Source organism: Lycorma delicatula, chromosome 5, assembly GCF_047948215.1.
Source record: "Lycorma delicatula isolate Av1 chromosome 5, ASM4794821v1, whole genome shotgun sequence".
Classification (NCBI taxonomy): Eukaryota; Metazoa; Arthropoda; class Insecta; order Hemiptera; family Fulgoridae; genus Lycorma; species Lycorma delicatula.
In genome coordinates this window covers 181,314,056-181,458,234 of record NC_134459.1, presented here as the reverse complement: position 1 = coordinate 181,458,234, position 144,179 = coordinate 181,314,056, and the positions used below count along the sequence as shown (strand labels likewise).

General features: G+C 30.7%; 3 protein-coding genes across 4 annotated transcripts; 1 reads left to right on the top strand and 2 right to left on the bottom strand.

Moving 5' to 3' along the window:
• Window positions 1-34,142: 34,142 nt before the first annotated feature.
• On the bottom strand, window positions 34,143-79,602 carry LOC142325811 (abl interactor 2-like; the record flags this gene model as incomplete). The annotated part of the gene is given in 8 exon segments (XM_075367837.1): window positions 34,143-41,139; window positions 43,863-44,083; window positions 45,823-46,158; window positions 50,624-50,829; window positions 52,898-53,162; window positions 54,336-54,483; window positions 60,747-60,914; window positions 79,513-79,602. Coding segments are annotated over 7 exon segments (1,377 nt in total), but the record flags the coding sequence as incomplete, so codon positions are not given.
• Window positions 79,046-104,206, top strand: LOC142325663 (non-homologous end-joining factor 1-like). 2 transcript variants are annotated; one of them, XM_075367695.1, is made up of 6 exons: window positions 79,046-79,861; window positions 81,506-81,700; window positions 83,864-84,002; window positions 99,753-99,906; window positions 102,118-102,247; window positions 103,746-104,206. In XM_075367695.1, exons 1-6 carry the CDS (start codon window positions 79,718-79,720, stop codon window positions 103,800-103,802), a joined length of 819 nt encoding a protein of 272 aa, XP_075223810.1. In that variant the 5' UTR covers window positions 79,046-79,717; the 3' UTR covers window positions 103,803-104,206. The 2 variants fall into 2 exon arrangements, with proteins under 2 accessions (XP_075223810.1, XP_075223809.1); XM_075367694.1 differs by having other exon boundaries at window positions 103,742-104,206.
• Window positions 104,207-111,572: 7,366 nt separating this feature from the next.
• Window positions 111,573-125,548, bottom strand: LOC142325810 (uncharacterized). Its single transcript, XM_075367836.1, has 6 exons — window positions 125,478-125,548; window positions 123,496-123,550; window positions 120,536-120,628; window positions 119,483-119,565; window positions 117,922-118,126; window positions 111,573-112,048 (listed from the first exon to the last, which is right to left on the bottom strand). Exons 1-6 carry the CDS (start codon window positions 125,546-125,548, stop codon window positions 111,956-111,958), a joined length of 600 nt encoding a protein of 199 aa, XP_075223951.1. The 3' UTR covers window positions 111,573-111,955.
• Between the last annotated feature and the right edge of the window lie 18,631 nt (window positions 125,549-144,179).

Here is a 144,179-nt window from a genome sequence, read left to right as displayed (position 1 = left end):
ATTGATGTGAAGATAAGCAGTTACAATGTGTTTGTATATCATGCAGTTGCACTAAACTAAATAAATTATTAAATCGGTTATTTGAAACCTATAATCTGTTTCATTGAGTGAATTATTAAATTATTATTGTTATTCTGATGAGAAGATGTTTAATTTGACTGGTTTGTCATCTGTCTATGTGCATTAATTTTTTGTTTTCTTAAAACTACATTTAATTTGCAATACACATGCTATTTTTTTTAATCCTTTGCTGTAATGTTAAGGGTAAAGTAAATAACTGAAAAGAAAATAAACATACTTTTGTTAGCAAAGTAAATCATAGTTACACACTTATTTCATAAAAAATTCATAAAAAACTTAATTTTTCTTTGTCTGCAATCATCGTATTTTAACTATGATAAGAACATTCCTTATAAAAAATTATTTTTTTTAACTTTCCTGTTGTCAGTTTCGTATTGTCAGTTCCAGTTTTATATTGCTTTCATTTTTTCCCTCTGGGTGGAAAATTGTTTTTGTGATAATAATTTTCCACCAGTCCATTTTTCATTTGATGGAATTTTCAGTCTCACCAGCCATCATCAACTCTGAAAGCATTAGAATGGATATAATCAATATTTCTCTGTTCTTCACTAGTTCCGTTGTTGAGGTAGTTGTTCATGCTTCCACATTATTTTCCCGGTTTACTGCTGTTCATGTATTAGTGGAGAGCTGGTTGGATTTGTAAAATTTAAATTTATTCATGCTTATGACAAAGTATTTGTTTTTGATAGGTATGGAAAATTCAACTTCAGTCAAAACCTCACTTAGATAGAAAAAACCACAATCAGTATAGTCACTTAGTACCTCGACGTACTGCTGATTTAATAAATTACTTTTTTAATAGTCAAGTCAACCAAGTTGTTTGGCATAGCCAAAACACATCATTAGTAGGTTCTGACTTTGGACAGTCTGAATTTGATATACAAGGAAGTCTTTCAAAATAGGCGTTTTTGTGGCTGCATTTTGGTATTATAAATTGAATCATAAATTTGAATCTTATTCAGCATTTAATGAGTACCAAATAGACCAAGAAGTTATTCTTTGTACCTATGTTTTGAAATGTACTTCTCTGAAGGTACCACTGTGCAAAGGAAGGTTTTCTAAGCAGATATGATCATAAAGATGTGGACTTTTATTTGAAAATTAAGAAAGGGCAAGTGGGCAGGTATTTAAGTCAATGAAATATTAGCTAGAGGAGATATATCTAATGCCACTGTTGTTCCAAATTTCCTTACATTCCTCTATAATATCCTGAGAACAGGGTTCAAACTTCCACTGTAGAAGCATGGATGAATGAGTGTGAATTTTTTGAATTGTGATCAATAAAATATCACATTCATCATCACTGAGTATCATTTGAATATTAAGAGAGTGTATACTTTCTGTACTGGTTACAAAAAAAAATTCCTAAGGTGACTGAATGTTATTAAAATTGTTGCAATTTAATCATTATCAGAATATTCATCTCCAGTGGTGGCTCGTGTGTAGGCACTGTGGAACTGCAGCACCCCCTATTTCCACTTGATATTAGGTAAAATTTAATATAATGAATCCTTTTTTCTTTAATTCTTTCTTTATACTTGTACAATGTATAATCCTTAAGCTTAATGTGTCAGTAGCCATCCCCCAGTTTATGAAAAAGATACAAAAAATCTTTATATGTAACTGTGTGCTTCACAGTTCCAGCGGCGTGGTGTTTGGCTGTTGTGGGCACGCACACAAGGGATAGAGCACCATTGCTCCTGCAGTTCTGACCCTGGCGTGCTGGTGGAAGGTAGTTTTTTTTTACTCCATGTGTTCATGGAACATTCCTTGTTCGATCTCTTTTCTACTTTAGTTGGTGGAAGGAATGTGAAACTGGTTTAGTTGTCTTTTCTGTAGTGATCAGAAGATAGTGGAAAGCAATGGCTCTTTGATTGCCATATCTGTCCAAAAACACGCTGGAAAAGTGAAAGAGAAGGAAATTAGTAAAAAAAAATTATATATTTGTTTCTCTGTATGCAGAAATTTAAATTAAGGGCCATAGGACTTTTGTTTTTAAGCAGACATTTTATTAAGTTATTATTTAATAATACTAAAAAATATTACTGCATTGACATTTTATTATTTATTCGGTTAAATTGAATACAGTTTTTAAGTACAATGTGCTTAAAAATCGTGTACCATATTCTTGAATGTGATAAAGTGTAGAATTAGATTATTATTCTGCTTCCAGCTATTCTAATTGATTCATTCTTTTCCAGTTCCTTTATTTTACAAAAAAACTTTAACCGTGGCCTTGAAAATGCCCAGAAAAAGGTTTTCTGGAGCAGCACCCCCACTAATTTTAGCTACAAGCCACCACTGTTCATCTCTGAAACAAGTGTTATGCATTTTTCCATATGAGCCTGATAATGTTTTCCAACATCACTTCATAATGCAAACATTGAAAATTTATGCACTATTCGGCAAGCTTTAAAATTAAAGTGATTTACAAGAGAAATCATAATGTAATTGTAGAAAATGAAATTTTTTAGGGTTTTCTGATCGGACACTTATTAAGCAAGTAAATAAGTACTGTACGTTATGGAAGTTTTTCTTTTATATACTTATTATTTTGCTTATACTAACTTGTATTTTATGTATACTTATCATTAATGATATACTTTATCTTTATTGCAGGAAGTGATAAGTATGGATAATCCATTGATTCTCATAGAGAATGGTTGTGATGATTTACATTTAGGTAAGGATATAATCATACTTGCCAATTTACCAGCAGATCAAACAGACTTCTACCTTTGTTCACAGATTGTAAAGGCCATTGCTAGTTCAGGTCTGTATTTCATTATTATGCTTTTTGAAATTTGTGCTGCAAATAGATTTTTCTCCAGTGTTCATGACAGTGATGACCAGGTGGTAACAGGTTGTCTCCTAAAGGAATAAAGAGTTGGTGTAAATATAATAAACACTTGGTAGATCCTCAGCAACCACCTTATAAACATAGGAGAAGTATCCCTGGGGCAGTTTTGAAAGTAAAAATACCTGTTTTTCAAGCTTTATCAGACCGTAATTTATCGATAAGTATATTCATTGAACTACAGAAAATGTAAATAAATCCTTCAGTAATGTAGTGTGGACAGTACTTCCAAAAAAATGTATTTATAATTTGGCGTGTATGAAGCTGTGTCTACATTTAACAAAAGAAACATTAGTTTTGTGATGTTATTCATAGACTTGGACTTCAACCTGGATATTACATGGTAAAGGCCATAAAGATCTTGACACACAATGAATCTGACAAGCTGAAAAGTCAGTTTCATATTACGAAAGATTAGCCACAAGAGAAAAGAAGGTTGCCAAGATAAAGTTGGAAGCGGAGCAGGAAGCAGAATATGGAGCTGGACTGTTTTTAGGCTGTCTAAAGATGTATTTTATTTTTACAGTTTTGAGAGTTCTATGATTTTAGCACAAAAGGAACATTTTCTCGGAAACCAAATGACCAATCAAGCCCAAATTTTCAGGCATGTCTTTACATACCCATATACACGTTTTAACAAGAGATATTTGTTGAAAATAGTTCCTGTATGTTTTATACAGTTTAATTGACCAGAATTTGATACATGTCACACTTGAATACAAAAACATTTTTATTTATTTTTTAAATCAAAATTTTTAAAAATCCTCCTCATGTTAAAATATGTATCAAGGATAGAGTAAACAGCACAAACAATTCATAATGATCAGATTAATACAAGCTGAGAAAATGCTGCTTATGTTAGTGTCGGGAAGATAGGTTGGAAACAGAACTACTGTTACGTGAATGGAGGCTGCTTGAATTGTAAATTAATTGCGAATATCTGGATTAGAATATGGTCCATATTAATTAAATTAATCTGTGTTTTTTTTAATATATATATATATATATATGAAAATTTTATGTCTGAGTGAACTACAATTTGTAAATAATTTTGGGGAAGCAAGCAAAAATTCAGAATATAATTAATATTTACATTTTTTTTATACTGGAAACATACATTTCTGTTAAATCTATTTCTACATTTTGCTTTATAACATTATTTAGATACAATGTTATCAGTTTCTTTCATTGCTTTTTATGCAGTATCGAAGATATTCATTTGAATTTAATTAGATTTAACTTTAATTTAACTTAGAGATTGAATTTAATTAGATTTAATTTAACTTTTGCACAATAGTTCAGATTTTACTTGAAATATCTTAGCTTTCTCCTTCTACAGTTTTTTAACACTTTCCAATTCTCTGCCACTCTCTTTTACTATGATTATTAAGTGAATGAAGTAAATAATTCAGTTTTCTTTCAATCTCTGTTATATTCTAATCATTCTGGTATTTGTAGCAATATTTATTTATTACTGATCTTATGAGTTATATAAAAAAACATCACTTAATAAAAATATTTTAATTGTTAACTTTAAAAAAAACTTTAAAAATTTTAATTGTTAACTGTATTTAAATATGTAACTTTAAAAAACAAAATTTTTAAGAAAAAAAAATATATATGAGAACTGTCTAAAAAAATTAAATTAAGGTTAGATATGTGAATCTACGTAAGTAGTATATGCTGCAGATCAAAATGCTGAGAAATTTTGATATTTTTAATGTTCTGATTTGGGCAATTGTTAATTATAATATAATAACACTAAAGTTAATATTAAATGCATTCTCACAAACATCATCTCTTCAAGCAGATAATATAAATAGATAAAATAATTGTGTTAAATTTTCCTGTCCAGTCATAGAACAAGTTTTTTAAAAAAATCAAGTCAATTGTTATGTATATGAAGTAAATTTAAACAAAGTTTTAGTCTTAACAGCCTCGTGGTTGTATTTTACAAGAAATACCATCAGACAGAGTGGTTGATGAATATCTTGAAACTACATTTAATAGACCTGGTTCTATTCTGAGTTGTCTTGTGACCTAGTTGTCTGGGTTGTGTATATGCGAAGCATATAAATGTTGCTTAAACTTTTCTATACTGATTTCAAGTTCCTATTAAATGATTGCATTCATGACATGAATAAATTTGTTTGTAATTACCAATTTTATTTCAGCTTTGTGTAGATGTCAACACAGTTGTAACTAAAATACATTGTACCAAAAGTATGCATTATTATAATTTATAATAAAAAGGATTTTTTTAAATATCTTGAGACTTATATAAAAAATTATTGCATTAAAGTAACATATGCTGTTGCTTATAACATAATTTTGACAGTGCTAAAGATAATGTAATGATTGAAGATACTAAATATGAGCTGTTTTACTAATGAAGCTTCACAAATTTTGAATTACATTGCAGGGAAACTAACTATCTCATATCAGGATCAGGAGCAGAATGGGTTGTTTTTTATTGTTTTTTTTTTTTTAGATGTAAAGCAAGATTTTCAAAGTAGATAAAAATTTTAGTAATATAATGATGTGTAATTATGTCAATATTTATAAGATAAACTAATTTACATGCTTTGTGTTCATCAGTATTTAATTGTCATATTAAGAAGGATCAGAGAACAATTAATAAATTTACAAGTTAGAGGCCTTGCCTAGCCCTCCAGTAATTGTTTGATAGAACACTGATTTTTAGAATATAAAAGAGAACGAACAGTTTTGAAGCCAATTTTAACAGACCGTAAAACTATGTTCGCAACTTTAAATCTTGAAGTAAATCACAACATTGTAGATTTTCTTGTGAATAGAGTATAAAAAAAACTAAAATTTTTTACCATAAATTATACTGACTGGAGTTTTACAAAAGATAAGTTTATGGATGCTACTTGTAAAATTTAACAGGATTTTAGTTGTTTTTTCCAATTATATTATAAAATATACAAAATCTTTGTAAAATAGATAACAAAGATATCAAAGTGTATGGAAAAATATCAAAGGATAATAGATCATAAAATATCATGCACAAGCAAGAGCTAGTCAATTAAAGATATTAATAATTACATGGATCTAGATGATTTTAATAAAGATATAGTTTGTCGTTCCATTCAAGAATTTTATGATAAGAGTGGGGAGTATTCACAAGCAGTAAAATTATTCATTTTGAAAAAAAAAATGTTTTCCAGTAGTACATATTACATGTGGAAAATTGTAAGAAAATTAGGGTTCTGCTTTCATAAATGAAATGACCCATACATTTTTGATGGAGAGGTCTGACATTATTCTTGCTCAGGTAAAATTTTAAAGAAAATGCATGAAATTAATTTAAAAAATTCTAGATCAGTAATTTACCTAGATGAAATGCGGGTAAACCAGAACCATTCCAGGAAATGCATCTTGCCGAATTCAACAAGCTGTGGTTGAAGCTTAAGATTCTGGTTGGGAAAGGATCTGGTTTAGGTATTTGCCACGCTGGTTATTATGAACTTGGTTTTATAAAAGACTGTGCTCTAGTTTTTCAGTCAAAACATACAGGGGACTTCCACCAAGAAATGAACGGTGATGTATTTCGAGAACGGATTAAAAATTTGTTACAGTCTTTGGAAGAATCTGTGTTATTGTGATGGATAACCCCAGCTATCATTTAGTTCTTAAAGAGAAAGTGCCAGTGACAAACTTAAAAAAGGTGGAAATTGTTTCAAGGTTAGAAAAGAAGAAAATACCACACAGTCCTTCACACACAATTCCTGAATTACTGTCTATTATTAATGAACACAGAATAATACGTACTGTTTGAGCTTGAAGACAGAAATGGGACATGAAATCCAATCGAGATAATTTGGGTTCACATAAAAAGTGAGGTGACAGCCAAAAATAGTACATTTCTAATAGATGAAGTAAAAATATTATTGGAAGATGCAATAAACCACGTAACAATAGATGACTGGAGAAAATGCATTAGACATGCAGAAAATTAACTCAGCGTCAAATAATGGGCAGGCAGGAGTAGGTTTCGTGATGAACAAGAAGATAGGGAGGAGAGTGGAGTATTTCAAGACGCATAGTGATAGAATCATTGTAATAAGGATAAAATCAAAACCTAAACCGACAACGATTGTTAACGTCTATATGCCTAAAAGCGCCCATGATGATGATAAGGTAGAGTGTGTATACGAAGAGAACGATGAAGCAATTAAACACGTAAAAGGAGATGAAAATTTAATAATAGTTGGAGATTGGACTGCAAGCATTGGAAAAGGCAAGGAAGGAAATATAGTGGGTGAATACGGGCTGGGCAAAAGGAATGAAAGAGGGGACAAACTTATAGAGTTTTGCACGAAGTATAATTTAGTAATTGCCAACACCCAATTTAAAAATCATAATAGAAGAATATCCACTTGAAAAAAGCCAGGCGATACTGCAAGGTATCAGATAGATTATATCATGGTTAAGCAAAGATTTAGAAATCAACTCGTTGACTGCAAAACTTACCCTGGAGCAGACATTGATAGCGACCATAATTTGGTGATAATGAAATGTAGATTGGGGTTTAAAAACCTGAAGAAAAGGTGTCAGATGAATCGGTGGAATTTAGAAAAGCTTGAGGCAGAGGAGGTAAAGAAGATTTTTGAGGACATCGCAAGAGGTCTGAGTAAAAAAGATAAGGTAGAAAATGTAGAAGAAGAATGGGAGAATGTTAATAAGGAAATTCTTAAATCAGCGGAAGCAAACTTAGGCGGAATAAAGAGAACCGGTAGAAAACCTTGGGTTTCAGACGATATATTGCAGCTGATGGATGAACGTAGAAAATATAAGAATGCTAGTGATGAAGAAAGTAAAAGGAACTATCGGCAATTAAGAAATGCTATAAACAGGAAGTCCAAACTGGCGAAAGAAGAGTGGATTAAAGAAAAGTGTTCAGAAGTGGAAAGAGAAATGAACATTTATTAAAATAGACAGAGCATACAGGAAAGTTAAGGAAAATTTTGGGGTACATAAATTAAAATCTAATAATGTGTTAAACAAAGATGGTACACCAATATATAATACGAAAGGTAAAGTCGATAGATGGGTGGAATATATTGAAGAGTTATACGGAGGAAATGAATTAGAAAATGGTGTCATAGAGGAAGAAGAGGAAGTTGAAGAGGATGAAATGGGAAAAAACAATACTGAGATCTGAATTTAAGAGAGCATTAAAAGATTTAAATGGCAGAAAGGCTCCTGGAATAGACGGAATACCTGTAGAATTACTGCGCAGTGCAGGTGAGGAAGCGATTGATAGATTATACAAACTGGTGTGTAATATTTATGAAAAAGGGGAATTTCCGTCAGACTTCAAAAAAAGTGTTATAGTAATTATACCAAAGAAAGCAGGGGCAGATAAATGTGAAGAATACAGAACAATTAGTTTAACTAGTCATGCATCAAAAATATTAACTAGAATTCTATACAGAAGAATTGAGAGAAGGGGGAAGAAGTGTTAGGAGAAGACCAATTTCGTTTCAGGAAAAGTATAGGGACAAGGGAAGCAATTTTAGGCCTCAGATTAATAGTAGAAGGAAGATTAAAGAAAAACAAACCAAGATAGAAGCCGTAATAAGAAAGGGAGTCCGACAAGGATGTTCCCTATCTCTGTTACTTTTTAATCTTTATATGGAACTAGCAGTTAATGATGTTAAAGAACAATTTAGATTCGGAGTAACAGTACAAGGTGAAAAGATAAAGATGCTACGATTTTCTGATGATAAAGTAATTCTAGCCGAGAGTAAAAAGGATTTAGAAGAAACAATGAACGGCATAGATGAAGTCCTACGCAAGAACTATCGCATGAAAATAAACAAGAACAAAACAAAAGTAATGAAATGTAGTAGAAATAACAAAGATGGACCACTGAATGTGAAAATAGGAGGAGAAAAGATTATGGAGGTAGAAGAATTTTGTTATTTGGGAAGTAGAATTACTAAAGATGGACAAAGCAGGAGCGATATAAAATGCTGAATAGCACAAGCTAAGCGAGCCTTTAGTAAGAAATATAATTTGTTTACATCAAAAATTAATTTAAATGTCAGGAAAAGATTTTTGAAAGTGTATGTTTGGAGTGTCGCTTTATATGGAAGTGAAACTTGGACAATCGAAGTATCTGAGAAGAAAAGATTAGAAGCTTTTGAAATGTGGTGCTATAGGAGAGTGTTAAAAATCAGATGGGTGGATAAAGTGACAAATGAAGAGGTATCGCGGCAAATAGATGAAGAAAGAAGCATTTGGAAAAATATAGTTAAAAGAAGAGACAGACTTATAGGCCACATACTAAGGCATCCTGGAATAGTCGCTTTAATATTGGAAGGACAGGTAGAAGGGAAAAATTGTGTAGGCAGGCCACGTTTGGAAGATGTAAAACAAATTGTTAGGGATGTAGGATGTAGAGGGTATACTGAAATGAAATGACTAGCACTAGATAGGGAATCTTGGAGAGCTGCATCAAACCAGTCAAATGACTCAAGACAAAAAAAAAAAAATGCAGAAAACCTTCAAGTAGAAGATTTTCATAAAGATTTTGATTGCAGAATGACCACTTACAATACATTGTAGTAATTTACTTAGATTTGATGTAAAGTTTTACAAATTTTTCAGCTTTAAAGTCCATATTTAAATGTTGCCTTTACATTTCCATATTTTTGAACATGTGGGAAAATTAGGAAAATTTTTACGTGAAATCAAAAGTTTCAGATATGAGGTAGTAACTTCTTATGCACACCAGAGTTATGCAATAACAATAAATATTTAAGGCAAGTTGACAAAACATTGATCTCTAAAGAGAAAACGTACAATTCAGAATTGTATTATTACCGTGGTCTAGAGGGAATGTATTTCCCCTTCCCTTATGTAGTGGAAGGGAATAAGCATGTGACCTTCACCTGCAAGATAATTTTAAATCTATAATAATATACCGTGTAATATCCAATAAGTGCTTTAATATACTTTACCCCCATCTACACTCAGTAATTAAAATTCCTTATTTGCAAAGCTACTTCTACATAGGCGTAGATATGACTAATTTTTCCCATTATCTCCCATCTAACTGATTGTTAACTTCCTCCTCTTCTTCCATAATTTCTTTCTCCAACTTGATCTTACATATACTATTAAAATTTGGACACCCTCCCAGAAAACATGTAATGGTACTTATTAACTCTCAAATTGCCATAAAGAGCACAACCATGACCATTCTTCTCTTCCATAATTCAGATATTAGTTGTGATATTCATTTGATAAATATCAAACTAATTTTATTCCTTCTAGACCTAGGTTTAAATACTCCCTATCTGTATCCGTATTCACTGACATATCTTCTGTGAAAACTGAACTCAATAGCTTTTCACATACCCTCCTCTTTATTCTTCTCTCTTGTATCAACTATCTCACACTCATTACCATTAATGTCAATAAATCAATAATCATTTAGCTCATTTATGCAAAATTTTTAGCTTAGAAGCAAATGAAATCAGATCATCCACATTTAACATAATATTAATATTTATATCATCCTGTTACTCCCATCCCCTGTATAAATATCATTTATAAGCAATAAAAACAGTAATAGTAAGCAAGCGATTAGCAAACATCCCCGTTTCAGACCACTTATCATTTTTTTTTTTTAAATTGTTATCATATTACCCCAAACCCTAGCTATAGTATCTCCATACAATTCTACAACACAGAAAAAATAGTTAGACAACCCCAAGTCATAAAGTTTGTAAAAAGTCACATTTCTATTGATTTTTTTAAATGCAACTCAGATCTACAGAAAAACCTTTTTATTCCATCCCTTAATTTTTATTTTTTAATATTATATAAATTAAATATAATGTCATTAGTCAAGTGCCCTTTCTAAATCCAGCCTATAGGCTGGATTATTTCGTATAGGAAATAATGGAATTAAGCACGCAATGCATATTACCTTTACTTATGTGATTTTTCTCAACAATACTTCCGGAAATAATCTTTCTAATGCAGAAATATTTCAATAATTTTTCACATCACGACACATTACCTTATTTTACGTATTGGGAATATCCTGGACCTTTTAAAATTCTTAAGCACTACTCCTATTACAGGTCTATGTGTTCTAATGCACTGTCTAAAAGCTTTCTTAATGACAAAAAATTTTCTCTTATCATTTTTAGAGAGGTTGAATAGTGCAGTTAGATGTTTATTAATTAAGAACCTTTTATTGCCATATCTGGCCTGTAAAAGTTTTCAAACAACCCCATAATTTTTTATTGAACTTTCTAAAGATGATAAAATTTTAGCTTCTTCACCCTTTAAAGAACCATTGTAGGTAATGAAATTTATGAATTTCTGACATTTCTTTAGAATGAAAGAATGACACAAACATATCATGAAATGACACCCATTCATCATAATTTCTGCTGAATGTGGGTAGTTTTATGTGTGGAAGTTTAACTGACACAGATTGAGTTTTTTTGGTTTGATTTCACTGCTAAGTGTGGTATCATATGATTAAAGATGGTCTTGTGCTGCTGACATTAATGAGAAAAAGTTTTTAACACATAAAAAAAGCCTTCCTTAAACTCATGACACCATTACCTTGCTTTTCCTTCATTCATTGCGGTAAGCCCATATGTTTCACACAATTTATGGTGAATTTCAACAGCATTATATTCTCTTGCATTTAAAAATCTACAAGGGCCATTCAATAATTAAACATACAAACATTTTTAGTGTAGGAAATGCTTAAAGCAGGCAATTGAAACTTTTGTTAGTTGGCAGCCTTGCAAAGAGTGTTAGTCAGCTGTTTGATTAATATTTACATTAACAGAACCTTTAAAGTCTTAGTTATGATGGCCTGTCTGCTCGAAGAAAGTACTTTGAAGAACAGCCTTCTGTGATCCGATTTTTACTTTCGGAAAGTGTAAAACCGTCTGAAATATTCTCTCAGATGAACAAACAATACGGCAGCAGCTGCATGAACCGTGCGATATTTTATGGATGGGTGGAAAATTTTAAAAGTGGTGCAAAAGCGTGATTGATGAGCACTGCTCTGGTTGTCCAGTAACAGTGTCGACCTCGGCTTTAGATTCTTGCATTGATTCACGTATCCAAGACCGATAACTTACAGTTGAACAAATTGCTGAAAAATGTTGGTTAAGTGTTGGCACATCTTGATCCCCTAGGGGAAGATACCCTCCAACCACCCGCCCTGCACCTAGCCCTGATGGGTTTTACCAGATGGGTTTTCATCTTATAAACCTCGGCATGTAACATCTTAGGATGCCACCGATGCGAACATTCCCATTGGTTTAACAATTACTAAAAATAACAAAACACATCTCTAGTCTCAAGCAAGACTGAAAACTAATAGTCGTCAAAGGAACTGAATCACCTACCCACAGGTGTTGGCCCAACTCATTCCATTTTTCAAAACAAACTGAACTACCATAAAACTTGTGCGAGGTATGTTCCGAGAGAGCTTACCGTTCATCACAAAGCTGAGAGATGACACATTTTTGGACAGGATTTTAACCTGTGATGAATCTTGGATATATCATTTTGAGCCGGAGTCTAAGCATCAAAGCATCACCTGTCTGTAAGAAATTCCAAACACAACACGGCTGGTAAGGTCACATTAACCATATTTAGGAGTGCCTATGGTCTGATTTTCTGTGATTATTTGGAGGAGCAACGCACTACCACAGCCTGTACTACTCAGCCATGATTGAAGAGGAAATGTCCAGGATGACAGAGGAAAGACGTGCTTCTTCTAGATAATGCTCTATCTCATATGACACAACTGATACTGAAAACTATTAGCAAAGTGGGTTGGAAGTTTCTACCTCATCCTCCTTATAGCCCTGACCTTGTCTTTTAGGATTTTTTTTGTTTGGTCTGATGAAAGAACCTTTGCGTGGTATCAGTTCAACAACAACGAAGAGATAAAGAAAAAATACAAAACTGGCTGCAAGATCAAGATAAGAATTCTTCATCGAGGGGATAAGGCTCATAGAAGGATGGGACAAGTCCAGAGAAGTTGGTGGGGATTATGTGGAAAAGTAGACAAAAAAATTATATTTATGTAATAAATCATTTTTGCTATTTGCCTGCAAACCATTATTTTGTCATTTACAGATATTTGTCTGTTTAATTATTGAATGACCCTTGTAATGATTGATCAAACTTCACAACCAGCAGGATTTGTTATCACATTCATTTTAATACATTGTCTCGCAAAGGCAAACAACAATGAACTGAGGCAATGTTGTGGTTATATATCCAACAGACCATTTAAAGCTACTTTGTATGCACAAACCAATCAGTGTTGTCAGTTGCTATTTATAACTCATTGGCCCTTACTTTTGAACTGCACCTCTTACGTAATATTTTCGTGATATACTTAATTTTATGTCATCTTTATTAATTTTTAATATCTAAATTTGTGTTGATATCAGAAATAGAATGTTTATTGTTTATTAGATGGTCTACCATATTAGATAAACATAATTTATTTTATTTTTTTCATTTCTATAATGTTCAAGAAATCTAGTTTTAAAGGATCTATTTGTTTTTCCTATATTCCATCACAGTCATTATACTTTAATTATAAATTTCCAATAATCATTTACTTAATTTTTTTTATAATATTTTAGGTTTGTACTCTGGTTTAAATTTATTTATTGTAAGTTTTAGTAATGTTTGCGATGTTATTGGTGTCTAAATATTGCAGGATCTTGCAAAAGTACTTTCTTCATAAAATTAATGCAAGTTATATCTTATCTCAAAATTCTGTACTAGGTGGTTTTATATTAACAGAATTTAAAATATAATTTAACATAACAGAGAAATAATATGAATCTTAAATTAACTTCAATAAGTATATATATATATATATTATTTTTTATATCATTAGTTCTAGTGTGTGTGTTGGGGGGGGTTGGCGGGGGGGGGGGGTACGAAGTTGCAAAATTTAAAAACTGCACATGCAGTTTTAAAATTTTGCAACTTATTTAAAAACTAACTCTGATCTACAAATGAAGCTGCATTGGTAACATCTAACTTTATGATGGTTTACACTACAGTTTTTAATCTTATTTTCATCCTTAAATGTAGTAATTTTTTACTAATTATTTTTTATTATCAAATAATGGTTTAGCCATTTCAAAACACTGGTCTTCATCTGAAGATTATATCACTTTCATTGGTATCATTTTCCAATTTTGAATTAATCTAACATTATTATGATCTTCAGTTTTTTGTATTCTTGTTCAGTTTTTCCCTTTTTTACATTTTTAAATTTTCAATATTGTATTATGATATGCAGTCCAGTTCTTCATATGCATCTGTACAAGTTCCATGGGCTTCAGATTCAAGTGGTAGAGAAGAAGTCTTCATAACCTGCTATTTCCACCATCATTTTAGAGTTTGGATATGGAGTATTTTGCATCTGGCTTTAACTTTTATAAAATAAACTTAAAGAACTTTAAAAATAATTAAAAATGTATATAAAATTTAAATACCTATATTAACTGTAATTATTCTAAGCTGCCAAAAAAAGAGAAAAAAAACACCATTATTAATTATACTGAAATATATAATTCTCAAGCTTGCTAACACAAGTTTGAGAATTATTTATGTATGAGGTGATTAATAACCACAGTGTAGCTTAACCAGAGAAAGGAATAAATTTATTGTTATAAAAATGTTAATTTTCATGTTACATAATAATAGTTTGAGCTTAGTCATTTTAGTATTTTTGTTACACAAACTATTAGCAGAAAATGTAAATTAACCTTATTTCATGAGAAATTGATTTGTGCTGAGCAGTTAGTTTGCCTTATGCAGTTATAAGTTAACTGCTTGCTTCATGTACGTAGCAACCATTAATGTATAAAAAAAATTATATCAAATGTTGCTCATTCAATAGACTATAGTCTGTACAGTACATGCTAGACTGGGTATTTAAGCTGATAGTGTACATTTTAAACTATGACTCTCAGGAATTGCAAGATCCGGATATACAATATTGTATTACATCATCACCACGTTCTCTTGTATTAATGTTTTTGTTTGTTTTTGAAGTTTTGATGTAACCTCACAAGAAATCCTGGTGTAGGTCAGGTGACATTTAAGACCAGTTAATTGATCCACCATTTCTAATTAATTGATTATTTGGTATCTTGTAGGTAGACGAATATTTCAGAGAGAAAAAAATGGTTAAGTTATTTTGTAAGAAATTTATTTTCCATTTCTTTCTATAAGGGATTTATAAATATGAACACTTCAAATAATTTTGTCGTCAGTAGTACTACACTGTGCATTAACATGAAACCTGGTTTCAAACTAAGTTCAGCTCTACCAGGTGGCTTTTCAGAACTCCATTGATGATTAGTTTGTGAATTTTTAACTTCATTTATTGAAGAAGCTGCCGATGGCTGAAATGCCATTGATATTCATCCTTCAAATTTTTCCTGACTTTCTGAAGGATTATCTGCACGTTGAACATCATTATTCTCAGAAAAACCAACTCATTCTCTGGTTTCATTTGCACTTCTGATGCTTTACGAAATGCATCATAGTCTAAGAAAGTATGCAAATAGTATACAACTACAAATCAATTTTCTACTTTCTTTGGGAAACAGTGCAATATCTCTCTTACCTGTAGTAGAGGAAGAATGTTATTATATTTTATCTTTTCTAAAGTAAGTTTCCCACTATCTAATTTTAGTTTATTCACTATTTTATGGACATTATTCAAATTTTGGTTTCAAATAAATTATTTTATGATTTTCAAAAAAATGTTGCTCACAAGTGATTTTTGTATCATCTGAATTTGGAAAAATTTGCCATATATAAGTTAAATTACAATTATTTTCGTAAGAATAAATTTTGAAGTGGCCATAAATCATTGAACCCATTTGTCTACAAAATTTCAGATATTAGGCCAGTGTATACAAAGTTTTCTGGTACGGTAATTTGTTGTGATGGCTATCAAGTTAATTCGATGCAAGGAATCATTGCATACCTATTAACTCCTTTTTTTTTACTTTTAATCAGAAATAGATGATTTTATGAGGTAAGTTTTTTTTTTTTTAATTACATACCATTTTGATATATGTTTGCTGCAATGCAGCTGTTGCCTTTACATGCATTAGCACTGTAGTTATTCAACTACATCTATTGGCTTGCTACAGATGCCATAACTTGATTGTTGGTCTTTTTAGTTTCCTAAAATGCCTATGATTATAGACAATGCCACTGATTGTGAAATACATTTGTGATTTGTTTCTTAAATCAAAGAGGTATGAAAGCATCCAAAATTCATTGACAGATTAGTGAAGTATATGGGGATAATGCTGTGTTTGATGGAATGGAGAAAAATGGGTTAGGGCATTTAAAGAAGGCTGTACATACACAATATGGCACAGAGGGGGTGACAGTGCTTTGAATTTTCTCATAAAATACAAAATTGAAAACTATCTGTTTTTAAGCCAAATTGCTACTGGCGACGAGACATGGGTTCTAACATTACACAAGAATCAAAATTGAGTCCATGAAATTGAGACACTCAACATCTCCCTTTTTTTTTTCTCATCAGTCTTTTGACTGGTTTAATGCAGCTATCCAAGATTCCCTATCTAGTGCTAGTCGTTTCATTTCAGTACACCCTCTACATCCTACATCCCTAACAATTCGTTTTACATATTCCAAACGTGGCCTGCCTACACAATTTTTTCCTTCTACCTGTCCTTCCAATATTAAGGCGACTATTCCAGGATGCCTTAGTATGTGGCCTATAAGTCTGTCTCTTCTTTTAACTATATTTTTCCAAACGCTTCTTTCTTCATCTATTTGCCGCAATACCTCTTCATTTGTCACTTTATCCACCCGTCTGATTTTTAACATTCTCCTATAGCACCGCATTTCAAAAGCTTCTAATCTTTTCTTCTCAGATACTCCGATTATTATTTCTACTACATTTCATTACTTTTGTTTTGATCTTGTTTATTTTCACGCGATAGTTCTTGCGTAGGACTTCATCTATGCCGTTCATTGTTTCTTCTAAATCCTTTTTACTCTCGGCTAGAATTACTATATCATCGGCAAATCGTAGCATCTTTATCTTTTCACCTTGTACTGTTGCTCCGAATCTAAATTGTTCTTTAACATCATTAACTGCTAGTTCCATGTAAAGATTAAAAAGTAACGGTGACAAAGAACATCCTTGTCGGACTCCCTTTCTTATTACAGCTTCTTTCTTATGTTCTTCAATTGTTACTGTTGCTGTTTGGTTCCTGTACATGTTAGCAATTGTTCTTCTATCTCTGTATTTGAACCCTAATTTTTTTAAAATGCTGAACATTTTATTCCAGTGTAAGTTATCTATAAACGCCAAGTATGTCGGTTTGTTTTTCTTTAATCTTCCTTCTACTATTAATCTGAGGCCTAAAATTGCTTCCCTTGTCCCTATACTTTTCCTGAAACCAAATCGGTCTTCTCCTAACACTTCTTCCACTCTCCTCTCAATTCTTCTGTATAGAATTCTAGTTTAAACTTCTTTAACTTAATTCTCTCAACATCTCCCAAGAAAGTGAAATTCAAGCAAACAATGTCAGCCCTGAAAATCATGTGCACTGTGTTTTGTGATAGACAAGGGCCATTGGTTGTTGATTTTTTGCCTTGGGATGAAGTGATAAATAATGAGTCATATTTTGAGAGTGATTAAACTGAGTCATGCAATCCAAAACAGAAGGAACGGAATGGAAAGATGGCGGGAGATTTTATTAACTTCCTGCAAATCGCAGAACATGGACAAATGTCCCTTGCTGATGTCATTCGTTTATCGGGTGGGTCATTATTTATTTAGTGGCAGTTATATAGATTGTTGTGTTTTTATTTACGGATGGAATTGTTGTTTGTGTTCTGGTCCTTTAGACCAGTGAGGATAATTGACCGGGGCTGATCACGGGAGACTAGGTGCATATAAGCTTTGTTCTCCCTGCGTGATTCCACTTCATTCCCTTGAAGTCCTTTCAGTGCTAGCACCTTCCGGCCTAACAGGAATATGCCTTTCGGGGCCCTAGTGTTTGGAGGAAGCAATCCGTTCCTCTCTCCAAAGGGAGTCACATGTACGGATCGGTACAAAATTGTAAGTTTTGGAAAGGATGTTGGGTGTTTGGTGAGGTGAAGTTACAGGTTGTCATGCTGCTACATCTCAGCTGAGCTCGGTCAGCCGAACTCCAGCCCGTGTCGGTGGGCCTCTTATCATTCTTTGTTCTTTTCTTCTTAAGCCTGCCTTTCCATAAACCAGCTGTAAATAAATTACAGACCATAAACCTTGTATTGTCCTGTGGCCCTGAAATGGGCATCATGGGCAGGCCACTTCTCTCTTCTGGCTGACGACTGCTGGGCTTTTCTACCTCATTTGTTGCTCTCATTTGTCTTCTTGAGGTGAAAAAGAAGTTTGGATCTTAGAGTATTATTTACATCATGTTCACGAGTGTTGGGGAGTGGCAGTCGCCTTTTGTTAACACTTTCGTGAAATTAGAAGCTGAAATGAAGACTGTTCTTTGAAAAATCTTTAATTTTAAAATCATCCAGACATATGTTTATCCTGGAAGGGTTTGGGGGGATTGCGAGGCTGCCATCAATGTTCTAATCACATGAAATAGACACAAACAGAAAAATCACATCCTCAAGTTGGAGGGGGGATGTGTAATCCCCCCCTCTCTCACACATAGCTTCGAATCAAATTGATTTCCCACCATACAGTACTAAGCCAGTGACTACCACTTGACTACCATTTAAAGCAGCACCTTGGTGGTCTGTGCCTTGGTAACAGTGACAGCAACATCAAGAACAGCCATTCAGCGATGGTTAACTTTTCAGGCAGCAGATTTCTATGAAGCTGGATTGCAGAAGCTAATCACACTATATTATAAGTGCCTAAATCTAGGTCGGGATTATGTAGAATTGTAGGTTAAGATCCAGGCTTTCAGGTTAAATTGAAGGATAAATTCTTTCAATAAAATTTGCTTGTTTATTGTATCAAAGCGGTTCTTGTAAAAAAACATACTTCATTTCTATTACCTCAACAAATTAATAGTAAATGCAAAAATGGAAAAATCTGATTAGTTCAAAATTATAGGTTAATTTATGTGTGGAAGATCATTCTGCCTACTGAAATTTTCATTGCTGTATGATTTAACCGACATAAATTTCTTCAAATGTCTACTATACCCTCACTTTTCATCAGAACTTTTTCTTATAAAAAAATTAGCTTGTTAAGGTTATGATAAAGAACATTTCAATGGAATATGTTGATTTTCAGGGGAAAAAATTATATCAGAACCATGACCATTGTTTTATTATTTTTCTTGCGTTTATAATTTTTTTTTTGTAGAATTTATTTTACATTGATGTCTTCAGACAGCCATATTACAGAATGATTTGTTTTTTCTATTTTTAGTGTTAAAAGAATTCTAATTGGATCAAGATAGTTTGAAATACCATTTCATCTTATATTATTTTATCAAAATTTAATTTATAGGTAATTTTAAAAAACATACTATAAACATGTAAAGACTTAAAGATTTATAAAAGACATATATATAAATAATTAAATAAAATATACAACATATATGTATATATTATTATATTGTATGTTTATGTATTGTATTGTGTGTGTGTGCGCACACGCACATACATACACTAATTAAGTATGTGTGTATACACACACACATGCATAATAAAATATTGTTAAATTCTTGTATGACAATTGTTAAACACTGTATTGACACACTGTTGAAACCGATTTATACAAAACGTTTGTGCTTTTCTAAATAAAATTGATTTATACTTATTTAACGTATTTACCAGTGAAGACAAGCAGCAGCACATTTAAACATCATTGTACTTGTAAAACTACATATGACTGTATTGGCTTATCCAAGATACAACTTAAAACCCCTACATAATCTTCCCTAATAAGAGGGAAGGTTTAAAGTTTTCCAGTATGTGAGCAGTGTGCCAAAGAGAGTGAAAAATTTGTCTCTACCAAACTTATAAAAAATACTGGAATTGACTTTTAACTTTTATTTCTAGGTTTTCTGTGAAAAAAAAATAGGTAGAAATTCCAGGAGATTTTTTTTACTTTAATTATTTTTAGATCTTTTTTAAGATTTATATTTATTTTTAATTAAAACTATTGAAATTAGTAAAATTACAAACTAAACCAAATTTAATGAATACATTATTTTTAATATTTTACTTCAACATTTCAAAAACTTATAGTTTTAAATAAGTTTGTATTAAATAATTACTGTTTTATTTATTATTAACTGTTTTTCTTGGAATTGTCAAGTGATTAGTATACAAGGTCTGTTTGAAACAGACTTCTTTGATTTCGTGCAGTAATTTTGTTGTGATTGTCTGTGTTATAGATTATAAGAATAATTTAATCATTTTATACAAATTGTAACAATTTCCTTTGCTTATTAGGAAATAGTTCTGTATTTAATGATTTTACAAACTTAATTTAGTGTAATTGTTTACCTACAGGATAAATATTAATATATTAGTGGAGTTTTATGTTTTTCTAAATTATAAGTTTAGCTTAACACTTCATTCTTTTATAAGTAATAATTATAGCTAGAGGTGAAATGTAGCCCTGCATTTTTAAAATTAGAATGTTCTCTTTTTTTACTGATAAAATGAAAGTTTTTCTTCATCATCCTCAGATTTTTAGTTATGACTTTTTAAATTATTGAGAAACTTCTTAAAATACAAAAATAATAGTAATAATAATAACAGTCAAAATTCCTACCTTTATTTTAAGATATTTACGTTTATCTAATTTCTTTTTCTTATTTTCCTTTTGTGTTCAGTGAAGTCTTCTATTTTTATCATCCAGCAGTGGTTACCCATACATTCATCCCATCCACCTCTTGATAACATTATTCCATCTGCAATATATCTTGTTCACTCAGAGTTCATTTATAAGCTTATGGTTTTCAGCTTTTTTGTTACCAAGAAAACCAGTAACAACATCTTTGAATGGCTTCCATGCTGCTAGTTCTTTAGGTAGGATTCAGTTTGCTGTCAAATATATTTTCACGAATTAATTTTCTTATCTGTGGCTCAATGAATATTCCCTCTTTTAATCTGGCTTCACTAACTGTGAAAAAATCTCAGCTAAATATTTATAGCCGTTTCCATCTTTATCTAATTCTTTTACAAAATTCTTCATCAGGCCTAGTTTTATGTATAGAAGTGGTAAAATAATATGGTCTGCTTCGACAATGGTACTATTGACAATATTTTCCTTTCTTGAGGTAACCGTTTTCTTTTTGGCCAGTCTTTAACTCCATAGTTTTTACCTGTAGCCTAACTATACCGCAAACACAAGATACACATATATTTTGTAAAGCCACTCTGGAGACAAAAAAGAAGTTTTGAAATCAAGAGTTCTTAGGTTCAAATCCTAGTAAAGGATTTTAAACTTTTATACAGATTTGAATACTAGATCATTGTTACCGATGTTCTTTGGTGGCTGGGTTTCAATTTCAGCAATGACGAATGGTTGACCTGAGACTACAGTACTACACTTCATTTACATTCATACATATCATCCTCATTCATCCTCTGAAGTAATACCCTACAGTGGTTCTGAAGGCTAAACAGAAAAAGAAAGACTCAGATGAGGCCTTATCACTTTCAGGTCAGCAATGATTCACCATAGTGTTCATCATACTTAATAGCTTTTAAACTTTTTGACATACTTTCATATGTTTCTTTCATTTCTACAGCATGTGCTACCAGTACAAAAAAAAACTTATTCAAGTTATGCAACAACACTGCCATTAAACTTCTTTTTAATGAATCTATAAATAAATACAAATCATGAATAACATATTCAATGTCCAGTTCAGACATTAGCCCCCCTAACATCATGGCAGTAACAAATTAAACCATCTCTTCTAAGGTATTTCATCAAATTTTCATTTTGATTTCTATAAACTGAAATTTTTTCACTTATCTCAGTTCCAAATTTTTTGTTCTGTGTAATGGTCTGTGGAAATCAACTTTTGGATAATTTCTGAGAAATCAATGGAATCAGATGATGCAAGTACTCTTACCAACAAGAATGGTGTCATCCCACTTTTCTGCTATGCTTTCTTTGGTGCTGTTCTATAGTTGTAGTGCATACCTATCTGTTACCATAGCATTCTAAGTATGTTTGTGTAAAAGTACACCTGCATCCTTGTAGAAATCACTGCTAATACAGTTTAAATGTCAATTTTTTGTCCAAAACTATTCTTTAATTTCTATGCTGTTAAGTTTAAAGTTTATGGGAGTCATATTTGAGCTTTGTAAATAATCTTTTAAAACCAACAAAGTAGTTCATTCAAGAAAAAGATTAAGAATTAGGTTGCTACATTTGTGAATGGGTTTAGTTTTTTTTTAAATTTATAAACAAAGATTGCCTGCAAATGTTATTCATCAGGTAAATTGTAGGATTTTGATTGCAATGTCCGTCTTATAAAGACTTATTCACGGCATTGAAAAGAAGGAATCCAGAATTGTTATGATTTTAATTCTGGCATAATTTGTTTACTTTACTTCAGAACAAAATGTATTCTGTGGTGTTATGTTGCAACTGGTACATGAAATGATTATGATAAAGAAAAAATTATTCATATGTTGCTTTATTCTTTCCAAGAGATTCAGTAGATATGCTCTCCCTATGGGCCTGGTCTTACAGCATCTGCTTGATCGTTGGAAGTTCACATACATTTGTATCATTATTTAACAAAAGCATTTAACAAGATCCTTTTAATAATTTTAGGACAGATAATATTTGGAGAATAAATGTAAAATGGAATACCATTAGTAAAATAATTCACAATACTATTAATTAATGCTCATTTTCACAATGTGCTTGTGCATTTTGGACTGTAGGTTACTTCTATGTAATATATCAGCATTCCTACAATAACATGCAAGTCTTTTTACCTTTGTTAATGAATAAACTTGTCAGGAGCTATGTGTAGAGGTATATGTATCATTAGACTTTTCAGAAAGTGGTGTAGATATATGTATCATTAGACATTTCAATAAGTGGTTTTTCTATCTTGTCTTTGAGTTTTACAAATTTTGCTCATAAATGTTCCATATGTGTATGAATGTATGTAATTTTCCAAAAGAAATGTGAATTATAAACATTTTATTTTTTGTAATATTTGCTAAGCTATTTACTAAATTATGGTTCAAAGTAATTTTATTTACTAAATTGAATGATAAATAAAAGCTCTCATGTGATGGATTTTATTAATTATGTGTGATAATTGAATCCAAAAAAACGTGAAATTACATTTTATATATATATATATTTTTTTTTTTCTACATATAAACCAAAAACAAAAGAACTTATTCTATAAAAAATTATTTCCACTGCATTTACAGTATTTTCCATTATTTTTTTATTTTAAGTTCAATTTTCATATTTGTGTATATTATTATTAACTTCTTTGTCTCTGTGGTGTTTAAAAATGAAAATATGCTTCTAGATGCTTGAACTTTTTCTGTTGGTGGAATGGTAATGTATGTGTCTTTTTTGGGGAAGATTCTTTGAATCCTGGTTAGAGTATTTTTTTCATCTACTCTTTCCTCCTATCTTTATATGAGAATATATAGATTGGAAAAAAGTAGTTGAAATAATCACTTAATAAAAAACATAATTTATTGATCACATGATGGCATTTACCATAGTGCTTACTATCACTGAACTCTCAAATGTTAATGATGATTCTTAATCTACGTTTTGATCTATATTTAATTACCTTATATACCAGCTATTTGACTTGAATGATTGTTATAATTGGTCTTGAAGTAGTTCTTATTTGAGGTTTATATGATTAAAATTTTGTATTATTATGCTTATTTTTTATTTATTTTTTTTTTTTTTGTTGGACCGTCTAAGGATCACGTTACACAGCTTAGACTTCTTTCTCCTTTTCCAAAATTGTTTTATTCTTTCCCTGGATTTTTCTCTTCTCATTTTACTTCAATTTCATTTCTAGTTTTCAGCTTCCTGGAAATTTAGACTCGTCTATTACTTTTTTAAATATTTCTATTTTCAGTAGATTATGTTGTTATTATGTTTGAAATTTTTAACTAAAAATTGCTTCAATCTTTACTACCTAATATAATGATCACACAAGTATTTAAAATAAACAAGATCTCAGAGTTGCAATTTGAGGTTTTTATATATATTAAAAATCTTATTGTATTAATATGAATGCTTTAAAACAAGATTGATATGTATGGTGAGATATCAACAGTGCATAGCCTTTCCCAAAACCTTGTAAGGAATTATAATCTTTTATGACCGCATAGGATCACTTTAATCAGTCCATTATCCAAGTCTCTTTTATGGGGCTATTTGGGCCTTTTGGTCATCCCAATACTTTTTCATACATTACGCTTTTTGTGTCCTTTCTAGTGTTGAAAATTTTCATGTTGTTGTTAGTTCTTTCTTGTTAGTGTGAAGCTAATGTTTTTGTTCTTGATTTTCTTGTTTCATTTTATCTTTTCTGCGGTGTCTTTTCTAGTGTAAGGTCAATTTCCTTCAGTTCCTCTCTTATTTTAGAGGATCCATCTGCATCCTCTAAAGTCAAGATTATACTATACTAGCTGTTTCAGAAGTCTTGAATCTTGCATTATCATGATTGTCCAAAGAATTCTAGTCTCCTCTTACGTATGGTATCAGTTTTGGATTTTAACTCTTTTTTGAGTCATTTTTCTGCAGTTTGTTTAAGATTGACTAAATCTTCAAGTTTCTCCATGATTGTTATTTTTTCGGTTACTTTTTGGTAATTTTGATTCTTGATTAGTGGATAGGGTTCATTTTTCTTTTAGTGGTAGGGCCTTAGTTTTCTTTGGGAAGAGAATTTAATTTTAATTTTGACTACATAGTGATTTGAACCTGTGTCTACTCAGAGCAGGACTTTTACGTCGTAGATCTCCTTGTGATGGTGTTTCTTCTTTCTTTTGCTGTTTAGCCTCCGGTAACTACCGTTTAGATAATTCTTCAGAGGATGAATGAGGATGATATGTATGAGTGTAAATGAAGTGTAGTCTTGTACATTCTCAGTTCGACCATTCCTGAGATGTGTGATTAATTGAAACCCAACCACCAAAGAACACCGGTATCCACGATCTAGTATTCAAATCTGTGTAAAAATAACTGACTTTACTAGGATTTGAATGCTGAAACTCTCAACTTCCAAATCAGCTGATTTGGGAAGATGTGTTCACTACTAGACCAACCTGATGGGTTAAGGAAACCGTCCTTCTTTTTTCTGTTTAGCCTCCGGTAACTACCGTTTAGATAATTCTTCAGAGGATGAATGAGGATGGTATGTATGAGTGTAAATGAAGCGTGTAGTCTTGTACATCATCAGTTCGACCATTCCTGAGATGTGTGGTTAATTGAAACCCAACCACCAAAGAACACCAGTATCCACGATCTAGTATTCAAATAAGGAAACAGTCTACCTCACAGCTGTTTCACACTGGTGTCAGATGACATTATTGGATGGTTTATTTTTTAAATCAGTTTAAACCTACTTAAGAATGTGGTTGAAATAAACATCAGCTGATATAAAATTTTTTAATGCAACTAGGTATCTAAAATTTGTTCATTCGGGACAATGTATAGATCAGGTGAATGTATGTTTGCAAATGTCTTGAAGGAGAAAAGCTCAACAGCAAAGGTTAAAAAATAATTCCTTCATACTTCTCTTAGAAGGATTTACTTCTTAAAAATCTTGAATTTTAAAAAAGGATATAAGTGTCAAATGCAGTTTGAAGATTATTTATCAGAACATTTGGATGATTGTTGAGTTTTGATTAATAAGGTGAGATTTCTTCTGGAATTGCAGGTATATGGAGTCATTTATATTATTATTTATAAAAAAAATGTAAATCTGTGAGTTGTGATAAACTTTGGATTAAAAAATAATATAATTGCATCAGATTCTGTTAATATTCTCAGTAACCGGCTGCCATATGGCTTTGTAAATAATTAACTTGTTCAGAGATAATTTTGAGTTTCAATTTAGAATCCAGTACAACTGAAAAAATTTAGTAATCAGTTATTCTCGTTTTTCCAAATGTGGGCCTTTTGTCAAGGTGAATACCAAAGTATTTCTAGAATTTGATTGTGGTAGCTGAATGTCATCGAGTATAACAAATGGACATTTGTTCAGAGAATAAAACTAACATGCATACTTTTATTTTCATTAGACTATTTGCCACATTTTTCACCATGCTCAATGCTGTTTAACTATTCTTGAAGGTGCTGTAACATGATGTCTGGTGACCGTGTGAATTACTTTTACACAGTACAAGCTGCTATTTTAGTGTTGGGAGAAATTGGTAAACTGGAAGTGTGTGAGGAATGCCTGTATTTATGGAAAATAGTAGAGACACTTCAGTCTGGAATTTAACCTTGAAATATCATTTACTTAAAAAAGAAATGAAAATGTTAAATACTGAAAAGGTAGATGCTGATTAATTTCAAAAAGACCAGTGTGCCACCGTTAATCTAAAGGCTTAGCAGATATCAAGAAAACCAGTAGAACAGCTGTTTTTTGTATAAAGCTAACTGAATATTAGCAATGACTATGAATCTTTGATGGTAATATGATCTGTTTGAAAGCCAATCTGGAATCAGATATTAGTTTGCTTTGTTCTAAAAAGGTTTTTAATCATCTGAGTAGATTTCTTGAAAACTTTTTAAGTGCAGGTAGCATGCTACGGCTGATATGATATTATGTCATTAGGTGGTTTGCCTGGTTTCAGCTATTTTCCATAGATCCAGAAAATATTCAATTATGAGAAAGTGTATAATGTAATAATAATTATAACTAGCAAACTAAGAACTCTATGATGAGCGACATTGTAGATAGTTTATGAATTAAATGGTATGTGAAAGATGAAAATACAGGATTTTAATAGTTTAATGATAAGAAAATTAGTAATTAATTTTACAAAAGCAAAAACATCTATTTATATGTTAAAAACAGAATAAAATAATATCACGATGTTGGGTTGGGTTTGCGATTTTTCAGTTCTATTTTTTACTCTCCATGCCAATTATCTGTAAATTTTTTAAAACAACTTTTGAATTAAAGTCTTTTTGAAATTAATTTAACGCATATTCTTGGAATTAAGCTTCACCTCAACAAAGCGATACTTGTTTTTGACACTTCCAATCTCTCTTAAGGGATTAAGTAGATATCCCTTTGGCAAGCGATATGTGCATAAAAAAAGTTTAAAGTTTTAAATTAAAAAAACTTCTGAATATACACTTATAATAATTTTATTACACTATACAAATAAAACCACCCACCCTATAATACTGTTTAAACTGCATATTAATTTGGTGTAAAATATGTTTATATTTACAGTACAATAGTTCTCATGTGTATCTTTATACATAATATGAGACAGATGAATGGCAACTACTGTTTTTTTTTTTTTTAAAGAAAAATGAAGATAACTTTTTAGATAGATGATGTGCATTCAAAAGAGAATAATCTTGGCATATGCTGTTGTGGTCATCGTGTTAATCATCAACAAACAAGAAAAAAGTGTCACTCTAATGTAGTAAATTTTTGGGTTTAGCGTTTGTGGAGTGCTAAAAGTAGTTTTGAGAATGAAGGGCTGAAAATAACTCAAATCAGTTATGATAATCTTTGCAGAAATATGAAATAAAATCCCTCAAACTAATTTAATAACATTCTTTACAATCTTATTGGTTGATACAAAATCCCTCAAACTAATTTAATAACATTCTTTACAATCTTATTGGTTGATACAAATTTCAATTATACAGATCATTTGAAAAAGAAAAAATGTAAATGCTCATACAAATTCAAAACACTACTCCTGTCACTATGGGAACTTTTTGATTTTAAAATCTTTATAAGTCAAAAACTAAAATAAAGTGATTTTTTAGTATAATTATAATCAGCATGGAGAAAACAACATGCAAAAATTAATGAATTTTGAATGCACATCATCTTTCTAAATAATTATCATCAAAATGAATCCATTTTTGCAAAAGTCATCCATTTTTCTGAAAAAATAAAAAAATCAACCTCCCTTTTATTATTTTGATCTATTAGATTGTACAGATTATAAAAATATTAATAAAGCATCGATACAATATTTTACTAATTGGTGGAATTATTGGGGGATAATTAATTTTCCAGCAAACCCATGTAACAAAGTTATTGCACATAATGTGCAATAACTTTGTTACATGGGTTACATAAAATTTAACAAAATGGGATTTTCACCACAATGTTTTGTGTTCTAGCCCAGTTTAGACCACTACATATAGAGTTCTGAAACCTGTTTTATTCAATTTGTCAGATCAAAAAACATAAGAAACAATCAAGCTTACCCCTTTTTTTGCATTCCTTGAATTTCATTATGGTTTTATTTTACTCTATGGCACATAATGTGCAATAACTTTGTTACATGGGTAATAAATAAGTAAAAAATGTTACACAAAACTTGTAGAGAATTTAATTCTGAACAAAATGATGTAAATAAACTATTAACAAGCAAAACAAAGCTACAAAAAATTAATTTTATTAACATCAAAATATCCTAAATGTGGCTGAAAAAATACATTAATTTTCAAACAGAAAGAATAATACTTTTAACATCTGAGAACATCTAAAAATAAAATTATTTAACAAAAATAAGATCAACAGAAAAAAGTAAGATAAAACACCATTTTAATAACTTTATCCACAATTGTCCAAAAAAAATTTTAATGGTACAATAAATTTTTTATTTTTAATTTCATAAGCTGGTTTTAACAGCTGATAAACAATCATAATTTGTCTACAGAATGTGAGTAGTTTTGTACATTTTTAAAAGTTGTATTCAATTGTGCAGTGTGTGTGAAGGTGAGTGTTTTGTATTCCGCGATCTCAAAATTTCATTTCAGTTTTCAAATGAGGAATATGCTAACAATTTTTATTTATGGTTATTGCAATGGTAACTCCTTGGCTGCAAAAATGCAATATCAAAAAAGATTTCCTAATATAAGGGTTCCAAATCAAAACCTTCATTTCAGCTTTCCATTGTTTACGCAGAACTGGTTCTTTACCTACACATTCTTATTCTGTTGAAAGACAAGAACAATGTCGTGTCGCTTACAAGGAGAACGTGATATAGCAAGTTCAATGTAGCCCGGGACTTAATACTAGACAAATTTCAAATTGCATTGGTTTGCCACATAGCACAGTATGGCGAATACTTAAAGAAAATCTCTTACCTGTACCACTATCAGAAGGTTCAAAATTTACTGCTTGGCGACTTTGCATTGCATCTAAAGTATTGTCATTGGCTTCAAGAAAACTGTCATAAAGTATGTTCTATTTTATTCCCTGATGAGGTAACATTTATAAGAGATGGAGTTAATAACTCTCAAAATAAACATCAATGGAATTTTGAAAATCCACGTGCTAGTAGATACAGTTTTCAACACAGGTTTTCTGTTAATGTTTGGTGTGGCATTATTGATAAGCATATGATTGCACCATTTATTTTTGATGGTAGCCTTACAGGAAACTAGTATTTTCTTTTAGAAAATAACCTGCCCTAGTTTTAAGAAGACTTTCCACTAATAACAAGGCAAGAAATTATTTTTCAACACTATGGGTTTGCTATACATTTTTGTGAAGTAGTTAGAAATTATTTGAACGTAACATTTAGGAGCATCTGGATCAGGCGAGAAGGGCCAATTAATTGGTCCTAGATTACCTGATCTGACTCCAATGGCCTATTATACGTGTGGACATATGAAATCGATAGTATATGCTGAAAAGATAACTACAAAAAGAATTGATGGCAAGAATTTTCAATGCATTTGAAATTCTACAAAATAATCCAGATTCGGTGAAAGAGCCACCAAAGGAATTTTAAAATGAGCAGAGTACTGTTAACAATGAAGGAGGACATTTTGAACAGTTGTTGAAATAGTAATTTCTTAATGTGCTTTTACAATTTTACTTTTGATGAATGATTTTATTTCTAGGTATTCTTGGATGTATACATCATTCTTGGTATTCTCGGATTACGTTGACTCTGATCACTTTTGTTTTCTAGATAGTCATAAAAGAATGGAGGAAAACACTGAAACTCAATGTGGTAGAAACAATAAGTTTTTTTTTTTGTCTTCAGTCATTTGACTGGTTTGATGCAGCTCTCCAAGATTCCCTATCTAGTCGTTTCATTTCAGTATACCCTCTACATCCTACATCCCAAACAATTTGTTTTACATATTCCAAACGTGGCCTGCCTACACAATTTTTTCCTTCTACCTGTCCTTCCAATATTAAAGCGACTATTCCAGGATGCCTTAGTATGTGGCCTATAAGTCTGTCTCTTCTTTTAACTATATTTTTCCAAATGCTTCTTTCTTCATCTATTTGCCGCAATACCTCTTCATTTGTCACTTTATCCACCCGTCTGATTTTTAACATTCTCCTATAGCACTGCATTTCAAAAGCTTCTAATCTTTTCTTCTCAGATACTCCGATCGTCCAAGTTTCACTTCCATATAAAGCGACGCTCCAAACATATACTTTCAAAAATCTTTTCCTGACATTTAAATTAATTTTTGATGTAAACAAATTATATTTCTTACTGAAGGCTCGTTTAGCTTGTGCTATTCGGCATTTTATATCGCTCCTGCTTCGTCCATCTTTAGTAATTCTACTTCCCAAATAACAAAATTCTTCTACCTCCGTAATCTTTTCTCCTCCTATTTTTACATTCAGCGGTCCATCTTTGTTATTTCTTCTACATTTCATTACTTTTGTTTTGTTCTTGTTTATTTTCACGCGATAGTTCTTGCGTAGGACTTCATCTATGCCGTTCATTGTTTCTTCTAAATCCTTTTTACTCTCTGCTAGAATTACTATATCATCAGCAAATCGTAGTATCTTTATGTTTTCACCTTGTACTGTTACTCCGAATCTAAATTGTTCTTTAACATCATTAACTGCTAGTTCATGTAAAGATTAAAAAGTAACGTAGATAGGGAACATCCTTGTCGGACTCCCTTTCTTATTACGGCTTCTTTCGTATGTTCTTCAATTGTTACTGTTGCTGTTTGGTTCCTGTACATGTTAGCAATTGTTCTTCTATCTCTGTATTTGAACCCTAATTTTTTTAAAATGCTGAACATTTTATTCCAGTCTACGTTATCAAATGCCTTTTCTAGGTCTATAAACGCCAAGTATATGTCGGTTTGTTTTTCTTTAATCTTCCTTCTACTATTAATCTGAGGCCTAAAATTGCTTCCCTTGTCCCTATACAATAAGTTTAGGTTACAAAAAGGATAATCCAGCAAAAATTCAAATAGAAGTGTTAAAAGTAATTGTGAAAAAACAGGATTATATATTTCCTACGAAAAACAATTATAAATATTAAAAATAATCTATCATAAGAGAATTAAATGAATTATTCATCTGTCAAAAAAAAAATTCTTTAATATACATCTCTTAATATACAACAAAAAATTTCTTTAAGAAATGTAACAATTTTTTTTTAATTCTTAATTTTATTAGGGAAATTGTAACTTGTAGAGTAAAAAAAAACATTTTAAAATATATATTTAGACAGTATATACTTACAAAAATTTCTCTGTAATTTTTCAAGTATCAATTCAGAGAACGGCGAGTGACATGGCATCAAAGTCTCTGCACTCTATTATTTAGGTTTGCAGCTCCTTTTCAATTGTGAACAGAGCATATATTTGGGAATGTGATAGGACTAATATGATTTCAGATGTCTATTTCAAAATGTTAATTTTTGTTTATTTTCAAATGTCTTTAAACTGTTTTTAGAATATGTCTTTTGATAAAAGTTACAAATATAACTTTTCTTCTTAGTATGAGTATTTAAATTATTTTTAAAGAAGAACTTTGATTAAAAGTCTTTTGACAAAAGTTGCAAAGATAATTTTCTCTCTTTTGCACGAATATTTAAATGTGATTTTAAATAAGAATATTGATTAAAAGTCTTTGGACAAAAGGTACAAACATAATTTTTCTGTTTTGTATGAATATTAAGATGTGTATATAAACTGTTTTTATGATTAAATGACTTTTGACAAAAGTTACAAACATAATTTTCCTCTTTTGTATGAATATTTAAATGCGATTTTAAATGAGAACTTTGATTAAAAGTCTTTGGACAAAAGGTACAAACATAATTTTTCTGTTTTGTATGAATATTAAGATGTGTATATAAACTGTTTTTATGATTAAATGACTTTTGACAAAAGTTACAAACATAATTTTCCTCTTTTGTATGAATATTTAAATGCGATTTTAAATGAGAACTTTGATTAAAAGTCTTCTGACAAAAGGTACAAACATAATTTTTCTGTTTTGTATGAATATTAAGATCTGTATATAAACTGTTTCTATGATTAAATGACTTTTGACAAAAGTTACAAACATAATTTTTCTCTTTTGTATGCATATTTAAATGCGATTTTAAAGTAGAACTGTGATTAAAAGATCTTTGACAAAAGTTACATATATAATCTTTTTCCTTGGTATGAATATTTAAATGTAATTTTAAAGTAGAACGCCGATTAAAATTTTTCTAACAAAAGTTACAAATATAATTTTTCTTTTCCTTATGCGCAATAAGGTACAAATTAAACGAAATATGGAAAGAGTAACCAGGGTCCACCATAGGGCATTGCTGGGGGTTGCATCAGCTTATCGAACAGCTTCATATGCGGCATTGTGTATGGTCATATCAACACCACTGATTGACCTGCAGGTTGAAGAAAGGACCGATATTTGTAACGGGATGGAGAGAAGGGAGATAAATTCATGAACTAGTGGAAAGGAAAGTTTACCTCAATAAAATTGGGAGATGTGCAACATTGTAGTGTATGTTCTGTAACCAAGAAGACACAGTGAAACATGCAGTTTTCCTGTATAACAGATGGAGGAATGAACGAAACGAGGCCAGAATTTCTGATCAAACACCAAAAAGCATCATTGATTATATGCTGCAAAATGGAAACAAGTTGACAGATTTGCTTCAGAGATGCTGCGGACCAAGGAAATCGAGGAGCGTCAGAGGAGTTTTTAGAATAGGGAAGGGTGGATAGCCCCAGTTGTGAGGGCTGGCATGTTTAGGTGTGTAAGTTTCAATGATCGGCTGGGAACTCCAGGGGAGCATTAGGTTTTAAAATGAATGTTGAAAAACCCAATGCTGTGTCTGGCCATGGCGTCAAACAGGCAAATGATAATGGATCTAACCTGCCATTCCAGACATACAGCTGGTATGTGGGGAGGCTCGTCAATGAAATAGACACCCCTCTGGTTCGAGCTGTACCTGAAAGTTGGATTGAACTAGGGGGGCCAAGGGCCGAGAAGTAAAAAAAAAAAAGGGTTGACCATTTCTGAGATGTGTGGTTAATTAAAACCCAATCACAGAGGAACACCGATATCCACGATCTAGTATTCAAATCTGTGTAAAATTAACTGCCTTTACTAGGATTTGAACATTGGAACTCTCGACTTTGAAATAAGCTGATCTGCAAAGACACGCTCACCACTAGACCAAGCCAGTGGGTTCAACCTCAATCTTAGAGGTACATAAATAATACTAATACTGTATAATTACTTTACTTTCCAACTTCTTTATTTCTGATATTTTGGGGAGCTTTACAACCTTAATCCTTAGCTGGAAACTAGATTTTGCAAACTCATAAAATTACCCCTTTGTAAACTAAATTGTCCTTTGTTTACCCATTTTTTTAACTGCAACTCTAGTATTCATTAATAACAAAAATGCTAATAGCATGTAGTGAACTGAATCCAGCATTAGCTGCAGGCATTTTATTATACTTCAATCACATACCATTCAATTTCCAGGATACAATTCACTAACAAATTGTTTTAATCTTGTTTACTTTTTAATTTAATTTCTCTTCTCATTTTATAACGTATTCCTAACTTCAGCACCAATATTTACTTGTTAGTACTCAAGCTTAGTAAATGTCATTAACTCAACCGCAATAACGAAAGTAAAATGTAACAGAAATTTTAGGAAAATGTTTTTAATACTTAAAAAAATTTCATTGTGAACAGGTTTTATTCCTTAAAAACACCATAAATATGAATTAATTATAATTTTAATTCTATGAATAATTCTTATAAGTTACAATAAAATCAATAAAATGTATAAGTTATTTATAATATATTAACAATAAAAATAATAAAATATGTAATACAAAGGTCTCAATTTTTTAAAATAAAATACAATACATTATATATATTAAAAAAAAAAAACAATATCAATGTAAATAAGGTTTCATTGGCATAAGAAATTTTATATTAGATTGGAAATAATCCTTTCTGTGACACATCAAATCATACAATATAATTAATCAATTTTCTGAAGGACTAACACATAATATTGTCAACACCTAATTATCTCTTATCAAATATCTCTAAGGAATTTATAAAAAATTTTCTCCCCTTAGAATAGTTTAGTTTTTTCTTCTTTCTTGATTCATCGCTTAAAATATAATTATATAATATATTGTTATAATAGATAATATTATAAATAATTAATTATTGCTTAAAATATAATTAAATATAACGTGTATACATTATATTTTTGAAATAAACATGATAAGATTATAGAAGAGGCCATACAATTTTATAAATTCAATAGTTTTATTGATTACCAGCATAAGTCTGTTTTCATTTAGCTTTATTGCCAGAGATGATATATTTATAGGCTTACCAGTCGTCCCGCTTTGATGATGAGGTCCCAGCATCCCAGCCAATCTGTCATTTTGTCCCAGTTACTTGATAAAATTTTAATTATACAATATATATTTTAAATATAATTTTATGTATATAATATCATTTTAAATGTACAAGAAATAAATATAGTGTAACCTCAGGCAAAATTGCAATTTGACAACTAAAATATCCCCTCTGTTACACTTCTGTTGCCAATCTAAATATTTTGTATCTAAATCAAAGTACTTTTAATGATGTCTATACCTAATTCGGTTAGCTTGTAGAATTTCAGACTGCGCACATAAGTGGTTAGAAGGCTGATTCACAAGCATCTCCTGAAAATCCTGGTATATATAAAAGAATCTATGAAACATTACTATTCAGCAACAACACGCTATTATATTTCACAAAAATTATAAATATATTTTAAATTTAAATAATGACATATTAAAAGATCAATATATATTCATTAAAATATTTTGTTAAAAATAGTTTATTGTTACGTAGTTTCCTTGAGTTTTTTTAAGAGTTTTGAAATTGTTAATTGTCCAACTAACAATAAAAGTTAACTAATATTTTACTGAAAGGCAGCAACTTTTTCAGTAGTTGTTATGGGTGTAGGTCAGGACTTAAATGGCCATATCAACATCACTCAATCTTCTGATGAAAGCTATGGAAAACTAGAATTGTTTTTTCCCCAAGAATAATTAACTCTGCTTCAAATAAAGAGCAGGCAGGTAGGTTTCATAGTAAACAAGAAGATAGGGAAGAGAATAGAGTATTTCAAAATGCATAGCGATAGAATCATTGTAAGGATAAAGTCAAAACCTAAGCCGACAACGATCGGTTACATCTATATGACTAGTAGGTAAAGAAGATTTTTGGGAGGACATCACAAGGGGTCTGAGTAAAAAAAGTAAGGTAGAAAATATAGAAGAATGGGAGAATGTTAAAAAGGATTTCTTAAATCAGCAGTACAGAATTTAGACAGAACAAAGAGAACTACCAGAAAACCTTGGATATCAAAGAATATATTGCAGCTGATGGATGAACATAGAAAGTATAAGATTGCTAAAGATGAAGAAAGTAAAACGAACTATTGACAATAAAGAAATACTATAAACAGGAAGTGCAATTAGCAAAAGAAGAGTGGATTAAAGAAAAGTGTTCAGAAGTGAAAAGAGAAATGATCATTGGTAAAATAGACAGAGCATACAGGAAAGTTAAAGAGAATTTTGTGGTATATAAATTAAATCTAATAATGTGTTAAACAAAGATGGTAAAGATTTATAATACGAAAATAAAGGTAGATAGGTGGGTGGAATATATTAAAGGGTTATATGGAGGAAATTAATTAGAAACTAGTGTTATAGAGGAAGAAGAGGAGATCGAAGAGGATGAAAAGGAAGATACAATACTGAGATCTGTATTTAAGAGAGCATTAAAAGATCTGAATGGCAGAAAGGCTCCTGGGATAGACAGGATACCTGCAGAATTACTGCGCAGTACAGTGGGGAAGTGATAAGATAGATTATACAAACTGGTGTGTAATATTTACGAAAAAGGGGAAGTTCTGTCAGACTTCAAAAAGTGTTATTGTCATGATACCAAAGAAAGCAGGAGCAGATAAATGTGAAGAATGCAGAACAATTAGCTTAATTATTGATGCATCAAAAATCTTAACTAGAATTCTGCACAGAAGAACTGAGGCAAGAGAGGAAAAAGTGTTAGGAAAAGACCAATTTGGTTTCAGGGAATGTATAGGGACAAGGGAAGCAATTTTAGCACTCAGATTAATAAGAGAAAGAAGACTAAAGGAAAACAAACCAACATAGTTGGCACTTATAGACTTAGAAAAGGCAACTGCCAATAGCAATGATAACATAACTGGAATAAAATATTTAGAATTTTAAAAAACTTAGGGTTCAAGTAGAGAGATAAAAGAACAATTGCTAACATTTACAGGAACCAAATTGCAACAGTAATAATCAAAGAATATAAGAAAGAAGCCGTAATAAAAAAGGGAGTCCAACAAGGATGTTCGCTATTCCTGTTACTTTTTAATCTTTACAATGAACTAGTAGTTAATGATGTTAAAGAACAATTTAGATCAAGAGTAACAGTGCAAAATGAAAAGATAAAGATTATACAATTTGCTGATGATATAGTTTAAAGAGTAAATTCTTACAAAGAGTAAAACAGTATTTACAAGAAACAATGAATATGCTATGATGAAGTCCTACACAAGAACTACCGCATGTAAATAAACAAGAATAAAATGAAAGCAATGAAATATAGTAGAAATAATGTAGATGGACCACTGAGTATAAAAATAGGAAGGGAAAAGATTATGGAGGTAGAAGAATTTTGTAATTTTGAAAGTAGAATTACTAAAGATGGACAAAGCAGGAGCAATATAAAATGCCGAATAGCACAGTCGAAACAAGCTTTCAGTCAGAAACATAATTTCCTTACATCAAAAATTAATTTAAACGTCAGGAAAACATTTTTGAAAGTATATGTTTGGAGTGTAGCTTTATACGGAAGTGAAACTTGCACAATCGGAGAACCTGAGAAGAAAAGATTAGAAATCCATAGTGCTGTCAGTATTAAGAGATACGAGAAGCTCAATTTTGTTTTCTATTACATGAGGGGGCTAGAATCAAAAAGACTCAGATAATCCAAAATTTGCAATATTTAGTTAGCAGTGGTTTCTTATAATGTTTTAGGCAAGGAATCCAAATTTACTGTTGGTTTGTATCAAAACTCAATCAATCAATAAAATCTATTTTAAAAGTAGGATATTAATGAAAAGTAAAGAAGTAAAGTTAAGAAAAGGATTTTAAAATCGTAGTTAATTACAAAAGTCAGATAATCCAATGGATTATGTAGTTTTGATGCTAGCTGCTGTCCCACCAATCAGCTATTTGGAATTCAACATGATTTTGAGGTTATGTTTATTGTTTGCTCTAATGAATGTAATTAGCATTATTCTCTCCCTCCCTCTCTCTCTCACTCTCCCTCTCCCTCAATATGAAGATGGAACTAAATCTTAGACCAGTTGAAGGTCAGAGAAGTAGAAAAAGATTTTGGAAACCACAAAACTGGAAGAAAAATAAGCCAAAAGTTGCTAGGTAAGATCTAACAACTATGTTTTAAGGTTTTTTTCAACATTATAATCAAACATAAAGTCTCATATTATTTTTTATGGTTTTTACAGTTTTTCTTTTTTTGTTTAGCCTCCAGAACCACCGTTAGGATTACTTCAGAGAATGAATGAGGATGATATGTATGAGTGTAAATGAAGTGTAGTCTTGTATTGTCTCACATCTACCATTTCTGAGATGTGTGGTTAATTGAAACCCAACCACCAAAGAACACCAACATCCACGATTTCGTATAAAAGTGACTGCCTTTACTAGGATTTGAACCTTAGAATTTTCGACTTTGAAATCAGCTGATTTACGAAGACATGTTCACCACTAAACCAAGCTGGTGGATTTATGGTTTTTACCTGATCTTAGTTTACTAAATATCTTAGTTTAGATACTTAACAAAATTATTTCACCTAATGTAATGGAATCCCTAACTTTTATCTAAAAATATAAGATAGGTATAATTACTACATGTAGTTTATGGTACCCTGAATAGCCTAAATACAGATAGTTAATGGCAGAACTTTGTTTGTAATGGCTTAGTATTGTTTGAACTTTTTTATGGGTTTTCTAAAAAAAAAAAAGGTTCTCCTAATTAATCTTGCTATAAGACTGTCCCTCTAACTAAAGCAAAGGCAATAGAGTTTGTTTTTGTTTTAGTTACTCGCACATAATGCTCCACAACACCCTAAAGTGTAACCAGGGGTAGGTTCAGATGTCTGCAACTGAAAATGCGAGATGTATACACTTTTAACTTTTGTAAAAAAGCTATTGCAAAAAAGCTGACAGTGCATAGCAAGTTCATTTCATTTTGAAGCACATTGAAATTCTCAACTGTAAATGAAGGAGACCAGGGCAATGGTAAAAACCAGAAAACCCAACATAATATGAATCTAAAGTTAGAACAATATATTTTAATACTATTTTTATTTTTTTTTTAAATTATACTTCTTTTTAGTTCTCCCATTTAATTTATGATTTTGTATATTTCTTGAGCACAAATTTACAAAAAATATTTAATATAATAAAAAGTCAGTCTCTTCTAGCCCGGAACTGTGTAAATTTTTATTTAGTTTGTAAACAGTATTGTTTTGGTTTGCAAACAGATTTTCTTTTTTAATATTTATTAATAAGCACATTCAAACCACAACTTGAAACATTAAGTTTGTTTTTTCTCCTCAAATTTATAAAAATTTTTCTGCTTTTTATTAATTAAAAACAGCCATACATAACAAAAATCCTTATTTTTCTATTGATAAAAAATTCTTTCTTAGTCTTTCTTACTTACATACTGCAGCAAAATGAATATTAAACATATTATGATTTACACCAAAACAGTAAGTATGAGACTGTGCCTCATTACTACCTTATCAAATCTCCTTGTAATTGTACTATCAATTTTCACATCAAAAATCAACTGTTATTGGCGTGATTTCAATTGTTATTTCCCAACTTGTTCGTGTTTTGTTTACATTATGACGTCTTGAAGTGATGTTTTTGTTAAGGCTAAGGAGTTTAGCAATTTTGTAGAAAACATTCTAAATGAAAACAGTAGTGAAAAAAGTGATGTTTTGGATTCAGCAGAGTTGGATGTTATCAATAAATTTTTGGGAGAACAATTGGATTCAAATTTGTCTCGCTGCAAATTTGTGTTGTGTAATGAAAATTTGCAATGAGACAAATTAGCTTCACACAAAATCAAATTTTCAATTTGCTTCACCAAGCTGTGTTCTGTGCATGGATAACTGGTACACTTCACTGAAATTATACAGAATGGTTCTCGATCAAGGTACTTATGCTGTGGGAACCTTACAAATTAAAGGAAATACACCCCTAAAGATCTGAAGAAAATAAAATTGAAGAACGGTGAACTTTCATTTTCTAGTAAAAATTTGTTGTGTGTAAAGTGGCATGACCAGAAGATGGTAACAATGTTGTCCACACTTCATGCTCGTGTAGAGTACCAGGAGGTTATTCCTCAAACAGAAATAAAGAAGCCTAACCCTAAAATAGTATTAATACCTAATGTAATGGTTGACTATAATAAAAATATTAGTAGGTGTTGACAAGCAGGACCAAAAGTTATCATCTTTTCCTGTTATGTGAAGTGGCGTGAAAGTACATAAAAAAAAACTTTTTTTTTATCTTTTAGACTTGTGTTACACAACACCAAACTAATACATAGTATCGATGCTAAAAGAACAACTAAACAACATACAGACAATGTGTGAATTCAAGACCAATTTAGGAGAATAGATTTTGCAAAGTGTTCAGTTACTAGAATGCAATGAAGTGGGAGGCTGGCATCAGCATTCCATGATAATCCACTTCATCTTCAGGCAAAAAATTGGGGGTCACTTTATTCAAAAAATACCTTCTACAAGCAAGGCAAGACCAACAAGGTGTAAAGTGTGTAGTGCTCTCAAGGAAGAAGTGAATATTGTACCGGTCTAGAAATTTGTTTTGAAGAATAACATACAAAAGTAAATTACTGAAACTGTAAATATACTTTGTAAATAATGTAAATAAAGTAGTTTGGAAACAAGTCTAAGTGCTACAAATTATAGTTATTAGAAAGAAAAAAAACCCAGTCCTGTGGGCTGGGAAATTTTAGTTAAACTTGGATGGGAATGGGTTAAATGTTATTACAGTGAACAAATAATTATTTATAACAATGAAGGAATTATTAATTAATTAAAATTTTAAAATCTCCACCGTGAATTGCAAATCAACTGTCTTAATGCAAAGAAAGACTACACAACAAAGGGCTGAATGATTTATATGTGCGGATGTGACTTTTTTGAAAATGTTCACAAACAACAAACTTGCTTATTGTTGATCTATATCTAGATTAGGACCTTCAGATTTGTCTTTTATTATAAGTTCTAATTTGACAAGACATTGACAATATCATGCATTTAGTCCTTCAAACATTAACATAGGTGAAATACAACAAAGTTATAAATTATGGGATGCTGATAAAGCTAGATGGATAAAAACTAAACCCAATATTATTAATCGCGCCTAAATTACTAAATTAAATAAATATATAAAATAAATTCAAAATAGATTATAAAAATGTTTTCTATATCTGTCTATCCTCATTTACTATTCCCTTAACTACAGATCTAACTTGTGCATTTTGTTTCCTCTCCTGAAAAAAAAAAAAACAATATAAGTAATAAAAAATTAAATATTGTACATTTTAATATCTCTAGATTTAAAAGTAAATAAACAAAAAAATGAAAGATAAGTAATCAGTTCCTCATATGTAACAGGATATGTAACTTATCACAAAGAGGAAGTGGTAGATCATAAATTTAAATAGAATAATAATAATAAAATTTAGACAAAATGAATTTCACAATGTAATCTGCAGTTGAATAAAATGCTTACCAACACTACAGTTAAATTCATTAATTTAAAACCAAATTTACCTCTATATAGTACAGAATCCTGCTATTGTTAGAATTCATTTAATTTAAACCCACACTCTACAAAATAAGAGAGATCGCTTGCAAAATTAAGTTCTCACTCGATATAAAAAATATATGCGTTGCAAAGTTTCTTGTAAAGAAAAGTTCTAGTAATTCAATAAGAAGAAAATATGCAAGCAATATTTACATAATAAATACATTATCTGTAATTAAAATGAACTAAACAGCCAGTAAAGTGAATAAAGTTAGTTACTACTGAGTAGTTTTAGCAATTAGTCAAAATGATGTAAATAAAAGGATGCTAAAACTACACACTAGTAAATAGTCTAACTTAGAATCACTTGGATAAACTTCTAGTTAGTAAGTAATTATAACTAGTTATTACATTTTCAATGAATCACACACATGTATACTGAAACATTCTGAAATGTTATGTCACTTTTGTTTGGTTGCTGCTTGACATGAAATAATCTTAATTTCATATCATTTACATTGTCGTCTTCAGTAAAGAAATGTCACAAATTGATATTTTACAGTAATTTCAAAATGTAATCTTCACCAAATGAAAAGGTAGAAGACAAAAGATAGATAGGGATTTGTTTGTAAAATTACTAAAAAATAAAATAGTATTCAGAAAGTGTAAGTTCCCAGGAGTGTGATATCGTCAAAGAAACAAACCTGGGAAATAGATCTATGCTACATGCATTTGGTAAAACTGGCAAAATTATAGAGATAAAAACTTTAAATAATATGAAATCTGCCATAAAGAACATCAAAATTAAAACAAATGAAAATCTGATGTTTTAGTAAAGTTCTGGGACGTTTGTTAGCTGTCTCGATGAAATAGCAGCACCGTATGTTTCACTTTTTATGGCAATAATTCAATTAAAAATTTTTTCTAACATTTTTAAAATGCAGTTACACCTAATCCAGTTTTCTTCATTCACTGTACACTTTCCTGTTACATATATTAAAGAACATCACCGTCACTGTTATTAAAAAAAAAACAAGCATTTGTTCTTCTGATCTAGTTGTTACTTAATTTAAAATCAAGTAAGGAATTTTTGTTCACTTTGTTTTTTAAACAGTTCCTATAAAAATTTGGTAAAACAAAGTTGATATAATATCAACATGTAGCAGCACAAGCTCAGTTTCTAAAATGGCATCTATGCAACAGAAAGCATGCTCATTCTTAGAGTATGAGAAATGTTTAGCCGTTGTTACTGCAGTTTGAAACAGAACCACCAGACCACCAAAACATTCTAAAACGGTATTGACAGTTTAAAGACACTGGTTGTTTGTGCAAAGGTAAAAACACCGGACACCTAAGCATTTTGGATAAAACAGTGGAGGGAGTCAGGGTGAGTTTCATTCATAGTCAACTCAACACATTTGTAGTAAACTTTATATTCCACAGCCAACTGTCTGGAAGATTTTGCGAACTCTAATACAACTAAAACCGTACCATATAAAGTTATTATAAAAGTTATAATCAAAAGGCCTCAACAAATGATACAAATTTTGTAATGACATGTAGGAAACTATGGAGGATGACGATTTTGTTAACCATCTGGAATTTAGTAACAAGGTGACACTTCACTTGAATGAAAAGGTAAATCACCATAACATCACAATATGAAGTACTGAACAACCCAATTCTGTTGAACGTGAATGTAATTCCCCAAAACTTAATGTGTTTGCTGCAATTTTTGAAACAAAGATGTACGGACCGTTTTTTTCTCAGAGAATACTGTGATGGGTATTTCATACCTCAATATGATGCAGTTATGCTTGTTTCCTCAATTGAAAGATGATTCCAATAGCTTTGTATTCCAACAAGGTGGGGCTCCACCTCACTGGCATGCTGAAGTACGAGGCTTCCTGAATGAAGAACTCCCACACCGCTGGATTGCGCGATGTACAGATGATGATTTAGTGCTCTTAAAATGGCCTCCTAGATCTCCTTATCTTATAGTTTGTGATTTTTTCCTTCGCGGGGTATGTGAAAGACTGTGTTTATGTGCCGCCACACCTAACAACTTTGATTAACTACACGCATTACAGTTGCATTTATGATCAACAATAGGGATATGTTAATGCCTATGTAGGCTGAACTGGATTACCACGTAGATGTATGTCGTGTGACAAATGGAAGCCATATCGAACATTTATGACGGCATGACTGAAACGTGGACAGTTACTGTTAATTTTATGTGTACTACTTTTTTAAATGCAGATTTTTAAAATCCAAATGAATCATTTGTAATCACCCTGTATAATTAAATGAATAAATTTACACCCAAAACTTTTTTTAATTACACTAGTAAAATAAACATTCAAACAGGCTACGCACACAATTCTTGAGTTTTATAATAGACTTAACAAAATAATTATGTTTAAAACAACAATTAAAATAAATAAGAAAAAAATGTATACTTACACTATATACTCATTAACATGTGAAAAAGAAGAATTGCTCAAACTTATATATTAAAATTTAAACGCAAGGTTCAACATAATTTCCAGGAAACAATCCAGTAATTCCATCCATAACACCTTCCCACCACCCATCATCATTTTTCTTTAATACATATATAACAGCACTCTCTTGAAAGCTAAGTTCATCTTCTTTATCAGCATAGTAATCATAAATTGCCACCACTGTAAAAAAAAAAAAAATATTAATAAGATAAGGAGATTTATTCTTTACAGGTTTCACAGTATTTAAACAATTTTTGCATGCAGTCTAAAACTTGCTTACGCAAAGTATTCTTTAGCAAGAACAAATACAAAAGTTAAATTGGCTATACACAAAATCATGAAATTAAATGTGTAACATTACAAACTAAACACATATCACGTCATAAAATACAAATAATGATAGCATAAAAGTTTAGAGAGAACTTATATTATCATCAGAAACTGCTTACAGTTACATCATTTCACTGTTGAGCAACTTAAATCATAAATTAAGGAGATGTAGCATATTTATGTATAATGAAATAACTTTATTAGCAATAGGTTGAAAAAGATATATTTCTTAAAATTATTTTACTCTAATGTAGCTTCCGCTGATAATGGGTTCAACTACAAAGAAAGAAGATATGGTATATTCTTACTATTATTTCATTCATCTCATCTCATAAAATGCATATCAAAAAAGAAGACCAATTACTTCTCAATAATGAATTAGATAAGACTAGGTCAGTTGAACAAGCAAAATTTCCAGCCACTTCTAGTTTAATAAACAGTTAAATCCTCCAAAAGTATCCAGGATACTCGCAGAGATTTTGTTAAAACGGGTATTTTGTTAAATCTTGTTCATGAGGTGAGAAATGACAATAAAACTTATTGTACAATAGGTTTGCTAGATAACAATACCAACCTTCTACACGCAAAGACATAATTAAGCAAATTTATAAAATTCTTTTATCACAGTCTTGTTAAAAAACTGAATGATTTCAAATAGTAATATTTTCAAAAATCCTACTCTGTCCTGCTTGATCAAACCGTCATGTAATAGTTTTTAATAGAAGCAGCAGTTAACAAAATAAACCTTCAGTTAAGCATTCATATAACTTTAAAAACAAATTTAAATGACAATAAATAGTCGTATTAATTGAAATGTAAAACTAATTAACAAAAATATGACACATAATAATTCTATTAATACTAAGCTAGTTTGTTTTTAGACCAAATGATGATAATTTCATAACTTTGTTTTTTTTTTTTGACTCAGATTTAATGTAAAGTTCAAAATTAAACCACGATTCTTTTTTTTAAATTGTAATGTTCATTTTCACGTAGTTAATTTTTAATTTAGGTAGGATACATTTGGTAGGATTTTTACAGCCAAATGTCCCAAATTAAAGATGTGTGAATGCTTACTGTTCATTTATACAAAATGCCTGATATTAATTACCTTAAATGTACATATTAGAAAAGTTATATTGACACATTCAACCCTATGTAAGACAATGGCTATGCATATCAGCTTCAATGAATTACAGTGGCCAATCATCTGCCATCTTGGATTGTATCCTTTTTTATTCATTTGGGTAGAGTCCTTCTAATAAGTTTTATTACTACAGAACAATCATCAGTTTCACTGTTGCATTAAAAAAAACTCATTAATGTGAAAAAAAATTATATAATTTTTTTCACTTTCATATTGTAAATAGTTGAGTTTAACGTATTCATTTTTATTAACAATTTATTTTGATATTTACTCTTCGAAAAAATATTTATTGCACTTAAGTTTAATAATTTACTTCTCATTACTAATACCTTAAAATAAATATTTCATGGCTATATATGACTACACCTGCTCATTCATAAAAAATTAAGCATAAATATAAAAATAAAGACACCGGTTAAGAATACACCACAAAATGAAGTACCTTTTTCAATATAATTCTTTGGAACCCAACCGGGTAAATCTGGTTCATCAGAAACAATAGCTAACCCTCGTGAACTAGATGCCGGTTGCCCGAATCTTGGATGCTGATCTTCTTCTGGAAGCGGTGGAGGTGGCAACGGTGGAGAGGATCGTGAAGAATGGTGATGAGGCAACGTATGATGATGATGGTGACTGGAAGTATGATGAACACCGGAATGTGGCAATGTACTTGTGCTATGTATTGGACGGTTATGATCCATACTTTCAGAGCCGATGCTACTGACTGTACTTGCTGGAACACCTGAATTATTGCTTAATGTCAATGGAGATGGTGGTGCTGAAAAATGAATGGTAAACACTAAATTCAGAAAAAATTGAATTATACAATAATCAACAAACAAAAGATTAACGTAGTTATTGGAACACAAATCAACACTAACTTTCCTTCACTACTAACATGGCTAGAAAAAAAGGTGTGCGTCTGACTATTTTATAACTATATTTTAACTATTTTTGGGCAATCAAACTGATTTTTGTTGAATTCTTTAGTACTAAATACAAAAGGAGCATGGAGGCAATATAATTATACGAAAGCAATGGATTTATGTGTTATTTATAACATTAAATCCATCAATTGGAAATTCTACCGACATCCTTAATGGATCCAATCCAGTTATTTCTGCTTTGTGGCTATAATTTTTAGTTGTGTCTAGTAATAGGAAAAAGGTTATACTTAAAACCAGCCTATGAGGCTCAACGGAATAAAAATGCTGAAGAAAAAAGATGTCCATATATATGGAGGCCACTTGAATGCAGCTGCAACTGTCTACAATGGGTATCTCTCCTTATAGATAATAAATAAATAAATAAAATAACCTCACTGTGTCTTAATGTTTTCAAGAAAAAGATAACATTATAGCATGAGTTTGACCCACCAAAGATAAGAAAAAATACAATAAATAAAATATGTTTGACCGATCAAACCAAAACAAATATACAGTATATAACAATTTTTTTGCAAAAAACAAAACTTTACCAATATATAATCTATTTTTCAAATCTGAAAATATTTTAGATACGACACATGAGAAGTTATTTTAAGTTTTATCTTATCGACTCCAGAATGTAATGTATACTCTGTGAAGAAGTAACAAAATTATCTTTCAAACAAAAGATTAGAAGCCTTAATAAATATTTCATAAAGCATTCTAGAGAAAACAAATCATGAAGATAAAACAGTTTTACAACTTGCTTCAACTAGATGATTTATAATTGTCATAGATAACCCATAAAGATGATATATGATTTGGTATATTACAAATTACTGAATTTATTGGATGTAATCAATGTTCTCATGTTTACACCTACAGTTAAATTTTGAGCTTGTTTTATTTACATTATATTTTGTAGGCATTTTTCCATCTACACTGGAGCCCAGAGGCATTCAATGCAGGAAACAGCTTTATTCACACTTCTGACCCTCTATACAATAGCTAGTCAATAAACCATAAAGATAATCTCATTCTTTCTCTAAACAACTTTTTCCTTAAGATATGTTTGTTATGATGCTAGGTTTATGCATAATCAGGCAGATGTAATCAACTTGACACAAGATATTAATCGAAAAATGGTATAGACATTCTCAATAAAAATGAGATACTATGGAGGGATTACTAGCAAAAATTAGTCAACCTGTTTTCCTTGTACACAGAACTGAATGTACTAAATGTATTTTATTTTTTTTTTTGTCTTCAGTCATTTGACTGGTTTGATACAGCTCTCCAAGATTCCCTATCTACTGCCAGTCGTTTCATTTCAGTATACCCCCTACATCCTACATCCCCAACAATTTGTATTTCATACTCCAAACGTGGCCTGCCTACACAATTTCTCCCTTCTACCAGTCCTTCCAATATTAAAGCGACTATTCCAGGATGCCTTAGTATGTGGCCTATAAGTCTGTCTCTTCTTTTAACTATATTTTTCCAAATGCTTCTTTCTTCATCTATTTGCCGCAATACCTCTTCATTTGTCACTTTATCCACCCATCTGATTTTTAACATTCTCCTATAGCACCGCATTTCAAAAGCTTCTAATCTTTTCTTCTCAGATACTCCGATCGTCCAAGTTTCACTTCCATATAAAGCGCCACTCCAAACATACACTTTCAAAAATCTTTTCCTGACATTTAAATTAATTTTTGATGTAAACAAATTATATTTCTTACTGAAGGCTCGTTTAGCTTGTGCTATTCGGAACTTTATATCGCTCCTGCTTCGTCCATCTTTAGTAATTCTACTTCCCAAATAACAAAATTCTTCTACCTCCATAATCTTTTCTCCTCCTATTTTCACATTCAGCGGTCCATCTTTGTTATTTCTACTACATTTCAGTACTTTTGTTTTGTTCTTGTTTATTTTCATGCGATAGTTCTTGCGTAGGACTTCATCTATGCCGTTCATTGTTTCTTCTAAATACTTTTTACTCTCGGCTAGAATTACTATATCATCAGCAAATCGTAGCATCTTTATCTTTTCACCTTGTACTGTTACTCCGAATCTAAATTGTTCTTTCACATCATTAACTGCTAGTTCCATGTAAAGATTAAAAAGTAACGGAGATAGGGAACATCCTTGTCGGACTCCCTTTCTTATTACGGCTTCTTTCTTATGTTCTTCAATTGTTACTGTTGCTGTTTGGTTCCTGTACATGTTAGCAATTGTTCTTCTATCTCTGTATTTGAACCCTAATTTTTTTTAAATGCTGAACATTTTATTCCAGTCTACGTTATCGAATGCCTTTTCTAGGTCTATAAACGCCAAGTATGTCGGTTTGTTTTTCTTTAATCTTCCTTCTACTATTAATCTGAGGCATAAAATTGCTTCCCTTGTCCCTATACTTTTCCTGAAACCAAATTGGTCTTCTCCTAACACTTCTTCCACTCTCCTCTCAATTCTTCTGTATAAAATTCTAGTTAAGATTTTTGATGCATGACTAGTTAAACTAATTGTTCTGTATTCTTCACATTTATCTGCCCCTGCTTTCTTTGGTTACATGACTATAACACTTTTTTTGAAGTCTGACGGAAATTCCCCTTTTTCATAAATATTATGTATTTTATAACATACCAAATCCAATGAAATACAGATTATATTAAAACTTACTGCCACTCTCACCTTGATCACCACACGAACTAGGACTAATTAAAGAATATTAATGCTTTCAGAAAAAATAATTCTGATGGTATTCCTGTTCTTTACATGCATTTTCATTTACAACCATAACAAAAAAATTGGAGACAGTGTAAAGCAACAAATCAGTGCACCCTTTCTATGGGCTATAATTAAATATGTATGTATAGTTTAATAAAATATCTGGTAACATGTATTAGTAGGTGTGGAAAAGTTTAAATAAAACAGACTTAGCAAGTCCTACAACACAAAGCTTGAAATTCGAATCCTATTTTCAACAAGTGTTAAGCAGGATATCTTAACATCAATTGTAAAAATAGTATAAATATATTATAAATTACTTTAAAAAGATATAACAAGTATTAAAATAATATCTAAAGTATTAAGCATACATCAAAACTAAGAAGAGTTGTACAGATTCAATAATTGTACATATCTACTTTATAATTTTTTTTACATAGTCTATATTAATTTAAAAGATCTGGGATGTAAGATTGTCTTACATTTCTATCTGAAATTTTTAATTAATTTAAATTAATCACCCAACTTGTACTCGCTTCACATTAACGTAGTTTTTCAGGAACAAATCCACACACTACAATTTGAGAAATCTCTGGAAATTCCACGGCAAGAACATTACTCATGAAGCATCAATTACCTTAAACTTCTACATTTACTTCTTTGACAAGATTAACGTACATCTCCTTGGAGGTCCTGGGTTCAAATATCGGTCAGGCATGGCACTTTCAAACACTATAAAAATTGCAGTTTCATCTAATCCTCTGAAGCAATACCTAACAGTGGTCCTGGAGATGTAAAAAAAGGCTTTAGACTAAGTCTCCTACTCATTTTCTAAACTATCAACATTTTTACAACTGCCATTAACCCTTGTAATATCGGTGACTTAGTTTATACCTTTATTCATTACTTTTGACCTGCAATGTCACACTGGATATCAAAAAAATTAAAATCAAAATAAAATAAAATAAAATTAAAATTAAAATACAGATAGATTAGACTTCTTAACAGGCAGGAATATTTTACAATCACAAATGATCAATATTCAATCTGTCACAGAAAAACTATAACAAACAACTGATTAACAAATGTTTAACAATTATGTACTGTTCTCTGCTATATTGTTTCTCTACTCAGTATCTAACTCTTACTTTTGATTCGATATCATATAACTTAATAAAATCAATCTAATTTATCAAATCATATTCTGGCAATGGAGCTCAGAAAATATGCTCTAATCAAAAAATTAGATCATACTTAATTAAATGAGGGCATTCAATTGTTGATACAAAAATTATTTTACAAGAATTATATTAACAAACAAATTAGCAGTAATCAATATTATGAACTTAAAAACAATTTTTATTCCATGAAAATATAAAGTTAGAAACATCAGTGGTAATATCAAATATAGAATATATGAAAATATTTCTGTAAGAATGCATCAGAAAAGGCAAAAATACATATTTAGACTTGATTTAACATTAACTGCACAATATAGGGTATTAAAGCACTAATCTTTTTTTTCCCCATGTATAACATAATATCTTTCATTAGGGTAAATTAATCACCATAAAATTTAAAAATACATACGTGGCATTGAAGCATGATGATCTAATGTATTATACGAATTTGGCGGTGGAGGAGGTGGTGGAGTTTGTGGTAATGGATGAACCATTCCTACTTGTGGTGGCGGGGATGGTGCAGGTGCAGCTGTTGATGCCATTGGCAGTGTACTATATCCAACACCAGTGCGTCTCAGATGACCCAATGGATAATTTGGTGCATAATGACTGTACCTACAAATAAAAACCATTAATTATTTCAAACTATAATTTCTTTTTTTAACTAATAAAATATTATACCATTTTCTATATTAAATTTTAGTAATATAACACATAATAATTGTAAATAATAATAACACATTATGCAGAACACTCTTCTTTACCAGTCTGATTGAAATAACATCTAGACACAATATTGACTGGCTGATTAAATTAAGAAATATAACAAACTGGAAACAACATGATATCTTACTAATAAAATATAAATAATTTAAAATAAAAAATGTAGTTTCCTCATAAAATAACTTATTTATACCATTTAGAGTGTATTTTTAAACAACACACCGTAATAAATTTTTGTTTTTGAGTGAACCAGAAAGGTTATTTTGAAGAAAAGAGTGAAAATCCCCTTATTAAATTTTTGCTGTATTACAAATAATGATTAGTTCTTAGTTTAAATGTTGTCTACTTGATGGATGACTAAACTCCTAATATGCTTAATTCTGATTTAGGCAGTTTAAAAGTTGTAACTGTTATGTCTGTCCGTACATAAGATTTGCAATCTGTTTTTTGCAGTTTTGGTGGCAAATAAGTAGAACATCTAATTAAATTAAATGAGTAGAACATAAACATCATGAAAAAGGTTGAACCTCTTTATGTTCTTGATCTTATAAGTATGCAACAAATGAAACAATCATGTTGTGAATTTCATAGAAGTCGAGTTAACAGATAAACAAATGGAGGTATCATTCATATAAGCAGATCTTGCTCCGGCATTGAAAGTGATGTAAGTGGTAATCAACACACAAAACTCGCATATTTTCAGATAGATCCCTAGGCGACTGACAGATGGCTGTACAAAATGCTGTTGGGAGCATTCGCTCATTCATCTTCCCTAGTTTAAAAAAATATGAATTTTTGGAGTATTCAATTATTAGGGATGCAACATGAGTATTATGTTAGCATCATGAGACTAAATCCCAGTTGTACCAAGACCAACCACAAGCAGCCTTCCCAAACAGACATAAAGCCTTAGATCAACACCCACAAAACCAACAATGGAAAAGATGTATCAAAAGTAAGAAAGAAAAGGATGGTGAGAAGAAATAATCTCATCATTTCAGTAGACCAGGATAGTTTACAGTCTTGCGCAGAGCCTGAAAAATAGCAGTGTGTATTTTTTCAAAAAAGTAATTATTATTTCTATAAACATAAAATATTAAAAAAATACAGGAGCTGTAAAACAATATTTTCTTACTTCTTGGATTATTTGGTAAAAAGCAAACAATGCTGTAATAAAGATTATAAAATACTGTGTTGAATCATTCAACCTACACCAAACAATACAAACAATTACCAACTGGATTATTCATCAACCAAAGTTCTACCAAAAATATTGACCTTTTGCTGGAGTATTATGCGATTAGTATTTTTTAAGGAACAAGATTTTTTTAGAAGATTTTTAACACAGTTAAATGAAGAAATCCTTTTTTTTAATACAAAAATATCAAAAAGGATTATGATTGTCAGAACATAAATACGGAATGCAGCAACAAAACAAAATTTAAACTAAAACAAAATTTGTAAAAGTGCCGAAAAAGAAAAACTCATTAATAAACATGGAAACAAATATATAAAGTAATAAAAAAAGGTAGTAAAGAAATAAAAAAAAAAAAACGAGAAAAAACCAGGATTGGTATAAAAGATTAATTTAGCAAAAAAAAAGTTTTTTTAATTTATAGAACCAATATAAATTTTTAAAAAACAAAAGCATATTTATAACAAATAAGTAGTAGTATACATGTATGAAGTGGAATAAACACCCCAGAGGGGGTGTCAGCTGATAGTCAACAGATAGGTAGTTTAACATCAAACAAAACAAAAAAAAATCTGATGTGGACACTACATGACTTTCTTGTATGAGAGAGAGAGAGAGAGAGAGAGAGAGAGAGAGAGAGAGAGAGAGAGAGAGAGAGAGAGAGAGAGAGAGCAAGTGTGTGTGTGTGTGTGTGTGTGTGCATACAAAGTTAAAAACAATTATAATAAATCACTATAAAAATATTGTTTTTTTTATTATTATTACTGTTGTCATTATTAATATACCTGAGGAGGAGCAACAGCAGGTGGTGTGCAATATTCTCTGCTCCCCTTACTTAAAGAACCAGTAGCACGAATAGCTGATGGAGGTGTAGGTGGTTTTGTAGTTGGTGCAGGGCCAACTATATTAGCACTTCCATGACCTCCTAATGTACCACTGCCTGCTAATGACTGTATTGATCCCTGACTAGAACCACGCACCTTTGACCTCAGAGTATTACTACGTACACCATGACCAATTTCATCCAAAGCTGCAAATTAAATAGAAAATAGTTTTTTTAAAAATAAAAACAAATGACAAATTTAAAAATTAATAACAATAATCAAATTTACCATAAGATCCTTGATAATAAAATAGAACTCTCATTTTAAAATTGTACTAGGTTGATTTAACTACGTTAAAGTCCAAATCTGAAACAATCAGTAAAAACCAATTTCAAATTATGAATCCAAAATGAATTATAATATTAACATACACAGTGCGATTATTAAACATGAGACAAATAACTTGAAATGAAATAAAAAACAAACATCTGAATATTATCTGCATTTTATACGTTCTGAATCAGTAAAGCAACTGGCATGAGCTAGCAAAGACCTCTGCCAAGTCTTTTTAAATCCCATATCAGATTTTGTTGAATGTGGTCAATTTTGTCAATGATATCCTTTCTGAAGAATAGGATGCATAATTGAGCATATCCATTTGTTTTCATGCCTAAAGCTCCTGGGCATTTCTTGTCCATTAACTTCATCTTAATTTTAAGTGATGTTGATTACTTCCATTAGTACCTTTAAGCCTATTTATAGGATAGTAATGAAAACGCAAAGTTTTGTCTTTTATCACAATCAAATTCAAACATTTTATTATTCCTAGGAGCTTTATGATTGATAAATCTTGTTATATCTCTTACTGTACAGAATCACAAACTTTAATGTGTAATAATTATAAAATCCCAAGAATCAAGCCATATTTAATAAACCATTCTGCACCAAAATTAAAACAACTTTGGAGCGCTATTTGCAGTTGTGACACTGGCTGTCAGTGCCTTAGAATTTTTTTAGTTAGAAAAAATTCAATAACTTTATTCAAACTTTGGTTACAAACTTTAAAATTAAAATATTTATTTATTTAATTTTTAACAGATTACTCAGATATAAAGGACTTTAATCCTGTGCAAGATATTCATTTTAATGAGAAATCACAGTTTATAACATCATATGCCAAGGAATTAATACAGAAAAAAGGACAAAATGTATAATAAAAGAATTCAAATGAATCATAACAAAAACAAGTCTTAACTAAAATAACATATAGATTCTGTTTCATCTAAGAAAAATTAAATGTATAATGCATCAAATTCAAAATTTGCTCATAACTTTCTTTATCAAGAATAGATGAAATAAAAATTTAAAAAATACTATACCATTATAATCAATTGGTTTACGGACATATTTTATTGGTTTTTCAGGATTAACTGGAGCAATTATCTTGTACTGTCGATTTGTAGTCTTATTAGCAGTTAACACACCAATTTCACGACGAGCAACTTTCTCTTTATGAATCATTACAGTCTGTAAATAAAAATTATACAATAAAAAGTAATAATTAAGTAAAAAAGAAAAAGATGTTCATATTTTTACAATAAATATTCTCATATACTAAAGTAAATTATTCATGCAATAACTCTTTTTAAGTTACAAAAATTATCAATAGAGCAACAGTTGTATTAATTCAATATACATATATGTTATGATTATCTTTTATGACCACATAGGAGTCCATTATCCAAGTCCGATGGGACTGTTTGGGCCTTGCAGTCCTCCCGGTACTTTTTCATATGTTCCCATCTTTGTGCCCTCTCTAGTGTTGAAAATGTTTGTGTGGTGAGTGTGAAGCAACTGTTTTTGTTCTTGATTTTCTTGTTTAATTTTATCTTATCTGTGGTATATTCTGGTGTAAGGCCAATTTCCTTCAGATCCTCTCTTATTTCTCTGATCCACCTGCATCCAGTCTTGGTGTTTTCAAGTCGAGAATGTACTGTACTACCTACCTGTTTCTTAATCTTTAAATCTTGAATCTTGCATCCTCATGATATGTCCAAAGAATCCTAGTCTTCTCTTAAACATGGTATCAGTGATGGATTCCAACTACTTGTACATGACTTTGTTGGGCACAATCCACCACTGCCTGTCTTTCTGGTACTTTTTATTGATGCAGCTCGGTCTTGTTCCTGCGTACTTCGTTTTGTTACGATTTCTTATTAGTGTTGTTTTTGTTATATCGGTTTTGGTTTTGTTATTAAGTAATATTTTCGTGCTTCTGTTTTTGTGTTTTTCCGCATATGTGTCGCATGTGAACTCACTTTACCTTTCGGGTAGGTAGGTGATTCAGTTCCTTCAACGACTATAGTTTTCAGTCTCGCTTGAGACTAGAGATGTGTTTTGTTATTTTTAATATTCATTACATCAATGGAAATGTCATTTGTGGCATTCACATCAGTGGCATCCCAGGACAAGGAGACTGAGATGTCATATGCCGAGGTTGGTTTATAAGACAAACTCTGGTAAAGCCTACCAGGGCTAGATACAGAGGGGGTGATTGAAGGGTGTCTTCCTCTAGGAGATCAGGATATACATGTACCAAGTTAATTTTTCAGCTTTAGCTAGTTTCCTTCTTCTTATATGGATGAAGTTTTTTTTTTTCATTTGGTTTGTTTGTTATTATTTCTCTGGGATATTTAAATTGGGTTACTATTTTGATTTTATTTTTGTTTATGTTTACTTCTTTTAATAAAGTTGGTTTTTGAGGCATAATTTCTGTCTTTTCAAATGATATCTTGAGGTTAATGTTATTTGCAATGTTTTGAAGTTCTAATATCTGTGATTTAGCTTTGTCGATGTCATTTTCCAGCAGTGTAACAAAAGTCATCGGCAAAACCAAAACAGTGTGTTTTGATTTTTTGGTCAACTTTTACTTTCTAGGGCCATTTTTTAAGCCATTGCCTCTTACCATTTCTAGAGCGCAGTTGAATAATAGTGATGAGAGCCCAACACCTTGGCACAACCCTGTTTTGACCTGAAATGGTTCCAGAGCTCGACTGAAGTTTACTTCTGACTTAGTGTTTGTGAGGGTCAGTTCTATCATGTTTATTAATTTGGTATCAATCCGAGGCATCTTAGAATTTTTAGTTGGGATTCTCTGTGGATGCAGTCATAAACTTTCTTGAAATCTACAAATGTTATCACCATGTCTGTTTCTTTTCCTGTTGTAATCCATTGTTAGCTTGAGACTCATGATCTGGTCTGGACAGTTCCTTCAGGGTCTGAAACCTATCTCTATTCGCTTAGTTCTTTCTCGAGTTATGAACCAATCCTTCTAAGAATGATTCTTGAAAGAATTTTGTATCTCGAAGGGAGATTTCCCTGTAATTGTTAGGGTCAGTTTTGTCCCTTTTTTTGTGAAACAGATGGATGAGGGCTGTCATCCAGTTTTCTGGTAGTTCTTTGATCCAAATGTTGACAAGCTGTTGATGAAGGGCAACTTTTGCTGATCTTCCTGCATGTTTCCAGATCTCTATAAAAGTCTAATCTTCTCCCGCTGCTTTGCAATTCTTCATCTCACCCGGCGCATAGTAGACTATATAAATATATATAATATAACGAAATTATAATTATGACATTTCATATATGGCTAATAAGGAAGTAAGATAAATAAAGGCACATGTTAGAAAGAGTATATAGAACCAGAGTGAATTAAAGTTTGTGCATAAAATGAACAGGGAACAAATTAATGAATAAAGCTGGGTGGATAATTCTGTCCAAAGTTCTAAGTTTAATATGGAATAATATAAATAACATATAATGAGATTCTATAGTAGACATACTACACTACATACCTCTACTACATGAGGCAGGTTAAACTCATTTTTGAGAGCGTACTTTCATATTCTTTTAAATACATATTTAATAAAACATTAGATAATATTATTTATCACATATAGATCAATCAAATAGTAATTTTATAGTTAAAAAGTTATGAAGTACTCACCACCAAGACTTGAAAGACTAATTTTTCTTAGATATGGCTAAGAAATATTAGTCATGTCTAAGTTACAGGTAGACAAAAAATTATAATTATAATAAGTAATAATTTTAATTATAAGTATAATTTTTTTAGTATTTTTTTAAATTTTCTATGTATAATTTTAATTATTAAAAATAGAGAGCATTCACAGAAAGATAAAAAAAATTACGAGATTACATGTAATCAATACAATAATATGTATGTATCTCACCATCTATTTTAATTGGCAACACTAAAAAATAATATTGTACGTCATGTCTAAGAAAACTTAATCTCTTTCATAGTACAACAATTAACTAACAAAAAATGAAGTAAAAAATTAATGTATTGACAATATATAAAATTGTTGATCTGAATAAATTTTGTATATGATAAATAATATTTAATATTTTATGGAAGTCAAAGAATAAACTATGCAGATTTAGCCTACATAAAAAAGCACATAAACATTAAGTCTTTTCTTAACTGGTTGGATCACTTGATAAAAAATATATCAAAAAACCATTTTTATTGCATAATAAAAAAAATATACTTAACACACTAACACTAGTTAATCAATTAGCAATTACATTAGTGGTATCAACAGATATTTTCCCAAGTAAAATCACAACTGCTGACGCACGAACGAAAGCGCGCACGCACACACACACAGAGAGAGATTAAGAGAAGGAATTATGAAAATGTATACCAGAAACAGATCAGTAACAAATTAAAAGATAAACCATCAAGATTCCAATGTATCTGTGGTAAAATCTAAATTGTTTTAAAAACCACAGGTGCTGGATCTCATGTTTACATACAGACTGTACGTACAACTGCATTATCCAAGGTTCATCACACCGTGCTTTATTAAAGAGAATCAATATAAAGTAGTGCTCAGATAAATCAAGCAATATTAAAGTGTAGTTGTTAAACATATTTATTAGGGGAAATCACAGCGTTCTCATATTACCAGCATGGTTCCAATGCTATAATGTGTAGGTCACCTCCAGGGTAGAAGAAATCAAGGATGAAGGAAAAATGTAGATATAGAGATGTACCAACAGACAAACAAACATTCCTCTTATAGGCAACAGGCAGTAATCTTGCATAAAATCATCGAGAAATCAGGGATTTTTAGCCAGGATAGGATTAGTAAATAACAGATTAATAATTTTGTAAATTGCTTTTCCTCTGAATGTTTAAGAAGCTGGAAATTTTTCTGAACAATTTGAAGCCTGAGCAGTTAAGTAATGCCTGGATTTAGTATCTTACAAGGTTTTTAAAATGATTTTTAAAAAATATTATTATATTTCTTTTTTCAACCTAATTTAAGTCTGACAAAGGAAAGAATGCACCTGAATTTAAGACTGCAATCATTTGTCAATAAACCACTGTAAAAATATGCAATACCCATTGCGGCTTCATCCGCAAAAATTATGTCAGAACCTCTATATACACTATGTTAGTAGTTTATCCATTTGGTGTTAAAATCACTAAGCTTGATGGAGAACATACTTTGGAGTAGGCCTCATATAACTGGCCATGGGAAAATAGTCTTCTCTTAAATCAATTCCTGCAGCTTTCACGACTACCATTCTAACTTATTATTAATTGTCATTGCAAAACAGATTTTGATTTTTTTTTAAACAGGAGTGGTGAGAGGATGTTTGGCCAGTGTTATTAATAACATCAAGTTAATAATAAAAACAGGTAATAATAAACAGGTTTTATATTTACGATATGAAACTGAACAAATAAATCATTAATTTTAGAAGATATCAATGATTTTTTAAATTTCCATTTGATCACATTTCACCCCCCCCCCCTCATATGCAAGATATCAAAAAAATACAAAAATTGGTTTTTAGATATTTATATAAACAACATGTTCACCAAAATTCAACCTAACATCTTAATTTGTTCGGCAAAAGTTTACAAAAAGATGAAATTGAGTTTTATACTATTTACCCGAAGAAGTTGAATTTCAACTTCTTAAAATGTTATCGGTAACTTAAAAATTTCTGCTTGGTCACACTCCACCCTCTCTCACCCCCTCAGATGCAAAATACAAAAAAATAAGGCAGAAATTGATTTTTAGATATATGTAAAAGGGGCATTTTAAAACAAAGATCAAGTCAATTATCTATCTCTTGAAAACTGAGAAAATCAAAAATAATACAAAGTATCATTTCACCCCCTTAGAAGTTAAGTTCACAAAATCCTTATTTAGTACCACCTATATCATATAAAACAAACACAGGCTAAAAGTTTTGTGTCTCTAACTATAATAGTTTAAGTTAGACGTTGGTGAGTGAATGAATCAGTCACTCAGAATACCTTTATATATAAGATATACAAAACCAAATCTTATTCCTTTCAATATTAGTTGTTCTGGAAAACTTATTTAAACAACAATAAATGTAAAGTTAACATTCTCATAAAAAATGCAGGAAATACTATTTTTGTCTTTTTTGTATATGCTATTTCCAGCCTCTTGAACTTTGAAAAAATTCTTTGTCAAAGGAATAATAAGATAATTTAAGATATATGTTTCTGATTAAAATATAATTTACATTTTCCAGACTACAAACAATTTCAGATGCAAGATCATAAAATATATAGTGTAAATGGATTTATAAAATATGCAAAAACAATAATTTTACTCAAAACCGTTTAGCGGTCTTGAAAACTACGGCCAAAAAATAGATTCTGACAGGGTAAGTATACTTTATTTTTCAAATAAACAATATAATGAAACATTAAAATTACACAAATTTTATATAGTTTTAAGGAACCCAAAATATACTTGTAATTAAAAATATTTAAAATAAATAATCATTTCAATTTTAAAAACTCAAAAGCAGGAGACACTTACAAAAACATGTACTGTTATTTTGGTCAATATTCCCAAAAGAACACAGTGCAATAAAGAATAATTCATTAAAAATGATCTAAAAAACAATTTCAAGAAGCCCAACTATAGAAACGCAGTGTCTGAAGTTTATTACAGAATTAATACGACACCTACTCCTAGGATCATATCACCCATTTATTTTATATTTGCACTATACTACAGTGAAATTTAATGTTAAGGTTTCCAACATCACATAAACAATGCCGTATGAAAGCTTCCAACCGATCGTAAATGATTCAGCTAGAAATCCACAATAGGGAAACTAGTATAACTGGACCAAAAACTGTCAATATATTACATGCTTAACCACTGTAGTAATCAACACAGGTAGTAACAGACGTCAGATGAATAGCTGCAAAATTTCATTCAACATAAATAAAACAATGAGAAAGGATGACAATGAAAGGTTTTACTACCAAAGAGGAAGGTGAGAAATTTAGAAATTCAGTCAATAGCCAATCAAAATAGAAGTTCAATAACTGTCAAAAGAAGTGTAGAATAGTTCAAGATTTTACAATTTTTAATAAAATAATAAGACAGGAAAAATAACAATACTCAAAAAAATGTTGGTCACGGGCAAAAATACTTTTAACATATGCTTATGAAAATCAGTAATAAACATATTTTATTATATGATACCTATACATATATAAAACTGGTTATTTCATATCATATATCATATTATATCTGAATTGTAAACACATATGTTATAACCGCACACAAATAAAAATATATCTACAATAATTTATGGATATTTTAAAAAGCTGATAGCGATAGTGATATTTATATGCTTATATTATTAATTACATTTATATTTTATCATGAACTAATATTAAAAATTATAAATAAACTTACCTGAGCAATACGGTTCATTTGGCTTTCCATTTCTGCCAACTGAGATGTTTGTAAATCCAATAATTGTAAAAAGTTATACGCCAATGTATTAATTTGATAAGCAACACTAGCCGACGACTGGGTAGTGTAATTTTTTGTTTCTTCCAGGGCAATTCTTTTATTTTCAGACTATAATTAACAAAAAGTAATTATTAGTATAAACAACAAAAATATATAATCCGAACACAATCAGTAGCAATAATTAATTCAAAACCATTCATATCATGTTTAATTAAAATTTTTAAAAATCGCCAGTAGATACAGATGACCGCTTCTAGCACAGCAGCCTATCAGAGAGCAGCATTCTGATCACGTGACTTAAGCCATGCGCACTCTATTTTAGAGAAAAATTTACATATTATGCAGCCGTTTACAGGTAAAATTAACAAATTTCACATTCTTTTGCGAGCGTCATTAATGATTCTTTAACGGGATTCCCTAATCTTTTACAATCGTCTGATTCTTGGAATCCCCTTATCTTGCGTTTGCAATGTATTTATTATAGCCTGTCGAAGACGTCGGGGAATTCTTCTCATAATTGTCTTTTTTTATTCAGTAAAAGTTAGATATTAACAATAGTTGACCTTAATGTAAATTAGTTTTGTTCACGCATTCTCAGTAGCATATTTAATAATATAAATACAATATTATGCAGTACTTTATTAATTTATATAATAAGCGATGCAGTTAAAACGTGCGTGTTTAGAAAATGATTGCGCAACCGCTAAAAAACTATCTAGATTAGCTATCTGTGACGCGAATTCTTTTATAATTTTAGAAAAGGCGTTTAAAAAAAATGTAATCACATATTATTACGAAAATAGAGACGAAACACATAAAGATATTTATTTATTTTTTTAAACGGTAAAAGAAATTGCGTTTACAACATTTTAAAATCGTACGTAACAACGGACGCTGTAAAATTTAATCTATTATTGAAATGTACATATGAAAAAAATCGGAGCGACCAAATCGATTGTCAAGACATTGCTTTTAAAATTAAAAATACACCCGTATATAATTGTAATGATTTAGATCGAGTTATAGACGAAGCGTTTGAAAAATTAGCCGAAGAATCCGAATTTCAAGGTCTTTAAGGTTTAAGGTTTTTAGGTTGGTCTTTAATCAGTATCGACGGTTTAATGTTGCGTATAAATAAATTAAAGCCGTTACATGGGTTCTACATATATAGATTTACCCGAAGAAATAAAACAAAGAAAGGCTGCGATTAATGTTAACAAGACATATACTGCTTCTTTAAACGGGTTATTTTATCGAAACATGTAACCATTAATAATCCGCAACGCTGAGATAAACGTTATTTAAAAAGTACATATGACTTTAGTAAGTTAACGTTTCCAGTCGAGATAAAAGATATTAAAAAATTTAAGTCCGCCAACAATGTTTCTATAAATATATATACGCTGTCAGATTATGATAAGTTAGACCTTTAAAAATTTGCGCAATTGAAAAACCAAACCGTTTTGATTTATTATATTTAAAGAATCACACTATTCACACCATTATATTATATGAATCATCATTTCACACTATTGCTATATAAACGATTTTTCACGACCGGTTAAATCTCAATTGACGAAAAACAATCGCGCAATAGATGTAAGCAAACGCTGTTTTGCATTCTATTATAAAAATATAAATAGAGAAGATAGAATGAAAGCTCATTTAAAACGTTGTATTCACAATGAACCGGCACATATAAAAACACAAAAACCGGGTGAAAATATAATGAAATTTAAAAGGTATGAAAATCAATTTCCAATGCCTGTTGTAGCATACACCCCATCATCCAACGTATACAAAAATCATAGTTATACAACCCGTGTGCACGAACCGATTATAGCTGCTGTTTGTATTTCGTCACGAATCGGTTTTCGATAAAATAAAAAAGTCCTCCCGCAAAAACCTGTACTTTATAGAGGCGAAAAAGCGGCTGAAAATTTCATACATGTTCTATCCTATCTCGCGAATGAAGTTGCAGATGAAATGATATAGGTTGCAATGAAATACAGCTGCTTTTTTCGGTAACCGATTCGTATATTACTGACGATGAATATAATCACGCTAAAAGTCTGGGAACACTTTAAATGCAAAAATTTAGGAGAATACAGCGACGTTGATTTAAAATGCGATGTACTGTTGTCGGCTGACGTTTTTGAGAATTTCAGGTCGGGCCTATGAGATCGCCTTGATGCCGCGCATTATATTTCAGTACCCGGTTTAGCTTTCGACGCCACGCTATATAAAACCGGCATTGAATCGGAACTGTTCACAGACGTCGACATGTATATGTTTATCGAATCCGGTATCAGAGGTGGCATTTCAACTTGCGTGCAAAAACATGTCGTAGCAAACAATAAATATCTGGAAAACTACAACCCCAACGCCCCCAGTAAATATATAACTTACGGTGACGCCAATAACTTATACGGGTTCAGTACGAGTCAGCCTTTACCGTACGGCAACTTTAAATGGGAAAATAAAGAATATTTTAATAGAATTTTAATTCTATAACGAATCATCCTCACGATGCAGATACAGGCTATATATTCGAAGTCGATATAATGTATCCGACAAAATTGCACGATCATCATAACGATTTGCCGTTTCTGCCGGTGTCGGAAGTACCGCCCGGTTAAAACCGCAGAAAATTACTGACCACTCTCGACGACAAAACAAACTACGTCTGCCACTATGTAGTACTCAAACAGGATATAGCGAACGGGTTAAAACAAGTGCACGATATACTGTCCTTTGATCAGAAAGCGTGGCTCAAGAGCTATATAGATTTGAATACAGATAACCGCAAGAAAGCAGCAAACGATTTCAAAAAGACTTTTTCAAACTAATGAATTCCGTGTTTTGTAAAAAAAGTACGGAAAACGTAAGAAATTAAAAGAATTTTAAACTTTCGGTCGATGAAATCAAAATGCGAAATTTAATAGCGAAATCCACCTTTATAGACAGGATAATATTCAGAGTCTTTAGTCGGCGTACAAATGGCCAAAGATACGGTGCATTTAAATAAGCCGATCTACGTGGACTTTACGATATTGTAACACAGTAAAACCGTAATGTACGATTTTCATTACAACGTTATGAAGCCAAAATACGGGGATAAAATCAATTTATGTTACACGGATACGGATTATTTCATCTACGACATTGAAACCGATGATTTTTACGCGGACATGCGAGGCGATGATCTGTTTCAACATTTCGATACGTCAGATTAATCGAATCGTTCTGTGAAAAATAAAAAAGTACTAGGCAAATTTAAAGACGAAGTGAACTGTAATCAAATCGTTGAATTTATCGCATCGAGATCGAAAATGTACACATTTAAATCGGCAAACGGTAAAATTACGAAAAAAGCAAAGGGTGTAAAAAAATAAGTGTAAAAAAGTATTATCTTTGACGATTATAAAGCACGTCTTGACGATTCAGATTTGGAAACTTACAAGACTATGACACCGTTTAGAACGAATAAACACACGGTTACATACTGTAGTTACAAAAAAATTGGCGCTGTTAAACTATGACGACAAAAGGGTGGCCATAGATATCATAAATACACTGACTTGGGGTCATTCACAATATACCGTTAGAATTGAGACGTTTATATGAAAAAAAATAATAAACATTAGCCTACATCCATTTTATTACTGTTCGATTTCGTTAATTAGTTTAGTTTTTTTTAATATGCGTTAATTTAATCTCCTTACAAATACAACTAGATTTGTTGTTTATTTTTCAACCACGACAATTATGTGATGGAGTTCTAAATCTCTAAAACACGGAACTTAATATGGAACGTCAATACCGCATGTAAACTCTACATCATGATAATTATGTCCATATATATTAATTTCATTCAAATCTGATAGTGTAAGATCATTAAATCTTTGTGGTAAAAATATTTTTCCGAAACCTTCAATCGATGCAATAATTGAATCACTATTTTTTGTCTTTTACACTCCACTTTTTCAATTCTATATCGCCTATTGTGCATCATTTCACTATTTTTAATATTATTACAATAACATTAAACGACTATTCGTATGGTATCTTTGGTGATTAAAGAAATTAAACTAATTATCGATACAAATATAGTTTTTAATGCGACAAAATTATGTCAACATGGTGGGAGACGATTTAAAAAACGGTTTGAAAATAAACAAACTAAAGAATTAATTATTATTCAAAAAATTAGTCGGCCCGAATTCGAGCCGACAAAATATCCTATTTATATAGGATATTTCAATTTACAGTGAATCAACAGGGTACAAAAATCCATTGATTTACTAATTTCCAAATCTGGTACGTATTTATAAAAACTTTTAACGTAATATTGTTTCGTGGATATCAAAGTTTTACGAAAAATGTTATTTTAGAACGTATTTCATTAAAGATTTTAAGTCGTATAAAGATGATATTGCTCAGTCGCATTCAAAGTTGCAACGTATAGAAAATAAGCAAAAACAATTGCAAATCGAAAAAATAAACTTGTAGATGTGAATTTAAAACGTAAGTTGCAAATTAACGAACTAAACGGTAATGTAAAAAAAATTAAAACCGTGGCCGCACCATATTTATCTACACTTTTTCCACACCGCAAAAGTGATAATCGCATTATAATTTTGGATAAAAATAAATACGACGAAGAGTATAAATATTATGCTATTCGTGTTCGATATAGAAATCTAAATGAAGCGTTAATAAACTAAAAAAAAGATATCCCGATTTTAAAATTGTTTATCGAAAATTAAAAGATCCAAATAGTGTACGATTATTTAACCTTGCTTTAAAGATCTTAAATTTAAAAGAAAACGTAATAATTTTAATATAAATACGGAATTTGATGATTTTATACAAAAGTTAGATGTTATGTAAAAAAACTTTTAATAAGTTGCAAATCGCGACAACAGTAAAAGAAGAACGTGAAGTCGAGTCGAGTTAATAGATATTATTTTTTTAATACGTTATTATTTATGTTATTTTTTTCTTCTATACAGCGGGCATGTCCATTAAAGCCGATTAGCAAAAGAATTACACGATCCGGCTAGACGTAATTATCCTACTAGAAGGATCCAATTAAAGGGTCTAAACGATCTTGTGCAAGCAGATACAGTCGTAATGATACCCAAACCGATAAAGGATAAAATATTTGTCGACTGTTATTGTTTTACTAAATTCTCGTACGCTATACCGTTAAAGAATAAGACCGGTAAAGACGTCGCGTCCGCTTTGCAACCGATATTTGAAAATCATAAGATGAAACATTTTCAAACCGATCAGGGAAAGAAATTTTATAATCCAAAAGTGAAAGCCCTGTTGAAACGATTCAACGTAAATCATTATTCCACATATTTAGATAAAAAATCTGCTATTACTGACGTTTCAATAGAACGTTGAAAACTAAAATTTGGACTAAATTTACAGAACAGGGAAGCTACAAGCGGATCGATATACTGCAAGCTCTCGTCGACGAGTACGATACAGTACATTTGGCGACAAAATTGAAACCGAAAGATGCAAATAAGACGAACAAATCGCAAGCGCTTGCGAATCTAAACAAAAAAATACGATAGAAAAAAGGGTGCTGTAAAATTTAATGTTGGCGATCATGTTCGCATAAGTAAACATAAAAAAGTATTCGAAAAGGGTTATTTGCCGAATCGGACGAAATAAATGTTTAAAATACACACTGTTCACTCGGAATCACGTCTTGTTACGTATGAATCGATCGATTCACGAAACGAACTCGTCAAAGGACGTTTTTATCAACACGAACTACAAAAAACAAAACAGGAGGATGTATATCAAATTGAGAAAACAATCAAACGAAAAGGCAACAAGGCCTATGTAAAACGGTTTGGTTTTGATAAATCATACAATTCATGGATAGATTTAAATGATGCAATAATTTATTGTAAAAAATTTGATGAAAATACTAGAAAACTTACAAATCGTGAAACACATACACATTCAATAGTTTATTGAAAAATCACTCGTTGCTTTTACATATATATATATATATATATAGATTAGTAAGATGATGCTTTTTAATAATAAAATTGTCGGTGATGATGACTATATAGATTATCTAAGAAATAAATACGAATATATTCCTTCAACATCTAAGTTTGAATATCCATGAAGCTCTCCTAGACCGTGATGATGAATATAGTCCAATGCAGGAAGTATCTAAAATTAAATCCGCCATTGATTCGTTCTATTCTATTATGAATGATTTCGATATTGGTTGCGAAACAATAAATTTGAAAATACATTTTCTTTATCACAATCATCATAAAAGGATCACTGTTTTAGATAAAGATTATTTATACGATATTGATGATGTAGTCATTTAGAAAAAAATTTCTCTCTGATTTATCAAAAATTATTTTACAAAGTTTGTACTTTTAAATTTCATATAACCGCTAGAATCGATATGAGTTTAACTTTTTAATAATTTATTAGTTTAAAATATATTTTTTTTAATAATTAGAGATATGAATGAAGTACAACAGAAAACCAAGTTCCCCATCGTGACCCCGATGATGGGTTACGGATTCAAAAACCGAAGTAAGCAACGTTCTATTACCAAACACATCAGATGAATTGTATGCGGGCCATCGAACTGCGGTAAAACAAATATCGTCTTTAATTAGTTCAACCAAACGGAGTACGCTTTAATAACTTATACATTTTCTCCAAGTCGGTTCACCAACCTTTATATAGAATGTTGTCGAATTTGATGATATTAAACCCAGAATTGGGTTACTATGAATATAGTGAAAGCGATCAGGTTCCGCAACCGGAAGCTGTTAAGCCCCATTCGATAATGATTTTCTACGATGTAATTAAAGAAAAACAAAACAATATCGGCGCTTATTTCGCAAGAGGTCGTCACAATAAAATAGATTGCTTTTATCTAGCGCAAGCGTATTCTAAAATACCAAAACAACTCGTGCGGGGCAATTGCAATTTTTTAATTCTATTCAGACAAGACGGTTTAAATTTACAACACATTTACGATGAACACGTAAACGTTGACATGTCGTTGACGCTTTTAAATCGCTGTGCGATCACGTTTGGAACGCGAACCGGTATGGTTTTCTAGTTATCGATAAAGAGAGCGATAAAAATAAAGGTCGCTATAGAAACGGTATCGATAAATTCATCATCGTTTAACGCAACGTTAAACGTAACGAACGCAAGCTGAACGCAACGACTATTCGTTTGAATTCTTTTCTATATATATAGATATGTATAAGGAGAAACAAACGGTTGAAATTGATAAATTGAATAAAGATTTTAAACGTAAACACGCGGCTTTCATGTTGGGTTTAGCCGAAGAGGAAGCTTTATTTACTAAACGTTCAAACCGATAATAGATCCTATAAAAGAAATTAAAGAAAAAATAGAGCCAAAACCACCTCCAACCGATGGAGAAATTGATATAGATAGAGTAGGACGGGAACTGGGAGATAGATTGTCAACTCATTGTCATGTGTGAAGAGTTTTTTGATGATGGTGCCTCTTCAACATTGTTATCTGAACAAACATTACCGCTACACTCTCAAGAAACTCAAGACAAAGAACCCAGAATACACACAAAATATACATCTATATTAGAAGATGCTCAGTTTTCCAACAAAACTACAAATGAAACAATAAAATCGTACTTAGAAATGTTAAAAACAGGTCAAAAAATATCTCTAAATGTGTATGGTGTAAAGTATGATAAAAATACAGATACTAAATGGGCGATATTAAAATTGAATTTATAGATGATAAAATTCATTTGGGAGATTTCATTTATCCAGCCACACCAGGTCTTTTAGAGTCGTTAATTTATAAAAATCCAGACCTGAAAAAGGTTCACAGAGCAGATATGCGAACTTAGGGTGAATGTTGAAACATGCCAGTGTCCACTTGATGGTGCGACATGATAGATACAGTAAAAACCAATAAATCTTTTAAATATAACGAACGAAGTGATCAGAAAGCTGTTCCCTGCAAAAAACCTGTTAACGCTATTTCCCAGTATAAAACACCATCCGTCTCTTTTAGCGATTCTGGGTTGTTACATGCTCAGTTTAATTACAATCCAGTCTATTTATATCGGGATGATCCAAACGAATCGGTACATAGATTGTATACCCTTGTGGGCGAATATGATGGCAGAAACACGAGAGTTTCAAACGAAATCATATCCGTAGTAAAAGAATTGAAAGAAATTGAATTTTATTATTAGGTTATTGGTTTTTAATTTTTTTTATATAGAGCCATGTCACGATTAAGATTAGGCCACAACGGTCGTCGAGGAGGAAACGGAAAACGTGGTCCACCAGGGGTAAGGTTTTCCCTCACATCCGATGGAAATTTTGATATAAACCATCACAGATTGTGAAACGTATCCGATCATATCGATGATGCGGACGCGTTGAATTTTAAACGGTGTAAACTTATGTTTGACGAATACACAAACGGTCTCGGTGAAAGTTTGTAGGTTTGGAACGATTAAATCACGAAATAATAAACCGTGATGTAAGCATCAAAAAATATATAGAAGATGAAAAAGTGAAACTTGCAGACGAAACTGTACAGTTCATGAAAGATGACCTCGAATCGCTTAAAGAAAAAATCGCAAAGTATATAGACGATGAATTAAACGGTCCCATTACAGATCTCGTAAAAGCTAACATCAAGGCACACATTGCAGAAAAGATTCGTGAAAATGAAAAGTCATTTTGGTCACTCAAATCTGAGCGAGCTTAGATACATTTTATCGTATAAAAATTACTTTATATGAAACTTTTTTTGGCTCGAATTCGAGCCGACTAAAACCGATCGTTTAGAAACTGTTTTATTGAGAAATTTATTATATTTTTTATTTTATAAGAAATATTTTGGGGACCCGAATTCGGACCACCTAATTTAAAACGCATTAAGAAATCATTTAGATTTTTGTATCGATGATGTATTTGAATTAAGATAAATTTTTTTATATGTAGACACGAAGAAGATAACGAAGACGAAAAAAGGCCGTGGTATTATCGGTTCCGTTTTGAACAAAATTTTTGATTTATTGCCGTTTGAAGCTCATATTCCGGGTTACAATTATTGCGACCCGGGTACGAAGTTAGATAAGCGGTTGAAACGTGGTGATAAAGGCATAAATAAATTAGACGAAGCGTATAAACTGCACGATATAGCTTATTCCAAATATTCAGTCGGCAAAACCAGATCTCAAGCCGATAAAAGCGCTTGCCGAACGAGCTTGGGAACGTGTGCTTGCACCGGATAGTAATTTGACTGAAAGAGCGGCCGCCTATGCGGTAACTAACGCAATGAAACTTAAATCTAAATTTGGTGGTAGATTAAAAAGAGGTGGTCGATTAAGACTGAAGAAAGGTGGCAGCGTTATTGCTAAGAAACGCAGAGAAAAAAAATAATCGATTCAATACTAAATCGCGCTTCATACGATTACGAGTCGATTGTGTACGCAAAACAGTTGAAAATTCCGCATTTTAGAGGTATTTTTATGTTGGACGATTTACCGAAAAAGATTAGGAAAAATGAATGCGCTATAATCAATTTAGACAGTTTGAGCGGTCGCGGTACGCATTGGGTTTGTTTTCGGAAAATCGATAAAAATGTAATTATTTTGATAGCATAGACGATGTGCATTCACACCAGAATTGATGAAATATTTCAGAAAATCTAACGTAACGTACAATTACAGTAGATATAAAACCGATGACGATGTAATTTGCGGTCGATTGTTAAGCATTTTTATGTGAATAAATTATACATTTTTGTTTTTTGTTTTTTTTCTAAATAGATATATCGTGTCTATTATCGATTGACGGTAACAGTTCGACGATTAAAAAATAATTTTTTCCACCGATCGACTTTTCAAAAGGTCAACAAGAATTAGGTCTTAAGTGGATAATGACCGCCAACACTATTCCAAACGTTGAAGAGAATAAAAATAATAAATTCTGTTATGCGTTCGATAAGGATGTTAAAAAAGATGAAAATAATAATTATGTATTTAGAAAGAAAAATTATATAACTATACAAACGGGTAGTTATGAAATTGAAGTTATCGGTGAACATATAGAGTGAAATGAAAAACATTAATCAAACCATAACCTCGCGAGCAAACACCAATACGTTACAGGGTGAAATTAAAAGCACTGTATGGAGATTTTTCGGATACAGATTCTAGTATCGACAGTCTGTTGGGTTACGGGGCGAGAATTCTCAAACCGAATGTGACGCATCTTTCAGATCGAATAATAAATATCGCTCCTGTAAATGTAATACGTGTAAAATGTAATATTATTTCCCGCAGTTTTAGAAATGAAGATCAAGATCGTATTTTATACGAGTTTCCATTGAGTGTAGATCCTGGTGATGCGATTGAAGAATATCCATTTTATATTGAATTTCTATCGGTAAATGCGAGAGAAATTTATGATTTAGTTATATCGTTGACCGATGAAAATGATAATTTATAAAATCTACGCGGCGAAAGAGTAAACATGTTGATTTTGAAAGAATATAAATAATTTTACACGCTAAATAAGTACCAGAAGTCACGGATTTGTACCCTTTGAATCGACTTTATACATAATATTTTGGTTGCTGGAATTCCAGCTACCAAATGTCTGAATAATAAATAGAATATTGTAATTTGAATTTTTATTTTTATTATAGATATGCCGCTGGTATTTGATGATGAAATTGATGTTAAAAAACGTTTCAAATTGACGGAGAACAACATTGAAAAATTAAAACCTCTAGGTTTTGAGATTGTTGACGGGAAACTCAATACGTTATTTGAAGAATTCAATTTTTTTATATAGTGATGAATTATTTAAGTTAATAAAGTAGCGCGTTCAGACGAGTCCCTAACATATAATCAATTTCACAATCGTTATTCCTTAGCGAATAAAATCGAAAAGGAAATTAAAATTCCTATAAATCAACATGTATACCGTTCCGAGTGAAAGTTATTTGATTGTTTCCCGCAAACTCGTCGGAGCAGACGGAAAAAATCGACTACTTCAGAATTAGTTAATTTTGCTGTGGCCTTTTTATTCCAGGATATACGATATCTTATTAACGCACAAGTAGCTTCGGTGAAAAATGTAGGCGTGACATCGGTTATGAAAAACGCTCTTTCAATGATAAATTCTCTTTTGACAACTGCCGAAATAGCGGGATGAAATAGTCGGTGGAAAAAATAAAGTCGATTTAGATGAAAATGGTAATTTCACTTTACGCATACCGATGTCGATGCTGTTGGGTTTCGCTGAAGGCTATAAAAAAATAATCATAAACAATAGACAGGAATAAGTGTCGAGACGTTTTGATAGCGACGTAAACGCTTTAGCGATACGGTTCCCGACCGCAAATCTAAGATAGAATTAACAGACAGTGTGGGTTGTCCCATATTTAAAAGTCACACCCGAATATGAGCTGGAATTAGCTAAAATGGGAAATCAAAATAAAGATGTGCGTATGGCGTTCAGAGCGTGGGATCTTCATGAAAATACAGCGGTTCCTCAAACGAATTATTTTACACGGAATGTGACAACGTTGTCGCAAATAGATAAACCTTGCTTTGTTATTGTAAGTTTTCAAACCGATAGGAAAGAAAAAGCCGTGAAGGACGCGTCAGAATTCGATTCTTGTAACGTTAAAAATATTTGTGTAATGATTAATTCAAACAAATATCCGTATGAAGATTTACAGGGGAATCAAGCGAAGATGTATAGAATGTTTATTAATTTTCAAAAATCATATTATAAAAATAGATTCACCGTACACGTTTTCCGATTACAAAACCAAATCTCCTTTATATGCGATCGATTGCTCGCATAAAAATGAATCCGTAAAAATTGGTGTAATCGATTTAAAAATTAAAATTTGAAGCGGAAGAGAATTTTAAACCAAATACAGTAGCGTATTGTTTATTAATTTACGATAATGTAATCGCATATTCTCCGCTGACGGGTGAAGTGATAAAGCGCAAGAATAAAATGTAGAAATTTTTATTTTTTGTTTTTTTTTTTACACTCATAAATTATTTGTTTTGTATTTATTTCTTTTTCAGTATAAATATTTGGCAATGGAAGTTTTTAAAATTAAGAAATTGAATAATTTCGTTGATTTTCCTAAATATGCTACCGAACAAAGCGCCGGTTTAGATTTAATTTCAACAATCGAAACGATTTTCAAAACCGGTGAAATAAAAATAATCGCAACCGGCATTGCGATTATTTAGGCAACGATATACGTCGCCTAAAAAGTACGAAGCACAAATAAGACCTAAGTCGGATATGGCGATGAGCTATGGCATTACATTGTGAATTCGCCGGGCACGGTCGATGCTGATTACCGAGGTGAAATTAAAGTCGGTCTTATTAACTCGGGCGATAAAGATTTTACAGGGCAGAAGGGGATGAGTATAGCGCAAATGATAATATCCTAATACAAACGCATATCGTGGAAGGAAAGCGAACACTAGACGAAACTGAACGTAACGGCAATGGTTTTGGTCTGTCTGTATAATGAATGACCTACGTACAGATAAATTTATTATCAAGGTCGCGTTTTTTTAATTTTATTTAACATTTATTATAGCGAATACTTAACAGCTGTATACAATAAGAATTCCCTGACGTCGTCGACAGGCTATAATAAACACATTACAAACGCAAGATGGGGGGATTCCAAGAATCAGACCGTTGTAAAAGATTAGGGAATCCCGTTAAAGAATCGTTAATGACGCTCGCAAAAGTGTGAAAATGTGAATTTGCCTACAAGGCTGCATAATATGTAAATTGTTCTCTAAAATAAAGTGCGAGTGGCTTAGTCATGTGATCAGAATGCTGCGCTCTGATCGGCTGTCGTGTAGAAGCGGTCATCTGTAACTACTATAGCCTATTAATATTTCTTGGCTTATGAAAAATAATTAGTTAATAAATAAAAAACAAATAATTTTATTTCTTAACTACAATAATCATCAAAATAATTATAAACCAAATAAAATCAATACTCAGAAGCACGCATACGTGCGTGTGCATCTACGAGGTCTGTTTAGAAAATAACTGAACATTTTTAATAAACACAAGAGATATTTAGCGACATGCAGTTGACAGCATTGTTTTGCATAACCTCCTCTGTAACCACATGTTCTTGGATTGTCGATATCTACTTTAGTTTTCGTGCGATTATTATTTGAATGCAACAAGTTTAAGTGTTAGTAGTGATTTTTATAATGTTCGATTTTCAAGAAAAAAAGAGTAAGGATACGATGTAAAATTTTGCGTAAAACTGGGGAAAACTTTCACAGAAATGTTTCAACTTTTGAATCAAGCTTATGGAGATGATTCTCTAGGTCGTACACAATGTTACGAATGTTTTCACAATTTAAAACGGTTGTCAGTCGATTGAAGATGACCCTCAATTAGATTAGCCTTTGACTTCAACTGATGACACCCGTGTTCAGAAAATAAATGATATGGTGCGTGCAAATCGCCGATCGATTGTCAGAGAACTTGAAGAAGAGATAGCATCTCAGTCGAACATGCCGTGACATTTTGACTGAAAAATTGAACGTGCATCGAGTTGCAGCAAAGTTTGTTCCTCGTTTGATGACCAAACAGCAGAAAGAACATCGAGTGGACATTTGTTGACATCTTGGATAAGCCCGATGACGAAGAAACATTCACGCAAGAGATCGTAACAGAAACCAAAAGCCGGGTTTACAGCTACAAAATTGAGACAAAAGTTCAACCATCACGATGAATCAGCAAAGGATCTCCACGCTCCAAAAAAGCAAGTCGGTCTCAATCCAATGTCAAAGTGATGCTCTCTTTTTTTTTCAATTTTAATGGAATTGTGCATTTTGAATTCTTACCTCAAGATAAAACAGCGAGTGAACTGTGCATACTCTCGTGGTATTTTACAACAGTTATGTGAAAAAAATCTCAAAGAAACTGCAGTTGTGGCAAGACAACTCACGGTTCCTTCACCATGACAATGCGCCTGCACACTCGGCTTTGTCAATTCGTCAGTTTTTTCCCAAAAATCAGATGACTGTCCTCCCTTAGCCTCCCTACTCACCAGACCTGGCTCCTAGCGATTTCTTTTCATTTCCGATTAAAATCGGTGAGAAAGGATGCTGTTTTGAGACTACTGATGACATCAAAGGAAATTCATCACGAAGATTAAAGGCTATTTCAAATGAAGCTATCTAGAACTGCTTCTCCAAATCGAAACACTGCTGGGAAAAGTGTGTGAATGGGAGACAGCAGTTCTTTGAAGGGGACAAAGACCGATAATCTGTAAAATTAATAACAAAGATTAATAAAATAAAGTTTGGTTATTTTCTCGAACAGACCCCGTGTATGTACAATGTACAAGGTGACTTACAGGAAACGAGTTTTTTTGAACAGCCAGTGCATTTTTGTTACAGGTGATGGGGAGATTGAGGTTAAGTAATTCAATTGAGCATGGCCTACCGTTACAGTCACAATGGAGAAGTGAACGATACAGTATCGTGTTTTCATGTACGATACTTATATTCAAAATAATTAGTCTATTGTCACAACACAGCGGATCTTTTGTCATCACTTCAACAACATCGGAATGGCACAGTTCCATGCAAAAACATGTTGTTAAGGTGGATTGAGGCGTTCAGAACAACAGGAACAATAACAAAGAAAAAGCCACCGGGCCCTCCAAGAACCATAAGGATGCCCAAAAACATTGCCAGAGTGAGAGCGGCATTAATCAGGAGTCAAAGTCGATCTGCACGCAGACATGCACGAGAACAACATGAGCCGTGATTGTGTGAGGAAAATTTTACTAAAATGGCGTTACATTGACAGTGAACTCACAACACTTTGTACATATATTGAATACATTTCTTGGACCAGAACTACAGAGGCAAGGATTAAACATGAGAAACATTTATTTCCAACAGGATGGTTCCATAGCGCACACTGCCTGCACATCAATGGTAGTTGTGAGAAACATGTTTCATGGCTAGCTGATTTCCCATTTTGGTAACTTACTATGGCCGCCAAGATCACTAGATTTGTCCTCCTGTGACTATTTCATATGGAGATATTTGAATGAACGTGTTTATGCTCACAAACCCAGTAATTTAATGAACTTGAAAGAAGCAATTATGGAAGAGGTGCAGTTGACTGAACAAGACATGTTGATGCGAGATAAGGTTGATTTTCTAAAGAGGCTGGAAATCTGCATTAAAATGGATGACCACCACATGAGTGTAATAATTTTCATAAAATGATTATTTTTAATAAAACAGAATGTTTTTACCTTTATTTGTGTAACAATAAAATAATATTATTTTGTAAATTAACTTTGTAATGCTCATTTGAAAACTGTCCGTTTCCCGTAAGTCACTCTGTATAATTATTTTTATATTTTTTGTTTTCCGATGACTATGTACGGCATGACTTGTTATCATGCCATGGTAAATAATAGAGATTTTAATTTACTGACATAGTATATACATACTAACATGTTATTCTGGCACTTATCCTTCTCAACACACTCCACCATACATCTTAATACAAAGCTCCCAGCAAATTTTTAATTTTCTTCTGTTGAAACACTTCCTGGAATCATATTAGTAAAATAGTTCATGAATTTCATAATTTTTTTATATCTCTACTTTAATAAATAACAGAGATATTTATTTTATATTGATAACCAATACTTAACATCTATAGTTCAAGTTTTAAATTATCTTTCTATAAAAAAAATCTCTTCTACAAAAGAAGAGATCTCTGCAAAAGTATTAAACAGAATTTGGGAAAAAAAAGATTTGTCATATTGTTTTTCAAAACACTTCTCAAGAAAAGTAAAAACAATGTCACTCAACATAAAAAAAATACGTCATAAGAGTTGCTAAAGAATTCATAGAACTATGCAGCACAAAAAGGATGACACAAAAGGGGTACTTTTTTTATGGACAGACCAATTTCTTATTTGCTGAATAGCTCATGATAGTTTTGTTTGAAATTACCCTCTCTGGCGTAGGCACTGGAACTGGCTTTATACAATAACAAATGCTCCTGAGAAGAAAAGCATATGGTTTTAAGTGGGCTGAGCTTTTAAACAATCAGCAGTATTAATAACAGTAACCACAATAACTCAGGTAACTAACAAACTACACATAACAAACACACAATATAATTCACACAAACTGAACTATGAAGTAAAGTAACATAAATAAAACTAATATTTTAATTAGAAAACGTACTTGAAAATAATTTCCTTTGCAATATTCAGCAACTCTTTCTAAATTTGTATGGCTGTCCGATAAGCTATTCTGACCTTCTGGTATTTCAGTATTTAACAACGCTGCCAATTCTGCCATATTGTGAGAATCACTTCCTAAACCGGACTCCCTATTGGGATCAACGGTTCCTGTAAAATATTTTAAATGACTCCAATTAAAAATAGCACAAAGTATTAAAACAAAGATTCTATTCTAAAGAATCAAATAATGAAAAAACAGAGCAGTGAGTCACAAATTTCAGTTAATGACAGCTAAAAATAATAGAATAGTAACTGTGTTTATAGAAGCAAGTAAAATGTATTAACTAAATAAGATAATATTCACTCCAATAAGCTGGCATCAGAATGTTACTCAAGAGCACACAAATAAAAACAGACAGGAGCATACAAATGCACACATTGAAGATAATTAATAAACACCAATATAGTATGTAAACACCAATCTACTACATAATTCTTAACTATGTATGTACAAAAAAAGCATGCAATAATTCATTTTTAAGGATGGATTACTATATTAAAGATCTACTTTTTTTCATTAACCACCACAATCATGTTTTCATATATACAAAATAAATGTTAATAAGGAACATGATAAATAGAATAAACAAATAGATTGATACATGATAAACTGACAAATTCACTAAATCTTAACAAAGGGCATACGAAAAACTCAACAAAAAAAAAAGTAATAACATTAACTCAAAGTAACCAGGCTACATTTAAAGAAAAAATACATTAAATAATTATACTTACAGAGGGCAGTAAAAATTAATTTAATGTTAGCATAATTAAAAAAAGGATAAATTGCACTTTAAAGTTATGAGAAAATCAATAAATACATAAAAGTTTTATAGGAATTTAATAATTATAACCATAGGTAAACCAACACATTATTCATAATTACAAAAAATTTACAATATCAAAAAATAATTAAATTAAGACACAAGAATTGAGGGCAATATAAATAAACAAAAACAAACACGTTTCTCAAAGTAAAAATATAAAGATAAGTCAAATGAAGATTAGTGGAAAAAATAAGGTAACACATCAGAAATAATGAGAGGTAAATTGTTTCATAAGGGAATGACATAACAAACAAAATGTATACATAAGATAAATGACTACAGATCAAGGGTTTATCAAGAGTTGAATGAATATATGTATACTTGCATCATATAAATATAATATTAAACCACATCTCAAATAACTATCTGCAGCTCACACACAGTATTAACAAAAGCTTCAATATTTCAACTACACAAACATTTTCAACAAAATAAAATTCCAAGTTGTAAAACTACATATAAACACTAAAATTTATTAACTGCAGAAAAAACGATTGGCAATCTACATAAATACAAGCAGCACGTTTTGACATAACAGGCGGTGAACCAACAATATTTATGATTTACACCTAAAAAATATGAGAATCTTACAAATTCCGGTGTGAATTAATTCATTAACCCCATGGCCACTCCATCGTTTTTAAATTTCGGCTGTATAATATATTAGACCGTTATGTACAGTAAAAAAATGCTACATCTCATTACGATTGTTTTAAAACCTAATTAATTAAAACTGTTTACCAGCTGACAAGTTATCTTCCCACATTATTAGGACGTTCAATTATCTGTCTTCTATGACACTGACATTACTTTGAAACGGGGATAAAAGCACATTCCTTAAGGCAATGTGCTGCTACCAAGAGATTTTTATTGCACATCAAAGGACTAGATACAATCAAAATACAAAAACAAAATTGTATTAAATTTCAAAAGGGTTAATTAAAAAATAACAACACCCATTATAGATGATAGCAAAAAAAATCCTTTTTCAAATAATAATTATTTCATAAGTTTAATGACGTATAAACGTGTTCTTTTGAATAACGTAGTCTTCGTATACTTGAGTACAATACGCGATACTGGTGTCTGAATGCGGTTAACAAACCAATTTTCAGCGAAAACTTTACGTATACAATAAATAATTTATAAAATATTTTCTTAACGTTTTTTACATAATTAAAAAATTACAGATTGGAGTATGGAATCAAAGTAGTGTAAAATTTAAAAACATAACCTCGTTAACGTTGAAATCACTTAGGTTACACTAACAAGAATAAACATTTAATTAAATGAAATAAGTACACAATAAATCAAACTTGTTTTAAGTTTTTCGTACAGTAAAACACAAACTAACACTAGAGTACATAATGAACGATTTGTATTGGTGAAGGCAATCGAATACTCGTAGATTTCTATGCAGATTATTCCTATCAGAAATACAATTAGTGAATGCTTTTACGTAAACATAAATTCTGTTCGCAATTTAAACTACATACCTTGATAATAATACATAGTAACCATATAGATGTATTTTTATTAACCAAAAGAAGGACGTTTAACCGAAAATATTTGGTATAACGGAACAGAACCGCACTCAATATATATATATATATAAATATATTTGTCGTACTACCATCTACCGCTATTTATAAGAACTATCGGTTTCGAGTGCAGTTTTAAATAATATTGGTCGTGTAGAAAATGTGGAAAAGAATTATGATTGATGACAAAGATTTCATAATACGAACAACAGTTACTGAAAATAAATATGATATACTTTTGTCAGATTTCAGCAAAGTTTGGTCAGAAATATTAACAGAGGAGCAAATACTTGAAAGATGTAAGGTAAGTAATTATATTTTGTATTTTCATTTTATAGATAACAAGTAACAATTTTATGTTGATTACTGATATGTAAATCTATTTAAATTAAAAATATGTAATCATAGAAAAAAATCGATTAAAATATATAATTATTTTACATAAATCTAAAGTGTATACAAATCTCCCTACAAGCTGCCTCTACTTGCCTGGCCAACACCACCATTATAACCAAGCATGCAGAACACTTGCTACTGCTGGTTGCTACAAAAATAATACCTCCAAATGATATTTCTTGTATTTATTGCTGTTTATTCTACCACATTCATTTAATTTTGTTATTATTTATTTATTTAAATTTGTCATTTAATTATTGTTTATTTCATTTTTTATTTATTTGTTCTACTGTAATTTATTATTTGAGCTACTATATAAATTATCTTGTATGAAATCATTTTATGTTTTACATTTATAAAATACAGTACAAATTAACATTTTAATTAATTAAATTAATTTTATGTTTATTATAGTACAAACTTAATATCTCTGTAATATTCATAGTTTTTTTATAATAAATTTAATAATGATTATAATTGCATTACTTTTATTCAAGTTTCTTTTACACTTTATTCATATATGTATCTTTTTGTACAATTTAATGGTTTTATTTTGTAGTTTTGTAGGCCTACAAAGCAAATATTAGTTGTTGGTGCATATGTGGTATTTAGAAATAATCTTTGTAAATAATTACATCATATCAAAGAAAATCATATCATTATAGCCTATAATAAATAAACAACTCCTTTCATATACTTTTGTATTACATCTATCTCTCTCTCTCTCTCTCTCTCTCATGCGCACAACACCCAAACACCACACCACTGGAACTGTGAAGCGCATAGTTCCATATAAAGATTTTTGTATCTTTTTCATAAACTGGGAGATGGATACTTACATTAAGCTTAAGGATTATATATTGTATAAGTATAAATAAAAAAGGACTCAAACACACACACATATATATATATATATATATATATATATATATATATATATAGGCAGTTCCACAGTGCCTATATGTAAGCCCTATTGGTTGGTATAGAGATGCTTCCTACATACTGTTTTTTTTTTACTGCAGATCAACTAACTCAAATTGGATTTAACATATTCATACTATTCCTCATCCCCTCAAGTTTCCATTTTTGCTACAATGAAATTCCCAGGTTTGATTACTGGCAAAAATTTCAATTTCATGGCCTTTTGAGATTTTCGAATGAATAAATACCAGTTACAAAGAAAGAAATAAGCAGAAATCTCATTTAAGCACGATTTAAAAAGTATACATTTAGAACTACACATAGTCAACTAAATACATGCAGCTGCAGCATGAGACATCACGACTCTTCCTTAATTATTAGTAATTATTCAAGACTTTGAGACTCTCTTCCCCACAATAAATAAATTTAAAACTTGCATGTAGTTTGAAATCAAGTGAACTGTAATCAGAAATCTGACTTCCCCCTCTATGTATATGTTTACTTAAATGTCATTAGACATCATTTAGAACAATAATAATTTTTAACCATTCAACCAAAAAATGTATGAAGTGGGGATAATTCCGGTAAAATGTTATTTTAGTTATTTTTAATTTATTATTTCTTTTTGTAGGAAATGAATCCACTTTATGAAGCTGAACCAGTTATACTTATTAAAAGAATATTTGAATTAATAGATCCGAAACAATTACAAATTAAGAAAGAACTTTTAAAAACTGTTAATCAACTTACGCTGAATTTCATCTCGTACTTGAAAGGTATCATTTTCAAGTTTCAGTTCATCCTCACTCTCACTACTCCTGAAAAGGTAAAAAAATAAAAAAAAGACATGATTTTATTAATTCTGTTATTAAACATTATTCACTATTCTGAAAACAAAATTAATGTTGTTTTTTTTACAGTTATAACAAATTGCTTTTAGTAACAACTTCTTTTTTTCTATCACTTTTAATAGCCAACTCAGGTACACAACATTTTTATGAGTGTTAGTCCGATTGATTTAAAAAAAAAAAAATAGAAAAATTTTCAAACTAAAGAAAAACACCAACGTTTCAGTCTTTCTCAAAATCAGGAATAATAAAATGTTTTAACATGTGGTACACAAAAATAACCTAACTTCCTTGTTCTTATTATTTATTAATGAATGATTTCCTAAAATCTCAAATCATTCATTGTTATCTTCTTTGCAAATGATATTAATGTAACTACACCTGAATTTTTTTTTTTTGCTTGATGAATTAATTCACAACATAAGCTCAAAGCTTGTCCACCACTGAAATTAGTGAAGTCTTTTAAATTACTTTGAAAGACTAGAAAATTATACATTTTCAAAAAATCATTCAAAAATCATTCTTTAGTTGGGTCATAACTATTTGACTTTAAACAAGAGAAGACACAACTATTTCATTGTGCTTTTCAAAGAGACATTATAGCATAAGCTAACATTATAAGGCTTACTAGTCTATTAATATAATCATAACAAGAAATTTCTAGACTTGATAAATTTTCATCAGATGATTAAATTAAACTTGTCTGCAACAAAATCAAACCATTTTGAAGCATCTTGATAAAACACTACGGTTATAATTCTTAAATTTTTATTATGTTTATATATAACAATCTGAAATATAATATTATCATTCAGGACTTATTAAAAAAAATTAAAATATGTTTGCAAGATACAAAAAATAGGACAGTCAAATCATAATTTAAAAGTATGTATCATCTTAGTAAATAAAAAAAGATGGCATATAAAAGGGAGGTGTCTTCTTGTATATTGTTATTCTGTTATTGTTATAATAATAACAATAATAGAAATTATTTTAATTCAGTTAGTGAAGGAAATGAAAACAGGCACAAAATTGTAGACAGCACAATTTTTAAGATCCATTCAAATAATTTCAGCCCTATCTCAGCTGTTTAACAATTGATTTGAACAAATGAGGTATAATTTTGTTTATAATGGAAAGCTTAATAAGTTATCTAATAAAAATGTAATATTTACTAATTAATCTAATAAAACTAATACTTATGGAACTATTTGTAATTAAAAGAATTAAATGGTCACCATTTCAGAATTTTCAGAAGTAAAATTTTGAACTTATTATTTTGTAGATGTTTTGGAAACATATACATCAAATTTCATTAAAATAACTCAGTCTGTTTTTATAATACAGATTTTTATTGAAAAAAACTCAAAATGGTGGAAACAAGAAAAATGAAGCGAGGGCATTTGTTGTACACCTGAATTTTGTTTTGTTTATTTTGATGTTTTGAATCAGCATCAGTTTTACAAGCACCTCTCACAATAATCTTTCTGTATAACTAAAAAATTATCAATATTCTATTTTAGCAAACCAAACAAAGAAACTACTAACATGTGAACATTATTTTTCATCATATAAGAAAGGCCCTTAATCATACCTCCATTATGATATTTGATAAATTATTGAGCCATTTAAAAAACCTTTCCACCAATTTATACAAAATGAAATTTTTTTTTGTTTATATTATCAATAATATTCTGCTGATATATTTCAAAAAAATATATAAAATCTGAAATTTTTGTTTAAGGTGTTAAAATAATTTACATTAATTCGTTCTAGAATGTTATTTATTTAAATCAATATTTTTGTTATTTTTATGTATTAATAAAGACTCTAATCAGACTTTTTTATAACCAGGTTATATTTTGTGGTACTGCTCTAACAAAGGTAGATTTCCTTGATCCGTCCAGGCAGCTCTGGGGTGGTCTTTTTTATCTATGGAGTAGCATACATACTCATTCCTGATATGATCTGTATAACGTATAATTATACATAGATCTAAATAAAATATTTATTTATACATTGATTGTGACGGTGAGCTGATTTTATTTATGGGTTTTGTTGAAAAAATTCATTAAAATATCTTGATTGATTATGTTATTTATATATATATATATTAATTTATATAATTATTCTATTAACAGCTTTGTCAACATTTAACTTTTCCATTAATTCAAATGATTGAAGAGCTACAAGCGAGAGAAAAAATGTTATTTAATTTATTGGCAAAAAAAGATGCTGAGATTAACGAATATAAAATGGAAGGAGCTAAAATATCTCGACGTCAGTACCTTTATTAAATCTGTATATAATTACTAAAAAATTAATTCATTAATTTAATTCACAGAAAAAGAATAATCTAGTTTAGCTGATTATTAAATTTTGAATATCTTTACAATAAAATTTAATTTTAATGAAACCAACCTATGTAGTTTACCTACCTGGCTTTCATTTTTGCACTAACGGCAAGAAAAAATTCACTTCGTAAAAATTTCTCAGAAGAAATTTATTGACTTTCATAAAGTTGTAATATATTCATTATAATATAGCTAATTATGTCATTTTTCTCTTACTTTTAGCAGTTGTGTACATGGAATTATTGGCTTACTTCTTCAAATCATATCATGATCAATAAAATCTACTATGATGCAAGTAAACTATGATAGTGGAGAGTATAATTGCTTATGAGTATGATTACAGCATTAATTTTATAATTTTATTTATAACTAATATATTCTCAATATCATAATCAAAATTTAATAATAAAGCATGAATAATTGTTTGTAACAGATATTTAATGATACGCAAATTTATGTAATGTACAGATGCAGGATATACTATTATAAATGTTCACAAGCAATTAATTCTTAACCTTAATAATAAGAAATATTTGTATATTAGATTTTATCATAGTAAGCCTACATTTTAGCACGAACCTAGTAGTTTTGTTTACGAGCATTATCAAATTAATTATAATTTATTATAGTTATATGTTTCAATTGCTAAAAACAGTTGTAATTGGTAGATGTTATTGTTAAAAAAGGAAAAGTAAATAATAAATCAATTAAATATGTCTCTAATAAATAGAGCGAGCAGTCCTTTTGTCACCTATGAGTACTATCAGAACCCTAATGCAGTCTGGTGAAAGTGTATCAAGAAACTTTCAAAGACCATTAGAAATAGTGAAAAAAAAAATTAAAAAACTTCTCTCACTCTTTCCACAAATAATAATAATAATAGTTTAAATAGAAAAAAATTCATTGTTACTAGATTTTTAGTTTTTGATACATTTTGTAAAAACTGGATAAAGTGTTGGATTGGCTCCTTTCAGATCTCAACCCAGATAGTATGGCTTGTTTTCCCTTCCAGCATTCAATTTTGTTATTAACTTATTGGTACAAATTATATGCAATATTGTGGGTATAAGAATATCTCCATGTACAAAGTAAAGTTATTTTTAATATAAAAAATGAGAGAAATTTTAGCTTCAACATTAATTTAAATAATTATTTTAATAAAAAGAATTATATTCAATGTAAAAAAGTATTTATAAATTTAAAACTAACACATCATATCTAAGTTTTATTGTATTACTTAAAAATATTACCTTAAATACTATCAATAATAGAATTAATTTATCTAGTTTATTATCTTTATTTTTCATAAAAAAAATTAAATTAGGCAATTCAATTATTAATCTTAAAAAAATACAAACAAACATATGCACGCACAATCTTCAGTTAGAAAGTAAGAATATAAATATTTATACATAATAACGGAGACAGACTAATGTAAATAATTTAAAAAAATAATAATCATTACATTTATTTAAACATAAAAACATTTTTGTTGGCCTTTATTCCCTTTTTTAATGGATAAATACACTTTTTTTCTTAGCATATAATAAGACTGGTGATTGTTGAAAAACTGCAAAATAAGCTGTAAATTGAGCATGCACATTTAATAAATCAGTACCTGAATAATATAAATTATGATTTTCTTTTTAATATTAGCTCATAAACTAATAATTCATTTAAGAAACCAGGCATCATTTTCTCCTATCATTTTATTCAGATAAATAATTTTTATATGTTATTAACTTAAGTATTCTTTAATAAGATGATAGTATCCTCATAAAAAAAATGTCATAAATGTTATGAGATATAACTTTATTAATAATATTATTTCACTTTCTTACAGGAAACATTTTATTTGATAACATTTTTGCCAATAGCCCTTCCTAATGACAACCTATTAAAGAGCATACATTGTAAATGAATGTTTACCATTCTTCATATTTATCATGAAGAATGATATTTAATTTTAATTCAAACTGTTGTAAACTTTATAAGACTGCTGAACAGAAAACTTAATCAAAAACACAACATTCATCTAATTTCCATTCTTATGTATCACTAGGCCAAGAAATCCCCAACCATAGTTTCAAAAAAACTGAAGTTAAACACTGGAAAAACAAAAGTTATAATTGTAGACACAGCCAACGATCTTCCAGTCAGTGATTCGCAGTGTGAGTTCGAAAAGGTGGACCATTTCATATATTTAGGATCCACAATAGATAAAGATGGAGGCTCACTGGCTGAAATTGACATTTATTTGGAAGAATAAGGCAATCACAAGAAATGCAAAGCTGAGACTGCTTCAAGTACTACTATTAGTCTTCCCAGTAGTCAGGTATGGCATTGAGACCTGAACCGTAAGTGGAAGACTGGAGGAGAATTGATGCATTCAAAATGTGGGCTTATGAAGAATGCTCGGCGTCACATAGATGGAAAAGAGGACAAACAACTTGATTATAAACAAATTGGATATGCAAAGGAGGTTGTCTGCAGTATGTTTCCAGTGTAATCTCTACTTTTTCAGCCATATAATCTGTAGGTCTGGGAAAATCTTGAGAAGCTAGTAATACAGGGAGAATCAAGGGCGGCAGGTCACATGGAAGACTGACAAAAAGATGGGTGGGCCAAATTGAAGAGGCGACTGGAGAAACGTTTGTCATATTGATTTGAATGGCAAAGGACCATGAGCTATAGCATGAAATTGTCAGTGCAATATGAATCAGGTCACCAGCTCTCAGACAGGAGACGAAGGTTTACTGATGGATACTCAGAGATTATTTTTTCAGTAAAAAGTTCCTTTTAATAACTTTTTCAATAAATTTTCTGGTATTGTTGGTAATTAGTGGAACTTGTCTTGCAATGATTTAAAACAATCATTTATGTAATCCGATATATTAATATATGTTATTCTTGTTCATTTAATAAATTATTTTTATCAAATAGCTTCGTTTTTAAATTTTTTGTTACTGAAGAATGTTGAGATCTTGGTTTTTAATGTACCGTATGTAACATTTGAATGTTTTGGTTAATCCATTTATTTTACACATCCTATTTGACTTGCACTGTATCCAAAATAGGTAATTAACACATCTTTAAAAGAGAAGACAAAGAAAGTTTGTAGAAGGCCTACTATAACTAATTCACCTAACACATCATATCTTATCACTCTGTAAAGTATAAACATGATATTTTATCATGTTACATTATGTAATTCAAGGATCATTCAGAAAGTTCTCATCCTAATATAGAAAATGCAGGATTTTTTTCAATTTTTAAACATATTCACCTTATAATTCAATATATTTAGACCAATGACTTTCCAACTTTTTAATACCCACAGTATAATGCAATTTATCCAGCTAATAAGCAGTAATATCAGTTTTGACTACCTCATTTGAAGTAAATCTTCATCCAGCGAGTCATTTTTTAGGTTTGGGAAGAGAAAGTAACATGGTGCATGTGGAAACACTTCAAAGCAAATACAGTTCATATGAAAACACTTCAAAGCATACATCATCAAGTTTCGCAGCAACAACCTGGAACATGTGTGTAAGAGCATTATCATGATGAAAGAGGACTTTCTGTTTATACAGATGTGGCTGTTTAGGTTGAATAGTACCCTTCAATTGCTCCAGTAGTAAAGCATACCGGTGCATTGCTCGCGGATACCGGTGTTCTTTGGTGGTTGGGTTTCAATTAACCACACATCTCAGGAATGGTCGAACTGAGAATGTACAAGACTACACTTCATTTACACTCATACATATCATCATCCTCATTCATCCTCTGAAGAATTATCTAAACGGTAGTTACCGGAGGCTAAACAGGAAAAAGAAAGTAGTAAAGCATAATACTTCCTGGTGATGGGCCTGCCTTTTTCCAGTAGTCTATGAGTACCACATCACAAGAATCCCAAAAAAAATAGCCATGACTTTTCCTGCAGAAGGAACAATTTTCCATTTTCTTTGGCACACTTTCACCTGTTCCCATTTACAATTTAGACTGCTATTTGGTTTCTGGCCTGTATTGGTGAATTCACGTTTCATTTACTGTTATAAAATGTTGAATAAATTCAGTAGAATTGCATTTAAATAAGTCTATACATTGTTACAGAAGTGTTCAGTCAAATGCTTTTTTGGTCAAAACTTAACAGACGCAGCACTCACCGAGCAGAAAGCTTTTTCATACCCAAAACATCATGTAAAATGTAGTGGACATGGTTTGTCAAGATGTTTGCGATGTCTGGAAGCTTGTGTACTTTCAGTTGGCGATTATTTAATACTGTATTGTAGATTTTTGTAATAATTTCATCAGTGGTAGTGGTTTTTGACATCCCGAGAGTTCATCATCTTGAATGGATCCTTGACCATGTTTAAATTCTGCAGCCCAATTTTTTACCATTGAAAATGAGGGGGAAGAATCCTTTAAAGTGGAATCTAGCTCTTTTTGTATGAACATCAGGAATAAACTTTTTTTCATAATGTTTTTAAGAACATTATGATAGGTCAACTTTAATTTTATATATTTTTCAGAAAATGTCAAAACTTGTTTGCTTTACCCAATAACTGCATTTAAGCAACTAAACACAGGCATCTGAAACTTTACAGTCTAAAGGATTATCCTTGATAAATACCATAGTTATAAGTTCATATTTATACAATCTCTGTATCAGGCTGAGAACCTTTCAAACAACCCTGGTACATACACTTTGTCCGGTATATTTTAGTCACTTTTGTCAAAAACTACACTGAATAACCTGATATAATAAAACATCTGACACTAATAAGTTGCACTGAAGATACATAACACTAACAAAAACAAGCAAGTCATACAACATACACAAGATCATACAGAATACTGACAAAACACAATCTAAAAAATACAGCAACCTAGGAGTAGGCAAATTAAACTGTAGTAATTATAAATATTAAATAAGAGAGACTGAATGTGCATACACCCATTACAGACTCAAACACAACAACATTATCTGTAAAAGATCACTATATTATGTTCCTAATTCCACAACATGCAAATTTTAGACATAGCATATAAAAACAAAGATGTAAACATTTGAATTACATGAAATTTACAAACTCATAGAATTTGACAGAAACAAATGATTAAACAAACATGTATCAATGAAACAAGCACAATATTGATTAAATGCATTATTTGATTATCATACCAAAACGTTTTCTAACCTTCTTGCATTGTTTTCAAATTAAAGTAACTATAATTCTGGTAATTAAAGTAACTATAAAGTAACTATATAAACCTGGTTGCATTGTTGTTAACAGCACCTAGACAGGTGCTGTTAACAACAATGCAACCAGAAACTCCTTTGAAGAGGTTACAGATAATTGGCTGCAAAATACCTTTAAAATTTAAAATGTACGTTAAAGTGTTGTAACCATAATGATTGTCGCTGAATATGATATAGCTATCCCTAGGAATAACAAGCAATCCATGTCAGGGTTAATATGAAAAATGAGGAATGAAGTGGGTTGCTGCTGCCAAATATATGTTTGCACAGCATGCTAATCCCATCAAAATCCATGTGATTTTCAGCTCAGCAAGTCGTACTTTCATTCTGTTCACCACAAGGACTGGCTGTAAAATGAATATCAGAGAAAGCAGCTGTGACTGGTGTCTTTTGTATCTCAGGCAGTTTACATGTGTCAGTACTGTATGAAAGACTACTGTGTAAATTAATCTTTAATCTTTCTGTAGTGTAACAATGCATTATGTACACTTCTTTGACATAAAAGGTCATAGAATTATAGTTACTTTAATTTGAAAACATTTTCATAATTTTTAATGATATTTTTTTTAATCAAAAAATTTATATTCTTTCTGTATATTTATATGTCAAATAAAACTTTTATATTAGTGAATCACATTGGACATAAAACTGGTTTCATAAATTTTATTGAAGATAAATTTAATTTATTCTGATGGTAATAAAAAACCCATATAGTACAACCATAAAATTTTTACTTAAATAAAGAGAAAAGTCAAATATATGTTGGTCCAATAGCAACTATCTTCTGCATAATTTGATAAGAAATATTATTATTTATTTTTATATTATTAATGTGCACATTATTCGACTAGTGGACAATAAACAACACCCATGGCCTAACATGATGACGAGGTGTGTGATAAGAAATAAGATGGTAAGAAATATAACATGACTGTTTTAACCTAAATCATTTTTTAATAATACAATTAAACAATATCTCAAAATTATATTTTCATTTACTTGTTATGTAAAATCTCATTCTACTAGTACATTTCTGTGAGGATGATTTCATAGTTATTTTTACGTTATAATTAATTAATAGGTTAAAATTAAACAGTAATAAAAACAATAACTTACAATAACATTGCTAATCTATGAAATTCTTCAAAGAATTCCAAATCTTCATCTTCTTCATAAACTGTTTCCATTTTACTTGTTATAAAAGACTGTAGGATCTATCAAAAATAACTTTAGCTTGATTCATTGAAATTTATGTAAAAGAACACCAAATAAAATATTTATAATCTGAGTAATGGGAATTTAAACAGTAAATGACTAACAGATTTCTATTGAATTATTTCATATCTGACTGTACTCTTAAAGATATGATGTTTTAAATTTTAAATGATAAAATGGTTTAAATATTAATAGATAAAAGGTTAATTTTATACTTACATATATATATATGTTTAATATTAAACTAATGGATTAGCTAATATTTTTAAATGTATCAAATTAAATGAAAACATTTCAATTAAACTGTTTACATATAAATTAGATAAAAGTTCAATTTATATAATACTTCCCACTTTATTATTTGTAATATTTATTTTATTAAGCATGATAAAGCTAATAAAAAATGCAGATTTTACTTCAGTAATAAATTATCACTTGTTATAAAAAAAAACTGACACTGAAGAGGTGTCCCTTAAAAAAAATAAATAAATAAAAATTAGAAGAAATCTACCTAAAAATATTATTTATATAGATTTAATAATTCAAAATAATTAGTAATTTATTGCTCCTAGAATTTTTAACAAATATAATACCTGACATGACAAAACTACCAGCTTAAACTGGTATAATATTTTTTAATTAATATTATAATAAACGTAAAATGTTTGGAACACCAGTTGATATATGTGTTTTGACAGTTATATTAAAGAAGAAAAAAAGATGGAAATAATTAATTTTAGTTTAACATAAAATTTATCATATAGATAATCTTGGTAGTCTGAACTACTTGAGGCTAGATATCAGTATCAGTACCAAAATACTAAAAAATATCAGACTCCTGGGTGTCAATACCCAGCAAAAGATAATTCAAGAAAGAATATAAACCTATTGGTAGACAGCAACTGAGATTTTTTAATTAAATTAATTGCTACAATGGTTTATAATAAGATCTAATTTTGTTGCTGCAAAATTCATCAAAAAAATATTTTGTGTGTGAAATATTTGATAAAAAAAAAATTAAAAAAGGTTTCTGGCATTTTTTTCATATTACAATGAGTCATGCCCTGTAATTGGATGTAATTATAGGGCATCTTTGCCCAGCCAAATGTACACAGAAGGAACTGCTTGAGACAACTAAAAATGCACTTGATGTCGCTAATTTTTAGTACACTATTGTTTAAGTGCCTGTGAACTGTGATATTATACCTGTGTATTATACCTGTTTTCATGTTCTTACAGTTTTAATCCTTAATGTAAATTTTTTCAGCTTCATTCTGTTGGATTTAAACCTTCCAATGAATTTTTTTGATTTAATTAAAATTTAGTTTAAAATAATACTTCTGATATGGTATAATAAATAAACATGCTCTGCTCTTCAGCCCATTTTAGGTCTATCTTGATGGCTGACAAAAGCTTGTGATGGGGTTGCTGTGGTGCATGATCAATAATATTGTATTAATAAGTTCAAATAGTTTTAAGATCAGTAAATATTGTCTCTTTTTTCTTATTCCTTGAATCAGCACCATTATATTTCTCTTACCATAAATGCTGATACATCTGGATCTTACTGAACTAATTAAGTTTTTAATAAATTTCCAGATGCTACCTCTTGAAGTTCATGTCTAAGTCAAGGTCTTTTTTTGTTATTATCACTTGGTTTAATTCACAACTGTAATAATCCTCATTTTAGATCTGGGCAGCTACAGTTTCCATAATTTAATAGAAGTGCTTGGAGGTACCTTTCTCTAGAGAATGAAAATCATTCATACATCAAAGAACATGTTCTGATATGGTGGGGCTGGTACGACAGAGTAGCATTGGCTGAAATTCAAAGATTGCACTACTATTATAATCATCAGCATATCACGTGGGGGCAAATGAAATTTATTTATTTTTTTGCGATGAATTTAAAACAAAATAAAATACCAGCAGCAGCAATGCAGATGAGAATAAGGAAGTACAACCACCCTTTGGTTCAAACACTTTGACTACAGGGCCTTCTTCTATGATTCAAACCAATGTGCAACATAGTGAAAGTGAAATTGCAGTCAAGGTTGTCATAAAGATGACAGTGGAAAATTCTTCGGCCTGGCAAGCACTATGCCGGTACATTTGTAAAATCTCTTGGACCTTTGAAGAGCTACAATTTTGTGACAGATGCTAAACAACCCAAGAGGAAATTCAGTCACCAATGGCTGGATGCACTTTCACCATCGCTAGCTTACTCAAGGCAACTCAAAGGTGCTTTCTGTAAATATTATGTGTTGTTTTCACTATCAGTCAGAACAATGAGAGGTGGTTTGGGTTCTTTTTTCATCAGACCTTTCATTAAGGACATGCATGATTATTACAAAGCACATGTACAGTCCCAGGGACATCAGACAGCAATGGAATCTGCAAAATCATTCACGGGAACCAGTGAACATCCAACTTCACCAGTCTTCACAAAAATAAATAGAAAACACAAAAAAAGTACTGTTCTCAACTGTTTGCTGCATCATTTTTTCCATCATACATAATTTCCTCCTAGAGGCAAAAATCTGGGTGAAGACGTACTTATCAAATTATGCAATTTTCTTATTAAAGCAGGTGAATCACAACTAAAAGACCATTTTGAGCATGAGCTGAAAAACACATCATACCAATTGCCTATCATCCAAAATTAAATAACTGATCTATGTGACACTATAATCAGGGATCACATCATTACAAGGGTTAAAAAAGCTTATGTTTATAGCCTAAAACCTAAACCGACAACGATTGTTAACGTCTATATGCCTACAAGCGCCCATGATTATGATGAGGTAGAGTGTGTATACGAAGAGATTGATGAAGCAATTAAACACGTAAAAGGAGATGAAATTTAATAATAGTTGGAGATTGGAATGCAAGCATTGGAAAAGGCAAGGAAGGAAATATAGTGGGTGAATACGGGCTGGGCAAAAGGAATGAAAGAGGGGACCGACTTATAGAGTTTTGCACAAAGTATAATTTAGTAATTGCCAACACCCAATTTAAAAATCATAATAGAAGAATATACACTTGGAAAAAGCCAGGCGATACTGCAAGGTATCAGATAGATTATATCAGGTTAAGCAAAGATTTAGAAATCAACTCGTTGATTTCTAAATCAAAACTTACCCTGGAGCAGACATTGATAGCGACCATAATTTGGTGATAATGAAATGTAGATTGGGGTTTAAAAACCTGAAGAAAAGGTGTCAGATGAATCGGTGGAATTTAGAGAAGCTTGAGGAAGAGGAGGTAAAGAAGATTTTTGAGGAGGACATCGCAAGAGATCTGAGTAAAAAAGATAAGGTAGAAAATGTAGAAGAAGAATGGGAGAATGTTAAAAAGGAAATTCTTAAATCAGCAGAAGCAAACTTAGGCGGAGTAAAGAGAACTAGTAGAAAACCTTGGGTTTCAGACGATATATTGCAGCTGATGGATGAACGTAGAAAATATAAGAATGCTTGTGATGAAGAAAGTAAAAGGAACTATCGGCAATTAAGAAATGCTATAAACAGGAAGTGCAAACTGGCAAAAGAAGAGTGGATTAAAGAAAAGTGTTCAGAAGTGGAAAGAGAAATGAACATTGGTAAAATAGACGGAGCATACAGGAAAGTTAAGGAAAATTTTGGGGTACATAAATTAAAATCTAATAATGTGTTAAACAAAGATGGTACACCGATATATAATACGAAAGGTAATGTCGATAGATGGTGGAATATATTGAAGAGTTATACGCAGGAAATGAATTAGAAAATGGTGTTATGGAGGAAGAAGAGGAAGTTGAGGAGGATGAAATGGGAGAAACAATACTGAGATCTGAATTTAAGAGAGCATTAAAAGATTTAAATGGCAGAAAGGCTCCTGGAATAGACGGAGTACCTGTAGAATTACTGCGCAGTGCAGGTGAGTTAGCGATTGATAGATTATACAAACTGGTGTGTAATATTTATGAAAAAGGGGAATTTCCGTCAGACTTCAAAAAAAGTGTTATAGTCATGATACCAAAGAAAGCAGGGGCAGATAAATGTGAAGAATACAGAACAATTAGTTTAACTAGTCATGCATCAAAAATCTTAACTAGAATTCTATACAGAAGAATTGAGAGGAGAGTGGAAGAAGTGTTAATGGAAGACCAATTTGGTTTCAGGAAAAGTATAGCGACAAGGGAAGCAATTTTAGGCCTCAGATTAATAGTAGAAGGAAGATTAAAGGAAAACAAACCGACATACTTGGCATTTATAGACCTAGAAAAGGCATTCAATAACATAGACTGGAATAAAATGTTCAACATTTTAAAAAAATTAGGGTTCAAATACAAAGATAGAAGAACAATTGCTAACATGTACGGGAACCAAACAGCAACAGTAATAATTGAAGAACATAAGAAAGAAGCCTTAATAAGAAAGGAAGTCCAACAAGGATGTTCCCTATCTCTGTTACTTTTTAATCTTTACATGCATCTAGCAGTTAATGATGTTAAAGAACAATTTAGATTCGGAGTAACAGTTCAAGGTGAAAAGATAAAGATGCTACAATTTGCTGATGATATAGTAATTCTAGCCGAGAGTAAAAAGGATTTAGAAGAAACAATGAACGACATAGATGAAGTCCTACTCAAGAACTATCGCATGAAAATAAACAAGAAGAAAACAAAAGTAATGAAATGTAGTAGAAATAACAAAGATGGACCACTGAATGTGAAAATAGGAGGAGAAAAGATTATGGAGGTAGAAGAATTTTGTTATTTGGGAAGTAGAATTACTAAAGATGGACGAAGCAGGAGCGATATAAAATGCTGAATAGCACAAGTGAAACGAGCCTTCAGTAAGAAATATAATTTGTTTACATAAAAAATTAATTTAAATGTCAGGAAAAAATTTTTGAGAGCATATGTTTGGAGTGTCGCTTTATGTGGAAGTGAAACTTGGACGATCGGAGTATCTGAGAAGAAAAGATTAGAAGCTGTTGAAATGTGGTGCTATAGGAGAATGTTAAAAATCAGATGGGTGGATAAAGTGACAAATGAAGAGGTATTGCGACAAATAGATGAAGAAAGAAGCATTTGGAAAAATATAGTTAAAAGAAGAGACAGACTTATAGGCCTCATACTAAGGCATCCTGGAATAGTCGCTTTAATATTGGAAGGACAGGTAGAAGGAAAAAATTGTGTAGGCAGGCCACGTTTGGAATATGTAAAACAAATTGTTTGGGATGTAGGATGTAGAGGGTATACTGAAATGAAACGACTAGCACTAGATAGGGAATCTTGGAGAGCTGCATCAAACCAGTCAAATGACTGAAGACAAAAAAGAAAAAATGTTTATAGCATTTTGGCTGACAAAACCAAGTATATTCCTGGCAAATAACAGCTGGATAACATTTCTTCAATGAAAAGGCCAACAAAATCAAAGAAGAATTTTTAGACTTTGTAGAGCTTGTACTTAACACCAAGAGTGCTGCCAAAACCATTGAAGATTTTGTGACAAACTTAAACCTAGACCGTGATAAGCGTGTGGGGTTAGGCTTCAACAGATGTTCCACCATGTCTGGAAAAGAAGGTGTGCAGGCGATCTTGAGACAAAAGTACAAAAAAAACTTCTAATTCCATAGCCCTACTCACACTTAACCTTGTTATGAATGACTTAAACATTTCCAGAAATTTGAAACTGCATTAGAACTATCAAATAGATATAACAGTTTTGCACAAGTCCGTTTAGGACACAAGCTTATTGTTAGCATTTCTAGATTCTGTGACTAGGTGATCAGAGAAAAACAAGAGCATCTGTGTTTTTAAGGATCACTTCGTTGGTATTGTAAATGCATTAGAGACCTTAGCTGAAGAGGGAAATGCAGCATTAAGAAAAAATGCTTATCAAATAGATGCAGCAGTGTGTAGATTTTCATTTATTGTGTCACTAGCATTAATTGCTAAGTATTCCGTTATAATGAAACCCATAGCAAATGCCCTTCAATTGAAGAACATTTGCCTTTGTGTTTTTGACACAGTCAAAGCCAACTAGCACATTCAAACTATTCTTGACATGCTAGGAGTTAATCGGGAAAATGTGGAGAACACCACAACTACCATTTTAAACAAACAGGCGACATTGCAATGTATTTGAATGTTGATATAACCAGCACCCCCATTGCTGACCAACAGAAGCATAGAAGCAATCGTTCAGCCAAAAATCCATCCAAATTTTAGAAAAGATTCCATATCATCTTTAGAAGTAAGATTTTCTGCAGAAAAATTAACTGCATTTCCACTGATAAATTTCTATCCAATTAACATCAGACGTGTTTCATTGGATGAATGGAGTGAAAGTAAGTACTTTCACTCCATTCATTACACAAGATGAAGTCATCTTGTGTAACTTTCTACAATTTAGAAGTTGAAGGAGAAAGGAATTGTGGTTCAAAATGTGGAATGAGGTACATGCTGACCCCCCATAGGGGAAAGACATTCTCCACCACCCCCTACATTCCTAGCCCTTATGGCTTTACCAGAGGTCATCTCCAAAACCTCGGCTTTTGACATATTTCAGTCCGTCTCTGCCAGGATCCCACCGATGCGACGAGTGACATTTACATCGGTGTACTACTATTTAATGAACTCAAAACAAAACACATTTTACAGAGCCTTAAGTGACTGAAAGAACTTAACTAAACAAAGGAACTAAACTACCTATCCGTAAAAGGTAAAAGTGAGTTCAACACACAACACGAAACATAAAAATACTACATGGAACAATAACATCACAGTAACACTGAAACAAAACAAAAAACAAACACAGCAAAAACAATTTATAAAACAAAACATAATACAAGAGAAATCCAACCACGGCTCTACATCTCCTCAGTGATCCTTTCTTTTGCTAAGTATACTATAAAACTCTCCACTATTGCCCCATTTGGCCTGGCTCCTCCAGTTTACACGCAGATCCAACATCGAGCCGATAATATTAAGCTGACAGATGGTCTCCATGCGCATTAACTCGTACTTCTAGCATTCATAAAAAACATGGTAGGTGTCATCCAATTGTCCACACTGAGAACACATCTCAGAATCTACCAGGCCGAATTTCTGCAGTCTGTTCCTAAAAGTACCATGACCAGAAAGAAATTGCATCACATATTTATTAGAGTGTACCCAAGAGGCGTCCGCAAACCAACAACATTTGGAAAGAGATCATGCATGTAATACCCACACTCTGTCTCATCCCATCTAACTTGCCACAAGACATTGGCATGTTATTCAATTTCTCGAACTTTATCCAAAGTCAACTCACTGGACTTCATAGCAACATACCACTGCTGCTTCTCAGATGCAACAGGAAGTGCCAGACATAATTGAGGTTATAAAAGAGCAAATCGTTTTATATGACTGTTAGAAAGGCTGTGCTGATATTACTTTCACAGTCCTGCACATTAAGTACTATCAAGCTTCAATTAGTTCCCTTCATCATATTAAAACACGGCTAAGAAGCACCGCTGGTGAAAACAGGTTAAATGGATTAGCTATGTTAAGCATTTTCCAACAATGGGTTTTCACTAATGAGGAGCAATTAGTTGAAGCTGTAGTCAGTCAATTTGCATCGAATCCTTGCAAACTATTGTTACAAAATTAGATTTTTAAAATAAATATTTTATTCTTCCTTTTGTTATTATATATTATTGCATAGTAACCCCCCTCCTCATGGACTACCCTTACCCAATGAAGGAGATTACATTCAGAAAGCTGCCCCTTCCGTTTTGAACTGGTTATGTTCCTGATTATAATTAATGTGTATGTGTAATATTATCATAACTACAATGTTTCCTCCAATTACTCCTACTTCTCTAATCTACAAGTCTAATGCAGCTCCTCTGTGGGTTGTTCATCTCTTCATATTCCATCTCCTTTACTTATCCTTTATCCCTTCAATGGGAATCAGGTCAGCTACCATCTTCATTCCATCAATAACATTACATTCTAACAGCTGATAGGGTAGCCACTTTCCACTGCTTTCTTGGGTGTAGTGGGATAGTGACTCTGTCTATTGAACTCCAAGTACTTTTGTTTGTTATTGAGGATTGTACAAAGTCTTGCTCAGTTGTTAAAGCTAAGCCTCTTATTCCTAATAAAACCTAATCTAAGAACTAACAATATTGTAATATTGCAAAAAATCCACATAAATCAATTTTAAGTGGCTTTTATTGAATTACTGTATAGCACATTTTCGAACAAATGGGCCATATTTTTTTCAACTATTAAATTATTTTGCCTCTCGCATTATGGCAATTATTATTATTATCAATATTTGTTAATAAAATTTGTTTAAATATATTTAAAATTACTAAATGATTAGCCATTTTATGTAAACTGTTTGGTAGAATATTATTTTTATAATCCATTATAAAATATTAATGTGAAAAAGTTATGCTTTATGTTAGAGTTCTTTAGAAACTTTACTAACTTAGACTATGTATACAGCTTTTGAATCTCACCCAAATTCAAAACAGTTTTGTTTAATGATTCTTTATGTAAAAAAATTATTCATGTAGTAACAACTGAATGTGTTATTTTTGCTAAAAAGAATAACCACTTATTAAGAAATAACAAACAATATCCACTTCTATCAAATCACACAACAGAGCTGTTTTCATATAACTCAATATAACACATCACTTATGAGAAAAGGCCTTATTATGCTGCCATTGCCATTTTTTATCAATTTATTATTGAACTACAGTATTTAAAAAATGTTTCTTCAGTTTATTTAAAATACATAAAAAGTTTTTTTTTCTCTAAGAATTTTTAAAATTATGCTAATTAAAGACGCTCGGAATTTTCTATAATTCTGTTCAAAGTATATATACAATATGTACTCAAATATTTTTCATTATACTTTACAAAATAAATTGTTAATAATTTTGTATTATTTTTTATATTTATTACCTTCATGTACAAGTATGTAAATTACTTCATAATTTAATTTAATTTCATATATGAATCGCAACAATTTTTATTTTATAATTAATTATATATTTTGTGATGCTGCCCAGGAAATTACTGGAGCAGTGGTCTACCATAATCAATCCATTCATAATGTATTCATGTGATCAAAATAAAGATTTAACACTATTTCATTGTATAATAATAAGCAAATAAACTAAAATTTTCCTAAAGATTGCTTTAATTTTCAGAAAGTGTCATTACTGAACCGTTCAATGAACAGAAATTCTTAGAAAATTGTTCTACTAATGGAGAAAGCAGATCATTAAAAAATTTACAGTTTCCATTTTTATATTTTGAAGAGTCATGTGCAGAACTTTATGAAGAATGTGCCAAAAGAAAAAAGTAAGTTTTAAATTTATTATTTAAATCATTAAATTGGTTAATTTATTATTACTACTTTTTTTTAATTTTAGAAGATTATTCACTGCAAAAGCTCAAGGATATTATCGGATTTGTTTTGTAAATTATATCAGTAGCATCTGCTGTGGTTATAGGTAATTAAATCCCATTATGTACAAAGTTCCCCATTCAAGAGGAAACTAAATTTTATTTTATCTTTCAGTTTTAATAGGTGAACAATCTGGAAAATGGGCCCTTTTTCTGAACAAAAAAACCATCTTAGCATTTTAACAAAAATAAATTCTATTCAGAAAAAGAAAATATCCAAAAGAAAAATTTCAAACCGGTGTGTAGAAAATAACAAAGAAGAAATAATACTGTGAGGTTGTAATAACAGTGTGTACGATTTTGTTCATTAGGATTCAGTTATCAGCACTGTCTGCAGTAGTTAGCAGATAATTTTATAAGACCATCACCCAAATGACAGTTTTGCTGTTGAAGGCAAGGTAATAAAACTTAAATTGTAATAAAAGCATTAAATTACACTAAAAAAATTTAAAATTTTTCAAAAAATATATATTAACTTTCACAGTTATAAAGTTATACTGTGCAGCTGTACAGTATACTATATAAACTAAAGTATGCTAAAAATTTAATGAAGGAACACGTAAATCTTGAAATTTCATGACCCCTTTAAGAAAAAAGTAAACAATTTTACAATTGAAAAACTCCAGAAGAATAAAAGTATGTATATTGGGTCTGTTTTTGCTTGACATCTTTTCATCCTTCATGAACAAATTTGAATGAAATTTGGCATGATTATTTCTGTATATGGAGCATTGATGCCAATTCATTATGGTCACAATCGATCAAGGGAGCAGGGAGATTCATATTTCAAAATATTGCTCAAAGGATAGATGTATTTTTTTACATAATTTAATGTTCCTTAAGTAGCCAAGATATTTTTTGATAGTTTTTGGTCTTATTCAAAGCCCAATAAAGGGCAATAAATTGGGTGGGGGGTTAACAACTTTTCCTTTTTTATAGTTTCCGAACTCAAACTTAGATTCTTATACTAATTAGATGATTCTACTACATTAGTATGTCACTTTAGCTATGTAGTAGGGGAGTTTTCATTCAGGGGTGGGGATAATACTTTTTTTTTTCTTTTTTTCATCAGTTATTGTTTTGTTTGATATCTACTGACTAACTATAATGAAATTTTGTACAATGACTTCTGAATATGGGTCACTGTTGTGACTTAACTTTGGTTACAACCGGTCAAGGCGGTAGAGAGGTACAGTCCCATATATCAGAATGTCTAAATCAGAATTGTACTTAAAAGTAGAATAATTTTTTTTACGTAATTCATTACTTGTGTACTTACATATAAGATTAATTATTTTTTATTAATTTATTAGGAAAAAATATTTAATCTATATTAAACATTAGATATATTTTTCTTTTTCTAAAATTGATCCTTTAGGGAATCATATTCCTCTGCACTATACAAATTATATTAATCCGATCAACCCAAGTACAGAATTAATAAAATAAAATAAAATAGGATGACACTTACCTTATTCCATAATCCAAGCAGGAGCGCTTTCGCGAGTATCGCATCATCAGTTGCTTTATAATTTTTCAAATCTTTTGTTGCAAATTACACATTAAAATTCAAATTGAGATTTAAAATTGTTAAAAGATCCTTTTCCAATTAAATCAAGACAGAAATAAAACTAAACTTTTTTTTTATATTCAAAATTTTAAATTGTTAATTAAAATTAAAAATTGCATTTATACAAAATATGAAGTCATTAATAAAAAATTAAAATCAAGGAAAGATTTGAAGAATTATAGAGCAACTGATGACACAAGGTACTCGTGAAAGCGCTCTTGCTTGGATTATGGAATAAGGTAGATGTCATCTTATTTTATTTTATTAATTCTGTTATTTTGATCGGATTAATATAATATATATATATATATATATGTAATTAGTAATTACTATTACAGTATAAGTAATATGTTTACTACTATAACTGAAGATGGATATTAGGATTCATTACTTGTAATGTTCTTTGATTTGTATTTATTGATAATAAACAAAGTGCTAGTAAGGTAACCACTTGAAAGAATAGAATTTTATTATTTAAAGTAGACAAAAAAAATTTTTTCATTCATAATATATTACTTGATTTATTGTTGTTTAAGAGTGTTTGAAGAAGCATTAACACCAAAAAAGAAGGTAATGAAAGAAGAAAAACTAACTGATGTAAAGACTACAGTAAAACCAGAAACAAGTAAATCAAAGAAAGCAAATGAAATTATTTATGATGAAGAGGTAAGTAATTTTTACAATAGGATTCAATATTTGATACAACATATCAAGACACCTATTCTAACCTCTTAACTGATTAAAATGTATTGTGTTACACCTACTAGAAACAGCGTGCACAATTTGTTAATTGAAAACAGACAGTAGTATATATTTTTAACAGATTATTAATTCACCATAACATAACCCGACATATGTGAATATGTAGGGAATAATGATTTAAGGTAATATATTTATATGAACTGAGGTCAGATTATGTCAAAAGAGGTACCGACTGGAGTCACTTTCTCTGTGAGTAATAATGGTCACATACAGTCAACCAGTAACTGTGATGTACTGTACTGAGAGTAGTTTTTACTTGTAAAATTTTACATCATCACTAGCATTTATATAGACTTGGAATACTAATGTGTAATAGTATATTTGTCTAGAAAAGGGAACATGAAACCACTTAACTCCTAATTTTACTTAGTGGGCATCTGATACAGATTGTTTAATATTCTTGAGAGGGGCTGTGACATTTTCAGGAGCCTCTACATTGATAATCATAAAACTGAAAGGTTGTTATTATCAACATTTAGAGCCTTCCAATCCTATTATCACGGTATTTTTTAAACAGCAGTCAGTTTCAAAGCCATCACATCTGATTATAAAATCTGACACCTTAATATGTTAGTCAAAAAGTGTAGAATTTTTTTTATACTTTTCAAATAAATTATTGAATTTTTTCATAAGCTCTCTTTACAGAACTATTCCAAAAATGAACTTCCAATTAACTGTTAGAAATAAATCTGTAGCTAACAACATAACCACCAGTAATTTCTACATGCTTATCTACTGTCATTCTATTTTGTGCTGTCGAACCAAAGACTGGTAAAATAGAATATTATTGTCATTTCTACCAAGAGTAAGGCACATGACAAGATTTATTTTTCACACGTTTAGTACCTAATGGCTACAAAATCCATTGACAATTGAACCTTGTTAATGGTAAGAATGAGTGCATTACAAGTATTCCATTTTGGGCAGTAGTTGAAAACAACTGATGAGTTATCTGTGAGTATTCTATTAGTATTCTATTAATTTATAAAGTGTACAGTAGTTGTTTTATAAACAGTAAAAATGAATTATTCTTGCATTGAGTGAATTGTTGATTTTTTTTATAGTTATCTTACTGTTAATTCAATATTAGTTTCTATTATTTAATGTAAAGTTTTTAGTAAATTGGAATTGTATTTTAATATTAATAATTTAATTATTACTAAATTAACTTTGTGATTAATTTGAATTGCTATTTTGTATCTATTATTTAAGAGTAATAAACTGTATTTAAAAGAAATTCTTTCATGCACTATCTCAATATCCTTGTTGAATTACAAATATTATATATATTTATTATAAACAAGCAATTAGAACTCAATTTCTGAATAGCTCTCATAATTTATTACATAGTTTTCTAAATGTCTTATTATTTCTTTTAAATAAATACTTTTGTTTCAGGAAGAAAGCGATGATGAAACTTATTTTGCAATTGGTAAAACTGAAGTCAAACCAGTTATAAAAACTGAGGAGAAAAAATCTCTTGCTTTCAAAAAGAAAAGACGTTTAAAAAATCTTTAAATATATATATATAAATTTAATTTTTATACTATTAGCATTATGGAAAATTAATTGTAATTATGCTAGTATATAAATTTATATTATTGCATGATAAATTTAATCATAAGCAAAACCAGTATGTACTATGTTTAATTTTCTCATTGTGCCAATGAGTTATGTTTAATTTTTCTCATTGTGCCAATGAGTTATATCATTAATTAATGCACTATGGGATTGGAACAACTGCTTGCTATGTACATTTTTCCATATAATAAAAAATAGGTTTAACCTTTATCTATAATTTTATTTAATTTTTTTGTTAATCTATCAAATGAAATTACAATAAATTATAATTTGAAAAACATACAAGAATTGTTCGTTATTTTAAACTTAAAAGAAAAATATGCCCACAGTCACAAGTACAATACTGTTATTATTAATTTCATTATTCGTCAATACATAAAAGAACTACCAACTTCCTTGTAAAATAAAAAAAAGTTATCCAAGTAAAACATAATTTTGTTATTTTAATAAAATTAAATGAATAACCTTTATCAACCCATGCACGACATAATGTAGCATCACTAAAAGACTGATAAAAAAATGAACTATTATTCAGTAACTTTCTACTGTTACAGAATATGAGAGATGACAGTTAATGATATTGGTTAGTACCACTGTTTTTTTTTTTTTATATATATATTAAAAAACAGTAATTTTTATTAGTTTTTTTAATAAAATTGGAGTTAAAAAATTTAATTTGTGTTATTAATTTATAAAATGATCAATTTCCAGCACCAATTAAAAATCATTCATTGTATTCACTATTATTCATTGATTTAACAAGTAAGCTAAAATTAAAACAGTGTCCTAGAATTTACAGATATTTTAAAGAAAACAAACTTGTATTTCAATGACCTAAAACCATTTCATTCCTGATATTAGTAAACAGAAATATATTACTATATAGTATACACAAATAATGATTTATATTTATGATAAGTGGACATAAGTTTTATATAATAAAACATATGGTTTAATAACTAATAAAAATGTAAGTAGTAAAAATTCAAAATTGACTTAAAATTGCATAATTATTAAAACTATTACACATTAAAGTTTATAAAGCATAAATATGTAGATCCACAGTAGTTCTAAATACAGTGTCTGAAGTAATATTTATTTTTATTTTTTTACCCAGGATTCACACGTGGCGTGTGGAATTTCTCGTCCAGTAGAAATTCATCTGTGTGTTGTGATGATTTAATTCAGCGATTGTATTATATATTTCAGTGACAATAGGATGTCTGGAATACATTGGAATTCCAAACGTTGTCTTAAAGTAGGTTAAGTAACCCCTACCACCTGTTGCACACACGACTACTATGTTTTATTCAAACTATTATTTGTCGAACTGTCATTATTTTTTTGTACCTTTGTTTAAATTTGAAATTACTGTTAAAGGTAAAGAATGAAATGGTTTATAACCTAATATGAATTTTTATGTAGTAGAATTTATAATATTAAGTAATAGTTAATAATTAGTTTTATTTGTATTAAAAAAATTAATTAATACAGTATTATTAAAAATACTTTTTTTAATAATTTTTTCATAAATATTGTCATGTTTATTATGTGGAAAATTTATCCAGCATATGAACTTACTTTCTAATTAATGCTTCGTTATTGCTTTTACATGACTATTACTTTGAAATATCTAATGCAGAATTGATTTATTATAGATAATTTTATCATAAACTAAAATGAGTATGTCCATTCTACAATGCAGCTTAGTACATGGGAACCAGCTTAGTTCCGGTGCTCCAGAATCTCCAATACATTTAGCGTTACTGGCTCAGCTATTTGGTGCGAGGCTGGATCTTTCCCCCTGTTGGGAGATAAGATCCGAACAAGTGACCAGTTCGTGGCAATCGCCTTCCCGCCAATTATAATATTGGCGGGTACAGGAATATTGACAACAGTGTGTATTTTATACTTTAATAAATTTGTTATCTCTTTCATTCGTTCCTCTCCCCTTTTACAGAATCTAGATTCTTGGTGAAAATTTTAATTTTTTCATTCGTAATAAATTATAAGGGCTCGTTGGTTTTTTTTATTAGTAACTAACTGTTCTTTTATCCTATAACAAATCCATTACCTCTGCCAAATAAGTTAACGATCTGAATATTGTTTATTCTGTTTTTTATGGTTATTCTGCTGAAATAGATTAGACCTATTTACTGCTTTATTATTATAACTATATTACATAGTTTCGTTTATCCAAATTATTTTTATCTTGATTTTTTAATTACGCATATAATTTTTATGTACCTTTTTAATTTGTATTCTATTATTATTCTAATTAAAATTAACATTTCAATATTTAAATAAACAAATACTTTTTTATTGAATTATATAAAATTAAGTTTTTGTCCCAAAATTACAAGTACTTGGGAAAATTTTATAAATTATATTAAGAAAAGTAATTAATTATCCAAAAAATTGAATGTATTACATGTTATATATATATTTTTTAATAACCTGTCGAATCTCGTTAATTCAAATCTGAAAGTAAGAGAAAATTCCTTCCAGTCGTGGAGATTTTTATTTGAGTTTTTTTTTATAATTACGAAGTCAAGAAATAAATTTCAGATTAGTGTGGCTCAAAATAAATTTTGTTTGGCTCAAATTTATGTTTTTCTTTTTTGAAGAGAAACTTGTTTTAAAAAATTGTCGTAATTTTTTTTCGAAATCTTGCCAGTTTTGTGTTTGTTCTACATATGAAGAGAAAGAAATATCAATCATTGGATTTCTAGAACGTCTGTAGCATTTTAACGTAGTTTTTGATTTTCTTTGTCGGAGTTGCTGATTTTCCTTCCTTAGCATTTTACTTTTTTATGTCTTCCGTGTTTTTGTTATTAATTATGCCATCTTCTGTCCTTTCATCGATCCAGAAGCGGGAATCTCATCATCAAATTGAACAAAACTTTGAAATGTATATTATCACTTTTGTAATTTTTCTAAATATATTATTACTTATCGATGTCATCTTCAATCAATTACTTTGTTATCAATGTTCTATGCTTTCTCTTTAATTTTTTTTATAATCTTATAATTTGAAAACCAATTACCGTAGATATCGGAATAATATTTGTCCGTTCCTTGTCAACCGTTTGCACAGTCTTCAATTTAATATATAATATTGAGTTTTCCCTATCTTCAAAGAAGTGAGAAATAATTTTTCTTATTATTTATTTTTTCTGTATATTATTTTGAATTTCTTGTTTCCTGGTACACGAGTGGAAAATTTGGTGTAGCCTATTTTTTACACATACATTTTACTTTTACGTGTGACACAATTGTCACCGAGTAAGATTATTTTACGTTTCCTTTTAGGTCTTGTGCTTTTTATGTATAATCAATTATTACTTTCACAATAATTTTGAATTATCCTAGTTATTTAAGTTCAGTTTTATTTTGAATTGTAGACTGTTTTCAAGGTGAATGGATCCAATTTCAAATTTTAGAGGTTTCTTTTATTATGATCACTTCAGAAATGGGTATGTAGGCTACTTCACGCATAAAAAAAGAAACTTTCCCATCATTTGGCTGGTTAGTTCAAGAGAAACCGTAGAAAAACCTTGATCACAAAAATATTACAGAATATACCATTAATTATAAAATAAAAAGTTCATCTGATTAGCATCCAAATTTATAATTTAAGTATAAATCACCAGGTTGGTCTAGCGGTAGAGATTCGTAGTCGTAAATCAGCTACTCTTGAAGTCAAGAATTATTGTATCCTAATAAAAGTAGTTGCATTTATTTGGATGCTGGATCGTGGATACCGGTGTTCTTTGGATGTTTGGATTTCAGTTGGCCACGTCTCAGATATGGTCGGCCTCTTCTTTTTCTGTTTAGTCTCCGGAACCACCGTAAGATATTACTTCAGAGGATGATATGTATTAATGTAAATAAAGTGTAGTCTTGTACAGTCTCAGGTCGACCGTTCCTGAGATGTGCAGCTGATTGGGGCCCAACCACCAGAGAACATCAGTGCCCACGATCTAGTGTTCAGGTCGTATGAAGATCCTTTACTAGGATTTAAACCTGAAAACTCTCTCGGCTTCAAAATCAGCTGATTTGCGATGGCGAGTTAACCACTAGACCAATCCGGTGGGTAGATAAGGTCGACCTGAGTCTGTACAAGACACCTCACTCACACGCCACAAAAAAGGGATGCAGCTGTATATGGTCTCCGAATGCAGAAAACTGCATGGAATATCTGGAGACTTCCAGGTATTCATATAAGAATAATAATTTAAATATTATCATACAAGTAATAACTACAAAATAAATCACAATTCACAAAACGTTAAAAAAAATTATTTGAGGCTCGTTTACATGCACATTGAATGGTTTGCAAAAAGTTCAGGGTTTTTAATTTTAAATAGTATTGTTTAAAAATTCATCGACAGTAATATTGTCTCTTTAAAATAAAGTTTTTTAATTATATTTTAAATAAATTAATATACTTTTTAAATGGTTCAGTAATTTATTTGAAGGGTATTAAAGCCCTTTCTTGTAAGCTGAAGTATTGTGTTAAGTTACACGAAAACTGTTCGGTATGCTTTTCCTTTTCCCCCCACACTTTTTTCACAATTTTCAACTTAAAAATTACTTAATATAGCACGTTTTATAATGAATAATGAATGAAACATTAGAGGAAACACATTAATGTGTTGTTTTATACTGGTCATTTTAAACATTCTCCATATTAATATACTTTACAAATTAATAAAATAACAAGCTTATTAGCCATCATTACTGAATTTATTATTTAAATAATCAAAAACTTATTGTTAATTAGTCAAGGTTAGGGAACAAAGCGTGTGTAGGTTAAGTTTGGTTAGATTAATTTGGTTACTGATGAATCGTACATATATCACATAACTGAACCAAACATATTTGGTTTAAACAAAATAAACACACTAACTTACTAAACTGAAATACAAATAACATCAAATAAAAAAAAAATTCATTTCACTGGATAGGATTCACTAATGTATTTTAATATAATATTAAATAAATGTTCATTTTTATGCCTATTACGCCATAAGAATTCGCACAGATATGAATCCAACATTAGCCAAGCAGTTCCACTTTCCCTCATATTACGTTTTTTGGAACAAGCCCACAAATTTTCGATATTTTGTGTATGAGCTCCGGTGATGGGATCTACAAAATTTTCTGAATGATTTACAATGTAATGTTGAAAATTATATCCATCCAAATGAGAAATACCATCATAGGTTTTCCACTTGTCAGACATTATTGTTGATCCTTTTTGAATGCATGCTGTTATTGTCTGAATTAATGTATTTTCAGTAAGATTCAGAACAGCATACATGAAACAATTAAGTATTTCTCTGAAAATATCTCTAAAATACCCACTGTTTTCTGAAACCCACTGCTGTTTCTGAAAATGAGGACTCATCTATTTCTACAGTCACTCCTGGACCACCGTTTAAATAAATGATCATCATACATACAACTCTCTCAGGTACATTTAACAATCCGTTATTGCTTATTTGACATTTGTAATTCTTTAGAACAAAACATAGTTGTACATAAATGAGCCCAACAGTACATAAACAGCACAATGTTTTCATCGCTACAAATTATATAAAATTGATAAATTTCTATCAAACTGCAAGTTTGTAACAAAAAACTACTTTTAAAAAAACAGATCATTCTACACTTCCAACAGAATGCATTCTACATGTATGAATATTGAATTAAGCACATTTATTTATATGAATAAAATGATTTGAACGAAGTGGTACAATGGTACTTATACAGCAATAAATTGACTGCAGAATGTAAAACAGAAGTTAACAGGATTACCAATGTGGTTTTTTCTTAATGATTAGTAGTAGTAGTGGCGGCAGTGGCAGCGGCAGCACCACCAATGTTATGACGCACAAAGCACCCACTGCTTTACCTGACTGAGTATGATCTTGTAGAGGGATGGTGGTCCATATCATTCTGTACAGGCTTGGGAAGGAAGAATCCTGGCTCAAAAGCCAGGATCAACTTCACTCTACCTTCCATACAGATAGTGTGTGGTCTCGGGTCAGGTTAGATACTTTTGAGGTTGTTGTTATCAATGACATATCTTTTCCTTGAGTACGAGATCAAGTGTGGTTGAATGACTGTATTGAGCTAGGGAAACTTATGGTCAGTCAGACCAGAACTGCCTTAATGTTCTATTTTGGATAGTTGTTTTGATTGGGATATTATCTCTTTTTCCTATTATTTATTAATGTTACTTTGTTGTTTGTTAGATAGCTAAATGTGGTCCAAGTTATACGGTTGTTGGTACAGAAGAAAATGCTATCTACTTTTAGGGTGCAAGATACACACCATCATGTTCTTCTGAAAGTAATAATTAATTGTTTAGTACTATCAGTTACTTAGTTAATATTATTCTCATGAATAATTTTTGTTTTTTTACTTTTTACAGTTTGATGTTATACTGATTCGGTATTATTTACTGTTTAATGTTAGTGTTAATCTTCTTTCAGTGTATTAATTTTGTTACTATATATTGGTTACACTGAGTGTAACTGATAAATTAAAAAAAATACAATTTAGTGTTTAGTGATATCCCCCCCCCCCCCCCCAGCTTATCAGCTCTAATTTTCAAAATAATTTATGTTTTTGAGATTGTTTTTTTAAATAAATATTTTTAAAAAATGTTAATACTAAAAAAAATTAACTAAGTAAAGAAAGTAACTAAAAAAAAGTAAGCAAGTAAGTACAACTTGAACATTTTAATACTACACAGTAAATTGAGTGTATTGTCTTTAATTTGTTTAGAACATTTAGAACAAGTGAAAAAATGCCTTTTCACTCTGAACAATTTGTTATATGAAAAGTATTGATGCAGTCATTGTTATGTAACACAGTGCTGCGGTTTGAGTGGCATTGTGTATATATATATATATATATATATATATATATATATATATGTGTGTGTGTGTTTTATTGAAAATAAATATGACTTGGATACTGACGTTTAATATTTTCCCAATTACCTTTCTCTCCAGGATTGTTATGTCCTGAGAAACTCATATTTCAAATGTTATTCAAACATCAGTTTTTACAAGCAATAGACTAAAAATACAATGATTAGACGTAAGACATGAGGTATATGGAACGCTGTATCCATGTATTCAGAGAAGTAAAAAGAATAATTTATTCCGTAATCAAAAATAAATATTTTGTTTTCATCTTTTGCCATAAATGTCTTCTTTTATACCTCAGCTATTTGCCTAATTACAGTTTTGCCATAATAGAAACCAAGGATTAGAAGTGTGAGTAAATTTTTGGGCCAGAAGATCAATATAAAAATGACAAAGAAGAGTAAGCCATTTGAAGTAATTAAAGTTACAAACACTAATTTTTTTATTGGCCAAAAATCTTAAAGTTGCTATTATTCACAGGAAGATCAATAAAGATGCAGTAACACCAATGGAAACTTAAAAGTTCAGAGGTTTTGATATAGTAAAGGGCAACCTAACTAAAATACATTTTAAATATACTTTAATGAAGAGATGCTGTTTTCTATAATTAGCATCAAGAAGTCTTCTCGAGTTGGTAAGCTGCTTCAACTAAAGAATAAATAAACAAAGAGGTAAAAAATGTGTGAAATTATCAACAAACCAAGTAAGTCACAATTTTTAATTTTGTTATAAGTTGAATAATTTTATGTTTTGATTTTCTATTTCTAAGATTATAAATAAGATTCTACATTTTCTCTTAATATTGATATAGATTTTGTTTAATTTAGTATATTAATGAATAACACATTCTAATTCTAATAAAAGGATTAAAATGATATTTCTTATTGATGATTTACACTAATTAGCTTCTGACCATCCACAGGTAAAATTGTAAGTAGCAGACTATTGCTCTATGTATCTTAATGCTACTTGTAGCTTTTATTGTAACTGTATTACAGAGAAAATTAATAATAAATAATACTTCAGCAAATTAATTATTTGAACACTTAATTAGAAATAGAATATAATTATAATTTGAAAGAAGGAATTAACTATTCAAAAGACTGCTTGGTACATCATATATGTCTGGTCTCCAGGAATTATTAGCTTCAGCCAGTTCAGCCTTTATCCAGCTTGGAACCTAAGAAATTAAGACAAAACAAGCATTTAATAAATAAATGAGAAAAAATTACATCAAAGGGCTTAAAATAACACAAAGTGAGTACTGGAAGCTGACAATTTTACATTACAAAAAACACAATGGAAATGATGCTTTTGACATCTTAGTTCTACCATGGTTCATTCACTGAAATTCAATTACTAATTTTTTTTCAATCAATCATTTAGTCTGTTCCAGTTTCTGTTTATATTTTGATTAAAAAAAAATTATACTTTATTTATTATTGGACAAAAGGAAAGTAATTTTCAATTTTTACCCTTTTTAAATAATTTTTTCCAGCTTTTCTTTGTTTTATTCAACTTATCTTATATGATTTTGTTCAGAATTAAATTCTCTTCAAGCTTTGTTTAAAATTTGTACATGTTTATTACCCACTTAAGAAAAATTATTTTATGACAAAAAAAACACGGTTTTTACCCCAGATTTCTCAAACACTACTGCAGATACGGTTCTAGAACCTATTTTATTCGATTTCTAAAATCAGAAACCATAAGAAATCGCTAATTCTGCTCCTTAATTAATGCTCTAAAAATTTCAGTACAATCTCATTTCACTGGAGTAGATGAAATCCGAGCGTAATCTTCCACTAACTTGCAAACGAAGCATTTTAGGACATATGTTTAAATGAGGTTTCTTCATTGTTTTCACAAGTAGGATAGCTTATAAAAGTCCTGGGAGAACTTCATGATACAATCTGTATATACCTGGGTGTTTCATTTTAATCCCCACAAATGATTTCTTCAAAAACTATGCACAATAAAACAAAATGATCTAATCAAAAGTTACTCAGACTGGAGGGGGAGGCACTTCATGGTGATCTTGACTGTTATTTAATGTTAACATAAATTTTTTTAAATGGGATGACCTACTTTTGGCCCCACCAATGAAAAGATCAGAAATTTTACATTGGAATATCTGGTCACACATATGATCTTAAAACTTTTTTGAAGGTCATACTGCTAACTATGAGAAGTAGTGGTATATAGGTGCTGGATTCTCGTCACAGATATTTACAGTCACTGCTTTCTAAGTTGTGAGAAGACGACAGTTAACTGGTACTGTCTTTGAAATTCAGCAAATTGTTTAATCGGATACCGTATGTGATTAATTCCTAAACCATGAATTTCAAAAAGCTGGAAGAAATAAAACATAATCTTAAAATGTCATGACTAAATTCAAGGGTATGTTGACGTGACGTTTGTCGCTCCTTCCATTGGCGCTATCAAAAAACCTTGGCACGACCTGCAAAGGGGACCTCAAGATCATGATCAAGTTCACTGTCAGATATTCCCCTCCTATCCTCGTTAACTTCTGTAAAATCATTTTTATGATCTTTCCATAGTTTGTGAGACAAATGGCCTAGTATGAATATTACATTGTATGACCTTCAAAAAATGTTCCAAGATCATATGTGTGACCACATATTCCAATGTAAACTTTTCCAATCTTTTCATTTGTGGAGTCAAAAATAAGTCATTCCATTAAAAATAAAATTGTGTTAACCTTGAAATAAATTGTGTTAACAGTGAAATCCAAGGTCACCATGAGGTGTCGCCCCTTCAGTCCAAGTAACTTTTGTTGAAGACATTTTTTTTTTGTATTGTGCGTAGTTTATGAGAAAATCGCCTGGGGGATTAAAATGAAACACCTGATATACCGGATATTCAAAAAGGACTTCATAACATAAAAAGCATATAAAAATCTATTGAGATATTACAGATTTGGTTGATGTCTCATTTCATAGAAAAACACATCGTTTTTTTGAGTTTTAATGGATGGAAAACACTTCTGCGTTATCATCATCTGAACACAATATATTTGTTGTAATAAACAAAGACAGCATACAGCCCTCGCATTGTGATAGGTGCAGAGCATTTCTGTTGTAAGCCTATGATTGAGATTACACAAAAGCCCAGTGGCAATCCCTTAATGCCTTCCTGCATTCTTCATTCCATCAAGGAACTTCTTGGTTTTCCAGATCTTAAGGGGATATATTCAGACATGGAGTCTGAACCACATGGAGTCTGGGACATGGAGTTAGATGAACCACCATTAGTTTTTCTAGCAGAAGTTACATTCTTGCCCAAGCTCAATGTTGTAATCGCAGCAGTGAGGGTCTTTATTTGTTCTGACAAAACTTGGACCAACTTGTAACTGCAGGGACAGTTCCTTTGTTATCTCTGAGGGTTCAATTCCAGCCAAGTCACGGTGGAAGATAATCCCCTTGCTGGAATTTAAGGTATTATGTGGTTCCACCACCACCTCTTCCTTACCAATGAACTTAAGGACCACTAGTTTCCGACTCTATTTGTCATCAGTAACCTCAATCAACAGGGCGCCAGTCCTAAGTTATTTAATTGATTTTGCAGATCCACACGCTGCAACAATGCACTTGAATTAAGAAAGCTGAAACCTTTGTAAACTATTTACCTTCTTCCTTTTATTTCACTACAATAAAGCAAATTACTGATGTTTTAGCATTCATTACATTATTTCTCTTATCATCATCAGACACACCCTCAACTGATAACGTCGGTCGAAGACTCTTTAAGCTTCAGTGTTTGTTGGTTTTTTCAAGTGAAACACAACCATCAAGGAAGAATTTAATGGGATAGACATACATTTCCCACAAGCACCAACTATATAACAGACCACCCCAGCAGAGCGCACACATACCTCCAGGAAGAAGAACGGACGTACAGTCTTTATTTGCTTAGGAATCAAAAACCATTCACCTTCGGGCTATCACAAATGTACTGCCAAGTTTCATGAGGGTTTTCGCTACCCCGTATTCAAGAGTTATGGGTGTTCACATTGCCACACTGGTGTAAAAAATTGACTCATCGTTACAAATTACACTGTCTAAAAATGTATTATTGTCTGCAATTCTATCCATCATTTCCACCGAAAACTGCAGCTGAGCAACTTTGTCGTCATCTGTAATGTGTTCAACCATGGTTAGTTTGAATGGCTTCAAGTGCAATTGTTTACATATTACATGCCAAATAGCCATTTCTGAAATGCCAGTCATCTCACATGATGCATGTTCAGTTGATTTCTTCGGACCACGTGCAAAGCTTTCTCTGAGTTGTTCCACAGCATCAGAGATGTGTGATCATCCTAGTAATTTTATATGTTTAACAAAACAACCTGACTCAATGAAGGTTATGTACCAAGAATAAATTGTATGCCTACTAGAAGGCTTCCTACTTTACTCAATACGAAAATTATGTTGAATTGCAGTTAATGACTGCAAATCTTGAAACTAAAACACATACCAACCATGTTCTGCACCAGTAAATGTATCCATTTTTAACATCACGGCAGCCGAATTCAGTATTATGAACTACAAGAATCAAAACTTGATGTGTTTTGCTACGAAATGAGACCTCAACTGATTCTAAAAATTATCTAAAGAAATGTTTATATGCTTTTAAAGTTGTGAAGTCCTTTTTGAATCACCAAGTATTGTAAATCACTTGCAATATCAAATATCAGATGTGCAAATATGGAAAGTTGGTGGATCACTTCATCATATTGGCTAAACAATTCTTTGTATTCGATCCAGTCTGCCTTCCCAACCACCCATCCACATAGCTGTCTCTGAGACAAATCACCATCACCAATCAAGATAACAACCGGTCTGTGATCGTTTCCAAAAACATTTTTGGAAATGCGCCAGTTAAGAAGTGGAAATAGGGATGCTTAACACGACAGATCGATGCACACAGATGTATCTGATGAAGATGATACAAATGTGCATGATCCATTGTTCAATAAGCAGAGAGATCTAAGTTCTGCCTCAGTCAATTAACTATCCTTCCCCGGGAAGAACATGACTATGAGCCCCACGAATGATAATGGGCATTGAAATCACCAATTATTATGCAGGGTATATTTTTTATCCCCTACTTAGCACCGGTGAAATCAACCTCCGCCTTCCGGCGTGCCGAAAGGGATTTTTTCATAATTTGATTTTTTCCTTTTCCTTCCGAACGCCATTTTGTGATTTTCAACAAAAAAAATTATTTCTCAGGAACGGGTAAACCTACTTTAATTAAATTTTTCAAATATAAAACTAGCGTCTTGTTCTACAAATTATTGTTAATAACAAAGTTATTGTATTCAAACCTAAAGAAAATCAGTTCTCAGAAAACCAATTTTTCAGTTTTACTTCGGATATCATGAAAATACTTCGGATAAAGTGATTGCAGATCTGTACATCCAAATTAAGAAACAGAATAAAAGTTATTTTTATTGTAATTATCTGTAATTTGTACACAAATAATTACAACAAAAAAAAATTATTTGTAATACAAATAATAATAATAATTTGTAATTATTTGTATACAAATAATTATTATAATAATTATTTATTGTAATAAATAATTCCTTTAAAACATATATTTTCCTGTCTAAATATTCCTTATTTATTTTTATCTTCCTAAGATGTTTTCATGTTTTGATCAAAAGTTTTCATAATAGTTCAGTAGAATTTTTTTAAAAATAATTCTTGGAGTTCATTTTCAAATAAGTTGAAAAAAATTGTTTCACTGACCACATAAAATTGTAAGTTACGGTCACTCTTGCAATATTAAGTAGAGAATAAAACAAAACACACTACAAAAACAAATAATGGTATCTTTCCTAATGTCTTTTTCATTCAATCAACTAAAAATGATGAAAACAAGAGTTTTTTATATTGTTGCATATCAGCTCGCCATGTATCCTAACAAAATAATCAATGTTACAATCAATACCTTCATCACACTGTTAACCATTAAGTAACTGACAGAGAATTAACATCATCTTCTCAGAGAAAACAATACAGACTTCAGATTCTTTATAACACTTCTAGCACCATAGATGTTTTATATGCAAGCTATCACATGTTGTTATAGCCATATGAAAGATTAGATTGTGTATTATATAGATATATGTAACACAATATATATACATAAACAAAAACAAAAAATTAATTATTTTTTCAAATTGTTGAGGTGAGATCTTGAGATTATATTCAAAAATATTAAAACAAAGCAGTCAACATTCAAGATCCTTGAGACAAAAGAAAAGTTAATAACATTTCTGAAAATTCATGGCTATTGTTTAGTCAAAAAAACCTTTTGATTAAACAAGCCTGTTTAATTTCTTGATAAGAGGATCAATATCAATATAGATTCTTAATAAAAAAAATTCTAGAAAAATTATTATATCAGCCAATCAAAACATAAGACACAAAATCCTATCCTTTCATATTGTGCTTTTGTAACGTAATATTTGAAATCACACAGCTCATTGTACAGCTTAGGAGAAAAATGATATCTGAAAAATGTTTAATCAGCCTCCTTAAAGTCCTCTACTTTGTACAGAATGATTACCACTAATTATCCATCTAAAACAATGGCTTACATGAGAGAGGTTTAAAAATGACAAACTGTAAAAACTGCATTAATGATTAAAATTACCAATAGAGGAAACTTAGAATTAATGTAACTTAGGTAGAATGAATAGAAAAAAAAGAAAAACTTGTTGGAAGTCACAGGTATATATATAGCCATAAATATATATATGTGTGTTAATTTTATTTCCTGTGATCAATTTTTTTATCTTCTTTAGTTCTATTTTTAATTTCTAAGTAAACAACAGTGAAAAGAATAAATACATTCCACATACATTTAAAAATATGAATCATCCTCAGTACAATCCAGTTCTGTACATTTAAATATTAATGAAAATGTATAAACATAATATTAATAATTATTAAAACATTAATATTACTATAATAAAAATTATGAAGATTATTACTTTTGTTCTAAATGTTTGATAATTACAGACTCAGAAGTATCTGTTAAAGAATTTTTAGAACAGGATGAATTGTTTTCATTATTTTGTTTACCCTCTACAAAAGTAAGTGTACTCAATTTTGGCAAAGGCACTGTAGTATCAACCAGTACTAAAAGACCAAGCCATAATGGACATAAGTCATACAATGTGACAATCTCACCTTTAGCGATTTGATTAGGTGACGCATATAAGCTGAAACATAGATTAAATTAATTAATTAGTTGCAGAATGTGTTATAAAAAAATAAAAAAGTAGTATGGAATTCAGATTTCATACTTTAATTAAGAGTTATCAGACAACTGCTCTATGGTATGACCATCAACTCAAGTTGTGGATTAAATTAATAAACTATCTTAATATGTTACATACTATTATAAGTACAGGAATAGATGAGCCTAAGCAAAATAATAAATTATCCTAATAAGAGGTAGTAGTCCCTCTACATGTTGATATCCCTTTCTTTTCTTACGCTTTTTTTCCTCTTTCTTTTGATAGGTATCACAAGAATTATTTTAACAGTTTCCAATTAATATATTTTCAGCTGCTTCTTATTGAAGCTCTGTGGGCTGATGACTCTTACCTATGGGACTTTTCAGAGATTTTTTTTCTATCAGGGTAAGTCATTTGAGGTGAAGAGTATTTTAGAGGATTAAACAGTTTTTAATCAACTGCAATAAAATTTATCTGAAGGGGAAAGTTTAAAAACTAATTTAAATCAAGCCACTGGTAATATTTTCATATTGTTGAGTGTGGCACTGATGTTTGTTTGGATTAGATTTAAAGGATGATTGTGATATGTGATCTTTCAAAGAATGTGTGTAATTGAAACTGGATTTGTTCATTTATAGTTTTGATTTTATGTTTGTATACTTAGAGCCACTCAAGCGAGTCTAGTTCATGTCCTTTCATATTTATGCATAAGATTTCCAGGTTTCTGATGCTTGTACAACTGGTTTCAAAGAGGTGGTTTTGTAAAAATGAATTCAGTAGTCGAGCGAAGTGTTTTTGTGTTTTTTATATAGCTATTCCAACCAGTTTGTCCTATGTAGAGCTTACTACCATTAAGAGTAACCAATTTTATAAAAGGCAGATAAACTGAATTTTTTAAGTGATTTTTATTAGGTTATTTAGTTTTATTGATGGTGGTTCTATAATGAATGCATTTGGTATTAAGTCTTTGACTGAATTATAATACACTTCTCAGTGGCAAAGTATTATACTAAATAATAGAAGAAAAGTATTGCTGCCTGGTTTTTTTTTCAATACCCAGAAGCATAATAATTATTAAACAGTTCATAATACTCTAGCCAGAACTTCTTGCGAACTTCAACATGATAAATTTATCAATGGAGTATAATAAAAAAAAGGTATACATAGAAAAGCTGAAAAGCTTATAAATTGTAGAGAAAATAACTTCCATTTTAATCATAGAATGCACTGAAACATCTCTTTGGCACTAATCCAACTTTGTACAACTGAAATGTTTTAGCAGCCTTATAAAAAAATAAAAGTAGCTCAACTGCATGAATTTATGTTCATTTAACTTACGCAAGTATTTCCTCAGGTTCAGCAACAATATCTATCTTGAGATTAGTTGATGCTAATGAACTGGTAGAAGATGAATCAAATGCCTACAAAAAAAGAAAACTTTCAAAAATCAACAACATAAAAGAATTATTTATTAAAAACAAAAACGAATCTGAAATAATGAGAAAATTATATTTCATAATCATTTAATATATATTTTTATTGAGCTGCAATGGATTATAGTAATGGATAAAGCACTATCAATACACGATTTACTTCACTCAATACATGGATATACAGTGTTCCATACACCAATCTAATCATTATACTTTCAAAGTCTATTGCTTGTAAATGCTGATGTTTGAATAACATTTGAAATTCGAGTATCTCAGGACATACAGACCTGGAAAGAAAGATAATTAAGAAAATATTAAATGTCAGTATCCAAAGCCATATTTTTTCATTTACTTAATTATGGACATTACTTAATATGGACAAAGCTATATTTATTTCCAATAAAACATGCGCGTGCACGCGCGCGCACACACACACACACAATGCCAGTAAAACTTTAGCACTGTGTTACATAACAATGACTGATCAATACTTTTCATATAACAATTGTTCAGAATGAAAAAGGTATTTTTTTTTTCACTTGTTCTAAATGTAATAAAACAAAATTAAAGACAATATACTCAGTTTACTGTAGTATTAAAATGTTCAAGTTATAATTATTTTCTTACTTTCTTTTTTTTAGTATTAGCATTTTTTAAAAATATTTATTTAAAAAACAATCTCAAAAACATAAATTATTTTGAAAATTAGAGCTGATAAGCTGGAATAATTATCAATAAACACTAAATTGTTAATTTGTTTAATTTATCAGTTACACTTAATAAAACCAATATATAGCAACAAAATTAATACACTGAAAGAAGATTAACGCTTACATTAAACAGTAAATAAGACCGAATGAGTATAACATCACACTGTAAAAAGTAAAAAACAAAAATTATTCATGAGAATAATATTAACTAAGTAAGTGATAGTACTAAACAATTAATTATTACTTACAGAAGAACATGATGGTGTGTATCTTGTACCCCAAAAATAGATAGCATTTTCTTCTGTACCAACAACCGTATAAGTTGGACCACATTTAGTTATCTAACGGACAATAAAGTATTAATAAATAATATGAAAAAGAGATAATATCCCAATCAAAACAACTGTCCAAAAGAGAGAATTGAGACAGATCTGGTCTGTGACTGACCATAAGTTTCCCTAGCTCAATACAATCATTCAACCACACTTGATCCAGTTCTGAAGGAAAAGATGTGTCATCGATAACAACCAACTTCGAAAGTATCTAACCTGATCTGAGACCACACACTATCTGTATGGAAGGTAGAGCGAAGTTGATCCTGGCTTTTCAGCCAGGAACCTTCCTTCCCATGCCTCTACAGAATGATGAGGACCACCATACTCAAAGACCATACTCAAATCAGGTAAAGCAGTGGATTATTTGTGCGTTATAACATTGGTGGTACCTAATACTTCAGCAATCGCATTGCATCTAACACCAAAATAAAAAAATTATTCATTTTTAGTTCATTATATCATAAAATACACTATGGGTTGTCTATATTCCAAATATGACGTCTGGTATAATTACACTTACTACTACTACAAATTCCAACTAATAATCATTAAGAAGAAACCATACTGGTAATCCTGTTAACTTCTGTTACGCATTCTGCAGTCAATTTATTGCTGTATAAGTACCATTGTACCACTTTATTCAAATCATTTTATACATATAATTATTCATATAAATAAGTGTGCTTCATTCAATATTCATACATATAGAATTAAGTCTGTTGGAAGTGTAAAATGATCTGTTTTTTAAAAGTAGTTTTTTGTTACAAACCTACGGTTTGGTAGAAATTTATCCATTTTATACATATAATTTTCTATAAATTGAAGCAAAAGTTTATATACTAGAAAATGGGTTAAGATAGAAATAAACCGTATTTTATAAATTCATACTGTTGTCTATCTACACAGATAATAGTCCACATTTTCAAAAAAATTGAAAATGTTACCTAATTTGTTGCAATTAACGCACTCCATACCGACTTCATATTTTAATAAATATCGAATATTAAAAGAAAAAGTGAAGACATCTAAACTAAGGTATCAAATATGTCGATTATGAATGCCAGATGACTAGGTAATGAAATTTCATAAAACGTTCATAAAATTTACGTAGCACTGAATAATTTATTTAGTTTTTCAAACCCTATAACTTTCTATGAATTTGTTGGAGGTTTTGTTCTGACTAAGCAGAAACAAAACAGTATTCTTAAATTGGAAATCTTGGGGTAAGAATTTTATATGTCATGAAAAAAGATTCTTTCACTTTCTCTTGGTAATTGAAAATTCCCAAATCTATTAAAAGCTTTATAATGTAGAGAATTTATCTGAACCAAGAAAATATTTCCTTGTCCATTATTTCATCATAATAAGATTTTAAGAAAAAAATCAAAAAAGATACTAAGTATCTCAACTGCAAAAGGTAAATAGCTGATTTGCAAAACTTTATACCAAAACCACGATGATAATTTCTAAAATTGTACCGCTCATTGAAATTTGTCATAAACATTTTCAGTAAATATCGGGAAATGAATTTTATGGCTTATAATTCAGAAAAGTGGCATCATGCAAGCGGTAGCAGATTGTAAAAATAGGTTACATTTGACAATTTAATTGCAATCTCCAACTACATCATTTTGAACAGTATTTGATAAAATTCAATAATTTTGTGAAAGTATATATTAGATTATTATTTTTGAAATCTATCTTCCCACAAACTTAGTTTTTTGACACTGGGATAACATCAATCAGATGCTTAAAAGGTTTGGGGTAAAAATGTTACAAAATTGTAGAAATATATTTTAATATTTATATAAATAACCGACACATATGTTTAAAGATTTTAGCACACAGTAATCCAAGGTGTCAAGCCAATAACTTGTCCTATCATAAATTCTTCACCGCATTTTAAAGTGTTAAGTAGCCAGACAAATCATCTCGGTACACAGATCAGAGTCAAAATTTTCACAATATTTCATATTTTGGCTAGGATTATCATAATTGATTTGAACATTATTTTCGGCCATTCCTAGCAATATCACTTTAACATTTGTAGTTGAAGCATTTCAGAGTATCTCCATTCTCAAAACTACTTTAAGCACACCAGTTTTAAAATGATCACTCCAGTTTTAAAAGTAAATGGCAGTGTAATGAATTAACTACAAATGCTAGGAAAGGCAAAAAATAACCCTCAAATCAAAGATCACAGTCACTTGGTCCGAAGTCTGGGAGATAGGGGGCTGATTGAAAATCTCTTACTTGAACTGCCACCTAATATCTCAACATTTCTTTCTGGATTTCTACCTCAACTTCACACAAAACAGTATTGCTTTGCTTTATTACTTTAGACATTTATTGCTTTATTACTGTAGACATTATAAAATTGTTGACAGATCTTGACAGCAATGTGTTCCTTCCGTTTCCTAAAACAAATCATGCCAGAACTCTTACAGTTAGCATGAACAAAACTGATAGATTCTATATTTCATGCGCTGCTGCTTTATCAACTAAGTGGAATACATGACATTTATTCCAACATTTACATTTATTTGTACTTTACACTTATTCTAAGTAGAATAAATGAGAGAAGGACACATACTGCCAGGGGCAACTACAAATGTGTTGTGGTTTGGGTTACCAGATTATGTTTAACAAACCAATCAAAATTCAATTATGGAAGAGTAACCTACTTCTTAGTTGTTTTTTAAAATAGCTTAAACTTAATTGATTAATGAGAAAAAATCTTTACCTAAAGAACCATGACAAAAAGATTATAATCAAAAAGGAAAAAAATAATTATTTAAACAATTTAACATTAAAATTCTCAACTTCTAATAGTACAATAAAATTTGCTAAAATAAAATTGAAATGACATTTACAGTAACTATTTTATCAATCGTACTCTTGACAACAGCTGGAGTTACATTGTTTGTCCTAACTGATTTTCATTATTACTTCCCATAGTAATTACATAACCGGCATCAGTTAATACTGAAGAATGATTATTTGACATAGATATATTTATTACATGCCACTTTGATAATGATTTTACTTCAATAAATTGTAAACTTTTTTTCTACATTTGCATCTTTCTGGAAAAATAATTACAAAATACAAAATTATCTTCTCCTATATTGTCATAGAGTAGTACATGTAAAGTAAATAAGTAATAAATAAAACAAAACTTTTAAAATAATTAAAATGATGGCAAAAAATGTACAAAAATTAGAAAAATAACATTATCCGATTCTTGAAATTTTGACTTTCTAAATTAACACCAAATTAAGGGCTGAAATTTTTTTATTTTGCACCAAAAATTCAAAATTTAAATACATAGTTTAAGTAATTCATTAAAGGTTTAACCCCAACAGACATACAAAAAGAGTTTGATTCCACTTTAAAGGATTCACCCCCATCATTCAACGGTATAAAAGCGGGCTGCTAAACTTACATGTGGTTGTACATTCATTCAAGATGATGAAAGAACACTTGGGATGCCCAAAAACCACAACAATAATAAATCATCACAAAATTCCACAATCTTTTATTAAATGAACTCCAACTAAGGGTTTCTGACCTTGTTGACATTACAATTTGATAGACCATGTCCACTACACTTAACACAATGTTCTGGGATTGACAAAGCTTTCTACTCAATGAATGCCACATTTGTTCAATTGACAAAAAATAAATTTTAATGAACGCTTTTCAAGAGGGGTTTAGACTTATTTAAACACAATTTTACTGAGTTTCTTCAATCGTTTACAACAGTAAATGAAACACAGATTTATCATTACATGCTACAAATCAAAGAGAGTCCAAACAGTGGGGTGATAGCAGTAGAAATTGCACCAAAGAAAGTAAAAATGATTCCATTGGCAGGAAAAGTCATGGGTATAGTTTTTTGGGATTCTCGTGATACAATGCTCATACACTACCTGAAAAAAGGGAGGATCACAATCCAGAATATTAGAGTTTATTAGTTAAGGATGCTGTTAAATAAGCATCCACATCTAGCCAAAGTGAAAGTGCTATTTCACCATAACACACCTGCACTTATATCTCACGTTATTGCTCCAAAACTACATGGCCTATACTTTAAACTGCTTCCATGTTTGGCTCCCAGTGATTACTTCATCCCAAGTTAATTGCTCAGTTGACAAAGATTCATTTCAAATGATGAGGTCAAAGCTGCTTATTTTACAGAGCTGGACAAATCACATTATACTGAGAGTATTTCACCTTTCTTTTTCCTGTTTAGCCTCCGGTAACTACCGTTTAGATAATTATACTGAGACTATTATAAAGTTTAAAAGTCACTGGCTTAATGTATAAAAATCCAAAGAGAGTTCATTGAAAAAAAAAAGTCTAAAAAATCTTGTTTTCTTTGTTAGGCCGAAAACTTGCCAAACGACCCTCATATTCTGAATAACCACACATATTAGCCTTGCAAATATATGAGATAACCAACTACACGAATTTTATCACCTAACACAAAACAGATTCTACTTAAGTTGCCGGCCTCCATGGCATGAGTGATAGCGTCTCAGCCTTTCACCCGGAGGTCCTGGGTTCAAATCAGGGTTATTTCTACACATTCAGGGTATGATTTGAGGTGGAATAAGAAATGGCCATAACTACATAGATTTTGACCAAGAACACCTTTCTAAAGTTGCTTATGTTTTTTTCTAACAATTAATAGTAATAATAAACAAATCAAACCTATGAGCTTATGGCTGAACCGTTATATACACGTTATAATTTATTATTCATACATTTATTTTCATTATTGAGAAAATACAAAAATACACAATATTGAAAATAAAATTTAAAAAATGAAATTTAATAAGGGTCTTGCTACCTGAATATCTGTCTGCTGAATAATTCAAGATGTTTAACCACAGGAGTAGGTTCAAGTTCACAGATCAACATTATAATCATCATCTCCTAATGGCAAATTGATATTGACTCTTTTTTATTCAGAAGGTACTGGGATAGAATCCTGATCAAGCTCGATATTTTTCCACATAACAAAATTCATTTCTCATTTTTATTATCATTAATGATAAACTGGGTTCAGTATTTGTAGTTACTTTAAAAATAAATACAATACAAAGGGTAATTGAAAAGTTATTTAACCCAGTATCCAATTTACAAACCTGGTTGAATAATGTCAAAATAATTTCTGTATTAAAGGGAAAACTTGTCTATGAGTACAGCAAATTGCAGCAATGATAAAAAATGTAATCACTCATTGACTTCTAAGGCAATAATAACTGTCCAGCAAGTAAGTAGAAATGCCATTCACATAACCATACTGCAGCTGTATTACAACTGGACGCAAAATGTCAAGAATGTTTTTATCATTTGTCTCCTTGCAAAACTGACAAACAAATCCACTGTCTGTCACATAACATTAATATACAGAAGAAAGGAAGGGTTACAAACCGTATTTGTTCGAGGGCCTAAAGTATTTTCATTAATAAAGAAAAGAGATCAAGAATTGTTAATTCTCTAAGAAAGCCAGTTCACTTCAGAGATTTTCTGGTTAGTGTGGAGCTTTGTAGGAGAACTGTGAACCTCCATGTCTTCCATGAGTATCTACTTAATTTTGTAAAAATCAGCATTTCAAATTCAGTTTTGTAAGAGAATTATCAGTTCTATTTCTCCTCAATGCCAGTGATGTCCAAACATTGTCATGAACTTCATAACAATAATAGAACCTTTTAAATGATACTACTGGATTCAATAAGATGTAGCAACAGCCTACACAGCAAAGATATATTGCCCAAATTTTTTTTATATGAATTAATTTTTCACAGTTTGTGTTGCTATCAATTTTTAGAACTTTCTCCTCCACACTTTTATTTATAGAAGTTTAAAAAATCTGACGTTGACATCACATGACTTCCTTGTACACCTATTAAATTACATACACATTTTTTAAAACTAAAAGTATATAAAATTTTATTTCATAAATGGCTTCTGATATTTTTTTATTGTTATTATTGAATCATTATTTATCATATTTGTTTTTTACAATCAGAGCTTAATAATTACTAATACATCAATATATCTAAATTAAAAAAAAGATTTTGAAAAAAAAGGAGATTAAGTTGGATTCACACTGATGTGCCTTCCCCTTGTAAGATCCAAATATTTCATTAATTAAAATTTTATTTGGCAATAACTCTGGAACCGATAAAGATAAGTACCACTTGTGACACTGTTGAAAAGCTCTCAATGAGGGATTACTACATTTTAGAAAAATTCCAAAATCCAATTTTTTTTGGACTTTGGGCTTTTTTGGACACTTTTGGTCCAGTCGATTGCGATATAAGGAGGAAGTGCAAAACTTGATGTTACAACAGTCCTAAATCCAAAATTTCAACATCCTATGGCTAAACATTTTTGAATCATGCAAGATATATACGTATGTACAGACGTCACACTAAAACTAGACAAAATGGATTCAGGGATCGTCGAAATGGATATTTCCATTGAAATCTGAAATTTATCATAATACAAAAATTTACTTCCTTTACTTCGTACAAGGAAGTAAAACATATTATGATAACTCCTCGCACTTGAAGAATTGAAAATAAAAATTCAAAAGTAACATTTCCACCATATTGTAAGCAACAATAAAAGGTTTCAACCGACATGAAAAATGAACCTAATACAGATTGAGATAGCGACAGCATGCATGTTGAACACTAGTAGCATAAGTAGTATTTCCAAAATGTATTTTTAAGTTAATACATTTTCAAATGACTATTTCTTTTTTATTTGATCATATCAGTTCTGCCAAATTACACAATTCATTACCAAATGTCTGTTGTTTATTGAGCAAGAGACTGTTATAATAATAAAAACTGGTTATAACTAATAACACAAGCCGCAATGGTTGTGGTTTTTAGTCTTTGATAACCGATTCTTATGTATTTTTTAGTACTAAATCCTCAAATAACCTTAATTTTTTCCATCACATCAGTTATTTTCACAAATTGCAAATTTCAAAATTCATAAAAAGTTGAAAAATTGTGAAAATGTGATATAATGAAACAGATATAAAACGTTTTTTTTTTTTTATACAAATTAATATAATATATTCACTTTTTTGGCTTATACTATGCATTCTTATAGCTAAATAGTTGAGTAGTCTGAAGAAATGAGCAGGGGCATTGTTCACTGACCCCTTAATTTCTAATGAAAATTGCCATCAAGTAAGCATAATTTCTATTACAGTGCATTTTTAAATTAATTTATTTTTATTTATTTATTTAATTTTTATGAAATATGTCATGTCTTTGGAAACCACTCCCCCTCTTCACCCACCCATAATGAAGTATGTAAAATACTTACAATTTTATTCCATGTGTCAGTTTCTTTGGACGGCTTATACTCTGCTTCGCACTTTTCCTTCTATGTTCTCTACACAGTTCATCTCGGTGTAACATCCAACAATAGTCCACCGCCATCATAATAGTCCATTTTCCTTGCCTACAACACTTGCCTACTGTTTACATGCCGAGGCCAATTGTGCAGCCTCGCCACAGTTAAAGCAAAGTACCGTTCTACCGGGCCCACTGCATATCGCAGGCCGCGATATGGCCAGTGGCCCTACATCTGTTTTCTTATTTTCCATTAAACTCGACATGATATCCATCCGACCTTTAATCGCGAGGCCTTAATGAGTACCCTTGCCGCCTTCTCAAAAACGCAGACGATAGCTTGCATCATTAAGCCGAAAGCAAGCCTCTTGGAAACAACAGTGCAACTCATCTTGTCCTCTTCAACAGCATTCGTAATAATTCCACCAAATCCCTCAACCGTCGTCACTTCTTTTCAAGATCGCTGCCATGAACTTTTACTACTTAGCACCGTCTTGAAGGTTTTCTGCTGCTCTTTCCTTTCCAAGCACCGATGTCGTGCTTGGAAGATTGACATTCGACTTCACTTTCATTAGGACGGCAGCATAGTCTTTACCTATGCCGATCAATACTACTGTCGTAGTTCGTAAGAGAACGACCTGACTTCACTATCTTTTAATCTCCTTCTTCGGACCCTTCAGGAGTAACATAAAGTCTGTGTTGGCTGAAATTTTTAATAAATACTAGTAAATTGTTTTTCAATATTCTATTAGATATTATTATAGATACCGTACGATAAAAAATTATCTGTATTACTGTATATCTGAGGAAAAAATCAAAGTTAAAATATCGATACGAATACTCTCGAGCGCGAGAGTCCTCGATAATGAAACTGGAACGTTCGCCACTTGGCTGCTGCAGCTGCTGTGATTGTAGATATGCAAATGCGCTACTTAAATCACTCAAAAATTTTTAAATGGATTTTACTGGGAAATTAAACCGAGTTGGAAGATGCCATATTGGATTTAAACTAGGGACTTAAACTTGCTGCCAGACTTTGTTCAGGCAAACGGCTGTTATGTGGTCAAACAATCTTATTTACTCTTTGTTTAAGAGAAATTAAACCTCTTTCACACGACATCTTTTATTTAATAATGAGTATTTAAAGTGTAAATTAAAAAACTTTTCATTGTAATTTCAATTTATTATAAGATAACAGTATCCTGTATTTCTAAAAATTGTAGTTTTGCAGACATTAAAAATCTTCATAAGAATTGTAAAAACTGAAAAAGCAAAAAATTAAGTGATTTTAAAATTAGCAAATCCATGTAAAACATTGTAATTATTAATGTTTCTAAGCGTGAAACAATCGATTTCAGATTTCTAAAACTATAATCGACCTAATTAAAGTCCTTTGAAATCAGAACTTTAAAAACAAGCTCTTTTTTTCTTTAGATTTCCCTAAAATTTATCTTTTTTATTAAAAAGCTTAAAAAATAATAATTAAAGGTAATCAACAAATGCGTTAAAATCATTTAAAATTGTACGTTTTCTTTATGGAAATTTGATACTTCATTTTCAATATGTCTATCCTAAAATTAAATTGCGTATAATTTTTATTTAATAATAGTTTTATTTTATTATTTTTAATGTAAATGATGATTATTTCAATGCAATTACAAATTTAATTAGCCATAAATGTTATGTTTTATATAATCCATGATATTTTTATAAATAACTTTTAATTAAAAGTTTAGTTTCTGTGGCAGAATTAATAAAAGATAAATTAAGAAAAAAATTTTATTTATGAACCGCGTAAGATTATTTTGTATTGTTTTATATCTAGAAAATATATTAAATTAAAAACCTTTTTAATCGGTCGAAATTGCTTTGTTTTAAGAAAGGGTAATGGACTAATCTACCGATTCAGACGGGCGTATTTTTTTCTCTCTCCCTCGCTATCATTCAGGTCTCTCTTATTAAAGTTGCCTGAATCGATAGAATTCGAGCCCCTTTACAAACATACACGGGCATGTATTATTTTTATATGTCTTTGGCGTTAAATATGCCATTTTTAAACTTCGACTCCCTTTGGAGGGCCCACGTTATTTCAATCGAAATTTCCCGAAAGATGTCCTCCGCCAAATTTTCGATGGAGTACTCGAATAAGGTCTCAGAACCCGGACGGCGAATCTATCTCCGTTACTTTTTAATCTTTACATGGAGCTAGCAGTTAATGATGTTAAAGAACAATTTAGATTCGGAGTAACAGTACAAGGTGAAAAGATAAAGATGCTACGATTTGCCGATGATATAGTAATTCTAGCCGAGAGTAAAAAGGATTTAGAAGAAACAATGAACGGCATAGATGAAGTCCTACGCAAGAACTATCGCGTGAAAATAAACAAGAACAAAACAAAAGTAATGAAATGTAGTAGAAATAACAAAGATGGACCGCTGAATGTGAAAATAGGAGGAGAAAAGATTATGGAGGTAGAAGAATTTTGTTATTTGGGAAGTAGAATTACTAAAGATGGACGAAGCAGGAGCGATATAAAATGCCGAATAGCACAAGCTAAACGAGCCTTCAGTAAGAAATATAATTTGTTTACATCAAAAATTAATTTAAATGTCAGGAAAAGATTTTTGAAAGTGTATGTTTGGAGTGTCGCTTTATATGGAAGTGAAACTTGGACGATCGGAGTATCTGAGAAGAAAAGGTTAGAAGCTTTTGAAATGCGGTGCTATAGGAGAATGTTAAAAATCAGACGGGTGGATAAAGCGACAAATGAAGAGGTATTGCGGCAAATAGATGAAGAAAGAAGCATTTGGAAAAATATAGTTAAAAGAAGAGACAGACTTATAGGCCATATACTAAGGCATCCTGGAATAGTCGCTTTAATATTGGAAGGACAGGTGGAAGGAAAAAATTGTGTAGGCAGGCCACGTTTGGAATATGTAAAACAAATTGTTAGGGATATAGGATGTAGAGGGTATACTAAAATGAAACAATTAGCAATAGATAGGGAATCTTGGAGAGCTGCATCAAACCAATCAAATCACAAGACAAAAAGAAAGAACAATTGTTTCCATTCAGATTTGTTAATTTATTTTTAAAAAATTTTGATTAAAAAAAATTCCTATTTTATTAAATGCTGTGTTCGACCGAATATAGGTAGAGGTTTCCCCTTCATTTTTTTCCTTTAAAATGGAAACTGACTTAACGTAGGATTGGACAGGGCTTTAAGTTGTTTCGTAGAGTATTTTTGTTTCTATATTCTTGATGGCAGACTTATTACAGATTTTGTCTTCAGTTATGCGACTAGTTTGATGCAGCTTTCCAAGAATCCCTATCTAGTGCTAGTCGTTTCATTTCGGTATACCCCCTACGACCGACATCCCTAACAATTTGTTCTACAAATTCCAAACGTGGCCTGCCTACACAATTTTTCCCTTCTACCTGTCCCTCCAATATTAAAGCGACTATTCCAGGATGCCTTAATATGTGGCCTATAGATCTGTCTCTTCTTTTAACTGTATTAATAATTGAAGAACATAAGAAAGAAACCGTAATAAAAAAGGGAGTCGGACAAGGATGCTCCTTATCTCAGTTACTTTTTAATCTTTACATGGAACTAGCAGTTAATGATGTTAAAAGATGAAAAGATAAAGATGCTAAAAATTAACACCGTAATTTTTTGAGTATTTATTTAATAAATTCGGTAATTATTGCAATTATTTATTATTTAAATAATCAAAACACTCCTGTTAATTAGTCAAGGTTAGCGAGCATAGGTTGTCTGGTAAAATTATAATTATAAAATAAATAAATATAAATAACCATTTATTAAAATTAATAAAGACTGTTTTGAATCTATGTTAAACTATATCGGCCCATTTTCCACCGAAATCCGACTGACTACTTTGTTTTTAAATAAAGATGTAGCTGCGGTGGCGTTAATACATAAGGACCAAAATTGTATAAAAGTTAGCTATTTTTGTTTATCATATTAGTATATAATTTTTTTTGGAAAAAAGTCTGTGGAAAGTTCAAAAAATGCTTATCCGAAAAATATATATGTATATATATATATCACTTGTAGGGTTAAAGCAACATTAAAAAAAAAAATTACAATTTTTAATCTTTTCAAAATAATAAAGTAAATCTAATTTACTTTACCAATTATAGTAATTTTTTACTAAATAAATTAAGAATGAAAATGATAATTATAAAAGAGCCAGTAAATGTTTTTAATTTCAAGCAAATGTAGTAGAAACAAAAGATTTATTTTTTACATCTTTATATAATTACCTAAATCTTACATTAACATTTAAATACTAAAACAATGGTAATAAGCCTCACACACACGTATATGTGAGCATGCTTCCAAACTATTGAAAGAGGTAAATCAAAGAAAAGTGGAATTGAAATATATTCATAAGACTGGTAACAAAAATCATTAAGTGTAATCTGAATATTGAATTGGTAAATGGTGTTATAGAGGAAGTTGAAGAGGAAGAAACGGGAGAAACAATACTGAGATCTGAATTTTAAGAGAGAATTAAAACATTTGAATGGCAGAAAGGCTCCTGGAATAGACAGAATATCTGCAGAATTACTGCGCAGTGCAGGTGAGGAAGCGATTGATAGATTATACAAACTGGTGTGTAATATTTATGAAAAAGGGGAATTTCCGTCAGACTTCAAAAAAAGTGTTATAGTCATGATACCAAAGAAAGCAGGGGCAGATAAATGTGAAGAATACAGAACAATTAGTTTAACTAGTCGTGCATCAAAAATCTTAACTATTATTCTAAACAGAAGAATTGAGAGGAGGAAAAAGTGTTAGAAGACCGAAGGGAGAAAAATATAGGGACAAAGGAAGCAATTTTAGGCCTCCGATTAATAGTAGAAGGAAGATTAAAGAAAAACAAACCGACATACTTGGCGTTTATAGACCAAGAAAAGGCATTCGATAACGTAGACTGAAATAAAATGTTCAGCATTTAAAAAAAATTAGGGTTCAAATAAAGAGATAGAAGAACAATTGCTAACATGCACAGGAACAGTAATAATTGAAGAACATAAGAAAGAAGCCGTAATAAGAAAGGGAGTCTGACAAGGATGTTCCCTATCTCCGTTACTTGTTAATCTTTACATGGAACTAGCAGTTAATGATGTTAAAGAACAATTTAAATTCGGAGTAACAGTACAAGGTGAAAAGATAAAGATGCTACGATTTGCTGATGATATAGTAATTCTAGCCGAGAGTAAAAACGATTTAGAAGTAACAATGAATGGCATAGATAATGTCCTACAAAAGAAAATAAACAAGAACAAAACGAAAGTAATGAAATGTAGTAGAAATAACAAAGAGAATAAAAGATTATGGAGGTAGAAAAATTTTGTTATTTTGTAAGTAGAATTACTAAAGATGGACGAGGAAGGAGCGATATAAAATGCCAAATAGCACAGGCGAATGAGCCTTCAGTCAGAAATATAATTTGTTTGCATCAAAAATTAATTTAAATGTGAGGAAAAGATCTTTGAAAAGTATAGCTGGATTGTTGAAAACACAATTTCAAATTTTTTTGTAAAAAACTGTTAGAAATAATATTTATTCCTAACCGTGAACTTTGGAATTTTAAATTACTTCTAAAGCACAATTTTTTACAATTACTATTCTAAAAGTAAAAAATTAAAAGATCTACCTTTTAATTTTATCCAAAATGTAGTCTTATTAATGCCTATAACATTTTTTTAAAACCTAAATACCCAAAGTTTGGTTCACCGTAATATATTTAATTCTTTATACATTCATTAATGCAGCAGAGATAGAGCTACAGACTAGAAAGTAAAAAGACACAGTTCATCTTAACATTATTATAAAAACAAGAGTAATTAAAACAAATCACAATGTTGAAGCAAAAAAAAACACATTTTTTTAGGTTATAAATATTGGAAGAAATGAAATAATATATAAAAGGGCGTTGTATATGCACAATTAGGAGGTAAAGAAAATGTGAAAATATAGATGACATAAAAAGTAAAACAAGATGTTAGAGTACTAAATGATCTGTAAGAAAAGAATGCTACAATTTTTTTTTTTTATAATAGTAATAGTGAAAAATTAAGTATTTGTCAAAAATTTTTCAGTATATTAGATTTAGGAGAAGATTCATTTAAAAGATAGGTTAAGGTCTCAAGTTACAAAGAAAATACTAGGATAAAGAAGATATCCAACTAATATTTCTCATAATAAAAATTATTTGTCAGTGTGAAGTTTATAATACTCAAAACATATTTAAAATTTGAGAAGCAATTTTAGGCCTCAGATTAATAGTAGAAGGAAGATTAAAGAAAAAAAAAACCAACATTTATAGACCTAGAAAAGGCATTCCATAACATAAGACTGGAATAAAATGTTCAGCATTTTAAAAAAATTAAGGTTTAAATACAGAGATAGAAGAACGATTGCTAACATTTACAGTAATAATTGAAGAACATAAGAAAGAAACTGTAATAAAAAAGGGAGTCCGACAAGGATGTTCCTTATCCCAGTTACTTTTTAATCTTTACATGGACCTAGCAGTTAATGATGTTAAAGAACAATTTAGATTCGGAGTAACAGTACAAGGTGAAAAGATAAAGATGCTACGATTTGCTGATGATATAGTAATTCTAGCCGAGAGGAAAAAGGATTTAGAAGAAATAATGAACGGCACGGATGAAGTCGTACACAAGAACTACCGCGTGAAAATAAATGAGAACAAAACAAAAGTAATGAAATGTAGTAGAAATAACAAAGATGGACCACTGAATGTTTTAAAATAGGAGGAGAAAAGACTATGGAGGTAGAAGAATTTTGTTATTTTTTGAAGTAAAACTGCTAAAGATGAACGAAGCAGGAGCGATATAAAATGTCGAATAGCACAAGCTAAACGAGCCTTCAGTAAGAAATATAATTTGTTTACATCAAAAATTAATTTAAACATCAGGAAAAGATTTTTGAAAGTGTATGTTTGGAGTGTCGCTTTATATGGAAGTGAAACTTGGACGATCGGAGTATCTGAAAAGAAAAGATTAGAAGCTTTTGGAATGCGGTGCTATAGGAGAATGTTAAAAATCAGATGGGTGAATAAAGTGACAAATGAAGAGGTATTGCGGCAAATAGATGAAGAAAGAAGCATTTGGAAAAATATAGTTAAAAGAAGAGACAGACTTATAGGCCACATACTAAGGCATCCTGGAATTGTCGCTTTAATATTGGAAGGACAGGTAGAAGGGAAAAATTGTGTAGGCAGGCCATGTTTGGAGTATGTAAAACAAATTGTTGGGGATGTAGGATGTAGAGGGTATACTGAAATGAAACGACTAGCACTAGATAGGGAATCTTGGAGAGCTGCATCTAACCAGTCAAATGACTGAAGACAAAAAAAAATATATCGTCATCTCACTGGGCCTGAAAGTTGTTTATTGTTCTCTAATTGAACAGAATTTAATGTATACATCAGGAAGAAAATAAGATAATATTACAAATGTCTTCAAAATAATGTGTTTTGGAAATTGCAGAAATTATTTAAATTTAAATTGTAAACCGCCGCCAAACTTAGTAAAATACTTTTGTTATTATATAAGAAATATAACCGAGGTAAATTTTTTATCTACTAATTGAAAATGTAACAAAAAAAAACAAAATTAACTACGTATTGCAAAATTATCGCTACAAAATACTGCATTTTTCCAAACATATATTTTCTCTAAAGAGTTGGAATATTAATCCATAAATTATTCAAAATTTAACTAAACCAGCCTTTTTAAAAATTTGTTAATTTTAGGAGTAGTTAAACCTTACATTTCCTATCGATTCGGTCTTTGACCTCTGAGGCGAAACATCCCCTTACATTCTGCATCAAAAACAGGACATACATTAAAGAACGGCTTTCCCTTTCTTTCAGATTTTTAACTCCTTCCCTTTCACAATATTGTTTTTCAACAAAATCCACCCTTTTACTAATAAATTTCTCAATAAACAAACATTTATTATCGGAAATATACCCTTACATTCCGCATCATTTTCCACAGTTTGTTATTTAATGCGACGAGGCCAAAGGACGAATCGATGCGAAACGTAAGGTTTTCTATACTACTTTTAGGTCTTAATTTTATAGTAAGACAAAACGTAAAAAAAATGAGATTAAGGGAATTGGAAATGGCTGAATCGGGAAATAATTTTTAAAAACGTAGAAACTGATAAATATTAACGTATATGATAATTTTTAAAATTTAAAAAGATTACAGTCAATCTTTGAATAGCTACAAATTAAAAAACCACCTTTTAAGCTCAACTTAAGGATTTATTCGTGAATTTTGTAATAGTCGTGAGACCTTTAGTATACCTGCTGAAGATCAGCAGGACATTTGTATTTGTAACTATTACGTTACAGGTTTGAACAATCGTGAGTTTTTAAAAAATAAGAAGTCGGGAAAAAGAGAAACAAAGAAAATTACCACTTATCGTGAGAGTAATGAATTCTCAGTTTCAACTTACGTGAAACTACCCTTTATATATTTTCTTCTTTTCTAACTCGGCGATTGCATCGCCTATTTAATAAATCCATCTTATTTGTTACTCTAATTATATAAATTTTGTTTTATACTGAATCTCATTAACCTAGCCGCAATTACTTTAAAAGGAGTAAAAAAGTACATTATTAATAATCAGTAAGGAATTTCATTCCACACAAATGTGTAACGAGTTATTTTTATAAAACTATATATTAAACTTAACGTTTAACAACCGTTACGTTAACGTAAATATTGTTAAATAAGCACGTAAAACAATATTAAATTATTAAACAACTATACTTCAAATATTATATTATATTTCATATTTATACGGAAAAGGTAAACGTGAAAATTAACAAACTTCCTTCTACCTTTTACTCATTTTTCATTCAATTTCATAAATCTTTTCTCTCTTATTGTCCCCTCAAAGAGGGGTCAACTGCTTCAATCATATGTCTCAAGTCGGTAACAGTGGGACATACACTTGATTCTTTATAAACCCCCAAAAGAAAAGACATCACACAGGATCAAGTCGGGTAGACGTGACGACCAGTGCAAACAAGCCCCGTCATCTGGTACTTGACGACCGATCCAGATATCGAGGTGTATTTCATTAACCGATCGTGTACAGTGTCATACCAGCGAGGAGACTCACCATCTTGTTGGCGTGTATTACAGTTGAGGAAAGTGCCATTAATTGTACCGTAGCCTAGAATTTCCTAGGATTATGCACAAAAGATTCTCTTACGCTTTCAACACTTGGTCGTACACAAATACACGCAGTGGATTCAAATTGTTTATACCGTCAATGAACGGTTAATTTTAACGCGGAAAATCATAATAGAATTTCAAAATGAATGTCGAACAGTAATTACAGATTCCCACTACGCAAACTGCAAAACACAGAACGCTTTCTTTTTTGAGGATTCACCATCTTTGTTACTAGAACTTTCAAATGAGAAATACAGGAAAACGTTTTAGTTACTCTTTCATTTCATTAATCGATTTACTTGAAACATAAAAAATATTACATAGCATTAAAAAACTCGGATATTAATTTTGAAACATTCTGTATTTATCGATACTATTTTAATTAAAGCATCACTGAGACTGTCCCAGTTCCAACCTCCGGCAAGATAGAACACAAAATAAAAAAATATCACGTCCTTCTCGTCGATTCATCTCGATTATAAATATCCTGCAAATATGGCAATATCCTGCCAGTTCTATTCATTTTTTACTTTCCCTTCGGTCTTATTCTTTTCTACAACACTGCATTTGATGCGGTTTTGGTTTTGAAATATTTCGCAATACAGAATAATTCAGGAGGATAGGGCAATACTTTGACAACTCATTCTAGAGGCTAAAAATAAGAAAAAAGTTCATATAAACGTAGATCCGAAAACGCTTCGTTAGCGAGTTATACAGGTGAAAGATTTCGCTCGAGTTTCAGTTCCACCGGGTAAATTAAGGCTTTCTGAAATTCTGGGAAGGTCAATTAAGGGCAAATTCAATAATTTCTTACGGTTTTTGAGCTGGAAAATCGAAAAAAATAGGTCCCAGAACTGTATCTCTCATAGGTTCTAAGATATCCCGTGTAAAACGCCAAAAATAGGGTCAAAAAACACATTTTTTACGTTTGACGTATAATAACGTTGTTAAATTGGCGATAAATCGTACATTTTTTAAACGTAAATTGTATAGAATTTGATTATAAGAAGATTGAGATGTAAATAATGTCAACAGAAAACAAATAAAATTTTAAACATGTCGACTCATATTAACAGCAAAACAGATTAATTTTTAACAGATGAAAAAACTTTTTCTTTATGTACAGTAGAAAATAACTGGAGGAAGAAAGAATAGTTACTGTGTTTTTTTATGATAATGATAAAATGCTGCTTACAAGTAGTATTTCATGCGGTTTATTAACTTTCAAAAATGCCACCGTTGTGTTCAACGCACTTTTCAACGCGTTGTACTAGAATTTGTGTCGCCGGTCTAACGGTATCTTTGCGTTCTTTGATTATAGCTGCAGCGTTGAGAATGCGAGCGATCAGTTCATCGCGTGCGTCTACTTTTTGCTTGTAAACCTCTTTCCACAAACAATAATCCAACGGACTTTACTTTACGATTTGGTACAACGCGACCGGGGGATACCTATGTTGATATTCCTAAACCGCTGCCGTAGCACTTTCGTTTTAAAAATCCATAGATGAAAATCACGTCGGAATATTCAGCATTAGTGAAGATACGCGGCATTTTTCAAAACAAAACTAAACAGAATTTCCCTTTTTTAGCAGACTTGATTTTTATGCGCTGTAAAACGAATACAATATTACACTTCTTAACAGTTTTCTGAAATTTTTACGATAAGAATTAAATATTTTTTTGCGTTTTACAAGGGATATCATAGAAACTAAAAGAGATACAGTTCTGGGATCTATTTTTTTCAATTTCCCAGCTGAAAAACCGTAAGAAAAAATTGAATTTGCCCCTTAATTGACCTTCACAGAATTTCATAAAGCCTTAATTTACCCGGAGGAACTGAAACTCGAGCGTGAAACTTTCATCCTGTATAACTCGTTAACGAAGCGTTTTCGGACCTATGTTTATATAAACTTTTTTTTTATTTTTAGCCTCTAGAATGAGTTGTCAAAGTATTGCTCTATCCTCCTGAATCACCCTGTATTTCCTTGATTTTGGGCATAAAAAAATTTTAAAATGAAAAAAAAAATATTTTTCCTCGCTAATCGAGTTTGAATATCTTAGGAATTCACTCGATGTAACCGTTTATAATTATTTATTTTATAAATATAATTTAATCAAACTTAACCTATGCTCGCTTCGCTCGCTAACGTTGCCTAATTAACACAGTAATGTTTTGAGTATTTAAATAATAAATTCGGTAATTCTGACAATTATTTATTATTTAAATAATGAAAACATTATTGTTAATTTCTCGATGTCAGCGAGCGTACTCAAAACATATTTTTTTTCCTTAATTCTCGCCTAAAAATTGTTATTTTTAACAAAAAAAAAATACCGGCCGTGCGGTGTGCTTCACACCGCACGGCCGAAGTGAAAGCTTGTATAGGATCGCCGCAATCGTTTCGAATTAATATATATATTACAAGTAGCGTATAACGATTACATTCAATAGCCGCTTTAACCTTTCACTCCTAGAACCAATTTGAACGTGTTTTTTTCACGATTATCCCGTTTGTAGTAAAATTTTCCCGGACAAAGACTGGATTTGCTGCAAAATAATTTTTAATTTTTTATAGTTGTGATAGCTAGCTATTGACAGCTGATGTTATTTTATTTATATTATACATAAGAAACGAGATCGCTCGGACATATCTTTTGTTAAATAAAAAAAAAAGGGCGTACCTCGAAAACGGCGCGTCGTAGAACATTTTTAACGCCATTTTAAAATTCTTAACCCGAAAGGAACTTTGCCATCGCCCGGATCGATCGGTCCTAACCCACGCGTCTAGCGGCTACCGTTCTCGAAATACTAGCGCGAGCGAAATTCGCCCCCGCAGAATTGCAGGACCAAAATATTTCATATAAAGTAATTTTTTAACGGTAAACAGCAATCTTTACCGACAATATTTTCAAGGTTAGTGATATTTTTAACGCGTATAAATAAGGAATTTAAAATCTTCACTTACACTGACTTAAAGAATTATTTTTTTTATTATTATGAGCGATAGAGGGAGAATTATTTTGAATCGCCGGCACTTTTTTCTCCCACCTGGCATTCTTTATACTACATATTACACATCAAATGGAAAATGACCTCGGAAGCCGAGTCGAATCGGAACGGCATATTTTTTCACGTATCGATAGGCCTAACGGTTGCCGAGTTATTGGCGGTGAAAAATCGGCAAAAAAGCTCCCTTAGCCTAGAAAAACGCCCTTACCGCGTCGCCCTTACCTCGATTTTTCCAAAATCGTTGTCGTCACAGTTAAAAAGTCGAAAAAAACCCAAAAAATACTAATTTTCTGCTGCATTTTTTTACGGCAAGCACGTTTTTGTCGCGCGACGAGGGTCCGGGCAGTTAAGTTTTGAAAAACGGCCTTAAGGGCTGATTTATAAAAAAATCGTAAACGAACGAACCGAGCGTCAAAGTAAGAGAAGGAAGCTACCCAGTTGGTAAAGTCGGCTCGGAAATCCGATTTTTCAACTATAAATGGATTATCTCTAACCGTTATCGGTATAGAACAGTGCCGTTAACTGAACCAAAACCGATAGTAGGATCGAGTTGAAAATACGGTAGACTGTTGAAAGCGATCGGTCGGCCGGTTTATCGGAAATTCAAGTACGAAATCCGATTTCACGTTGTCTCAGGCGAAATCCAAACTTACAGCGTTTCCGTATACCCGACATATGCATTATGACGGAGAAACCGTTCACGACTAAAAACGAGATTCGCCCAAGATAGGGTCAGCAATGATGAACTAAAAAAGAATTCTCAGCCGGCAAGACAGACAGGCTCGCTCTGTCGATGTCTCTCGCTCTCTCAGAGAGAGAGAGAGCAAGTGTGTGTGTGTGTACATTAAATAGTCAATGTCTCTCTCTCTATCTGTGTCTGTGCGTGCGCGTGTATGTGTAAATGTATATATATATATATATATATATATATAGTGTACATATGTACTCTGTTGTCATATTCACTCACTCTCTCTCTCTCTGTGTGTGTTTGTGTGCGCGCGTATTTCTATTGTAAATATGCTTACTGTAAACTTAGTAATCGGGAGTGTGTGCGTTGGTGTGAGGTTGATGGATGTTGCCGGGCTAGACGCACATTCTTACTCTGTTATTATTGGCGCGGAGGGGATAACGTGATGCGCACTGCTGCTCTGCGCAACTCGCTGCAGACCGCACCCCTAACAACCGCCTTTCCTTGTAATCTCCAGCTGTTCCATTGAAACGGCTTTTCTATAATTACCACCCTTTTCTGTTAATGTAATAAGATTAAATAATATTTAAATTAAATTATCATAATTCCCTATACGTAATCTACAGTATCTTATTATAATAAATAAATAAAAATATACATATAATCCTCATTCATCCTCTGAAGTATTATCTGAGGCTAAAACACGAAAAAGAAAGTATACATAATGTAACATGTTTTGCATCAAAAATTACCGTTTATTATATATATATATATATATACACTAGGACATCATTAGTCGTAATAAAATATATATGTAAAAATAATAAATATATAAAAAATAGCATTATTTTATGTGAAATTGCAAAACCGGAAGGAGTTAAGTGCAATCTAAGATACTGAAGAGCGAATCTCTGTTATCATCGGCTTAATTTTTATCGAATTTCCTATTCTGATTAGAAAGGTACTGAAGGAATTTGTGAGGGCGGTGTATAGTAACGCTTTACCGGACTATGACGGATGATAATTAAAGAAAAAAAATTTAATTCACACACACAGTTTAAGATGGTCGAAGTATACTAAGAAAATTTCATTTTTCTCCTGCGCAACTTATATACAACATTTTTCACGAATTGCACTACGTAGGCCGTGTAGCCGAATGGTCTAAGGCGTCAGTCAACCCGCCTCACTGTAACGCTTAGACATTCATCCAAACAGATGGATGTCCAAGTGAATCCAGGACAATGCTCTTGTTGAATCTGAATACAAATGAATTTCATCAATATGTATATTCAGAGTATTTATTAACTTCACTAATAAACATGAGAGTAGTAAACAAACCGATAATTCAAGCCTAGGTAGCATTATTTGCTTTAAAGCAAAATACATGAAATTGTCTGCTTAGCTAATAAAGTTTGAATGTAGATACAACAGCCATAACCCTTTATGGAGGCGTCTGAAAATCCATGTATTTGAGTTGAGTTAACCTCATCGCCATTGTTGAATTTAACTGGACTTATCATCTTAATTAATTCCATTAAATGCAACCGATCGTATAATTTATACCATCGAGATAACAACGTTGTGGGTAATCTATCATCGTGATTCTAATCTAACGGGTCAAATACAACTGCAATAATAGAAAGAATAATTCTTTTAGTATCAATAGATTGACTAATTTGAAATGATAATGTGTCTATAGAATTGTTCCATAAAATGCCTAAGGCACGTTAACTGATGTCGGTGAGCTAAAGGAATAGAACAATTATGCTCAGGAGTAGCAATATTATGATTATTAAAGAATCATCTATGAAATGGTAATCCACAACATTGGAGTAGATTAAAAACATCAACCTTTAGTTGGATAGCTTCATCTAGATGGTCAGAGCCTGAAATAAAATCATTTCTAATAGCATTGCATGCTAATGGGAAATCTCTTTGGTTTTCATTTGATATTTGAATTAGGCATCTAGTAACGGTTCCATATGTTATAATTTTAAGTTCAAAATGTTTTGATCTGGAGATTCACACCACAAAATGTGTTGTAAATTAGTGTCATAAGGTTTAACTAGTATTTGACAACACATTTTCGCTATGTCTGATGTAATGAGTTATAAATTCTAAACCTAATATTATTGAGAATAAAAGCTGTTGAACAACAGGCCCAACTAATAGTGTATCATTAAGAGATAAACCATTAAAGGTTTCAGCTGAGCCATCAAAGACAAGTCGCATTTTAGCAGCTAGACTTGTGGGCTTAAATATTGAGTGGTAGGTAAATAATGTACATCTGAATCATTAGTTAATAAATCGTCAGAATTAAGTAATAGTATATGACCCTAATCTTAAGTATTCTTAAGAAATATTTTTACGATTAGAATTGTTGCATAATCTCTGTTCCAGATATAAGAACCTACTTTTGGTGTTAATGAAAGAATCACCAAGCCGGAGTTTATCGGATTTACGTGGTAATGAAACAATAAATCTGCCTTGCTTGTTTCTAGCGGTATTAAGTTTGAAGTGTGTTTCGCATGTAAGAAGTTTCATTAAGTGAAACATCAGAATCAGTTTCATAAATTTTCCAAACCTTTTCAAGTATAGTGCAATGATCTAAGGTATTATCGCTTGTAAAAAGGAATGTAACAGTATTCTTATGTTTAATGTTAGATCTAGAATAGTAACTTGCATTATGTAGTTTATGAATGTTGTTAACGTTTCGAAGTAGGATATTTGTGATGAAATTTAAATGCATTGTTGTATTTTAAAATTTCCATTTCCTAAACTGAATTCCCTAATCTGGCAGTACTATAATCTAGCCGTGTTAGAAATTAAATTACGATGAATTCAAATATGTAAACTAGAAGTTGCATTCCTTCAAGCGAGTTGACAAACGAAGAAATGTCATTAATGAATTTAGATGGAAGATCTGATTCTATTTTCAAAAAACATTATTTTTAAAATGCAATCTGCATTAAAATATTCAATCATAGATTTATTATCAAATTGTTTTATCAATAAATCTAATGTGATTTTATAATTTTCATCAATTATTGGAAGATTTTGAATAATCGCTAAGATTTTGTCTTTTACTGACAAATGTAAATAATGCAATTTTTGAATATTTGTTAAATCAATACATTAAAAAAGTGAGGCCATTCAAGAATGTCACCTTTAAACAATGGTAAATTGATAAGTTGCAATTGTAATTGTTTAAT

Excerpts from the sequence above, each read along its gene's own strand:
- LOC142325663 (XM_075367694.1), top strand. The coding sequence starts at position 79,718 with ATGTGGAAAAGAATTATGATTGATGACAAAGATTTCATAATACGAACA. Across the intron at positions 81,701-83,863 it reads CTCTCACTACTCCTGAAAAG|CTTTGTCAACATTTAACTTT; the intron begins GTAAAAAAATAA and ends TTCTATTAACAG. Across the intron at positions 84,003-99,752 it reads AGGAGCTAAAATATCTCGAC|AAAGTGTCATTACTGAACCG; the intron begins GTCAGTACCTTT and ends TTTAATTTTCAG.
- LOC142325810 (XM_075367836.1), bottom strand. The coding sequence starts at position 125,548 with ATGTTGATCTGTGAACTTGAACCTACTCCTGTGGTTAAACATCTTGAA. Across the intron at positions 119,566-120,535 it reads ACACACCATCATGTTCTTCT|GCATTTGATTCATCTTCTAC; the intron begins GTAAGTAATAAT and ends CTTTTTTTGTAG. Across the intron at positions 112,049-117,921 it reads TAACAGATACTTCTGAGTCT|GTTCCAAGCTGGATAAAGGC; the intron begins GTAATTATCAAA and ends TTAATTTCTTAG.